General features: G+C 35.1%; 2 protein-coding genes across 4 annotated transcripts; both read right to left on the bottom strand.

Annotated features, from left to right (window-relative positions):
- Positions 1-49,144: 49,144 nt before the first annotated feature.
- Positions 49,145-138,532, bottom strand: PTEN (phosphatase and tensin homolog). 3 transcript variants are annotated; one of them, XM_077125338.1, is made up of 11 exons: positions 138,397-138,532; positions 136,399-136,493; positions 113,137-113,221; positions 86,213-86,257; positions 81,068-81,121; positions 80,160-80,203; positions 77,553-77,791; positions 62,455-62,596; positions 56,663-56,829; positions 54,439-54,663; positions 49,145-52,655 (listed from the first exon to the last, which is right to left on the bottom strand). In XM_077125338.1, the coding sequence occupies exons 2-11, from the start codon at positions 136,475-136,477 to the stop codon at positions 52,470-52,472; spliced, it is 1,266 nt and encodes a 421-aa protein (XP_076981453.1). In that variant the 5' UTR covers positions 136,478-136,493; positions 138,397-138,532; the 3' UTR covers positions 49,145-52,469. The 3 variants fall into 3 exon arrangements, with proteins under 3 accessions (XP_076981453.1, XP_076981452.1, XP_076981454.1); XM_077125337.1 differs by lacking the exon at positions 138,397-138,532 and having other exon boundaries at positions 136,399-136,981; XM_077125339.1 differs by lacking the exons at positions 86,213-86,257; positions 113,137-113,221; positions 136,399-136,493; positions 138,397-138,532 and adding an exon at positions 83,987-84,005.
- On the bottom strand, positions 137,146-137,518 carry MLDHR (mitochondrial lactate dehydrogenase regulator). The gene is given in 2 exon segments (XM_077125340.1): positions 137,146-137,342; positions 137,344-137,518. Coding segments are annotated over 2 exon segments (96 nt in total). The 5' UTR covers positions 137,386-137,518; the 3' UTR covers positions 137,146-137,288.
- Positions 138,533-144,179: the final 5,647 nt, after the last annotated feature.

Genomic DNA, 144,179 nt, shown 5'->3' with positions numbered 1-144,179 from the left:
GATGCTTGCAGGCTCCCTAAGGATCCTGGAGAACTTCGGAAAATTCCTCAAGTAGACCCCTATCATATTCAGGACTTCTCCTTCTCTACTCAGATGATACTAGAAATATTTTCCTAATGGTCATTCTCTAGAATTAAACTTCACCTTTGGCTTTTTTGTTTACCAAATAATGGAGCTGTAAAATGAGTGACATTGCCACCAAGAACAGTTCTGGAGGTGCAGTGGATATATATGAGCAAGTCAACCCATCATCGTTTGTAAACAGTTCACCACTCCTGACTTGAAATCATAAGATGAAACCCCCTTGAGGTGAAAGAAGATCAACATGTTTCTGCAATAGGAGTCTGAAAAGATCTCAGCACTGCCAGAACATCTTAAATCCTGAAGCTCTGGATATTCCCAACCTGCACCAAGAAATTCTTGTTCTTATCTTACAGTTTTCTATGAAGAGGAGGGCAAATTAGGAACAACTGGTTTGAGATAATGGAAGATTTTTTAAAAGTGATCATTTCTGCCGAAAGGTACATTTCCCCATATTGCCCATTTTTGGCCCAGCTATTTTGATTGCAAGAACATTCAAGCTTACGCGTATGAAGGGTAGGTATTGTGAAATTACATAGAGGTGTCCCAGAAGCCCAAGGACAGGAAACTACCACACAGCCTGATGCCTCCTGAGAACTCATTCTGGGAACCATGAGGAACCAAGGTCACAGTCTTTCTCAGATCATTTTCTCTCTCTCCTTTTCTCAGTACACCTATTTTGTCCTCTTTTTTTTTTTTTTGCCTTTGTCCTCTATTTCCTCATGACTTAGACTTGGCCCTTGTACTTGTACTTAGGATCTCTCTTGCCCCAATTTAACCTCTGATCTTTATGTCCATTCCTGCTCTAGCCCAGTTGCTCAGTGCCCCAAATTCACTTTGTTGAGAGAGCAATTGGATTCTTCCAAAACATTTTAAGCAAGGTCACTGACAAGCCTGTGGTTGGGTCGTCCCTAAGTGGGGTGCCCACTCAGCCCATTATGTATATATGGAATGGGGCAGTAGAAATAGGAACAAATGGAACAAACATAGCTGTGACCACTCAGTAGGACTGTGAGCTAGTAAATCCCCCTTAGGAGGGAGTTGTGGTTAGGGCAGGCAATGAGGACTCTCACTAGGACAAAGTGCTGGGGATCTTGAGCATGTCTGCTTGAGGATCCTATCAAAGTTTTTTAGATCTCCCTTCTGTGAGTATAATTTTTGGTTATCAAGAACTTCCTGAATAATTTTCCACAACTTAAGGACCTAGCTTGCTAGAAACTTCATAAGTAGGGTCTCGAATATTTTTAGGCTGTTTTCTTATCTTGTAGTTAAATGCTAAGAAAGACCTTTACAATCACACACTCATGGAAAGTTGGCTCATTCTCCATGACTCTGCTGAGTAGAACTTAAAAAAAAAAAAAAGAGCTTCCTTACATGTAATTTATTAGGCTTGTATTTACCTATAAAGGTCCAGGATGTACCTTGTAGAAAATAGTTGTGAGCATAGGAGATAATTGGGCACATGTGCCACTGTTCATGAGAAAAGCATTGGCCCATAGTCATTAGAAATCTTGAGACATAATTTTAAGAATTTAGAATGTATGAAAATTATCAAATATTAAGTATGTCAGAATCAAATCTCCTACTCAAAAAAAAAAAAGTAACTAACAAAAAGAAGGTATACAGAATCTACACTGGTGAAAGTACTACTTAACTTAGCCCCTACATCCATCTTTATATATCTGTGCCTGGTTTGGTTGATAAAGAGCCGGGGTCATGCTAACTAACCTGATCTCCTGTTGGCTTCATCTTGACCAATGGCTACAGGATGTACCTGTCACCTGGCCAGGAAGAAGACACTGCGGGTGCTTGGTCTCTTTGGAAACAGATTAGGCATTGGAGATGGATGAAAATGTATCTCCATTACTAAGTCAACTAGAAAGGTACATTTTGGTCCATCTGTCTTGTTATCTTTTCTAGGAGGAGACATCTTATCATTTGTCAGGGTCTTGATGCTCAGCCTGCTCTGCAATGGCAATTGTAAGATGACTAAAGGAAACCAAAAACAAAAGGATAACAGTGCCTGCCCCCAATTAGGAAATGTATTTATTTCATTAGGTCAAAGGGAAAATTATTTTGATCTTCTAAATAGAGGCAAAAGGGAATTTGATAAACATCCTAAATTAATACTCTAATTTAAAAAACTACTTAGTAATTTAGAAATAAAAGGAATAAAGGAATATAACCCAAATAAGGTAAAGAATATTTATATAAAAGCAACAGTAAACATTATGATAAATGGTGAAAGATTGGGTACTATGAGCATCAGAAATAAGATAAGGATGCCCTCGCTCAGCATGAGTATTGACCATCATCTGGAATTCTAGCCAATAAAATAAAACAATAAAAAAGAAAAGAGAGTTGCACCTTTGGAAAAGAGATGAAATCATAGTTTGTATATAAAATCATGGTCCATCTAGAATATTCAGGACAATTAATTTTAAACCTTTTAGTCAAAAAAAAGAAGTTAGTAGAACAGAAAGTTAGTAAATAGGGTTCTTTTTCTAAATATAGTAGCAGCTTTTGGATCAAGATATTAGAACAGCTATTGGAAGAATCTCACCCAAATTCTCTTAATATAACAGGAAGTATATTGTTAAAAGGAATAGGCCCAATGAGTACTAGAAAATAGGAGAAAGGTTCATCGGTGGACTAGAAATTATAATTCTTCGAAAATAGAAACATACACAAGTAAAAAACACTGTAAAGAGTAGAACAGAACATGAGAGTCTCAACTCAGATTGATCAAACACAAACAGCAGTAGGAGATCTTGCACTAATTAATACGTGATTAGGAGTTTATAAGCAAATTTCACTTATGAACTGATAGAAACGCAGAATTTGAAAATTGAATCTAGCAGAAAATTAGAAGGCTAATATGTTATAACAAGGTAGAATTTATATTAAGAATATATTCATATAATTTGCTACAGTCACAAAATACAGAAAAACAAATATGAGTTTAAATAGAGCTAAGAAAAAAACAAAATAAATAGAGCTGAGAAAACCTTGGTTAATTTCAATGCACATTACTATTTTAAAAAGAAAAAGAAACTCAGAAAAGAGATAAAAGGAATTTTTTTCAAATTTCTTATAACAAAGGTTATAAAGGTATATAGCAGAAACTTACAGCAAGCATCACATTAATAAAGAAACAATAAAAGCATTCCCATTAAAAGAAAAAAAAAGGTCAAAAAACCTACTGTCACTCTAATTATTAGCTATTTAACTACGGGTACTAACAAGTCAAATAAGATAAGAAAATAAAAATAAATATGCTTATGAGAAAAGAAAAGACATAATAATCATTATTTGCAGGTAACATAATAGTATACATAAAACCTATGGGGGGTGCGCCGATAGCTCAGCAATAGAATGCTCGCCTTCCATGTGGGACACCCAGACCATGCATCCAAAAAAATAATAACTGTACTAGTTAGGGTTTTCTAGAGAAACAGAATCGACAGGAAACACTTGCAAATATAAAATTTATAAAAGTATCTCATGTAAACGTGGGAATCCAGAGTCCAAAATCTGCAGGGCAGGCTGTGAAGCCGACGATTCTGATGGAGGGTCTGGACGAACTCCACAGGAAAGGCTTGCTGGCTGAAGCAGGGAGAGAGCCTGTCTCTTCTGAATCCTCCTTAAAAGGCTTCCAGTGATTAGATTAAGCATTACTCATTGCAGAAGACACTCCCCTTTGGCTGATTACAAATGGAATCAGCCGTGGATGTAGCTGACATGATCATGATTTAATTCTATGAAATGTCCTCATCGCAACAGACAGGCCAGCACTTGCCCAACCAGACAAACAGGTACCACCACTTGAGCAAGTTGACACATGAAACTGACCATGACAATCCACCCCTTGTCAACTTGGCAACTATACATACCACCTTAAATCATACCTAATTTCTAAATAAAAAACAATAAAACACACATTTTTTCTTTCACCTAACAATACTCTACTGTCCTGCATATAACTGGAAACACATTAAAACTCTCCAGAATAGGGTGCAAATCCTTGGGTAATATTCATTCTCAAACTTGATATCTTATAACTTAAATAGTATAACATGAACAAAACGGCATTACAGTCCTCGCTTCTGTAACTGATCATGTGGTCGAAGTTCATATTTATCACTACCTTCTTCCACTACCCATTCCATGTTCCCTTTACCCTCAGCAAGCACTTCAGCTGGCGGTGGTTCTTTGACTGGTGGGGTGACTCAAACCTTCATTCCCGAAGTTTCAAGCCATTGGTAGTCCTGCCTGGATTGGGTTGTTGCAGTTTTCCATTGATTTTAATCACAGAGCATGGTGGTACTAAAAGACGCCCTAGGGGATCTCCTATATTCCAAGAAAACTCTTCTTTACTCCCATTATGTAGTTGCAGTCCTATTTCCCCCTGATAGTCAGGGTCAATCACCCCAGACAATAATGTAATCCCCTTCTTGGTTTGTTGATCCAGGGGCATAAGTAGCCCAAAGTGACCAGGTGGCAGTCTTAACTTCCAGTTCAGTGGAATCATTGTTGTTTCTCCTGGAGAAAGCACTCCCCATTTTGGAACTAAAACCTGTAGACCAGCAGAGCTCAGGGTCGCAGGGACAGGAAACAGAAATTTTCCTAGTGGATCACTAGGGGTAATAGTGAGTGGTGCCACTCCCATTTCCACCCCTTGGTTCCTGGATCCATGGATCCTGGCTATGGGAGAAACAGCACCATACAAGCGGATGCTGATTCAGAGCATATACAGCTTCCTGGAGAACATTACCCCAGCCTTTCAATGTATTACTACGGGAATAATCTAAGAGATTTCAATTTATGTGAAAGTATAGTGGCTACTACAAGATCAACACACAAAATCTAACAATATCTCGATTAGAAAAGCTAAAAGAGTAAACATACTACTCATTCAGCCATGAACTCTGAATAATCCAATAAGAAATATTCAAGAGCAATTTGAGTATCATAAATGAAAACAAAAGTAAATGGAGATATACACCGTTGTTTGTTTTATTTTCTATTGAAATGTAGTCTACATAAGAAAATTGCACATATAGTAAGTGTAAAGTTCAAGGAATTTTCAAAAACTGAGTATCCCATATAACCAGCATGTAGATTAAGAAACAGAAAATGTTCAGCACCAAAGAAGCCTTATCCTTCTTCTTTCCAATCATTACCCTCACTCAGGCGTAAACACTATCCTGACTTCTAACAGCACACATTATGCAGTTTTTATAATCTATATAAATGGAATCATATAACAATGTATTCTTTTGTGATTGGATTTTTCGCTCAACATTATGCTTGTGAGATTCATCAAATTACTTTATAATTGCATATCATTCATGGTTCCCACTGTATTTCATTATCAGAATATTTATTAATTCCACTGTAGATGAATATTTCGGTGGTTCTCATTTTTGGCTAGAATGAATAGTGTTGCTATGAACATTCTTGTGTCTTTTGGTTAGCATATGTACACATTTCTTTTGGGTCTAGACTCAAGAATGGAATTATTGGTTACAGGGTGTGCATATGTTCAGGATCAGTAGATGCTGCCAGTTTCCTTAAGTGCTATACCAAAGTATAACCCTACAATCAGTGTATGAAAATTCCTGATGCTACACGTTCTCTCCAAAACTGATATGTTCTGTCTTTTTCTTTTTTCTTTTGTGTATATACATAATTGTGAAATATAACACATTCAAAAAAGCAATAAATTTCCAAGAACATTTTTTTTTGTATGCTGTATGGCAAGGCCACATTTCATTCTTTTTCCATGTGACTATTCTGTTATTGCAGCACCATTTGTTGAATTTTTGTTTGTTTGTTTTTGGGAAGTGTATGGGCCGGGAATCAAACCTGGGTCTCCCTCATGGCAGGTGAGAATTCTACCACTAAGCTTCTCTTGCACCCCCTCCAAGTACATTTTAACAAGTAGTTATAGAACAGATTTTAAAGTTTCATATGGTTTACAGTTCCACAATTTTTTAATTTTTTTCTTCTAGTTGCTCCAAGACACTGGAGGCCAACAGAAATATCAATATGATAATCCAGCAGTCTACACCACTGTTCTAAATGGGAATACACAATATTTTTTAAAAGTTCTTCAAAATTCCAACTGAAACTTGACATGCTGATTCTAAATTTCATATGAAGAAAAATGTATAAGATAAGTCAAGACATTTTTTAAAAGAGTAATAAGGAGGAACTTGATGAATATTAAAAAAACTAAGAAAAAATAAGTGTCATATTAGCTAAAGAATAGAGATAGCTCACTGAAACAAAATATTCACATATGCTATATGTATATAGGAATTTAAAATATTATAAAGGTGGCATTTCAAATGAGTAAGAAAATGATAGTCATGAAATTGTAAACAATAGGTATTCAGTAGATTATTATCTCATGCCATATCAAAAATAAATTCCAGATCATTCAAGAGTAATATATATATATGTGTGTATATATATATATGTGTGTGTGTGTGTGTATATATGAAGAAAAATGTATAAGAGAATATATATATAAACAGAAAATATCTCTTTATAATCTTCTAAACATTTAGTTTGGGACATAAAACCTGGAAGCCAAGAAGGGAAATAATGGCATTTGACTACATAAAAATTCTGAACAGGTATACTAATAGACACCAAAAAAATGCTAAAACACAAACAACAGACAGAGAGGGCATGCAACCAACAGTGGATTAGTATTCATAATTAAGAAAAAGTGATTACAAATAAATAGGGAAAAGATAGACAACTTCGTTGAAAATAAGCAAAAAAATAAGAACAAACAAATCACAGAAGAAATACAAATGGACAACAAACATGAAATTTGCTCAACCTGACTAGGAGTCAGGAAAATGCAACTTAAAATAATAAAAATATAAACTTTTTCCCTAAGATGAAAAGAAGTTAAAAGGTTGATAATATCCGATATCAGCAAAGTTGTAAGGAAACCCTACTTCTGGAAGTAAAATTAAAAAAATTTAATTTTGCCATGGCAAAGATTTGGCAGAGCAATTTGGAAGTATGTGACTAGTATTCCCATAATTTATGAAAACACAAAGGAACTCATATAATGATAATGAATGAAGTATTTCTTTTCATTGTAATACATTCTTGCAATGGATTCAAGTTCACCAACTTCATAGGCATTGCTCTTTACCATTCCTCATTGTAAATGGCAGTCCATCCTAGGCCAGGGGTTGGTTTTTCAGCCTCCCTTGCTGACAACTCAGAAGCCCAATGGTTACAGAAACTAACATTAGCAACTCTCACCACCCACCCCCATTGCCCAGTCTCAAAAGTGGTTAGAATATGTCAAGGGTCAGTTCAGCATCCCTATGGAAACCAGAAGGGCTTCAACATGTCTGCTGCTAGAACAAGACGATCCTGTCAATTGTACCCCAGTGGATGGCAAGAAATTGGAAAGTGAAGTGAAGATCTGCACTATTTACTGAATAGCTGACAATCAATGCAACTCAATTCAACAAATATTTGTCTCTCATGGAGTTGGATGCTGGGGATAAATGGATGAGTAAGACACCGTTAGTGACCACTAGGAATTGATGTTTTTATTTCCACTCCAGACAGTGGTAATTGTGATTGTCTGAGCAAGAGCTAGTTACTTTAAAATAGTGATTCTCAAAGTGAGATCCTGGGTCCTGCAGCAGCAGCAGCATCTACTATAACTTGTCAGAAATGCAAATTCTCAGGCCCTGCCCGAAACCTACTGAATCAGAATCTCTAGAGAAGAGTCCTCCAGGTGATTCCACTGTACGTGCTGGTTTGAGAACCATTACTCACTCCTCTAAATTAAGCACTAGTCAATGCCTACATTACTTTCTTTATAAAAATATTGCTTAAGATTATTTGTTAAAGGGAAATGCTGTATAATTTGCATATGCAATTTGATTATAAAACAGTGGGATACATTCTGCACAAATGACTTCTGCAAATTTCTCATTTCCCTATTTATATATATATAGTATATATACTATATAGAATGTTCATTTAATGCTAAATCAATGTATGATTACTTCTTGAGCTCCTTTTGTTTAGGAGCAATGTTGCAATGAACATCTTCATACACATAGCTTTTTTTTTCCTGAATTATTCTCATGGGATAAATTCCCAGACATGGGATAATTGTGCAGAAAAAAAAGAATAAACATTTATCTAGTTCTTGATGCATGTTGCCATGCTGCTTTCCAAATGAGCTTTTTCCTCAAATGATGCCAGCAGTCCTTGTAAATGTAATGGCTTTATCATCAACTTCCCCACATAGGGCATAATCATTCATTTCAATATGTATAAAATGGTATCTCAAGGCTGCTCTATTTTTCTTCATGTCCTAATGAAATTAGAATTCACTGAATTCTCCCCTCGTGTGACTCATCTGTGGATGATTCCTTGTTTATTAGAGATAGTCATTTTTAAAAATATGTACTTAGAAAGTACCTACTGATGCTAGAAACAGAACTGTGTTCCAGATGTGTTCCAGGTATATAAGAGTGTGAAATTAAGCATCGTTTCGAGAAAGATAAGAAATCGTTCCCTCATCTGAGCCAGTGGGTTAGGGTTAGGGCTTCCATACTAGTATCTTTCTGAGTTTGTCCAGGGCTGCTGCTGTTCAGATGGGTGTGGGCAGTGCCATGCTCTCTCTGAAGGCTACAGGGGAGGATCCTTTCTTTCTTTTTCTTGGATTCTGGTGATTGCTAGGAATCCTTCACATTCCTTGGCTTGCGGCTGCATCACTCTGATGTCTTTCTCCATTATCACGTGGACTTTCCATCTGCAAAGGCCATATGTCCAAATTAGGTTACATTCACAGGTTCCAGGCAGACATGAATTTTGGGGTCACTATTCAACTCAGTGCACAGGGGAATAGTTGGATTGGAGGCCATATTGCCATATGTTGAGCAGTGAATGGGAGGTGAAGAAGAGACAAATGTATATGATTCATTTAGAAGTTTAGCTGTGAGAAGAAGGAGAAAGAGTAGTAGCTAGAGGAGGGGCTGAATGGAAGGAAGGATTTTCATTTTAAGCTAGATAAGGCTTTGATGATGGTTCAAATGAGTGTAAACATCTGGAATAATAAAAGACTGTGGGTAAGAGGCCAGTGATAAGGCATGAGGTGAGGTAAAGGTAGAATTCTTTGAACATGCCAAAGCTGAGAGGAAGGAGAGTTGCAGAGTCTCTTAGACTCTACCAAAATGATGTTAACAATATGTTCTCCACTCTCACGGGACACAGTGACACACATACCACCTGCTTTCAAGAGCCATGGCAAGAGACAACCTTCATCTCCTGGGTTCTTATTAGAATTCAACCTGCTTAAGCACAGATCTTCTCTTCAGGTCACAGAAAAGACAGCCAGAAGTGGTGTTGGCCACCTTCAAACCTAAAGCCATCATTCAGGGAGCTTAGACCTTAAAAAATGGGGAAGTGACAGCATTCCTCCTGCTTTATCTGGTTTTCAGAAAGTCAGGAGGTCTGCAAGGGAGCAACAACAGACTCAGGGCCAAGCAGATTGTTCATTGTTGAAGGGAACCTGGGCTCAGAAGCACAGTGGGACTGAAAACCCACTATTTATCAATCTACATGCCCTGACATGGCACTGCAACCCCAGAAAGAGGCATCTTGTCTTCTAATTCATTCAGACTCCACCTGAACAGCAGAAAAATGTATAAGAGAATATATATATAAACAGAAATATCTCTTTATAATCTTCTAAATAGTCCAAATTTGTTAATTAAATCCAGAATTTGAGCTTGCTTGAGCTCTCCTTGCCTTGTTCCTAGTAGAGACTGCTGCTTTTTCTCATGGGGAAGTGACTCCAAATCAGCCTGCTATGCCACTGGGGAATGGGCACTAGCCTCCACAGTCTGGGAGACTTAACTTACAGTTCTGTGCTGGTCTGTGATCTTGACCTTTCCACTATCCAGACTGGTGTATGATGTGAGTCCGGTCACAGAAGTCCCCAAACAGTTGTTCCAGACAGTTCCTGGCTACTTACTAGCTGTCCTAGAGGATAAACTAAATTCCACACTGCCATATGCTGCCATCTTGCCCTGCCTCCTGAGTGCTGTGTATGTAGAAACTCAGTCATTTAGTTGAAGAATATTACTACAACAGTGGAATGCTGCAATAAGTGATAGTAATGGTGAAGTCTGTCTATTTCATATACAAAAACAATTATTAAAGTCAGTTAAACAGTAAATTAGCTAGATAGCTCTAACAAAAATATTAAATCATTTGAGTCAGTAATGTTTTGAAATATTTAAACAAAATATAAATAATAGTACAAGTCAAAATAATAGAGATAAGATATAATTTTAGTTCTCGTGGGACTTTTAGGTATATTTATTTTATTTATTTTTATTTATTTTATTTATATTTATTTTTAGGTATATTTATATATTTATTCATAAAAATAAATCTCCTATAAAAAAATGCACTAAACTTTCAGTTGTTTTACTGCATTAAGCCATTAGTCTTTCAAGAAAAAGTCCTATTTGGGAATCCCTTCATGTTTTGTGAGGATAAATTAAAAGCAGAATGATATCAACTTTACCACCTCAAAATTTCATAAGTAGGAAGAACTCCAGAATCACAGATACAACATCCATAAGCTATCTTTGGTGCAAGAACAATAAAGAATATAAATGATATATAAAACAGAACATATTGGAGAAAATGAGATGTCTCAATATATCTTGCTCCTCCACCAATATCAATTGAAAGTGAAGAACAGTTCAATACTACAAATGTGTGGATCAGTGACCACAGCTCCGGTGCAAGAAACAGCACTGAGGAATGATTGCTTCTACTCTATAATATCAGAGTTTTAAAATTTGACTATTCAACATTTAGATGATAAAATAGTAATAACATTTTAAAAGAAGATTTCAGGGTGCATGGGTGGCTCGGCAGTAGAATGTTTGCCTTTCATGCAGGAGACCGAGGTTCAATTCCCAGACCATGCACCACCCCCAAAAAAAGATTTCAAATGTATTCTTATATGTTGGAACTTCATTCAGTGCTAATAGTTTTGATTTGACCAAATACTATCTTAGCACTTGGATCATTTGGTAAAATTATGCATTTATAAACTCCTCTTTCCCTGATGACTCCTTAAATATTGATGTCTCTGTAAGAAATACACAGAGGAAAAAATATGTTAAATGATGCTGCAATCATCGAAATCTAAACCGTGAGACAGGACGATCTATTTTCCTCAACAAATAAATATAATAATTAAAGAAAAAAGATGAAGCATATACCCATAGATTGAGAGAACTGATATACCAACTAATTATAATATATAGGCGTTTATATTATAATAAATAAAATTACAATTTTCAAATAAATTGTAAAATAAATATGTACATATGTATTCACAACAGTCAAGGAAATGTGAATGCTAACTGGATGTTGGATTCCATTAATAAAGTATTATTAATTTTTTAGGTGCAAAATGATATGGTGATAGTACAAGGAAGCTTGAGTAGGGCAAGAGATTTTGTAAGTTTGTCCAGAGTGATGACCAGATAAATCCCAGAGTGATTTGAACAGTGAATAAAAATGTATTTGCAAAGCCCCTTGGGGGAATGGTGAGGGGGTGGAAATTCAACTTCCTTAAGTGGAGAATTCTTGATATTCTCACAAGCAGTGGAGACAACCAAAGCAGTTGGCTGAACCCCCAATCCTGGGGTTTGTTCATATGAAACTTAACTCTGGAAAGAATAGGCTAAGCCTACTTAAAATTAGGTCTAAGAGTCACCCACAAGAGAACCTCTTTTGTTACTCAGCTGTGGCCTCTCTCTCTCAGCCAACATGACAAGCAAACTCACTGCCTTCCCCCTCTCTATGAGGGACATGACGCCCAGGGGTGTGGACCTTCCTGGCAACGTCGGACAGAAATCCTAGAATGAGCTGAGACTCAGCATCAAGGGTTTGAGAAAACCTTCTCAACCAAAAGGAGAAAGAGCAAAATGAGACAAAATAAAGTTTCAATGGCTGAAAGATTCCAAACAGAGTCAAGAGTATATCCTGGAGATTATTCTTACGCATTAAGTAGATATCACCTTTTTAGTTAAGGTGTAATGGGGAGACTGGAGGTAAGTGACTGAAAATGTTGAGCTGTGTTCCAGTAGCCATGTTTCTTGAAGATGATTGTATAATGATATAGCTTTTGCAATGTGACTGTGTGATTGTGAAAACCTTGTGTCTGATGCTCCTTTTATCTACCTTATCAACAGATGAGTAAAACATATGGAATAAAAATAAATGAATAATAGGGGGAACAAATGTTAAAATAAATTTAGTAGATTGAAATGCTAGTGATCAATGAAAGGGAGGGGTAAGGGGTATGGTGTGTATGAACTTTTTCTGTTTTCTTTTTATTTCTTTTTCTGAATTGATGCAAATGTTCTAAGAAAGGATCATGATGATGAATATACAACTATGTGATGATATTGTGAGTTATTGATTATATATCAAGAATGGAATGATCACATGGTAAGAATATTTGTGTTTGTATGTTGTTACATTTAATAAATAAATTTTAAAAATGATATGGTGGCTATGGTTTTCTAATTGGTCCTTACTGTTTAGAGATGTCTATTGAAATATTTATGAATAAAATGATATGATTGTGGAGATTACCTTTAAAACAACTCAGGCAGGAGAGACCAGGGAAGGAGTATAGATGAAACATGGTCAGCTATGAGTGATATGGTAGCCAGCCTACCAAATGGCACCGACAATCCCCAACTCTTGGTATTCACATCCTTATGTAGCATCCTCCCACACTAAACAAGGTTGAACTGTATTATGACAAGATATTGTGGAAATGAAGGTGTCTGACTTTCAAGGCCAGGTTATAAAAGACTGTGGCTTCTGTCTTGCTAGCTCTAAGATCACTCACTTTGGGAGAAGCCAGCTAACCTGTCAGGAGGACACTCAAGCAATTCTATGGAAAGGTTAACATCGAAAGAAACCAAGGCCCCCTGTCAATAACCTGCACCAATTTGCTAGACGTGTGAACCACCTTAGAAACAGATCCTGAAGCCGTAGTCAACATCTTGACTACAGAGTCATGAGAAACACTGTGCCAGATCCATGCAGCTAAGCCACTTCGGGATATCTGACCCACTGAAACTGTCTGCAACAATTTGCTATGTGGCAAGAGATAACTAACAAAAGTGAAATTGTGGAAGCTTCATGATCGGTACATAAGGAGTTCAGTACCATTCTCTCAATTCTATGCATGTTTGGAATTCCATTGTAGAACAAATTTAAGCCAATACTATAATCAAATATTGGTATTTCTTGGAAGTCCATTCTCTACTTATCCTCTTCTTTACACTCTACTCTTATACTTACATGTATGATTTCACACCTTCAGAACCTTATTATCTCCCGATATTTATCTCAAACCCAGATCTCTGCACTGAGCTCCAGATTCAATGCCTAACACTTAAAACAAACTCAGCATTTTTAAACTAAACATCTCTTCTCCAAAACCTGTTTCTCTTATGGTATGTCCTATTGCCAGGAATATCATCACCATCCAACTAGTTCCCCAAGGCAGAAACCTGAGAGTATTTCTGGGCTTGGCCTTCATTCTCTTGCTCACTGTAGACAGTCACCTCCTAGGACCTGGTGATACCATGGCCTAAATATCTGTTTATTATCTCCCCACTCTTAATTAGCCCCACTTCCCTGGTTCCTAGCTGAGATAATCATTTTCTCACACTAATCTCTTATCTCACTCTGCATTATTAGGGTAGGTTAAGCTATGGCAGCAAATACAACAACTAAGTTTGAATGCTAAATAGATATTAGATCTTATTAAGAAATTATTTGCTTTAGTTTGCTAAGGCTGCCAGAATGCAATATACTGGCTTTTGTAAAGGGGATTTATCTACTTGCAAATTTACTAATTTGGGAATTCACACAGCGGGTGTCTTCTGGGCTTTTCTCCCGACTTCTGGGTTCAAATGGCTTCCCCTGGGGCAGTTCCTTTCAGTATCTCCAAGCATCTGGGCCTGACTCTCTTCTGACTCCTTCTTTTAGGCATTACACATTGTGGAAGTCACTCCCCTTAACTGACCACAGGTGTAATCCACCATCGATGAATTGCACATGCTGATGATTTAAGTCCACAGCAACAGAATATCAGGACATGATCACCTGGCCAACTTGACACCTGAACCTAACTACTACAGTATTGTTAATTTTTAGGTGTAAAAATAGTATCATGGTTACGTTTTTAATGAATCCTTATTTTTTAGAGATATTTACTGAAATATTTATGAATAAAATGATTCAACACACAATGACTCAAGTGACTCAACATAATGAATCCTTAGTTCTGGTTCATACAAAAGTTGAGGGTGTGTTCCAAATAGTAGGGAGACACATACTGATGAGAGCTTTGACATCTTCCCCAAGATCTCTGTCTCAGCAAATAGGGCGGAAAGCATAAAACACTGCATATGTGAGATTTTAATAGGCCTGGCCAAGATGAAGCACACTTCACTTCTGCAAACATCCCCCAGTCTAGAATAAGGTCATCCAGCCACATCTAACTGCAAGAGACTCTGAGAATTGTGGTCTAGTTCTGCATCTAGGCAGAAGAAGAAGCACATTTTGGAAAGCAGCTGGTGTTCTTTGCCAAACACTTCTATGTTGCTGATAGAGTAATCCAAAGTGGAACTTGGATCATATTTGTTGAGTGAGTGTATGGCAATTATAAAGATTCTCTATCTTTATAATTGCCCCATCAAATATGGGGTGAAATTGTAACTTCTTATCATGTTCTCTTCTCTATTGTGTCTTTGCCCACATGTTTTTCTAGCACTTTTGTCTGGAAAACTTGCACTCATCCTCAAGACCCAGTCAGTTCAAGACTCTCTTCCTCTAGGAAACCTTTCCTAACACCCCAGGATTAGAGGCTAGCACACCTTCCAGCTTTTTAGCAAGTCTCACCTGTCTCTATTCAATAATTATCACTTTACTTTGTTTTTCTGTGCCTGCATAACCTGTCTCTCCTCTAGGGAATGACCTGGTTGATGGGAACAGCAGTGGATGCATTATCTATTCTCTCCTACCATTAATGGGGCAGCAAACATTTAGGCAATTTCAAATCTCATCAATTTAGAGAACTATAGTCCAACATTCAAAAATAAAAATCAACACATAGAGAAATTCACATAGACTACAAAGTTTCTTCTTCCTCTTAATGGCACGACCACCTCCACCACTGCTCCCAGTGACCCAAGCAGGAAGAGTGGGAATAAACTCATCTCTGATATCCCAGCATCATTTACATCTAGGTGACCGGATCCTACATATTCTATATCTGAGTATTCCTAAACTCTCCTCCTCTCGTGTGCCCTGCCGAGGTAACTTTGGCCCTTCTCTTCTCATAACTCCATCAAACTTCCTAATTAATCTTCCAATTCCCTTCAATCTCTTCCCTGCTCTATACCGTATTTTCTTACCATGTTTTCTCACCGGCACAGGTCTGGGCACACTCGCCAGTTCTAAATGATGCCAACTCCTTGTCTGAAGCACAAGGCTACACCTGAACACATCTTTCTAGGCTCATCCCCTGCACTCTTCCCATCCACTGTGGCTGGAGCCTCACAATGCTCTTTATTATTCCTTGATTACAACATAAGCTTTTACCCCTGCAAGCCTTCGAGTTACTATTTCTTCTCTTTAAAAGTGCTCTTCCACCCCCACCCACACCCTGACTTTCCCTACCATAATCCTTTCACCAAAAATTGGCCCATCCCTAGCAAACAGCAGTTCCCATAGAACCTGCTCCCGTGACATTTACTATAAAGGTATATTTCAGCACTGGTCACATTATAATCATTCTTTATGCATCTCTCACCCAGTGCCCATCAAGGGCCTCTTTGCTCTCAGATCCATATCTCGCTCTTCCCCTGCTCTAAATTGAAGAGAATTACCTTTCTCGGGTTCCCCTTCTTCTGATTCTGGATAGGTTTGGCCCGCAGAAGACACTGGTGAAATACTGAAATGCGGGAAAATGGAAGAAGCCAGCGTATTTCTCCCTTGCCGCTCTCTCAGTGGGAGGGAGAAAGTTAGTGTTAAATAGCAACCTTCAAAGATGTTTCTGGCCACACCTGTGCCCCCTCCTTGTTTCTTCCTGCCTCTTGGGCCCGACTCCTAACAGGCAGGCCCTACCCTGCTTCTCGCTACGACAAGATAACCCCGAGTCCCAAACCTAGGTAACACTACCTCTGTCTTCTGGCCCTCTGCCCCGGGTGGGTAACAGTTGCCTGCTCTCACTAATCCCTGCATTGCCTCAGCAACCCCTTTGGCCTATCAGTTCTAATGAACATTCCCTGTTTTAAATTCCCTCTGGTTTAAAATATGGTAGAGCAGATGCTGACTGATAAATATCACCACTAAACCAAGATCCTCAAAGGCAGGAGCCATGGATACAATCAGTGTTTCATAAATGTTCACTTAAAAGAATGCGTAGTGCTCTATTAAGCTCCATCTTGACTTGAGCAAAGTTCACATACCTATACTCTAGATATTGGAGGAAAAAGAAACAAATCAATTTGATAGGCCGAAACAAAGAGCTCAGCCCAAGTCAGGGCCCCGAGTAGGGGCCTCCACAGGGAAAGGCAGAAAATTCTTCCAAACTGACCCTGTCCCCTGTCCTTGTCCACTAAGATCAACCGGTATTATATTAAAAAGTTTAAGCCACAAAATGAGGCATTCTTTGCTTGTGGTTCACATTACCCCAAAGCCTCTGCCTTCCCAGAATTTGTGTTAAACAGTAACTTTCAAAGATGATGATATTTGCTAACAATCCCCAGGACATGACTTTACATTTTCTTGAAACACAAAGAGAATTATTTTGTCTGTATTTCTAATTTCTATAGGCCTTTGCATTTATTAGTTCCTCCTTTTCTGGCATGAAATAGCAATACATTCCCATTCAATTATGAGAATTACGCTACGTCTTTTAAACATCAGTAGTCAATTAAGGTTGACAAGCCTAACATGCTCATGGACATCTTACTCGTATGTGGGTACTGATCGCCCATCTTTTTGAGAAATCTTGGTCACAGGTAGACAGGCAGAAATAAGTATTTGAGAATTTGATTTTCACCAATTTTTCATATTCACCTGCTCAATTTCATATGCCTGCATCATCATCCCAAGCGATAATCTTTGAAATTCGGCAGGAAAAAAAAAAAGAATGCATTGATCATTATTGGCCTAATTAAATAAAATCACTTGCTATTAACAACTTATTTTTCTTCTCTGATAATTTTCTATAGCCTAGGATTGTGCTTTACCATACTTCCTCTTGCCCACAGATGAATTTGTACAACTTCTAAGCTTTCCTGCAAAAGTCCAGTTTAAATGTCAGCACTTCCTCTATGAAATTTTCCATAATACCACTTTGCCCAACATAATCTCTCTATCCTTAATGTAGTACCTTCTCCAGTATCGTATACTGCATTAAGGAATATGTCAACTCTCCTACTGTGCTGTAAGTTCCTTGAAGAGAAAAACTCACGTACTTATTGTTATCCCTAAAGGATTCTGCAGAGCATTGGGTTTATAGAAGATTCCCATTAAGTGTTTGTTGAATGAATACAATTTTCCTGGTTAGAAACTGTCATCCTAAAAATGTATATATCAATAATTAAACAGTAATCATCTTTATCCTGTTTATTGAATTTATAATTGTGAAAATATTCCTATGTTAAAATATGGTCTTCTGCTTTATTTTTGTTTGCATTCACATAGCATTCTTTTGTCAATTCTTAAATTTTTAATGCAGTATCTGTCACATGATAGCCACCCAATAAATATTCACTGAAGCAATGAATGCTAACTAAACTTTCTTTGTCACCTCATTTTAGATGTCTGTATAGAAAGGACTTTATTGGATTTTGTTTTTTTACCCACCCTGAGACTTTTTTACTTTATTAGGTGATTTTTCCCATTTCCAATTTTTAAGTAATATGCATTTAATCCTATGTATATCATCTTATATTTATAATGCTTTCATTTTCTATCTTACATTTGCTTCTCTAATTCTTTTCCTCCAATAATAATTTGGAATGTTTTAATTCTACCAGTAATAATGTTTTAAAAAAATACTTAAATCCATGCTTCTCTTAAATCTTTATCACAAATGAACAGTATCTATTAACATCTCCTATGAAAGATTTGGAAATTTGCACATGTATTTCCTCCTATCACCTCCTTTCTACATGCCAACTAGTTGGGAGGTAGTAGGACTTGAGAATTTTGTCACAGTATTTTATCATTAGTGTTAATATGAAATATATGTCTACAGTATGAATCCTTTTGCACAATGAATCTTCTTTTTCAATAATGTGACTTTTCAGCTTATTTTATTACCATATATCAGTTTTATGTTCCTTGTTCTAGAGTTAAGTGGTATCAAGTCTCATCACCATGGCCAGCCCTTCCATACTATAATTTCCCCCTTTGTGAGGTTTTGTTTATGGGTATTTAAACTTTTGGTTGATGGGAATTACTTTTCTTCAGAAGAGGTACATGTTGTAGTATACATCTTGAATTATTGGGCATCTCTAAATATCTCTCTGTTGTTTTGTGAATGACAAATTAACTAGACATATAATTATTAAGTGTGTAAGAGTGTTCTAGGTAGAAAGAACAGAACATGCAAAAGCCGTGAGGCCAGGAAGATTCCTGCTGCTCCCCACACTGATCTCTGCAGGACATGAAGTTAGAGCGGTTGGCAAAAAGTTAGGTCATTCCCAGTCCTATGGGAGCTTGGGTGTTCTTGGAAATGCTATGGGGAGTTACTGGGATCTGTAGGGCAAAGAAGTGACATGGTGTGATTGATACTTTCAGTTCACTATAGCCACTGTCTGAAGAATGAAGTGGAATGACACAAGTAGAAATAGTAGGCCAAGGCTATATTGGCAATCCCAAGGAGAAATTATAGCAGTTTGGATTATGGCCAGAAGGATCCAAGTTATATTTTGGAATTAGAACCTTGGATTAAATGGACAAAATTAAGTGTGATGGAGGAAGGGTGGTTAAATAAGAGGAAGCAATTACTAGACTGTTGGCTTAAGCAACTAGGTAGATAGTGCTACCTTTACTGAGATGTGAAAGCGCAGGGGGAAAGCAGGTATAAGGATGAAAATCAGGAGCTCAGTTTTGGACATATTGAGTTTGAGATGCATGTGAAAAATACTCAAGATTGAGAATCTGGGATGGAGATACAAATTTGGGAGTCTGCAGAATATAGAGATTACTTCACATCACATGAATTGATTGGAGCAACTTGGATAAAAGTATAGAAGGAGACGAATAGGTGGCCAAACACCAAGCCTGAGGGCCTCCAACATTTAGACATGTTACAGATAAGAACGGGGTGAATAGAGAACCTGAAGATCGTGGAGTCACAGAAATCAAGAGAGGAAGGTGTTTCCAGAAGAAGTTGTTGCCTCCCATTTAAAATTGCAAAGTAAAGATACTTCTGCATGCTTCTCCTCTTAGAAACCTCCTCCAAGCAACAAGGAGAATGAGAAACAGAAACACTAGTTCCTGAATGAATCCTGGAGATGTCTGTACTCTCACATTTGTAAGCCACAAAAATCTGAAGCTCTAAGAGGATGGAAGAATGGTAAATAGCTCTCAGAACAGTGGAATGTGAAATTTAAGTGCTCACAGGGAAAGATATCGATAAGAAAGTCCATTTGCTCTGCCAGAGAATTAGGCAGGAAGATAAGTTGCAGGAGGCAGAGTTGTCTAGTGTTATAAAAGGGAAGGGGGGGTAAAACTGAAAACAAACTGGAATTTGGGATCTCTCACTCTTCAGTATGCATGGGCAAGCAAGCATCTCCAGACATTTCTGCTAACATGAAAAAAGAGACCCAAGCAAACAAACTGTAAAAAGGAACTTGAATGGGGGGGGGGGGGATGAAAAGAGCAAAAGAAACTGAAATTTTAAAAACTAGAATTAGTCTCCTCAGAATGATGAGAATATACTGTCTATAAATCAACAACAGGAAACATCAAATAGGAAACCTTCAGTGGCAAGAAAGAGATGAAAATGAAATGAAATATAACTAAAAGTCCCTTTTTAAAAAAAAATCAATAGAAGGATTGGAAGATAGTGTGAAGAAAATCTCCCAGAAAGTAGGATAAAAAGACAAAGAGAGAGATAGCAGGAAAGCATTAATCCAGAAGTTCACATGTACCAAGAAGAGTTCCAGAAAGGGAGAGCAGAGAAAGTGGTGGGAGGAAATCATCAAAGATACACAGAGACATATATATGTGTGCATGTGTGTGTATTTATTTTAGTTCCAAGGATTAAAGGACATAAAACTATAGTTATAAGGCTATTATAATATTACACAAAATGAACAAAGAAAAGCTATATCCCCAGAGAACATAATCACAAAATTTTAGAACACCAAAAGTAAAACCTTTAAAACTTTCCAGGGAAGAATACAGGTTCCATAAAAAGTCCAAATGCTATCAGACTTCTCAACAATCGCATCAGACGCATCAGCATAGTATAATGGTTGAGACCATGGCTGCCTGGGTTGGAAGCCTGACACCTGCAATGGGACCAGGCACAGCTAATTCATTCCTGAGTCTCAGTTTTCTCATCTGAAAAATGGTATTAATAATGGTATCTGCTTCATAGAATTATTATGACAATTAGATGAGCCGATATTTGTAAAGTGTTCAGAATTGTGGCATCTAATATTTGCTAATTTAAGTGTTTGTTTTTTTTTTAATGCAAGACTAATGGAACAAGGCTTCAGAATTCTAGGGGTAAATAAGCTGCCACTTAGAAGTCAATATCTAACCAAAACTCTTAAACAAGTATGTGAATAGAAAAAAAAAAACATTTTCAGACATGCAGAATTCCAAGAAAAATTTTCTTCCTCTACATCTTTTCTCAAGAAGCTCCTGGACAAGAAAAAACACTAAAATAAGGATTAAACCAAGAAAAAGGAAAATACAGTAGCCAGGAAATAGGGGATCTGACAAGAGAGAAAAACAAAGGAAAGTCTCAGGGTGATAGTAGTGCAAAAAGCCTAGAGGATAGTCAGAGAAGATCAAATGAATGATTGCAAGAAATAAATGGAACATATAGGTTACTGTCAGATATGACCATGTGGAAAATTATATTGAAAGGAGAGAGAAACTTAGAAAAAGCAATATGTTTTGTATAGGAAATGAACAAATGAAAATAAATGAGACAATAAGCAACTACAGGAAAAACGAAAGGTGGTATTAAAAAGGAAAGAATTATGGTACATTACTTGGTGTAAATGCAGCTAAGAATCATATTCACTAGTGATGCAAAATTTATAATAGTTTAAAAACCATGATATGACTATACCAGCATGATTGGAAAAGGACAATTTGGGGTTCAGGGAGATGAGCACTAAATTTCATCTACCAAAATAGGAAGTCAATATAATCTCTAAAATAAAAAATAAAGAGATAGCATATTGACATATTATTCAGAAATATGGAAGTAAATATCAGACTGGATACCTATATAAATAGGTATATGAATTCTCCTAGGGTCTCCTTCTGGCCTTTGTTCTATTGTTTCTCATACATTTTAATTCTACATACATACATTTTAATCCCATAATATAATAATAATTATTACTATTATTATTATTATTACTTTGAATAATTAGTTGTGTTTTAAAGAGACAAAAAGTGAGAGAACATGTCTTTCATATTCACCCATAAACATGCTACTATTTCTCGTGATCTTCATTCCTTTGAGTAGATACAAAACTGGTATCATTTTCCTTCTACAGGTCTGATGACAATGAGTTCTTTCAATTTTCACTGGTCTGAGACAATCTTTAGTTTCGCCTTCATTTTTAAAAGATGTTTTCACTGGATTTAGATTGCTAGGTTGACTTTTTTCTTTCAACTCTTTAAAAATATCATACTATTTTCTTCCAGCTTACAGGTTTATGACAAGAAGTCTGCTGCCATTCTTATCTTGTTTTTCTGTAATAAGTTAACGTGTCTCTCCCTCTCTCTCTCTCTCTCTTTTTTTTTAAATTCTGGCTTTGTTTTAAGATTTTTCTATTTATCATAGTTTTTCAGGAATTTAATCGTGAAGTACCTTGATGTGGTTTTCTTTTATTTTGATTTTGCTGGAGATTCATTGAGCTTCTTGGATCTGTGCATTTATAACTTTCATCAAATTTGGAATTTTTTCAGCTTTTGTTTCTTTGAATATATTTGCAGCCTTCCTTATTTCTTCTCTTCTGTTATTCAAATCTTGTAGGTTAAATTACTTGATATTGTCTCACAGCTCATGGAGACTCTAAATATTTTTGTTCTGTCTTTTTTTACTGAGCTTTATTTTGGATATTTCTATTGTATGCCCTCAACAATCTTTTAATCTAATTTGCTGTTAATCTCATCCAGTGTACTTTTATTTCATATATTCAGTTTTTCAACTCTGAACGTTTACTCAGTACACTTGTTTTTTTTTCAACACTGTAAGTTCCATTTGTGTCTTTTTTATATCTTTCATTTCTCACCTCATTATGTTCAAGTTTTCTTTTAACATCATTATCATTTTACATCCATACATAGTTAAGCATAAGATTTGGAATAACTATTTTATTATTCTTTTCTTTTAATTTCATCATCTCTTTTCTTTCTGGGTCTGTTTCTATTGCTTGGTTTTTCAGCTGGTTATGGGTCATATTTTCTTGCTTTTAGCATGCTTTGTAAGTGTTATTGGGTGCTAGATATTGGAGCTTTACATTGTAGGGTGCTGATTCCACTGTTTATCTTTAGTGTTTCCTTTTGTCCTGGTACACACAGTTAAGTAATATGTGGGTCATTATGACCCTGTCAAGTTTGGCTTTTAAGATTTATTATGATGGGCCCAGGTCCACCTTTACTCTAGGACTAATTTAGCACAACTAAGGCATGACCCGTCAGAAGACTTTACCCAATATGCCCATGTATCACAAAGTCTCTTCCTCCCAGTAAATGGGACTATGAACAATTCCCAGCCCCATGAGGCCTCTGTATTTGTGTGTTATACTGCATTCTGGTGGTTCCTTCTCAAGCCTCTAGCAAATCAATAATACTTAGCCAAAGTCTTGGAAGGGTCCCCTCCACAGATCTCTTGTGCTCTCAATCTCGTTGTACTCCTTCACTGGCACTCTGTCCTACAAATTCTAACTCAAAGTCTGATTTATATCTCCTCACCTCAGCAACACTGCCAGGCTCTGTTTTGATTCTCTCTTCCTGCACTATGTCCTGGAAGCTGCCTCCAGGAAATGAACTGGGACAATCATAGGATCACCTCATGCGTTTCTCTTCCCACAGAGATCACAGACTTAGGCTGACCATTGCCCAATGTTCAAAAACCATTGTTTCATATATTTTATGTGTTCTTCTAGTTGTTTGTGATAGGAAGGCAATTCCTGTAATAGCTAATCATTCAGGGACAAAAGTGGAAATCACAACAGCTTTATAATTGAATCTTAAAATACATACATAAATTCCCAAAGTAAAGGTTCATTTCTTAAGATAAAAAAATATATATGGTCAAAGATATGGGAATATTGCAATCATTCATTTATTCAATAAATGTTCATTGAGCACCTGAATTGTTCCAAAGACAGTATTGTGAATATAAATAAAAATAAGACAGTTCTGTACTGTCCTTTATGAACTACAGAGTAGTGGACATCTGGGGGTAAGAGAGAGACATAAGTATATAAGAATAGTACTTAAATGTGTCAAAATACATGTTTTGACAAATAACATGGACAATGTACAATGAAAGAAAATGAAATAAATTCTGCCTAGAAGAAAAGGTATGGTCAGGAAGAGCTTCAAAAAGAGCATAGTAAAATTGAGCCTAGGAAAAGTAGCTAAATGTCCATCAAAAGGGGAAAAGGCAAAAAGACAGACCATGACTATCTAGTTTTACCCTGTGTCCCTAGGATCAAGTGCACTGAATGTAATCAAAGGTTTAGACACATAAAACAGAGGCGCCATTGGTCAAATAGCAAGTTCATCACAGTGACTGCAATGCTGGGTGCTGGAAGATGAAAATAGAAAGAGAAACAGCCACCTAAGCATGGGAGCCTTTGTATGCCATGCTGAGGATTTGGGAGTTTGTTTGTATGGTGATGTGAATATGATCAAGTACAAAGGGAGGAATCACTGATGGAGGAGAGGAAATGATTTCAGAAAAAAGGTTGAAACCACTAGAAGAGATAGAATTCAGGTGAACATGAAGAAGTTGTTCTTTGTCATGAGTAGTGTCTTTCCTTTTATTGTAAGAAGAAGAAGGTCACAGAGCTTGCGTGCAGATTCTGATAGGTTAGTAGGTTCTGTAATAAAAGATGTATTTCCACGTGAGTATTTCAATTATATCCTTGAAGTATAAAATTGAATCACTGATAAAGGTTTCGGAAATTTGAAGCATGAGAGGATGTGCAACAGCCATCTTGAAGAATGGGAAAATGGTGCTAAGGAAGAGTAGAAGGATGGCCAGGTGGTGGTAATGTAAAGTGAGACAAGCCAGCACCATTGTGTGTTTTACCCTTCAGTGTGCTTTAGCTGATGAGGTTCAGGAATGCAGTTCACAGGTAATTTGGGATTTGCCAGGCAAGGGGCTGAGGAGGAGAGTGTCAAATAAATTAAGAGTGTGTTACAAGGGAGTGGCTATAAATATGAACCATTCAAAGGGTATGGAGATTTGTAAGGATAGAAAGGGGAAAGAACATGATAAGTGGTAGGATCATTGGACTGGAAATTCAATAAGATTGAAGAAATGCTAGTGTGGGAGTGGTATAAGAATAAGTGAGTGAAAATGTTGGAAGTAGTAGTCAGAGAATAGGGTGCTCAAAGAAGATTTGGGAGACATCTGATCACTAGAAATGACAGGATCAAGCTTATAGCCAGAGGAACTGGTATTGAGATGGAGAGACAGGAAATGGTCAATGGGTAGGATCAGATCAGGAAATTGTGTTTCTAAGGGTGATGGATGGATAACCTACTAGAAATCATAGCAGGATTAAGGTTGGATAGGAAAATAGTAAGTCAGGTACTAAAGTCATCTGTGAACAAGTAAAGGGAGCAAGAGATTACAACATGGAAGGATACTGAATTATAAAGTTTAATGGCATAAACCTCAGAGGAGATACTTTCTTTTGTTTTGTTTTTATTAAAGGGCAAGAGAGAGTGAATATTTGGAAGTGACAATGGGGACAAGGTCTACACCTATCCCATCATGCCATCACAATGAAATCTTGCATCATCTGAAAGGAAAAGATAAAATCCACTTCTACTTGAGAATGTTATAGGAAAGGCAGTGTCCTTTGGCGGCAGTCAGATTTCAGTGGTACAGTATTAACAACAGTTAATATCATGAAGTGGAAGAATTCAACCAGAAGACTGCTGATGGAAAAGGAGAAGAGAAGAAAGAGAAAGTCAGAAACCTGTAAAACATTGACAACAAAATATTATGCCTTATTTTTAATTATTTTATTAAAATAACATGCAGACATAATTTTTAAATACAAACAATACTAAAGGATTAATAATGAAAAACAGCATATCCCTACTTCTGTTCTTCTCTATGCCCAGTACTCCTTAGAGAAAACATCTCAAATCAAATCTCAGCTATCTTGTTTCCCCTGGTATGTGCCTCCATATTTTATAACTAAATATCATGCATCTATCTCTTGATTCATCAATTTTAGGCTTTAAGTTTCAGCTATTGACTTCCCACATGGCAGATGAGAACTTAGCTCTTCCATAGCATTACCCTTTTCCTCTACCACCAACAAATGACAGAAGCTTTTGGTAAAATGTTAACTGGTTTTTGCATTATTATAATGCAGAGTGATATGTAGCATTTGTTTCTGAGGAACCAAATAGTCATCTGAAACGGCACATCCTATATTGTTCAATCCTCTATTTTTCCTAGAGTTGATAATTGCCCCATCTTTTCAAATTGTTGGATTTTCAAAGTACATCTCACATTTTTTCACAAAGAACTCCAACATTTCTGTCACCTACCTATCAATAATCTTTTGCATATACTCAAACACAGTGATTCCATTTCCACAACTACCCACCCCCTACTCCCGCCCCCGAAAATCTTTTTTCCTGAGTACACCATGTTCCCGTTGCAATCTGGCCTGGTTTTTCTCTAGGCCTTCTACATTGCTTTCATTTTTAGGACTTCCCTTTACTGATCTTCCTCCCCTTTCCCAGATCCCATGTCTTCTGCTTTCTTGGTTTACTTCTGCATATTGGTGGAACATGTTTTCCCATACCTTCTGTGATGGTTAGGTGCTGATGTCAACTTGGCTAAGTGATGAGCCCACTTGTCTGGTCAGGCAAGCACTGGGCTGACTGTTTCTTCAAGATGTGTGACTCAAGTCCCAACAGGCCCTGAAGAGTGAGGTTCAAAGTGTGAGCTACAAGAAGGTATGCTATACTCCAAAAGAACTGCATGTGGGATAATGGTAGAAGGAATATTGAGTTGAATCAGGCTGAATTTATTGATATCAGCCCACTAAGCAGAGATTCCTCAATTAATGTTATAGCTCTATGGGTTAGAAAGGATGTTAACAGTTTGAATAGTTGGCTGAAACATGGATCAAAAGGTGACTGACCTTACCTGATGTCAAAATGCCGTAAGTGTCCTGTGTAGATAGTCACCAATGTATATATTTGTGGCAATACATATAGATCATATACTATACTAATGAGAGATGTGAGGACATAGAGATAAAGGTAAACTTTTTAATTCGAACTTGATTTTGAAAAAAGAGAGAAGAATAATACCTAAACAGAGTGCAAGATAGAAATGCCTTTCTTTTTTTTTTTGTTCCTCTCTTTATAAAAAAGAAGAGATGGAGGAACTTAAAAATATTTGTAGACTCCAAGAAATAATTCAAAAGAGTGAAATGTTGAAAATAAAACACACAGGGGTAATTCAACAATGGTCTTTGTCCGGGAAAAAACAGGAACAAAAGCATAGTAGAAAAGTTAACAAGAATAAAAACACTTTTCCCTCTAAAATTAGAGAGACAGGCAGGGTTGGTTGATGATAGAAATAAGGACAAGAAGTTGGGCGAGTCATGCAGTATGATTGCCTTAAATTTCTCTATTCAGTATAAGGCAGGGTAGGTTCTGAGAGAGAGAATAGAATTGGTGGGAGGGAAGGACTGAGCGGGTCCGTGAAGGTTTGGGAATGGAAGAGGGCTGGCCAAAAGAATAGGAATTCCGAGTAATGCCAGGGTTACAGAAGTAGTGGCCATTCATCATCCAGCCCTGATTTTTGAACTGCTGAGAATCAGATAATTGGTGTGTGATGGTTAGTTTCACGTGTCAATTTGGTCAGGTAATGGCCAGTTCTCTGGTCAAGGAAGTACTGGTCTAAGCATTACTGCAATGACATTTTGTGGACTTAAATCATCAGTCAGTTGATTGCATCTATGGCTGATTACATCTGCGATCAACTAAGGGGAGTGTCTTCCACAATGAGATTTAATCCAATCAGTTGAAGGCTTTTTTTTTTTTCCTCTCTACTGCAGCCAGCTAGCCTCTCCTGGGGAATTTATCAAAGATCTTCATTGTTGTTGTCAGTTCCTGGCATGCCCTACCGAATTTGGGCTCATGCATCCCACAGTTGTATGAAGGACTTTTGTAAAATCTCATATTTACAGATATTTCCTGTTGGTTCTGTTTCCCTAGAGTACCCTGACTGGTACAGCTTTGGTATCATGATTCTTGAGAAACAGAATCTTAAAAATGGGTTTTGCAATTGGTTCTATACTCTGATTTGATTAAAAGGCACTAATGACACTATTTCCAATAATCGCAATGGCACTGACAGTCCAAGGCATGAGTAGAAATAGAGATATGCAAAATATTGCCACTTGATTTTGCGAATCATACTCTTATATAAGTCATGGCTCTTGGTAACAGTGTTTTTGGTAACTTAACAGAGTTTTGTGGAGGTATAATGATGTTGCCTGGCTGTTCCTAGTTATGCTGGATATAGTTATAAAGGAAAGGGATGAACTGAAGGTTTCAAATTTGCAACATAAACACTGTATAGAAGATGTAAAAGTTTCTATGTGTGCCCTGAAAGAAAATCTTATTTCCTGTGGTCACAGATTTGAGATCTCTAAAAACCAGACCCAGAATTTCATTGTGCAAATACCAGATTTACAAAGTAAACTAAATTCTCAACTTTACAGGGCGTCTGCTGTTAAAATAAGGGCATTGATTGGAAAGGAATGGGATCTTGAAAATTGGAATGGGGACATATGGGTTGATAATGATGGCACTGGAGACATTGAAACCCTGGATTCTACTGAATCTTTGCTAGATAAACCTGTAATGGTCTGCCATGAGGAAATAGCTGCGGCCTCCAGCCTCCTCTGAGGATACAGCCACCCAATCTCCAGTCTGCCCTCTAGCTGTCTAAAGACAGCTTTCTGACCTCTAGTCCACCCCAAGGAGTCTTCCATCCAACCTCCATCTGAAGAGATTAACCCTTCAGTGCCTGCAAAACCTCCACCTCCCCTGGGGAAACAGCCCTCACTCGTCTATTTGGGGACAGTAATCCTATTTCAACAGATGAAACTTCAAGGAATGGCCTGAGGTAACTGGCTTGAAATACACTTCTAATTCTTTTCGTGTCCCACCCCTGTCACCCTTCTTTTCTTCAAGATCTGTGACTAAAGTCCCAACAGGCCCTGAAAAGTGAGGTACAAAGTGTGACTTATGAGAAGGTATGCTATACTCCAAAAGAACTGCATGAGTTTTCCAATTCATATAGACAGAGTCAGGAGAATATGTGTGGGAATGGATAGTAAAGGTGTGGGATAATGGTAGAAGGAATATAAAGTTGGATCAAGCTGAATTTATTGATATCAGCCCACTAAGCAGAGATTCCTCAATTAATGTTATAGCTCAATGGGTTAGAAAGGATGCTAACCATTTGTGTAGTTGGCTGAAACATGGATCAAAATGTGACTGACCTTACCTGATGTCAAAATGCCATAAGTGTCCTGGTATAATGTAGAGGAGAAGATCAAAAGGCTTAGAAAGGTTGGAATGTTAGAATGAATTTATCATGGAAAACCTATTCATGCACCCCAGGAAGGTCCAAAGGACACACCTTTTATCAGGACTGTGAGGAATACATTTGTGAAACCAGTTCTATTTTTCCTGAAGAGCTCTGCAGTTGCCCTTCTCTGTAGGTCAGATATTACCATGGGAACTGCTGTCACTGAGCTGGAATCCTTAAATAGAATGGGGATGATCAGATCTCGAGTTGGCAGAAACCAAGTGGCAGCATTTAATCACCAAAGACAAGATGGGCATGGCCACCACAATGGGCAGCAGACTCAAAGCAGCAGTCAAAATAATCTGACTCACAGAGACTTATGGCATGGCTAGTATATCATGGGGTACCTAGAAGTAAAATAAATTGGCAGTCTACTAAATTCTTGTTTCTTCTGTATAAGCAGAAAAGTTCTAGGTCTAGTGAACAAAAGTTTAATATGAATTACAGAAAGAGAGCATCACAGCCCCCTAATCAATTCCAGACTTCAGATAGATTACAGATTCAGAGCCCCTTGAATAAGGGGAGGGCTAGGTACCCTTGGGGGAAGAACCTTATTACACTGACAAAAGTTCACTGTTATGGTCTCACTGATATGAACTGACATTAGTGAATAAACTTGGAGAATTTCATTGGTAACAGAGACCATCAGGAGATAGAAATAGGGTATGATATTGGGTAATTAGAGCTGAAGCGATACAGATTGTGCAATAGGACTGAATGTAAAAACTCAGAAATGGACAGCACAATACTACCTAACTGTAATACAATTATGTTAAAACACTGAATGGAGCTGAATGTGAGAATGATAGAGGGAGGAGGGCGGGGGCACAAATGAAATCAGAAAGAAAGATAGACGATAAAGAGTGAGAAGGTATAATCTAGGAATGTCTGGAGTGTATAATGATAGTGACTAAATGTACAAATTTTAAAAATGTTTTTGCATGAGGAAGAACATAGGAATGTCATTACTGCAGGGTGTTGAAAATTGATAGTAATTAATATTTTAAAATTTTAACTTATGTGTGAGACTAAAGCAAAAAATGTTTATTTGGTACAAAATTTATATTTTGACTAGTGCATTTCCTAATACACTTTATGTAGACAGCTTAATTGAACACCATAAGGACATGGAACCTTGAGTAGAGCATGGAATTTTGTTGATTTGTCCAGAGTGATTCCCCGATAAATCCCAGAGTGATTTGAACAGTGAATAAAAATGTATTTGCAAAGTCCCCTTCGGGGAATGGTGAGAAAGGGGGAAAATTCAATTTCCCCAAGCTGAATTCTTGATATTCTCACAAACAGTGCAGACAACCAAAGCAATAGGCTGAGCTCCCAATCTTGGGGGTTGTTCATTTGAAACTTAACCCCGCAAAGGATAGGTTAAGCCTACTTAAAATTAGACCTAAGAGTCACCCCCAAGAGAACCTCTTTTCTTACTCAGATTTGGCCTTTCTCTCAAGCCAACACAACAAGCAAACTCACTGCCCTCCCCCTGTCTACATGGGACATGACTCCCAGGGGTGTGGACCTTCCTGGCAACATGGGACAGAAATCCTAGAAAGAGCTGAGACTCAACACCAAGGGATTGAGAAAACCCATAGAATAAGCTGAGACTCAGCACCAAAGAATTGAGAAAACATTCTTGACCAGAAGGGAGAAGAGCAAAATGAGACAAAATAAAGTGTCAATGGCCAAGAGATTCCAAACAGAGTCAAGAGGTTATCCTGGAGGTTATTCCTACACATTAAATAGATATCACCTTTTTAGTCAAGATATAGTGGAGAGGCTGGAGGGAACTGCCTGAAAATGTAGAGCTGTGTTCCAGTAGCCATGTTTCTTGATGATGATTGTATAATGATACAGCTATCACAATGTGACTGTGTGATTGTGAAAACCTTGTGTCTGATGCTCCTTTCATCTACCTTATCAACAGACAAGTAAAACATATGGAATAAAAATAAATAATAGGGGAGGAAATTTTACACAGTTAATTTTCCTCCCAGCCTTCCTCAAGGATACCTATCACCTTTTATCAGGGTAACTATGCACTGGGGAAAAGGAAATGATCCGGTATTTCAAGGATTATTAGACACTGGCTTAGAAGTGACATTAATTCTAGGAGACCCAAAACAACACTGTGGTCTGCCAGTCAGAGTTAGGACTTTTGGAAGCCAGGTGGCCAATGGAATTTTAACTCAAATCCATCTCACAGTGAGTTCAGTGGGTACTTGGACCCATTCTGTTATTATTCCCCGAGTTCTGGAATGCATGATTGCAATAGATACTCAGCAACTGGCAGAATCCCCACACTGATTCCCTAATTCATGGAGTGAGGGCTATTATGGAAGGAAAGACCAATTGGAAGCCATTAGAACTGCCCCTACCCAACAAAATAGTAAATCAGAAGTAAAACCGGATTCCTGGAGGGATTGCTGAGATTAGTACCACTCTTAAAGACTTGAAGGATGCAGGGGTGGTGATTCCTACCACAATCCCATTTAACTATCCTATTTGGCCTGTGCAGAAAACAGAGGGGTCTTGGAGGATGACAGTGGATTATTGTAAACTTAACCAGGTGTAACTCCAATTGTAGTTGCTGTTCCAGATGTGATCATTGCTTGAGCAAATCAATATATTGCCTGGTACCTGGTATGCATCTATTGATCTGGCAAATGCTTTATTCTCAATAGCTGTTATTAAGGAACACCAGTAACAGTTTGCTTTCAGCTAGTAAGGCCAGCAGTATACCTTCACTGTCCTACCTCAGGGCTATATCAACTCTCCAGCCCTATGTCATAATCTTGTCCGCAGGGAACTGGATCATTTCTCCCTCCCACAAGACATCACACTTGTCCATTATATTGATGATATCTTGTTGATTGAACCTAGTGAACAATAAGTAGCAACTACTCTAGATTCATTGGTAAGGCATTTGTGTGTCAGAAGATGGGAAATAAATCCAACAAAATTATAGGGGCCTTCCACCTCAGTGAAATTTCTAGGTGTCCAGTGGTGTGGGGCATGTCAAGATAAACCATCTAAGGTGAAGGATAAGCTGTTGCATCTGACCCCTTCTGTGACCAAAAAAGAGGCACAGCACCTAGTTGGCCTCTTCAGATTTTGGAGAGAACATATTCCCCATTTGGGTGTGCTACTCTGGCCCATCTACCTAGTGACCAGAAAAGTTGCTAGTTTTGAGTAGGGACCTGAACAAGAGGAGGCTCTGCAACATGTCCAGGCTGCTGTGCAAGCTGCTCTGCCACTTGGGCCGTATGATCCAGTAGATGCAATGGTGTTGGAAGTATCAGTGACAAATAGAGATGCTGTCTGGAGCTTTTGGCAGACTCATATGGGAGAACTGCAATGCAGGTTCTTAGGATTTTGGAGTAAAGATTTACCATCCTCTGCAGATAACTATTCTCCTTTTGAGAAACCTCTTTTGGCCAGCTACTGGGCCTTAGTAGAGACTGAATGCTTAACCATGGGCCAACAAATCACCATGAGCAATGAGTGGCCTATCATGAGCTGGGTGTTGTCTGACCCACCAAGCCATAAAGTTGGGTGTGCAAAACAGCACTCCATCATGAAATGGAAATACTATATATGAGATAGAGCTCGAGGGGATCCTGAAGGCACAAGTAAGTTACATGAGGAAGTAGCCCAAATCCCTATGGCCCCACTCCTGCCACGTTACCTTCTCTTTCTGAGCCCAGAGCTGTGACTTCTTGGTAAGTTCCTTTCAATCAGTTGACTGAGGAAGAGAAAATGCAGGCCTAGTTTAAAGATGATTCTGCGCAATATGCAGGTATCCAAAAGTAGACAGCTACAGCACCTCGGACCCTTTTTGGGATGTTCCTAAAGGACAATGGTGAGGTGAAATCCTCTCAGTGGGCAGGACAATCAGCAGTGTACCTGATTGTTCATTTTGCTTGGAAGAAGAACTGGACAGACATGCATTTGTATACTGACTCATGTGCTGTTGCTTCTGATATGGCTGGATGGTCAGGGACTTGGAAGAAGCATGATTGGAAAACTGATGACAAAGAAGTCTGTGGAAGAGGTATATAGATAGACCTTTCTGAGTGGGCAAAAGCATGAAGATATTTGTGTTCCATCTGAATGCTTACCATCGGGTGACTTCAGCTGAGGAAGGTTTTAATAATCATGTGGATCAGTTGACCTGTTCTGTGGATACCAGTCAGCCTCTTTCTCCAGTCGCTCCTGCCATGTCCAATGGGTTCATTAACAAACTGGACATGGTGGTAGGGATGGAGGTTATTCATAGGCTCAGCAATATGGACTTCCACTCACAAAAGCCAGTCCGACCATGGCCACTGCTGAGTTTTCAATCTACCAACAGCAGAGACCCAAACTCAGTCCCTGATATAGCACCATTCCCCAAGGTGATCAGCCTGCTACCTAGTAGCAGGCTGTATATATTGGACCACTTCCATCATGGAAGGGGCAATGATTTGTTCTAATTAGAATAGACACATACTCTGGATATGGGTTTACATTCCCTACTTGCAAAGCTTATGCAAAAGCTACTATCCATAGACTTACAGAATGCCTTATCCACTGTCATGGTATTTCACACAGCACTGCTTCTGATCAAGGAACACAATTCACAGCAAATGAAGTGAGGGAATGGGCACATGCTCATGGAATTCCCTGGTCTTAGTATGTTCCCCATATTAAGGCAGCTAGGTTGATAGAATGGTGGGATGGCCTTCTGAAGACTCAGTTAAGGTGCCAACTAGGTGGTAATACCTTTCAGTGCTGGGGCAGTGTTCTCCAGGACTGTGCAAGCTGCTCTGCCACTTGGGTCATACTATCCAGCAGATCCAATGGTGCTGGAAGTATCAGTGGCAAATAGAGATGCTGTCCATCTCTGAATCGGCGTCCACACTGTTTCTCCCATAGCCAGTATACACGGGTCCAGGAATCAAGGGGGTGGAAATGGGAGTGGCACCACTCACTGTCACCCCTAGTGATCCATTAGAAAAATTTTTTCTTCCTGTCCCTGAAAACTTAAGCTCTGCTGGTCTACAGGTCTTAGTTCCAAAAGGAGGAGTGCTCTTGCCTGGAGGCACAACAATGATTACTTTGACCTGGAAGTTAGGACTGCCATCTGGCCGTTTTGGTCTTCTCATGCATCTGAATCAGGCAAGGAAGGGGATTACTGTACAGGCTGGGGTGATTGATCCTGACTATCAAGGAGAAACAGGATTGCAACTACACAATAGAGATAAAGAAATGTTTTCCTGGAATACAGGAGATTCCCTAGGGCATTTCTTTGTAATACCATGCCCTGTGATTAAAGCCAATGGAAAACTACAACAACCCAATCCAGGTAGGACTACCAATGCTCAGAACCTTCAGTAATGAAGTTTTGGGTCACCCCACCAGGCAAAGAATCACAGTCAGCTGAAGTGCTTGCTGAGGGTAAAACATGGATGGGTAGTGGAAAACGTAGTGATCAATATTAACTATAACCACATGATCAGTTACAGACATGAGGATTGTAAAGATATGAATATTTCTTCCTTGTTTTGCTATGAGTATGTTTGCATTTGTACATAAAGCAAATGTCTTTCTTTTCTTCTCTCTCTTAACCTTTTATCATACGACATATGTTGTATTGTTCATGTTGTAGTATTTAAGTTATAGGATATCACGTTAAGAGTGAATATTATCCAAAGGCTTACACCCTATTCTAGGGAGATTTAGTGTATTTCTGGTTATATGTAGGACAGTTGAATATTGTTAGGGGAAAGATATGTCTGTTATTGCTTTCTATTTAGAGAATAATTATGGTTTAAGGTGATGTATACAGCTGCCAAATTGACAAAGGTGTACTGTGATGACTAGGTTCATGTGTCAACTTGGCCAGGGAATGGTACCCAGTTGTCTGGTCAAGCAAGCACAGTTTTAAGCATTAAAGTGAGGACAGTTTGTAGACTTGAATCATTAGTCAGTTGATTGCATCTGTGGCTAATTCATCTATGATCAACTAAGAGGAGTGTATTCTGCAATGAGACATTTAATCCAATCAGTTGAAAGTTGTTAAGGGAAAGGTGATGCCTTTAGCAGTCAGAAGAGAGAACTCTCTACTGCAGCCAGCCAGCCTCTACTGGGAATTTGAAGACCATCATTGTTGTTGCCGGCTTGTGGCCTACCCTACGGAATTCAGATTTGTGTGAGACTCTTTTATAAAATCTTATAGTATTTACAAATATCTCCTGTTGGTCTTGTTTCCCTAGAGAACCATGACTAATACTAGGTGTGTGGGATAAAAACAATACTTCCTCTTTCTATGCTGCCAGGATGGTCAGTATCAGGTTTGGGCGGGAAAGGAAGAGAGAAAGGAAGAACACCTGGATTACTTTGCACGTAACACGAAGTTTCCATTTCCCCACAAATGGCTCTCCTATCACAGATGTAAGGTGCTAAGGGTGTTAGGAAAGCATATAAATCTTCTTTAATCGTGAAAAGTGTGGAATTGCTTTAAAATAGTGCTGCACAGGTGGTGACAGAAGGTAAGGAAATGAGAACACGTTTAACAGCTTGTTTACAGGCAAGATACTATAAAGGTCTTTTTTGTTGTTATTGTGTGTAGTTTTGTCTTGCAAGACTTGATAGCATTGCCATATATGTTTAATAGCATGCCATGTTTCCAGGGAAGTTAACTACACTGCATTCAAATTGTACATGCAAACATAATAGCAACTAAATAATCACAATCCGAAAATTTCCATTTGACACACACTCTAGGAAATTAATAAATATCATTTTTGAAACTGTTATCAGGCACCATACCAAGTGCTTTACACACATTATCAAATTTTTATCCTTACAATAATGATGGCCACCATTATTACACATTTATAGATGAAGAAACTGAGGCACAGAGCTAGTAAGCAGCGATGTTGAGAACCAAACTGGTGGCCTGAACTGATCCAAAGCCTGAACCCTAAGCCATCACCCGCATTTTCTGAAATATACTCATATTTTGTACACTCATTCATTCACCCAATCATTCAATTAGTATGTGTTGTGCCATTCTCTGCTTGAATAGAGGGAGGGAGGAAAGAAAACCACACATGTCCCACTCCAGGCATCGCTGTTTGTTCACTCTCTTACCCACCACGTGAAAATCCTGGGAGCAGTGCTATGGAGCCCCAGCATTCATCTGAGCTGATTAGGAACACAAATATGGACCAAATGCTTACCAAATGGAATCCTCTGTGAGGCACTCTTTTGAGAACTGTGACCCAGCCTTTGCCTGAGTATCTCAAAAAATAAAATTAGGCTCTTCTTCAAGTAACTAGTCTCTTCTTGGGAACTCTATAAGCTAGAACAGCACTGTCCAATAGAAATAGAATGCAAAGAACATTTGTAGTTTTAAATTTTCTTGTAACTGCATTTAAATAGAGAAACAAGTAAAATTAAGTTTAATGATATATTAATGTAACCTAATATATCCAAAATATTATCATTTCAACATGTAATCAATATTTACAAATTAATGAAAATAAATTTTTCATTCTATTTTTCATGTTAAGTGTTTGAAATCTGGTGTGTGTAATTTTTACTTATAGCAAATCTCAATTTGGACCATTCACATTTCAAGTGCTCAGTAGCACTTGCGGCTGGTGGTTACAGTATCGTGTAGTGCAGAGCTGGAAAGTTGCTTATTGTGAGGCAAACTTGACTTCTCCATAATTCCATTTGTAAGTTCTGACTATGTGCCCTGGAGCAAGAGAGCACAACTCCACTATTTCCAGGGTCCTTAGAGATTATTTTATCGCCTCTTTAATACTGGAGAAACAGAACACGCATCGAGGGGTGAAGTAAGATCATCCATTAAATTGATAGTAAGACAAGGATTAGCACTCAGATGTTTTAACTTTTAGTGCTGTGTTCTTCCCATAATGCCATGCTATGTTCTCTCATAAGGCAGACTTCAAATATTTTAAGGTACTTGAAAATTCCCTTGAGCTTCTGTTTTCAAGGAAAATTCTTTCAATATTTTCATATGCTCCTCTCAAACCTGCTCTTTGCCTAACAGCATTCTGCATATGGCAAATATTCTGGAAACGATTTTCAAATAAGATTTGTGCCATTTGAACAATGCAGTGTGCTAGATAAATTATTATTCAATTCTTCCATAGTTACCCAAACATTTAATAGGTACATTGTGCAAAGAGCTATGATCATAAAGGAAAAAAAAATTTTAGATAGCTTTGGAATAAACTTTCTAACCCTCATTGACACTTGGTAATCACTGAATTATTTTCTAATGTTCTTAAATCACCTACTACTGAATATGTCACAGTCATTTTCTGGGAATCATTATTAAACATGCTGGTAAATTACCCAAAATTCATCCCTCTAGAGAGCTAAGACAATCTTTTATGATTTCGGTACGTCTGAACTCTCCCATCTTTCCTAATATATCAGAGTTTGCTGCTAGCGATTCTGAGATCTCACCTTCAAGCTCCTTCAGTAGCCTGAAAAATACTTTGTTTGGGTCTTTTAAGTAAGTGCTTGCTTACTTGCTTCTCCCCAATCTTAGGCTGATTCTCAAAGTATGATCTACAGACTTGTGGGATCACAAGACAAGTGTATGTCATCAGTGATAAAATCCAAGATTTTACATAAAATTTTAAAAGTTTAAAAATTATTGTCTGAAAAAAATTATTATCTGCCTAATTTTTTATAGTGAGCTTCCCAATATATAAGAATTTTTTGGTGAGATAGTGGTAATATTAATAAACATGGTTTTTAAATAATGTATAATCCAATGTGTCAATATTTGGAAGCTCTGCATATTTCAATGAACCAAGTAACCAATGCATGAGGCTACAAAATCATACATGGTAAAAGATCCATTCAAAGAACAAGATAGAACAATCATTGATAGACGAAAGGTTTGAATGGGTACAAAAAGTTCATTGCAGATTTAATAAATAACACTTGATGAACTTGGTAGTAACACATAAGAATTTCCACAATTTTCTGAAAAGGCTATTAAAATACTCCCCCATTTTCTAACAAAATTTTTCCGTGAAGTTACATTTTCTTCATTTATTACAATCAAATCAACATATCACCTGCAGAACAAATATGAGAACCCAGCTGCTTTCCATTAAGTCAAGCACTATAAAAATTTGAAAATAAAACTATAATATGATTTTTAAGATATCATCCTTATCATTAGAATTTGGGTTTTGGAAAATATGATTATTTCTTTGAAATGTATCATTTATATTAATGTGTACTGCATTTATAATTGTTTAGTTTAAAATTTTAAAATATTTCTCAGATAATATAAAAACTTCTCAGTTTTAATTTCTAACATGGTATATCAATAGATATATCCCACACAAACAAAAACTCTTTGAGGTACTCAAATTTTAAGAGTGCATAGGAAACCTGAGACAAAAACATTGAGAACTACTATTTACATCACTGTTCTACCCATTCAGTTTGAAGCCTGTGCTCATTAATGAAAATGAAAAGTAAAGGCTTTTTTGTTTTGTTTTTGCATGAGAAGGCACTGGGAATCGGACCCAGGTCTCCGGCATGGCAGGTGAGAATTTTGCCACTGCGTCACCTTAGCACCACCCAAAAAGTAAGTTTTATAAGAAGTAAAATATATGACACAATAGTTAATGGCCCAGGCTTGGCAATCAGATTGACCTGGATTTAAGTCCTGGCTCTGTCACTTGCTAGTTTTGCTACCTTCAACAAGTTATCGAATTTTTCTGTATCTCAGTTCCTTGTGCATAAGATGGACTTAATTGTACTTCCTACATTTTAAGAGATGGCAAGAAGTAAATGGCAATCTTTTATTAAAAGCTCTTTTCTTTCTTTTGGCTCAGCAATGGGAATTTATTAGCTTACAGTTTTCAGGCTGAGAAAAATGTCCAAATCAAGACATTATCAAGATGATGCTTTTTCCCCAAAGACTGGCTGCCTGTGATCCTGGACTCCTCTGTCACATGGCAGCATCTATTTGTCTCTCTCTTCTCTTCTGGGTTTCATTGATTTCACCCTCTCTCTCTCTCTCTCTCTCTCTCTCTCTCTATACATATATATATATATATATACACACATATATGAACTTTTTATATATATATATATATACACATATATGAACTTTATATATATATATATATATATATATAAATGAAATATATATTTCTGTGGTAAGAGAATTGAGCCCCATTCTGAATGAGGTGGGTCACATTTAACTGAAGTAGGTCCTACTTACAATGGCTCCACACCCACAGGAGAGGATTAAATTTAAGGACGTGCCTTTCTGCAGTATATACAGTTTCAAACCACCACTTTAGACATTTGTGAGAGATTTGAGAGTCAGAAGAAAGGAGGAGCCAGGGTTTCCCCCCACCTTCCTTTGCATCATTGGCAGCAGCTGCATTTCCTCTGCATTCCACTCCCTCTGAACAGGCCTGCTGCAGTTTCACCTTCTTACACGACCTTGACTCCTAGGCTTCCAGGACACCACCTCTTCTCTTTATCCTTATTGTATAGGAGTAATAGTGGCTTTCTGTGGCTGCTAATCTCTAGATAGTGTCATTATCTATTTGTGAAGCCTATCTAACACTGTAATAGAAAATTCTCATAATCATCATGGTTGGACCTGTGATAGTGCTGTCCTTCTTAAATATAATTGAGCAAAACAGGCACTTCTTCATATGTACAAGAGGAAGTCACATAAACATAGTTTGGTTAGTACCTTATTAAGCCTGCAATTACAGAGAAGTGAAAAAGAGCATACAATACTCAAAGGTATAATGAGACTATTATTTCTATCAGGCATTTTTATCATGTACAAATTATATTCTTAAGAAATACAACTTCTCTTATCTACCTAAAGCCAGAAACAGTTGATTCACATACCTGCTCAAAAGGATTTTGGCAAGCAAAAAAACCAAACCAAATCTCTAATTGATATTAACATACACATAGATGTCATATGAAGGATTTGTTTAAAATAGGGCCAAAGTCCCCCTCTAGCTTATTTACAATCAGTTACATTTTGCTTTTCAAAGCCTCATCTGCCTTTAAGACTCTAAAGCCATCAACAAAATTGGATATTTGATGATTTATCTTCAAGTTTACTCACTCTTTCCTGTGTCTATTCCATTCTTCTATTGCTCAACCAGTGGTTTTTTTTTTTTTAACTTCAGAAAGTATATATTTTAGTTCTAAAATTTCCATGATGTTCTTTTTATAATCTCTGTTTCTCTGCTGAGAACTTTTATCTTTCCATTCATTTCAAGTGTGTTTACTTTTATCTTACGGAGCATAGTTATAATACTTTTATGTCTGATAATTCCATCATCTGGGTTATCTGGAGGTTGGTATCTCTTGATTGTCTTTTTCCTTGGAAATCTGTCACATTTTTCCTGGTTCGTCTAATTTAGCAATTTTGGATATTGTGTTGTATAGACTCTGGGTGCTGTTATAATATGCTGGAAAATACTCTTGTTCTTTTCTAGCAGGCAATATATTCAGTTAGATTCAGTCTACAAGTCCTGTCCTGCCTTCTGTGGGCAGTGCTACTAATCTCAGTTCATTTTGAAAGGTTTTGCTATGCTTCATCGGGTCTATCCCATGTATGTACCACTCAGGGGCTAGTTTGAGACATGAGTGGCAGTGTAAAATATTAGTTCAGTTATTGAAGCTACATTTCTTTGGGTCAGTCCTATGCATCCCCGCTAGGCATAAGCCAGAACTTGTGGAAGTTCATTCACAGAATTAGAAGATTGTCTTTTCTAACTTTCTCCTCTTGGGGTTTCCTTCCTTTCCCTTCCAACTCCCACCCTCCCATACTCTTTGGCTCATGAGAGACCTTTTTCCTGTTACCTCCAGCGAGATGGCTGGATTTCTATAAGAGTCTTAGCTACTCATGTCACCATCATTGTGTGGATCCACAGCTGGGACCCACTCCTAAAGCAAAACCATAAGAGAAAATAGAAAAAAATGAGGAACATCCCTAGATTGGTCATTTTGCCAAGTTTTTACTCTCCTTCACAATCTACCTGTTTTTGGTCACTTTTCAGAGTCCTCAGTTATTGGCTTCTTGCAATCCAGTCCTGAGATTTTTAATTGTCATCAGCAAGAAAGATAGGTTTTAGTAGTTTCGCTTCATCTTGGCCAGAACCAGAAGTTCCCCTACCTGCTTCTCCAAACTTTACCTTCCAGCACTCTCCCCTGTCACTTACTCTTCTCTAGTCTTTCTCTTCTTACACTTTCCTAAATGGCCAAGCTTGTCCCTATATCAAGCCATTGCACTAACTTTTTTATCAATGTAAAAATCTATTTCCCCACTCTAAAATGTCAACTCTATGATGTTTTCTGACTTCTAAACTTTTGTAATTCCAATGTTAACACACCAGGCATGAAATACATACTCATTGGAGGGCTGGTTGGCTTGCTTACTTGAAAACTAATGACTTAAAAGAGTGGACATTCTAGCTCAAGGGAAAAATAGAGTATACACTTATTCAATGGCTTTAACACCATACTAGCAAATAAAAGAGCTCTCATTCTGAGTCTTGTCATAAAAATATGTGGGCCAACATCTTATAATGTGGTCCAGAACTTTGCAAGATACAGTTATTTATTTTCTCCTCTATGGTTTGAACAATTATTACATATTCCTCTTCTTTGCTGTTAATTTTGCAAGACTTACAACTTTTACTTAAGTTTGCTTTTCTTCTGTTGTTTGTAATAATGAATTGATTCATTACCTGTGAGTTGTTTAGGCTTTTGCTTTTTGTTTGCTTTGTAAATTTGATTCTGTTTAAGAGGTAGCATAGTCTGGTAGAGATAGCAGACTGGCCTGAATTTTAATCCAGTTCCCTAGTTACTAGTTGTGAGACTTGGATAATTTATGTTCCTCAACTTTCAGTTTCTGTGCATAAAATTAGATAAGACCAACTACCTTGGAGGGTGGGTAAAATACATGAAATGCCTACCAGTGTCTGGCGTGCATTATATCTGAAAATAATCTCTATCGGCCCTCCAACAGTAAGTGTGAGTTCTCCTATGCCTTTTTCTGCTGCTTCCCCTTCTCTTCTTACCTCCACTTCCTTTCTCTTATACTCCTTTATTTTGGTCTCTAGAAAGGTGAGCTATCACAAAATTCCTTTGAATTTTAAATTTGTGTATTTAGGTTTTCTGAAATAGAACTGTGTTTTTCTTGAGAGAAATTCAAGTTACTTGAGTGCCTCCTGGCCAAGATTTTACCTTAGTAAATCATGTCTTAGTGATATTTTTGATTTAACCTTATTGGATTTTTTTTGATATTCATTATTTTCCAAGGACCGCTAAACACATTAAATGTGGTCTGCCGAGTCCAGCAAAAGAGAAATTTTACCTTATGCCTACTCTTTCTAAAACTAAAACTTATTTTCTCTTTCAAACATCTATTTTATATATAGTACTAATAATTCTCAGAGGCCTATGCATTATTCATATGAATTGTGATGGTTGTACACAGGAAATGAAATGCTAGCTAATTAATAACTTAAATTACTAATAGTCCCCTTGTTCAAAAAACAAACAATAATAATGTATAATATAATGCTGAGCTTTCCTGACAAGGATCTCTTCATGGAAATATTGATTAAAACTAGTAAGTTTGCTAATTTTCATATGCACTTGTGGAATATAAGTACATTTTCTTATCCTTATATGTAATAAAGACTAGTAAATTAGATGTCATTTCAAAAACATGGTAATTGAAAAGCATGAATATGACTGTAATTTGCTAATAGCTCTTCCTAATTTACATGTCATATGTTCTGTCGTCAGTTATTTGGATTACTTTAGCTCTCTATTTCTTATTGAGCCTTGTCATAGTTAGGGAGTATTTTTACAGATATTTGCTAATTATCACAATATCTACAGGTCTCATATAGCTGCAAATATTATTATAGAAAAAATATGACTAACTAAATTATTTCCAAGTCTCAGGTATTTCAAGAAGAGTAAACACTATAGTAAAAACATATATTCCCTTGAAAATGAGATTTGAGCTTTGTTTACCAGTGTCTCAGAAGCAATGTACAATAGTTTTGGAATATACTTTCAAATTTCAGTGAGATAGGTTCAGGAGACATTCCTAGTAGGTAAAGTTTAACCTTTAAAAGGAAATACAGGAAAAAAGCTAAAAAAAAAAAAAACCCACCCACACACCACACACACACACCCCCCCACATACACACAAAAGGATATACAGGAATACCTCATTCTATTGCGCTTTACAGTTACTTTTTGTATAAACTGAAGGTGACAACTCTGCATTGAGCAAGTCTATTGGCATTATTTTTCCAACAGCATGTGCTCACTTTGTGTTGCTTTAACCACATTTTAACTAAGGTATGTACATTGTTTTGTTTTTTTGTATTTTGTTTCTTTTTTTTACATGGGCAGGCTCTGGAAATCGAACCCGGGTCTCTGGCACAGCAGGCGAGAATTCTGCCACTGAGTCACCGGTGCACCGCCCTGTACATTGTTTTTTTCAGACACAATGTTATTGCATGTTTAATAGACTATAATGCAGTGTAAACATAACTTTTATATGCACTGGGAAACCAAAAAATTTGTGTGATGTGCTCCATTCTGATATTAGCTTTACTGCAGAGGACTGGGACTGAAGCCAGGCTATCTCTGAGGTAGGCCTGTATACAATATTTTTTTCTAAATTTACATGATAACTTTTTTTCATATTGGAGAAACCCAGTCAGCTACCTAAAATCTCTTTTAAAGCAAAATGTTTAAAAAATTCACTACTCAGAATTTTAAAAAATGCAAAATTGCCCAGGAAAATGTCTTTAAACCTACTTAAAATCCTATCTTAAAAGTTAAAATTGATATAGCTAATAGCTAATATTTTTTTTCAAATGTTCATGCCAAATTGTACAGGTATGCCCTGATGGAAGAAATAAACCTTAGCAAATACCAGTCAATTATGCCCTGACAAATAAATAGTTGCAAATATCTACTGTATCAAATTAATTCAATTATACTATTTTCCCTTGATCATAAAGTTAAACTTCTTGAACCCTGAAGTAGGATGGAAGAAGAAGAGGTCCTTCCTTTGTGGAAAAAAAATATTTATTTTGCTATTTAGATACTGGTAGTTTTCAGCGGGGGGCGGGGGAGGGAGGGACAGGTGTTATGGGTTAAGAATTCAAACATATAGCAGTAGGCCATGCATTCTAACCTTTCTCTGTTACTCGCGTACACTCAAAATTTATAACTTGTTTCCCATCAATAAATTATGACATTTCCTTTCAGCTTTACAGAAATGTTTAAGGCCATAACAAAACTTTATCTTCCCCACAAGTGATACCAAGTATTTTTTTAAACAACTTTAGTAAGAGTGTGAGAAATTTTTTTTAAATGAACTCGAGTCTCAGAATGAAAAGAAGCAAATTGTGTAGATTTTGTCTAGCCAATTTAGCAAACACTATGATCTTTTTGGGCGGTACTCTTAAAATTTTGCCCTACAAATACCAACAATAATCCTAAAAGATTTTTAGGAATTAATGTTCAGAGTTGTATAACGTGATAAAATTTTATAGAGGATTCTCAGCACATCTTGTGATTAAAGAAAATTCTGATGCCACTGTTTCAGGGATCTATTCAAATCTCACCTTCCCAGTGAAGCCTATCCCAAACTATCTATTTGACAGGGCAACCTCTCCACCCCTGCAGTCCTAATCTCCTTTATCCTGGTCTACATTTTTGCCATAGTCTTTATCACCTTCAAAGCGGTATATTTATATATTATCTGTTATCCCTTTCTAGACCATACGCTCCAGGGCAAGATTCTGTTGTTCACCCACTTGTATCCCAAGTATCCAAAAGTGTCTGATACTTACCAGGTACTCAATGACTTGCAATTTAAGTTTCCCTACAGCATCATGTTGTTTGCTTGAAGATGTCATTTTTAGTTTTGCTTCATCCTTAAAGGCCTCTTTGTAGCTCAAGAAACCCTTTCCTGATCCTTCCAAAGCTCTGTATTAGTCAAGATCTATTATGCTATGGTAAAAAATTATCCCAAAATCTCAGTGAAAATCTATAGTCAAAATTTGTTTCTTGCTCATGTGCTTGACTAACAAATTCAGTATAAGGAAAGGGACAATTTGAGGGAGTTCTGCTCTAAATGTGCACTCAGGATCCAGGCTGACAGAGCTGCACCATCTGAAACATGTTTACTGCTTTGTCACTGCAGTAGGGGAAGAGACAAGCTGAAGGATTATACAGTGGACTTTTTGCATTGCCTTTACACAGAAGTGTCACATCACTTTCACTGGTATTTCATTAAAATAAACTAGTCACATGCCTCCATCTAGCCTCAAGGAGGTGGAATATAGAATGTTTGGTGATCATTATTGTATCACATGCATATCTTATTTTAGAGTATGTATCACTACTTACTTTAGTAAAGCCTATTTGCTCAACTAGAATGGAAACTCCACAAGGGGATAGGGGCTGTGTCTGTTTTGATCATTAGTATATTCCAAACACCTGTTATGTATAGCAGACACTTGATAAATATTTGTTGGATTGAATAAAAAGTTTAAAACCAAATATTCAAAATAATTAACCTTTTTAATATTTTAAAGAAAAAATACTCTCCATAGGAAGGCATTTCTATTTTATGTCCATCAGTGGCCAAATGGAACTTGATATAAACATTTCCAATGTTAACTTTGGTTTAACGCACAACTTTGAAAATAACTCAGTAATGCACACATCAATATGCTACTAACAAATTCATTAAAACCCGAGTCATTACTGTATGTCAAAAGTCATACAGAGTCAACATTATTTTCATTACAATGAACCATGAAATTCCAGTGAAAAATAAGTTTTCCTGAATCAAACTATTTAATCGCTGAAGTTGAAGGCTAGTACTCTCCACAATCTAATTCACATCCCCACCACACACACACACACACACACACACACACACACACACACACACACTCACTCATGCACACAGTGTCATAAACTGCCTATTAGGGCATTAGGGCAGTTTAAAGGTAAGAGAAAATAGAACCTTAAAGAGTAGGGTGGAGGGAGGAAAAGGAGACATTTGTAAACATGGGATGTTATTTGAACAACTATATAGAGTAGGAAGAAAATCCCAATGGCGCATATAAATAATAGCCTATAAGTGATAGGCTACAGAAAGCCACACCTAAACATTCTAAGAATTTCACTAAAGTAAACAGATTTGTCAAACAGAAACACTAGAGTCACGACCACAAGCCATGTTCCATTCTACAAAATCATAATCGCTAGGCATTTTAAGGACAGATGAAAATCCATGTGCAACAATGGAGATATAAATTATTTTTAATTTAAAAAAATGAAAAATATAAATCCGTGTTAAATACTTCATTTAAAAATATGCAGCTTTATTTTTAAATGTGGTAATGCTCAAAAATGGCAGTTAACTTCACTTTCATGTATGCAAGTTTTTAAAATACCAATACATTGGTTTATAGGTTACGTACTAGTTTCCAGCTAAATTTTTCATCAAAATTCCCAAAAAAATTGTCCAAGAGTTACAGTCTATTACAAGTCCACCATAATACCAAGCATGGTAAGTTTCAGAATGAAAGGTGAACCATTCACGAAATATTAATTTTTTTTTATTTAAGTCACATGAGCACCCAAATTTAAAGACAACTAAATGATAAACCAGCAGTAATTTCTTTGGGTGGAGGATGGGGAGAGTGCAGGACAGGTGTTAAGCATTTTTTTCCTATGAATAAATTCACTCTAAATTTAGCAAATGTTTGGGAACTATAAAAAATTGAAAAGCTCTCCTTTTCCAACTTACTCATAAGGGAAATAAAAAAGATGATGATGAAGTTAACTGCTAGTGTTTAACACAAAATTCCAAAATACAAATGTCTAAAATGGTCTTTGAGAAGAAATATCTACAACATTAAGCTTGTCTTTATTAAATAAATGCAACTGTTTTCTCACTTAGATATGTCATCTTGATGCCAACATTAACTATCCATGATTCACCCCATGAATTGGAAAGGACTTTCAATAAGTGCACATAACCTGCATCTGTAGCATTAGAAAGCAATCAAATCACTGTTCATTTGCTGATGTAATTGAAGAGTCTACAAATCCACGTTGGAAAGAAATATTAATCTAAAAGGCTCTGAGGATATGTACAGTATAAATTTCATTTTTTTAAAAAGAAAATATATACACAAATATACACAGGAAAAAATGATTGTATAGTCACTAAAATAACAATGGCTATGTATTCAGAAGGGGGTACTATGAGTGATTATTTTGCCATTATGGGAAAAGAATTCTTAAAACAGCTAATTTAAGAACCAAAGTGTACCAACACCAATGAAACTATGTTGTTCTTTGCTGTCCTCACATTACAAGCTTTTAAAGCTACCAACCAACATGAATTTGTCCAAATGTCTACTGACATTTAGACATAAACAGGAAGATCTCTTGAAATAAAGAGCAAGATTATGGTCATAAACGAAATGAATAGATTTGCTCTAAAATTGAAAACTGGATAAGCAACTTCATGAGACTTCCTATATCTATGTAATTCTATGGGAAATTCTCTCTTAACATCATGCCTTTAAAAGATTTTAAGCATTTTCCACCATTATCTAGTTCGCTAGTTTTTAGTTATTATTCTTACACCAGTTTATTTTTCTTTCCATTCACAAACATTTCTCTCTGCAATAGCAACAGCACTTGAATCAAAAGTTACACTTAAGCCATTTAAGAATAAGCTTTGTGTGGCTTTTTATCTGCCAAAAATAAACAAAGAGTTTCCTGTTAGCAGCAAATTAACTAGATTTAAGGGTCTTGATTTTTCATAAGCCTTTGGAAGCCTGCATGTTACATATTGGTGATTTTTTAATTCTCAATGGAAATGGTGATGGCATTCAATGAACCAAGTTGGCTCTAATTACAGTGTAGTGAGAACACAAGAGAAAAACAAGATGCACAGTAAATTCCTTTTTCAGACATTATCAAAATATCTTAGAGTAATTCTAGACTCCAGTAGTTTTCAACCATACTTAATACCTAAAAGCAAAAAAGAAAATGTGTGTACACACAAACATGTATTTCATACTTACTACACATTATTCACATTTACTTTTAGAAAGTCACATGGAGAAAATGTAAACTTGAAATACTAAATTCCACTGTTACATAAATTGCTTTTTCAAAACATTTGTACAAACTATACTTTCATTTATTTACCTTACTATGCTTTGTTGAAAGGATGGATATTACTTAGTTTTTAAGAATATTAGAAATAACAAGGTTAAATTCAAGTACCCAAAGTCCTTTAGGCTATTCTGGAATATTAATTTTTATATGGCACAAGTCACAATGAGTAGATGAAGCTTCTCATATGTTGATGGCAGAGTATAGAATTCTAAAGAAAGGAAAAGCCACAAATTGAAATCTGAACTATCAAATCCATTCTGGGAAATTATCTTTAGGAAACAAAAATACGGACAATTTTTTGAGAATCTTGAACTTTTTCAGGCACTAGAATGTTTGAAACAAGTGGTGACTAAGGCGCTAAAATGTGGTGCTTCTCTTAAACACTGAATAGACTGATAATCTACTTCCAAGCTAACAAAGACCCATGCTTTTGTAACTGTAGACTTTGAAGGACAGCAGGAAAAAACTTACAGAAAACTTTTAAATCACATTTGGCTGCCCATTATTTAAACTTTCAATGAATTTAAGCAATTAAAATTATAAATACTCTCATTTAATAAAACACCCACACAATGACAAGAATGAGACTTTAATCAGGTTTAAGTGGAGTTTATAACACTAAGAGATAAAGGGTTGTTAACAAACACAATAACAAATGGACATCTGATTGGTATGAGGCATTATCCTGTACACATATTGTTTGTTTTTTGTTTGTTTTTGTGTATCCTCAGTGCATAGCATTTACACACAGAGCCACTGCTGCACAGCACAAGAGTATTTGAAGAGGCTGAAACAGAGTAAGGCTGTTTAACAGACTGAAATTTTTTAGTATATATATTCTATATGAAAACAAATTGAACTTTTGAACTGGCAGGGTAGAAGGCAACTCTGCCAAACGCTGCAGCTAAAGCTCAACTTTAGTGCACAGTTCCACCCCTTCCATCTGCATGCATGACACATTAACAGTATTTTAAAGGTAAACGAGGCACTTCGTGGCAACCACAGCCATCGTTATGAACATATTGCACACATATTCTAGAACTAAATATGTATCTGTACCCTACTTTAATTTTTTAAAGCTGAAATATTTGATGCTGCCGGTAAACTCCACTTAAGTTTATAACCTGTGCCACAGCAAAGAATGGTGATGCTATTTATTAAACTACCTTTTAATAATTATGGCAAAAATGTTGAAGAGGAGCTACAGAGGACTTGGGATGGTACAGGGCCCAATAGTAAGCTTTCTTAAAAGTGATGTCTTCAAGTAACTTCAGACATGTAAGCTGCTGCATATACAAAAAGTTTAAGAAATCATTCTAGAAACTCAAAGAGATTACCTACAGAATATATTTCAGGCTAATTATGAATACTGTCATAAATAAAGCTTTAATTAGGACTCAAAAACCTTTCAGTCATAGCAATTCTTGTCAAATTCTATGGGGATGGTAACTGAAATAAAGTATAGGAGAGTATGTATAATATATATTTTTATATATATATATAATATATATATAATGCCATTTTTCCATTTCCAATGACTACACCATAAAATGTAAGCAAGGCTTCTTAAAAACATTGACACATTCAAAATCAAAACCCTCATTCAGACCTTCACATTCCAAAGGAAAAATAATAACAGTGCAAAAGCCCATTATAATATAGTCATATTTATGACCTGGCCCTCCGTGTTACACATCAGAACAATACAAGTTATGTTTTAATATGCTGTGCCCAAAACTAGAACAATGAACAATATTAGTAATTATCGTCAAAACATAAACAGTTGATTTTCATTTAGGCAACAATTTTCAGCTTTAACAAAGACAACATGGCATATGAATTTCAATGGTTAGATCTTAGGAGCAGTTGTGTCTTACTTTACCAATTTAACTTATGAATAATATTCTAAATTATCAGTGTTTAAATATGAATGTATGTGTAAACCCTAAGAGCTGTTAAAGTTTTTTTAATTTGTTGAATGAAACAAACGAGGTATGGAAAACATGTCAACATTATTTACTAAGAATATTTTAGATGAAGTTCTGTCTAATCTATTTACCAGCAAACTCTATAAATGCTGCTCTGTAGGTCCTATGCAATCTGTATTTATAAATGAACTTGGTCAGACCACAGTTAGTGAACAATTTCAGCACCAATAAGTTATTGAAGATAGGGCTTTACACCATTAAGAAAAAAATAATGGTTGGATATTCAAATGTTTCAAGGTCAAGGTTTAATTTGACAGACACCAAATTTCTGGGAAAATAATCCTTTTAATAGTATCTTCACATTAGCTTTACAATAGTAGTTATACTTTGCTTAAAATCTTATGCAGTCTGGGCATATCAAATATATGATAATATTTAAGAAGTGAAATTGAAGTCCTAGTTCCAACTCTAACACTATGAAGAAATGATTCAACACTGCACATTAAAGAAATTTATTCTTTTAATAGCAAAACAATATAAAGCATTTGTGGGACAATTTCTACTGAAAAAGAAAATGCCTTATTATTTGTGCAGTGTTGAAAGTTTACTGCTATCCTAATTTCCTTTTTAACACAAATAATGTCCTTATTTAATATAAACATTATATGTATTAAGTATTCAGTATTCAAGTAAAATTCCCTAACAGTTAATGACATTTAAAAAAATGTGCAAAACTGCAAAACTCATTGTAATAGAATGTGTAAGGTCAAAAGGGTGGAACAATTGACAGCTACTGGATTGAATAAGTGCATCATAAACCTTTAAAGGAAAAAAAAAAAACGCTTACTATAGAATCTCAAATTGAAATTTCCTGTGCAGCATTATAAAATATTTTATATTTAATGAGAAAAAAAAGAAGCTTGCAGGCAGCACATGAAGCATCCACAGCAGGTATATGATTGAAAACTAATAAAATAAGTCTAAGTTGTTGACTGATGTAGGTACTAATAGCATCTGACTTTTAGCACTGGCCTTGATTATACACAGGAGATGGAGCAGTCATTACAATTGAGAAAACATTTAATAAATCATTGTCAATCTTACGTTTCAAGCCCATTCGTTGTTGATAGCCTCCACATTTATACGGTTTAGTCATTGTTACTGTTTCTTATCTATGACCACATTATTTTTATATCCCTTCATTTGTGGATTCATAAGATGTTTGCAGAAGGTTCATCCTGTACCCCAATACAGATTCACTCCCTCTAGCTGCCTTTTCTAGCACCAATATGCTTTAAAAAAATAAAATGCACAAACAACAAGCAGTGACAGCGGCCAATTCCTCAAATGTCCAGATTAGTAACTGTAGCATGCTAAAGAAAGGTATGTGTATGTAAATAGCTGGAGATGGTATATGGCCCAGAGTCCAGCATAAAATATATTCCTTTCTGAGCATTCCCTCCATTCCCCTAACCCGAATACATGCATTAGACTGTAGCAAAACCCTTTAGAAACTTCTCTTAGCCAACTGCAAACTTATCTGTTGCCACAAGTGCAAAGGGGTAGGATGTGAACCTGTACATCACAAAGAGCTCTTTAGCCACTTCAGTTGGTGACAGAACACAAAAGGAAAATTCCTACGTATACACATCAGTCTGTCTCCACTTTTTATAAAACTGGAATAAAATGGGAAAGTGCCATCTTTATTTAACCTAATTGAATTTTAAATGTCCTTTTGACACAAAAAGGTATATACATGACACAGCTACACAGCCTTTTTTTCAACTGGACAACAAGTGTCAAAACCCTGTGGATGTATAGGGTAAAACAAGATTGGTCAGGAAAAGAGAATTGTTCCTATAATTGATAATCTGACACAATGTCCTATTGCCATTAAAAAAAAAAGGTCCTTTTTTTTTCAGTTTATTCAAGTTTGTTTTATGGTGTTTTATCCCTCTTGATAAAAAAATTCAGACTTTTGTAATTTGTGTATGCTGATCTTCATCAAAAGGTTCATTCTCTGGATCAGAGTCAGTGGTGTCAGAATATCTATAGTGATCAGGTTCATTGTCACTAACATCAGGCGTTACAGAAGTTGAACTGCTAGCCTCTGGATTTGATGGTTCCTCTACTGTTTTTGTGAAGTATAGCTTTACCTAAAGAAAAAAGAAAATTCAAGATGAAAACACATAAACCTGACTAATCTCAAACTACTTAATATATATTTTTAACAGATGCAAGTTTTAAATACTATCGCAAACATGACCTTTAAAAGGCAAATGCATTTTACATGACCCTCTTTTGTTACTAAAGTTCTCTACATTCTCTTTCTTTCTATGCACTAAAAAGATAAGCTGGGGTTCTAATATATGATGTTTTTTTAATAAACAGAAGCTGCAGACATTAACTAAATAAGTCCACAAAAGAAATGCACCGACTGAAAGTTATCGTAGTTCACATAATATAGTTTCTCAATCACAAAATTCAATATACAGTTGGTTGCGTTCCAAAAGACTGTATTTTGATACACACTATGCAAATACAAATACTATACTAAACAAAATACAAACAATGATGTTTGTGATCCTCATTAGCCCTAAAAACCCCTAAAGGAGAGGGAAGTTAGTATCATACAGTGGTCTAAACAGTGCGACAAGAGTCTTCATATCATAGTTGAAATGTGACAAAAAATATTTGCTAAAAGCAACATGTCTAGATGAGGGATTTAAATCAGATCTGACTTCAAATCTCTCAATCATCCTACTACATCTGCAGCCCCACCCCTACTATGCAAGTCTACTCCATCAGTAAATCATTTCAGCTTTCCCTTCATAATACCATATATATATATATATATATATATATAATTATATATGGCATTGTCACATTATATATATATATATATATATATATATATATATATATATATATATTATAATACCATGGTAATATCATATATATTATATAAAATGTGACAGCTCCTCATTTCTTCACACTGCCACTACTCTAGCCAACCTACCACCTCTCAGCTAAATTGAACCACTGGAAAAGCATAACTGATCTCCCAGCTTCTGTTCCTGCCCCCTCTTCCTACTTTCCTCACCAATCTATATTCGAAAGAAGAGAGACCTTTTAAAAACAAAATTCAGTTCACACCTTCCCTTTACTGAAAATTCTCTAACGTCTTTCACAATTGGACTGGTACTTTCATTGAAACTCTGCTTTAGTCATAATTACTTCTTATTCCTCAAATATATCAAACGCTCATTCCTGTTTCAGGGTTTTGCTTATTTTCTGTCTTTTCCCAGAAATTTCTATAGCTCATTCACTTCATTTAGGGCTCTGTTTAAATGACACCTGCTTCGAAATGCCTTCTGTAACCATTTGAGAGAAACCCACTAAGATCATTCTTGGAGGCAGAATGGTATGACTGAAGCTCAGGGAGCCAGAAGACAATGAAGCTCAAGTTGATATAGGAGGTAGATTGTACTAAATCATGTAGGTCCTAGTAAAAAAACACAAGGTAAAATGGAGTAATAAATTTCTTTTAAAGATCACTCTCAGGGATTGAGAATGAACTCGAAGGGAGAAGAGTGGAAGTAGTGAAAACATTCAACGTGAATCATTCCCAAAACACTGAGTTTTCCTTCCTCTCTCCCCACTCCTCCCACTTCTATTCATATCCCATTCACTTGTACCATTAGCATCCCTGCCCCAGATTTCAACACAAAGAATACAGTAAGGAAAAATCCAGCTTCTTTAACTGTGTGTCCATCTTGGTATTTCTTTAGAAATTTTTAGGTGATTGCTACATAAACACTGCTTCTAAATAATGTACAGTTTAATATAAATATTAGTAGAACAAGTCTGACACCCAGAATAAAAAATGTTTACATGCCCAAACAGCCACTACCAACTCCCCAAATGATTTTAACTGACCTTAAAATTTGGAGAAAAGTATCGGTTGGCCTTGTCTTTATTTGCTTTGTCAAGATCATTTTTTGTTAAAGTAAGTACTAGATACTCCTTGTCATTATCTGCACGCTCTATACTGCAAATACTATCAATTTCTTGATCACATAGACTTCCATTTTCTACTTTTTCTGAGGTTTCCTCTGGTCCTGGTATGAAGAATGTATTTACCCAAAAGTGAAACATTTTGTCCTAGAGGGAAAAAGAGAAATGATAAATTTTTCTTTTTTAAAAAAGGTGTCAGGTGGGGCAACGGCGGCTCAGTGGCAGAATTCTCACCTGCCATGCCAGAGACCTGGGTTTGATTCCTGGAGCCTGCTCATGCCAAAAAAAAAAGTAGGGAAAGAAGGTGTCACCTATATTCAACCTTTGCCCAAGGAAGTCAACAAAATAAACCATATATCATTGATCTTTCCAATAAAGGTAAACAAGAAGAGTAATATTTGGCAACTTGCGTGTTATGTGCTTACCCTCATTCACACTGACCTTTTGTTTATTCAAATTTTAGATAAAAAATGTTCTATTACTTTTGTCTTAAAAAATCTTAAGTAAATTATCTCTTTTTCTACTCTAGAACTTGTTTTTTTGTATGCAGGCAGAAAATTTATTGAGGACACATGTGAGAGGACATATAGGCACTCTCACAAAGACAGAGGGTGAGAAAAGCAAGAGGCTAGAATTAGTTGATAAATGTTTTGATTTTTTAGGTGCTAATAAGCCAGTAATTGCTTAATGCCCCAAAATGTGTATCCCTCCTGTCTGTATACAGTTGTACACTAAAACTGTTTTTGCTTGTTTAAATCACTGCAAACTTTTTTTTTAACAGGCAAGAGGAAATCTCATAGAATGCCCAATTTATTTAAAGTATTCTAATATGCACAAATCTATCATGAATAATCAATTTAATCTGTACTAATGTAATGAATAGTTAAGAACTGATAAGAATATTATAGGGAAATAGTGACACTGGTACCTACCTATTTTATGAGCAAAATAATACATTTTCTGTGTGCCAAAGCCTTATAAATAAGGGAGAAAAAAACCTTGCTATTTATCCTAATTAAAAAATACTTATTAACACTTCCTGGATTCTCAAAAAATTACCTTTCATGGTTACTGAAATATATTTAACTTTTTTTTACACCTAAGATGTAAGAAATGGGTTTCTGGTGGGAAAAATCAATTTAACATTTTTGATTTACTAGCTATTAGGTTCTAGATAAAGGAAATTACATTTCTTTTCATTAATCAAAGTATACATCAAAATTTTAGCAGTAAATGAAACTTATTCTTTCAAAAGAAAAAAGCTACAAGCTAAGAAAACTAAATCGATCCTATTCCTGAAAATGTCTAAATTCAAGATGGCAATATTTTAATCTTCTAGATGTTTAACAAGACAGTAACAATATACAATGCTAGTACCTTTCTTCATTGCTACTTAAAAATTTCAGACCTCAAGTTCACTTTAAATGTTCGCACTTATCATTTTCAACCAAGATAGTTTTTTAAAAGGTGCTTTTGCAATCTCTAAATAAAGCTCAGTAAGATGCCAACCTCACTAAGCCTGCCTAGTTAAATAATTTCACATTTTTTCATTATTACTTCTTCTTCATACTTCTTTCCTAGCTAAAAAACTAAAAACTCTATACATTTAGACAAGCTGAATATAAAAATACAAAAGTCTCAAAAAACAACAGCCTAAATAGGTAAAAGTGGTTTGTGTCATTATAAAAACTTATAGATCTTGGACAGGCCACGGTGGCTCAGCAGGCAAGGATGCTTGCCTGCCATGCCAGAGGACCCGGGTTCGATTCCTGGTGCCTGACCACGTAAAAAAACAAAAAACAAAAACTTACAGATCTTATTTCTGCCAATAATTATTTTTTTTAAACACTTCATGGACCCCTGGTAGCAACAATTCAATTAATTTACCATTCTTTTTAAAAGGATTATAACCTATTGGTTGGAGTATGTATGCAATCTTTAATATTTTTACATAATTCCTGTACATAAGTTAAAATCAGTCCAATTAGAATTCATTAGATGTTAGTCATAAAATAAAAATCTATCTTTCAATCTCTCCTTACAGAATGGTTTCTAATTAACCAAAGGCTTTAAGCAAAAGATCTGATGTTACTCTTCACGTCATGACTACTTTGAATATTCTTCCCAATAAAAGTAAAGTACAAACCTTTTTTAGCATCTTGTTCTGTTTGTGGAAGAACTCTACTTTGATGTCACCACACACAGGCAATGGCTGAGGGAATTCAAAGTACATGAATTTGTCTTCCCGTCGTGTGGGTCCTGAATTAGAGGAATATATCTTCACCTTTAGCTGGCAGACCACAAACTGAGGATCTGCATGGTTAAAAACATACTTGTATCATTTCACAGGGAACACCTTTAACTGTCAAACTGTGAAAATACTATTCTAATGATCAATACTGGCAATATGAAAAATGGCAATTCTGCATTGTAATCTGATCTAAAACAAATCAGTGGAAATAAATTAGTTCAAAAAACACAATTCAAAGTTTCCTCTAGTTTGAAACTTCAAAATAAAACACTGTTACAAAATGAAACATTGTTCAAAATAAATATTCCATAAAAGTCAATTCTTATTTCATTAATAAAAAAAGTCCTAAGAGCAGACTTCTAATAGTACAGTAACACCAATACTTTAACATTAAAATGATGCTAGAAATCCTATTAAAATTACTTCAAGCATTAAAATAGTAAAATAATTTCCTAGCACAACAGTAAGCTACATAAATGCAACATTTTAAAGAGATATTACTGCAGTATTATAAAGTCTCTACCATGTCATAAAAAACACAAAATACAAAGTTATAATAAACTGCATAAACACAAACATAAATATTTATAAAATTTAACAATCATTTATTTTACCTATGGCCCACACTTTATTTTTAAATATATATAATGCCATCATCATTAGAAACAAGAAAGAAGAAATGTCTGCAAAGAAATGGAACAGATCTCAAGTTAAAACTGCAACACCACTCCCTTTCTTTAACACATCTTATTTTCATTAACAACTATTTTTGGCTTTGGCCCCTGTCTGTTTTAAAATGACTGGTAAAACATGACCTCTCAAAATCCATCCTGCGATTTAACTAAAAGGGGATATAGGTAAAATATGAAAAGGACTGCGTTTTATTTTCTAAATCTACTCATAAATACATGTATACTTTACTATATTAACGATAGACATTAAAGACATGTTAAGATTCTAGAACTTTAAATCTTCAAGTTACTTACATAATAAGACAAAGTATAATTAATTTGTAGTACAATGAAGCGTTAAAAAATAGGAACCCATTAAAAAGAAAACAATCTTAGTAGGTGATATGTGGGTGTTGAAGGAAACATACTAAGACAATCAAGAAACAGAAATGCTAGAATTCTGATATATATCCTTTGATATGACTGTGTTCAGAGAAATGAAAAGATCTCAATCTAGAAAACAGAAATCAGAAATAAATTTTCTTAGATATAGGCATACTGATAGCCTTTAGAGCCTCATATATATATATATATTCAAGCTAGCATTTCTGTTTCTTGATTGTCTTAGTATATAGGAGAAATATATGAGAAATATATATATGTACGTATGTATATATAAAGATAAAAAAATTATCAGCAGTAAAAAGGGTCATAATCTTTGAAGAAGAAATATCACATTCTTCATCAGCGTAACTAACAACTGAGAACAAGGCAAAAGGCTAAACCAAGCTAAATGAAATTTCCAATTTAATAAATACGTAATGGCTCATCTATATAATATCTAAGGTAATATCAGCAATAACATAATAAAACAGAACTTCTGGTTTAAAAAAACGTGAGATTATTCTAATAAGGATTCGTGAGCATTTATGAGAATAAGCCACCCCCAAGAGAGGAAACATTACACCAACAATCTGTCAATCAATTTCACTTCTGTAGTGCAATGAACATTTTATAAGACTAAGTGACACCGAAAATTTTACAGGGAAATATAGTTTGAAGATGCAAACAAGCAAGGTATGATTTCAAAGTTCTGATAAAATTAACCAGGATGAATATGCCTTGTGATCTTATTAAATTCCATTAATTCAGAATCTGATAATCCTGATTTTAGAAATTTAACAAGCAAGTTAACAGTATAAGTCAGATTTCAATTAAACTATATCTAAGAAGTACATCTTCAATAATTGAGAACTTTATAAACAATTCCTAAATTATTGCAAATCAGTGTTGCTTGATAAAAGTAGAAAAGATTTACTCAAATTACTAAAGAAAAGAATTTTCTTTAAAGAATAAATTTAAAATCTTACATAGATAAGACCTAATTTATCAGAGGCCAACATTAGCCTGGCTCTGCTGATTTATAAAACAGAATTCTGATATATATCCTTTGATATGACTGTGTTCAGAGAAATGAAAAGATCTCAATCTAGAAAACAGAAATCAGAAATAAATTTTCTTAGATATAGGCATACTGATAGCCTTTAGAGAAAATCATATTGACTATCATTTATTAACATATTTACCCTAAGATGTACAGAATATAGTAACCTCCTTCATTTAAAAATATTAAAACAATGATCAAATAAGAACCAAGTTGTAGGCCCCTGACAACTCTAGAAAATATCTTACTTTTCACCAACAGTTTTTTCTTTCCTGATTATTCTTCTACCTGAACCCAAACTGTTGCCATTCTGCTTGTCTCAGTCTTTACTCTTGTCTTCCCTCAAAGGCTTCCTATCCTCTGACCCCACACCATATTTACATGAGAACCTTAACTACTGCTTCTCTTTAATGATGCTCCCCCAAATATCAAACATATCTCTCACCTAAGGTTCAAATACATACTTCTAGATAATCACTGAATATCTCAATGAAATCAGCTCACCTTCACCTGATTTGACATGTTTACAACTAAAATATCAATATTTATTTCTCCAAGTCTCAGATTTGCTTTCCTTTCTTTCCCTCTGTGTGAATGGTTCACCTGACTTGGATCAAAACTTGCAAAATCTTTGGCTATAAATGGCAAAAGAAAAACTAGTGAAATCCCATTTGTCTGCCCTAGCACATTTGGTTTAAGACAAGTTACATAACTGACTTCCTGTTGACTGTTTTTCCCCTCTTGCAGTTTTGATCACTAGCATTTCAATCTAAATTTATTTTAACATTTGTTTCCCCTATTATTTAGTTTTACTCCATATGTTCTACTCATCTGTTGATAAGGCAGATAAAACGAGCATCAAACACAAGGTTTTCACAATCACACAGTCATATTGTGAAAGCTATATTATTATACAATCATCTTCAAGAAACATGGCTACCGGAACACAGCTTTACATTTTCCGGCAGTTCCCTCCAGTCTCTCTACTACATCTTGACTAACAAGGCGATATCTATTTAATGTGTAAGAATAACCTCCAGGATAATCTCTCGACTCTGGAATCTCTCAGCCACTGACACTTTATTTTGTCTCATTTCGCTCTTCCCCCGTTTGGTCGAGACGGTTTTCTCAATCCCTTGATGCTGAGTCTCAGCTCATTCTAGGATTTCTGTCCCACCTTGCCAGGAAGGTCCACACCCCTGGGAGTCATGTTCCACATAAAGAGGGGGAGGGCAGTGAGTTTGCATTGTTGCGTTGGCTGAGAGAGAGAGGCCACATTTGAGTAACAAAAGAACGTTCTCTTGGGGATGACTCTTAGGCCTAATCTTAAGTAGGCTTAGCCTATCCTTTGCAGGGATAAGATTCCTATGAACAAACCCCAAAATTAAGGGCTTGGCCTGCTGATTTGGTTGATCCCACTGCTTGTGAGAATATCATGAATTCTCCAGATGGAGATCCAGGTTCAATTCCCAGTGCCTGCCCATGCAAAAAAATAAAAATAAAAATAAAAATTGCATGCTCTCTCCAATCTTCAATAAAGAGCTGAACTTCCTGCATGAAACTTTGACAACCCTCAAAACATTTTTTCCTGAAAATAACATTTATAGTCTACACACACAACCTCCAATTTAACTATATGTTACTTACAGTATACTGAAGCTTCATTATATGGTGTCAAATTACAATGCAGAAAGAGACAACTAGAAAATTTTTAAATATTTTAAAATATCACTATTTAATAAGTTTAAGATTAGAATTTTAAATGTAACAGAGACAAAAGAAGTTCTAAAACAGGTAGGCAGAGCAGAACTGACAAATTTTTGATAGAGGCCAATGTAGAAAAATTATACTATATAAGATTATTGAATTGAATGTTCTCTCCCTTATTATTTTTGTTAATATTTAATACCTTCCTTTTGGCTCTTACACTGGTATCTCCACTACAGACAGAGTATTACTGATATCTATAGTACAGACAGAATATGAGATTCTTCCTTCCTTTTTACTTTTCCTTTAACAATCTATTAAGTTCCCATGTCAATCACTCCATCAAACCAGTACCTTGTACTCAAACAAGTTTTTAAATTGTAATGAAATGATAAAAGTACCAATGTCTTCTCAGAAATCTTTATTTTATAGCTATATTAATAAATCTGTAGCCTTTGATAAAGTTGTTTTGCTCTAAGATCTGATGAAGCTGTTCACCTATCTAACAAAGATAAACAACATTAAGAGATTAATTTTCTAAGTAAAAGATTAGTTAGAAATTTTTTAATTAAATAAATATCTTCAAGAGGCAGAAGTTAAAGCTAAAAGTACTAACAAACTGCAAAATATCACTGAAATATTATTAGAGATAAAAGAAATAATGGAGTGCTATCTTATTTAGAAACTAAAAAATTTTAATCTAATAAAACAAATGTCTTAAATATGAAAATGTGACTAACCACTCCCAAGGCAGAAACCAGTATCATAAAACTCTATTACAGAAAAAAGAAGCAAGAGTCTCTTCTTTTATATGGCTAGATAATAATATTTCCTTCTGTACATCCTCCTACCAGTTTAACTAGGTGCTCTGGAAGCAGAATAGGATCAGGATGACTGAGATTAGGAGCTTACTGAGGTAAGAGGAAGTAAGAGAAATAAATGGGAGGAAGAAATCAATGACATGATTTACATTTTCCAGCAGTTCTCTCCAGTCTCTCTACTACATCTTGACTAACAAGGTGATATCTATTTAATGTGTAAGAATAACCTCCAGGATAACCTCTCGACTCTGGAATCTCTCAGCCATTGACACTTTATTTTGTCTCATTTCGCTCTTCCCCCTTTTGGTCGAGATGGTTTTCTAAATCCCTTGATGCTGAGTCTCAGCTCATTCTAGGATTTCTGTCCCACCTTGCCAGGAAGGTCCACACCCCTGGGAGTCATGTCCCACATAAAGAAATCAATGACATGATTTCTACTTAGTACTTACCTAAAAAGTTTCAGATTTTAAAATCTCTTCATATTATTGATAAGAAAGCACAGAGAGAGGTAGATGATGAGCCCAGTGTTATCTAGTATATTAATGACAGATCCAGGACTGAAACTCAAAAACTCAGGTCCTCCCTAACATTCCACACATTTTGACTAAACCCTCTTCTTTATTCATTATATTTCAGCTTGTCACCATGTCTTACCATTTCTTCTTTTCCTTTTTATTACCACTATCACTATTTTTGTCAATATCTACTCTTTCTAAGATAGTTAAGAAATTGGTCCCTGCTCCAATACCAATGAGTACCACTGCTACTTGCAGGCTGGACCTCCAACAGGACAGGCTGTTTAGTCATCTGGTCAGAAATTATGCTGCATTTAAATGGCTGCAGCAAAGAATATTGCTTTCATAAATATAATTTGGCTTCAAAGACATTAAAACCCATTGCTTTTGGCTTCCTTAGCCAATAGACTCAACAACTGAGCAAATGAATTAGTTTAGATAACTCAGAAATATCCTGTCTTGCATAAATTCAAAATGTGATAAGAAAAGTGTTCCAGCACCTGGAAGGATGAGAATTTAGAGCACTTACTGCAAGTTCCGCCACTGAACATTGGAATAGTTTCAAACATCATCTTGTGAAACAACAGTGCCACTGGTCTATAATCCAGATGATTCTTTAACAGGTAGCTATAATAATACACATAGCGCCTCTGACTGGGAATAGTTACTCCCTGGTGGACAGAAAAAAAGAGAAGCCAAATTCAAAAGAAAAGTTCTGTTATAGTTATTTCACTAAATTGCTATGGTAACTGGATTATAACCACTAAATATACATACATTAGAAATTTGACCTTAACTGATTAATATTTAAATCTGACTCAATAAAAGAGTAAATCTGAGCAATATCAATGCAAAGGAAAATATAAGAATAACTTTTCTATCGTAAAATACAATTATCAAGCACCTCATTTATTCAACGGTCACAAGAACGCTCTTATCCATGGAACCCAATTAGCAAAGGCCACTACATATCCAAAATAACTTCCAAGGCCTCTGCACTAAAGCAGTTTTCTTTACTCCTAGAGCTCCCCACAAAACGTATGGACTCTTATTAAAAACACACAATTCCTCACAAACTTTGTTATCTATTTTCTAGGAAAAAGCTTATCAGATCAGCAAATTAGAGAGAGAGACATATTGCCTTTAAGAGGCAAAAACAGCAGCAATTGATGCTGACCTTAGAGCCCAACAAAATAGGAGTAAGCAGCTGACATAAATAACAAAGGTACATAAAGTGCTACACCTCTTTGTTGAAGAAACCAAGGAAGTATAAAATATTTCAGAAAACTAAAGTATTTACAATGCTAAAAATAATGTATAAATTAATATGGTATTTAAAGGGGGAACCTTAGTTAGCAAAAGAAAAATCTAATATGTCCAACACCGCATTAATGACACCGAATAAACAAGGTTTTAGGGAACTTAACTAAGGTTTTCTTTCTCTTATTACACTGTACAACTTCAGAAAAATTCAAGTATTTAACTCAGAAATATAAGGCAATAATATACAGCATTAAGAAGTCTAACAAAAGTAAACTGGAGAAAACTGTACTTTAAACAGCATTTGTACAGAAGAGGGAAAACATGCAATATTTTTCTGTAAGTCACTATTGGCATCCATGTCATCCAATGTGCTAAGAAAAAAACTCAAAATAAATACTCTTTTCCCTTTAATAAAAGATATAAAACACATTTATGTGAGTTTAAAAATGGGTTATGTTGAATGTCAGGCATATAAGTATTCACTATAGTATTCTTTGTATTTTTTAAAGTTTTAATTACAAACAATCTGATTTAAGGTTTTGGATATAATACAAAGACAATACAATTTGTTGTCAGAATACTTGGATTTTGAATGCTGACCATCAAAACACATTTGTTTCCTCAGGAAAATGAGGATGATAACACATACGTTCCCCTACCTTCTTTTCACAGGGTTCTCATGAGGATCAAACACCATATGCAGTTGCACAAAAGCACGCTAAAACTACAAATGCAACACAAATACTAATTAACAGTTCTAGAAATTCTGCCTATGTTTAAGGTAGAATTCTCGAAGAGTTGGAATTTTGTTTCTACATAATTTTCTTAATGCAATATATACTACTTTGAAGAGCTATTATAAAAGTTAACATTAAAAATCATCATTAAAGTTTAAAAAATTTTTAAACTTAGCTTAAAATGATTTATTATACCACACTATTTAATGCCACCTCAGTAAACTATTTGTTATTCATGTTTCTCAAAATAAAATACAGAGGGGGGTCACGGTGGCTCAGCAGGCAGGAATGCTTGCCTGCCATGCCAGAGGACCCGGGTTCGATTCCCGGTGCCTGCCCATGTTAAAAATAAAATAAAATAAAATACAGAATTGAAAAGCAGGCTAAGGAAAACAGAAGATAGAAGATCAGTAGGAAGGATACAGTTTGAATTATGTGAATACTTGAACCAAACGAATTTTGTCAAAATATTAATATAATATTTTATTAATAAATATTAATTAATTTATTTTTTTTACTTCTTATTGACAATTCATTGATTTTTTAAAGTCAATGCAAGTCTGTAAGAAATCCAGGTTGTCATTTCCTGGAATCTAGTAGAATGAGATATTTTTCTCCTTATCTCCATTCTTGATAAAAGTTTGTGTGCAACAATTAAAAGGTTTTCAAAGTGTTAACTTTTCTCAAATAGCAAGGGACTGGTAGCGCACCCACAATGTGGGTGTCTTATATACTCAGTTAAGCCTCAGCAAAAAAGGTTGGATAAATGTACAGAATATATTAATCTACTAGTTGTCAACATTTGATGAATAATTAATGTATGAATATCAGCTGAACCAAAATTGTAGATATAATTCAAAGAAAAAAACTGGAAAAGGACAGTTGTAAATTTAATTACATGTATTATTTTACTATCAATTTATGCATATTTAAGCTTCTATATCTTATCTATCCATTAGCTTGCCATACCTCAAATACAACATGTAAAGATTAACAGAAATAAAAAAAAAGTTGGAAGGCTCAAATGTGTATGTACTACTGACCTTGAATATGTCCTCCTCACTCTAGTCTCATCTGTCATGGCCACAATACACATTTACTAAAATTTAATTTAACAATGCAATGAATCACTCTACTATTTAGAATGTGAAATAAAATAAGCAAATATTCCGCATTAAATTTGACAATGCAATTTAAAATACTTCAAATATCACGTTTCCTGAATGTATATTCAGAGAACACATAATCTGCATATTTTACTTACAGAACTTTAAACATGAAGATTTAATTCAAAGTATGTCTTTTTAAAAATCTAGGAGATAAATGTTTTACTGGTCTTCCAAAAGTTATCTTACACATATGAAAGAAGGGCTGAACTTTAAATCTCTGGGAAAGTAAAAAAAACATGTTTTCAAAATTTTTATTTTTCACTTAGATTAAGACTAATAAAACTCACAGATTTATTCTCTAACCAATAACTTTTAAGTTAAACTGGTCTATAACTATATCCCAGAAGATTCAGCTCTACTCTTTGAGTATTAACTCACCTTTTCTAATCTAATTGTAAAGAAAATAATTTATATTCTTAATTCTCTCAAATATAACGTCCAACATATTCTAATTTTTATCTAAATAGCATTCTTCAGGTCAACTCAGCACCAAGTTCCTGGCCATTACTTCAAAAGGTGGCCACTGCTTTATCAATTCCCTGTGTTCACAGACCTTAGTGGGACTTGGGGGGTATATTCCATGTTCCTCCCAGTACCCCTCCCAGATGACTTTCCCACTGCCTTCACTTCAAGCAGTTTCACCTATCTGAAACCCTTAACATTCAATAATTCTTCCCAGGTATACATTTACTGAACTCTTTACCATAATGATGATAACGTTTGGTTTACTCCATCTCCCTTTCTATCCTGCACCAGATATCATCCCTCAATGAATTCATCTTCTATTTTACTGAGAATATCCAATATAAACACCCTCAAAATTCCCTGCACTCCTGATATTTTAGAAGAATATCAAAAAAAGTTCTATTTTGACAAGTGCTCTATTAATTATTTCCTCTCTAGCAGTCATCTTTATTCTTTACCACCTGTCTGCTCCTAATTACACAGTTCAGGTAACCGTTATTCAATACAATTCAAAGACCAAAAACCCATACTCTCCCCAGATGCTGTGTATTGCTCAAACTATCATCCTCTCTACAGCACAGCAAAACCTCCAGGCAGCTTCTACTCCTTAACCCATAGAAATCTGGCTTCAGCTGTTATTATGAGGCTGATTTCCTACTGCTCATCAATGTTTTCTTTATTTTCCTGTTCCAACCCTGGCTGATCTCTTTGCAGTTTTCTGAAACTTCTATAATATGAACACATTCTCTAAACTTTTCTCCTACCCTTACTGGCTGTTTCTTTTCTTGTCCCTAAAAATGGGCATGTTTCAAAAATGTTATCTTAACTATCTCCTCTCTCCATCAATCCATCTGTTCCAGTACTTCAATTCTCAGTCATTATATGATAACTCCAAAACCTGACTCTCTAATTTGACTTAACTCCCATATAAATTAGATAAATTTCTAACACTTGGTTGGACATTTCTACGTGGAAATTCCAGAACTTCTTAAAATAAAACACTCAAAAATTGAAGCTGTAATATTCTTGCAAGAACAAACTTCTCTTATTTCTGCAAATGACACCTTTCACTATTTTCTCCAGTTCTAGAGCCTCAGATCTCTTTTAATAACTACTGCCACCACCACTTATGGGACCTTTACCATGTTCTTTGCATTATTCCAAATGCCTTCAGAAACCTATCACTGAATACTCATAAAACTATATAAGGTGGGTGTTACTGGTAACTAAGGTCTCTTATCCAATAAGTAATGGAACTGGATTTCACCCAAGCATTCAAACTCTAGAGCTTCCACTCAACCACTATACATTATCTTACCATCTCTGCTAGAGTGAAATAAACACGTCTGAGAGACAGCAGTGATACAAGGAGGGTTATAGAAAAGAGAAGTGGAAGGATTCTAGCACAACGGCAAAGGCCCAGGCAGAGTGGAGATCACAGATTGGTATAACTTGAAGCATATTAACTACCTGGCATACACATACATACATAAATACATAACACACATACACACACAAAAACGGAAGACAATCCAGAAATTAAGCTCATTTAAAATAGTCATCATTACTACACATCTATTTAGTTGCCAAGAGCCAGGTCTTTGCCTCTGAAATATTTCTCAAAACCATCACTTCTGGTTTTCTGTGGCCATTCTCGTTCTGTTACCTCCTGCAATTTTGTAATAGCCAACTGACTCTCAGTCTTTGATTTATCTATTCTTCAATCTATATTTATACCACAGTCAGATTAATCTTGCAAAATTTTAAGATTAATCACATTAACATTAATTTAAAATGCTAAATGGACTAGTATTTACCCTAATAGAAATTTATCACACACTGTAATTCGATCACCACATAAATATATAGCCCAACCTCCTTTTCCAGTTAACCCCTCCCAACTCCCTTGCATGTACTCAGATTTTTGGCCAAACTAAAGTATTTACTTTCCCCTAAATCATACTCTCTGGTTTTCTCATTTTTTTTTTTTTTTTTTTTCTTTTTTAAAGGAAAGACAGAGAGAAGGAAGGAAGGATAGAAGGAAGGAAGGAAGGAAGAAAGGGAAACATTTTTAAACATTTTCTTGTATTCTGTTTCTCCGTTTTTGTTACATGGGCTGGGGCCGGGAATCGAACCGAGGTCCTCCGGCATAGCAGGCAAGCACTTTGCCCGCTGAGCCACCGCGGCCCGCCCGGTTTTCTCATTTTTAATATGCTATTTTTGTCAGGGTTATGCAATCAATCACCTGGGAAGTTTTACATATTTTCTAATAACTGGACCATTTTAGATAACATATATATTTGGATGCTTCAAAATTTGATACAATTATACCTGAAAAGCAATTCAGCCAGGTACTTCTTAAGGGTTCCTAGACATTTTCATTTTTGGACGGTCTATTCAGATTTTTTATTTCACCTTGAAGCATCTACTATAACATTTTTATTGAAAACTGCCCATTTCCCATTTAAATTTTTAAATTAATTAGCGTAAATTTGAATATAATTTTAATGTTTCCTCCACTCTGTAATTTTATCTCCTTTCTCACACTTAACATGTGTTTTTAGTTCTTTTTACTTTTTTCTTGATTTGACTTTAAGCGATGTTTTGATTTTATTGCCATTTCCAGTATCCAGATTTACAGTTCAAGTAGTTTATTGTTGTCTAATTCATTAACTTATATTTTTGTCCTTATTTATCCCTTCTTCCTGTGCTATTCATTTCCTATAATCTCTAACATGAATTTGTTTTTCCTCTTTGACCTAAAATTTATTTAAGAAAGGGGTTTTAAATTTCCAAATCGCTGACATGGTTTGATTAAGCTTTTCTTAAATATCTAATTCTATTGAATTATAATCAAGAATATGACATTATTCTACTTGGAAATGATACTTTTTGTAGCCTAATGAGTGACTAATCTTGGTAAACTGTTTTGTGCATGAAAGACAAGAAGGAATAAATTTTATGGAGTACTTTAATTATATTATTCAAATAATCCACACATCCTCCAAATCTTGTGCCTTCTGATATGGCAAGATAGGAAGTGTATTAAAAATTCCAACTACCACCACTTTTCTATAAATTTGTTCATTTCTTTATTCAACATTTTGATATTATATTTAATGCATATGAGTTTATAACTGTTAAGTCTTCAATGTGGAGTACATACTGTGTTAATCTAATTTACATTTGCTTGACATATCTTTAATCAACCATTTATTTTTTTAACCTGAGTTGTTTAACTCTCTTGCATATGATTAATCTTTTAAAATACAAAGACTTAAAAATATAGGTAATACACATCTTTAAGACTAGAATACTGTCAGAATACTACTAGACCAGAATACCAGCCAGGTACCACAGAACAGATAATCCCAAACATTAAGCAATCACAAGATATGCAATGTTTTGTTCATATTCTGTGTATAAATATTTTCAGATCTTCTCTAAGATGAATTCACAATCTAGACTTCTCAGATAAGAAAGCAATTTTCTACCTCAGTAAACTTTCCACTAGCATTTGTAAATAAATGTTTTAATATAATACTGTTGGCAATTATACATTAGGCTCTGTTTTCAGGTACTTTCCTATATCCCTAATGATACCTCAACTTTACAAGATAGACACTACCACCTCTACATTAAGGCTAAGAAAACAGACTTAGAGCACATAATTAAGATGCTCTATATGAGGATCTGAATCTAACTGTGAATCTGAATCTAAAACTTTTACTCAGGTGTCCTGGGTTTCACTAATAAATAGCATGCATACTAACTAGCTATATGATTTGAAGGAAGTCACAACCTTTTTAAGCTTTTATTTGTTCCATCTCCACAACAATCTCTAAAATTTGGGGTATCACAGTGCCTGAGTTCTAGTCAATGATTATAAGTAATAAATCAAATATTGGTGCATGATCCACAGAATTCTTGAGAATAAATTCAAGCAAAACAACTGATATTTTTCTCTCTGTCCTGTATGCTTCCTTCTCCTTGATTTGTCTCTGAAAAGTCATCATTTTCCCTGGGGTTCAGGTTGAATGGGTCCTATTGCTCATGATGATGAAGCCTAACTAATCAGAGCATCCCAATCCTTGGCCAGATGTTTGGTTCAGGGATGGGCACATGCCCCAATCCAGGCAAATCAGAACCCAATCTAGGAATTTTTGCTGAAAGAGCAGCTCTTCTTCTTCCACTGCAGATGCCAAAGCAGGTAGACTATAAACCTGAGCCTACTATTAGCCATATTTTGCCACTACTCGCAGAAAGCCTGCCTGGAAATAAAGTATATACAGAGTATAGGAGAGCTAGATCTAGCATGATTAGAATGAGAGATTTCTGATATCTGTTAAGCATCTAGAACTGGGCCAGAGCTTTTGTATTAAAATAAACCAATAACTGTCCCCTTTAACTCGGGCTATTTTGAGTTGGGTTTCTGTGACTTGAAACTGAAAGAAGTCTAATGCATTACAAAGTAGCTGCTTTTTTTTTTTTCCCTTCCTTTTTAAAGTTTCTGTTTTCTATCTTGGGGATCTAGGGGGAAAAAAAAAGGAAAATCTGGACAAGAAAACATATTATGGTAGAAAGGACCCTGGGCTTGAGGTTAAGAAATACGGTTTTGACTTCTCAACCAAAAGGAGGAAGAGCGAAATGAGACAAAATAAAGTGTCAATGGCTGAGAGATTCCAAACCAAGTCTAGAGGTTATCCTGGAGGTTATTCTTATGCATTAAGTAGATATCACCTTGTTATTCAAGATGTAGTGGAGAGGCTGGAGGGAACTGCCTGAAAGTGTAGAGGTGTGTTCTGGTAGCCATGTTTCTTGAAGATGATTGTATAATGATATAGCTTTTACAATGCGACTGTGTGACTATGAAAATCTTGTGTCTTATGCTCCTTTTATCTACCTTATCAACAGACAAGTAAAACATATGGATTAAAAATAAATAAGAGGGGGAACAAATATTAAAATAAATTTACTAGATTGAAATGCTGGTGATCAGTGAAGGGGAGGGAGAAGGGGTATGGTATGTACAAATTTTTTTCTTTTTATGTTTTTTTCTGTATTGATACAAATGTTCTGAGAGGTCATTGTGGTGATGAATATACAACCATGTGATGATATTTTGAGTTACTTCAGGGTAACTCCTTGTATTGGTTCCTATTTAGTCCCATACTCCACATACTGTTTATATACCAAGTTTATATACTGTTTGTATACCAAGAATGGAATGATCATATGGTAAGAATGCTTGTGTTTGTTTGTTATGTTTAAAAAAAAATGATCCCGGTGATGAATACACAACTATGTGATGATATTATGAGTCACAGATTGTACACCATGTATGAAATGTTTGTATGTAAGAATGTTTGTGTTTGTATGTTGTTGTTGTTTAACTTTATTGTACAATATATACTATATGTTGTTTTAGCAATAAATACATTTAAAAAAAAAGAAAAGAAATATGGTTTGAGTTCTTACACAGAGAAACTAAATGACCTAGGGACAGGCTGATCTTTGCAGATCTCAGTTTTATCATTTACATTACAATGGGTCTCAGATAATTGATATGATTCTTCAAGTACAAAAATTCTACAATTTTATGAATCTATGGGTTGGATAGCTGGCTAAATTACTGTATATTAGAGGAATAAAGTTAAGCCCAAGAGAATGAATGTGTTAGAAAAATAAGAACATTATTGAGGAGGCTTAAAAATTTTTAAAGATGGTAATCATAGGTATTTTGCTTTAAATGAAGAGAAAACATGAAAATTTCATTAGGTTACATTAGGGAAATTTAGCAAACAGACTCAAGGAAAAATATTTTATTATAATCTTAGGATATAAAAATTCTTTGCTCAGAAAAACTAGAAATTTTCCCCTTATGGAATCATCTAGAATAGAGTTAATATTTATTACTTTTAGAAGATTTAAGTCATCATTAAAGATAAACTAGATGAACTCCTGTGCAAAGTTCATAATATACAGGGACTCTTTAATAACCAATTTGGAAAAATAAAAACAAAAGCTGCTCAAATTATTTTTCCTAAAAGTTTAATCAAAGAAAATAAATATTAACACTTACTCTACCTGCCAGCAAACTGCAAAGGATTGGGAGACAAGAGAAAGAAAAGTAGCAGAGATCTTGGGTAAGTTCATCATATAATACTTCGTTATACCCAGAAAGTTGGGGAATCTTTCTAAAATACATACTTAGCATTCTGGGGATTTTTTTTAACTCTTTGTTCATAGTTTAGAATAAATATTTGTGAGTTACTGATTATGATACTGAAGCATATGTGCTGACGCAGACAGTATGTGGAGTGTGGGACTAAATAGGAACCAACACTAGGAGTTGCCCTGAAGCATGCTTTCTTGGAGAAAAAAAAAATTCAATTGACAGCTTGCTTTTGAATAATTTGCCACATGTTCATAAAGCAAAATATAAAATGTGCAAACGAAGGACTCTCAAGGGAGTGTAGCATAGCTGCCTTCCAGTAAATTACTGAATACAAGATAGACATCTTCCCTCAAGCAGTTATCTCACACTCAGAAAATATTTTTCTTTAATGGGAAGTATCAGTTGTTCTTTGAGTTCTCTGCAACACTGAAATTCTAAAGTTAATATTTGAGCAATACTAACACAATGACACATTGTATGGTCAGCTTGTATCCAACACTCTGACACTAAATTTGCACCAAGACTGCTAAAGAAATATTGCAACTCTGCACCAGATTATTTTGAGGAGACCCTCTGCAAAGTTCACAGATTCATCAAAACATCATGACTTTTTCTGTTCTTTTTTAAAAGAAGAAGAAAAGAATCTATTCCTAGATAAACATCACCAAAACACAAATTTCTTCAACTTCCTAATGTTTCTCCATAATTAAAATGAGAAATACAAATAAAATAACATTAATGATGGTTCTAATAAAATTAATCCTATATAAACCTTTCCAAATGGGTAAAATGTCCTTCCTGTAATAGTAGTTAGTTCACATGTAAATCTAGACTCAACCTAAGATGAAACATTGGCAAGCAGAGGATAAACTTATTATCAGATGTTTCAAGAACAAAACTAATCAGTTATATTTATAATATACTTCTCAGGATGAATTTCACAGTTCTATAACAATAGAACTTACCATACTTAGCTAAGTTTTCTTACAAAATTGATTATTCATTAAAAGTTTAAAATACATGATTTTGCTAGCATGTTAACCTTTGAATGTTTTAAGACAATTAAAATCTCAGATTTTAAGAGAGTCTGCAGCACTATATTTATAAAACCACAAACCTCAAAGTGTCCTTATATTACTTAAATCAAGGGTCATTAAATGTGATAGCATCTGTAAAGAGGGGAATAAACTGAAGTGCCTTGTCAAAATGGACCAATTTCATCAGCATTACATAACCTTCCAGAGATTATCCAGAACAGTCTCAGAATCTTTTCACCTCCAAAATCTGTGGACTTGATAGTGTAGAAAGAAATTATACCATGGGTCAGGGGATTCAAATTTTACTCTGAGTACTGTCATTAACTGGTTGGATAATCTTGATCAAGGAACTTCATCTTTCTGGGCCTCAGCGTCCTTATCTATAAAATAAATATCCCTGAAAAAAAGTTCAGGATCGTATGACTTTTAAATTCACTACATTCAGTTTTCTAATATTGTTTCAACCTAAAATGCAAACTCCACTGTGTGGTAAAATACATAGTTTAGTCAACAGTATCTGCTCATAAATTTATTTGTCTTTTTAAATAAACATGGAGATAAAAGATAGCAGCACATTAAGATACTCCTTTAGACTCTGTAAATAATTCAGCCAAAACATGGTGCAAGTATATTAATTAAGCATGAGATAGAAATGGCTGACTTCATGGTTTATTTTGACTCCAAGAAGCTAAAAGAAGGGACTGAATTTGGCTAAATCACACTTAACTCTGTCTTAATATCAGGTAATAGCCAGCAAAAAAGTTTTATTTTATTTTTATAAATACTATCCCTACTATCTTCTCACTCTGGCCCTACTTCACAACAACATCTCATGGGGATTGCCATTTCATCAAATATCCAATTTGGAAAAATACTGGATTTTTTTTTGGATTTTATTGGATTTCTCACCTCTAGAGAGAGAAAGAATTATTTTATAGCTAATGGATGAGATCTTGGGGGGCTAGCAGGAGGTGAAGCCAAGAACTAAAGCACACACCCTCCTCTAAAATATCTACTTTTTCCAATGTTATTATTCCTTGTTACTCTAAAAATTCTTTTAATTAAAAAATAAATAAATAAAAAATAAAAAGAAACTTTGTATGGCAAATTATATGGGTGAAATAACATTTTACTTTAAATAAGCATGCAAAGATATATAATGCATCTATATATGGGCAGAGAAATATATAATTGACAATATTACCAGATGTGATGACTAGATTATCTTCTCAACCTCACTCTTTGATTATAGAGTCGCCTCTTGGATCTAACTAAAACTGGTAACAGAGAAAATAAAGTATAATAAAGATTAAATATTTTTATCCCTGAATATGATGGTAAAATTCCAAGTGCTCCTTATGCAGTAAGTTCTCACCATTAGAGGCATATAGCCAACTATTCTGAAAAGCACCTACATCAAACGGTGTTTGTTTGTATGTGGAAGTATTTGTGCATGCAAAAATGTATGCGTAAGGAGGGGGGGGGAAGAGCACATATGAGAACATAGCTTACTTAGAAAAGGCTAAATCATTACAATATATTTGTAACTTGGAGTAGAAAAATGACTGCTGCAGTATCTCTACCAGATAATTTCATCCATTACAAAAAAGAAAAACAAAAAAAAAATTTGACCTTTTTTCTAAGACTGTGAAACAGGTCATAAAAGGATTTTAAGTGTGATTTCCCTTCAGCGTATTACTTCTCAGAAGAGCCAGCTGCTAGTTTTCATTAATTACATGCATGGTGACACCAAAAGTAACTCCTATTTTGGAATTCTTTTTGGAAACTTCAAGGACAATCAATATTTTCAAAATGAACGATTTTTTTTTTGGCCAAAAATCTTCTTCTAAATGTATCTGAGTAACTTGTAGGCATATACTACACCTTAATGCCTAGCAACACTTCTAGTTTTGCTGTCTTGGTAAAGACAGAATGTCATTGTGACTCACTGCTTTGTTCATCAGTATTATAGTGGGGTGCACAACTCTACCAACAATCCTGAAAGAAATCTTATCTAGTGTGAAAATATTCTACTACCTTATGAACACCAAGCCTCGAATCATAGCCTGTGTACAAGGATTTGTCATGAAATTCTACCACCGTGAAAGCTGCCAAATTTATGAAAGCCAAGACTTTTAACCAAGGCCTCCTTGAGAAGTTGTTGTCAAGAAATGAAAACAACTATGAAGTTCTTTTCTGCACACAAAATCATGACTTTCAGAAGATTAATTCAACAGCCAGATACTGCAGGTAACGATAACACACAAATTCTTTTGAAGAGTTTAACTCTTCGAACTTAACTGAAATGTGGATTCATAGTCCTTTCCTTCCTAAAATAGGATTAATGAATGATACAGATCTTGCCGAAAAAAAAAGAGCTCATCAACTTGAAGGCAAAGAAAATGATGCATCATAAATTTATGTAAAGAATCTTAGAGAGTTCAAGTGGCTCGAGGGAAATACCTGAAACTGTAGAGCTGTGTTCCAGTAGCCATGTTTCTTGAAGATGATTGTATAATAACATAGCTTTCGCAATGGGATTGTGTGATTGTGAAAACCTTGTGTCTGATGCTCCTTTTATCTACGGTATGGACAGATGAGCAAAAAATATGGATAAGAAATAAACAAATAATAGGGGGAACAAAGTTAAAATAAATTGAGTAGATTGAAATACTAATGTTCAATGAGAGGGAAGAGTAAAGGTTCTTTTGCTGGAGAGATGCAAATGTTCAAAAAAATGATCATGGTGATGAATACACAACTATGTGATGATACTGTGAGCCATTGATTGTAACCATGTCAAGAATGTTTGCATGTTTGTTTGTTGCTTACAATAAAAATATTAAAAAAAAAAAAAGAATCTTAGGGAGTTATTTTCTTGACGCATGCCTACTTTCATCTGACAAAAGAATCTACAGATCCATTTGCTCTTTCATTCTTTCATGAGCTAGGGGTTTTCAGCACTTGTTTTCTCCAAAAATAAAGTCCACACTAATTGGATATCAAAGATAACACAAAAGTTGCCAAGTCACAGACAAAAAGAAAGTTAAATAATAGCAGTCTTTTCATTAAAATTTGTTACTGAATAGAATTAAAACACTTAGTTTTGGTTAATTTGTACCACTTAAATTTATTCATTGTTCTCAAGTAGTGGTCACTGATTTTTGCATGAAAAAAAAAAGACATCTTTCTTATGAAGATCCCTTTTACAATCTATGTAAAAAAATAATACTTTTCAATACAATTAAAAATTATAAGCAAACCTATGTTTACATACACCATGCACATTTTTAAAGGGAAAACATTTAGAGCCTTCATCTGATCTTCAGAAGATAAATAACAGAGAGGTTAACAGCCCTGGCTTAAATCCAGTGTTTACCTCCACATTAACAATTTTTCTATTTTGTGTTATATATCTATCACCAGATTTGTCTACTACCAGAATGTCTGCTGTTCATTAATCCTATTTTAAATTTCTCCCTCTGATTCTACTATTGTATTTTCATTTGCTCATTTCTTTATGCTTTTCTTCCCATCAGTCTCTCTTCCCTGTAATGCGCCTGCATTTATTCACTTCATGTTGAACAATTTGCCTTTTATACTTTACTTAATAAAAGCAACTGCTTCCTTCTTGATGATAAAGGGAAGAACCAAAGTAAACATCTTCAGGTTCTCAGCTCTAGAATTCATTCCAGTGCAATCAACCCAGGGTACACACAGTATACAGAGAAGGCAAGGTCATAATCTCCAACATTCACCAAAATCACGCACTAATATAAAATTCAATTGTGTGAGCTACCACCAAAAACAGCACTTTGGCAGCAGTACAAATAATTATTTAAAGTCACAAAGACAAATGAAGAATTAAATAAACATGAGATGAGGAAGGAGTAAAGAAACCAGGAATCAATGCAATTATGCAAGTACACAACTCAAAAATGGGCATGATTATCTCTAGTTCTGTTTTGAAGTTGAATTAAGAAGTAATGAGCTTAAACTGGAGAAGAAACTTCCTGATTATAAAAATCATTAAAACTAAAATCAAGTATTCAAATAAAGTTGTGGTATCTCCCTCCCTAGAGATCTCAAAATTAGTTTTCCATCTGTTTGGAATGCCTTGGGTTTTGTCCTAAAAAGGAGATATGTAAAATACCTCTTTGTATTAACCGTTAATATGTTTCGTCATATTTACCATCTAAAGAAATGAATACCTTGAAAATCACTGCAAAAGTTTTCCCAAGAGTTTACCTTTTGCTTTCAAATGCAATACGCAAATTAAATTTGTCACTAATTTTCAATAGTCTTTGGTTTTCTAAATAAGCAAAGTTGAACCTTTGATTAATCTTAATTGTAACTACATTTATGAATACTCATATGAAATAAGCTTTATGTATTATAAAAGTAAAGATCATACTTTCCTAGGTAATGTATTCAAAGTTATTATCCAAAGGCACTTAATTTTCAAGCAAGCTTCAGAAATAACAGGCTTACTTTCGATTAATATCCTTTTCTTTTTTTATGTTTTGTAAGGATTTTATTTACGACCAAATCCACAATATTCTTAATGGGTAAGCTATGCTAGCATGCTGGGAAAATCCTGGCTGGAACAGAAAAATTGAATGAATCAGTCATTTACTTGTTTGGAAATTGAGGTAGAAAATGATTTTAAAACTTAAAAGAAAGAACGAAGGGTTAGCAACAATTTTTTAAAAATCTACTGTCCAATAAACTCCCAGATCTAGGAAGAAGAAAGAAAAACACACAAAAATACAACTCACCTTTTTGTCTCTGGTCCTTACTTCTCCATAGAAATCTAGAGCTTCTTGTGCCTTCAAAAATTTGCCCCGATGTAACAAATATGCACAAATCATTACACCAGTCCGTCCCTTTCCAGCTTTACAGTGAATTGCTGCAACATGATTGTCATCTTCACTTAGCCATTGGTCAAGATCTTCACAAAAGGGTTTGATAAGTTCTAGCTGTGGTGGGTTATGGTCTTCAAAAGGATACTGTGCAACTGTGGTAAAAAGATAAACCTCAGAATAAGAAAAAATCTCTCCTGAATTTTTAATTAAAAGTAGGTTAACTTTAGAAATGCATATGAACTTGAAGCACTTAAATAAAAGAATAACTTGAAGGATTTAAATAACAAAAACTAAATTACAGAGAAAAATCATTTATTGTCTGATAACTTTCTAATTTTTTAATAGAAAATAGTCTCTCACTAACTTTTAAATATACTCATTAGACAGAAAAGCCAAGTATTATTTTCCTCTACTTTTATACAGAAAGAAATTGTGCTATGGAGAGGTAGCACAAGTAACAACAAACCAGAGGTAGAGCTGAACCCAAAATGAAATGCCACATGGGCCTCTTTTCAAGGTTCTCAATGCATTTTCTAATGCAGTTACAAAACATATTCCAAAGAAAGTGCAGCTTACTAAGAATCAACAATGGAAAGGAATGCATTTTACATGTAATAAAAATGCTCAGTCTAGGGTGGTACAAGGACAGCTCCGTGGTAGAATTCTTGCCTGCCATGCAGGAGACCCGGGTTCAATTCCCAGGGCCTGTCCATGCCAAAAAACAAAAAACTGCTCAGTCTATTATTTAAAGGTGATCTTGCAAATGTTGTCACTGTTAGCATGATATAGAAAGTATGTACAAAAAAAACAACAAAAAATAAAATACAAATGAAGTTCAGGTATTTTTACATGAATTATTAAAAACCTAAGACTTCTCTGTCTGCCAAACTGAGTTTGAGTTGAGCTGTTTTTTTTTTCTTTTTTTAAAATTTCTTAGGAAATATGACTTTAGATATATCACTATTAAAGTCCATCTTATTGGTCTTTCCACCCTATTAGGATCCTCTGATAGTCAATGTAATAATTATCCTTATGTCATCAAAATATGTGAAAAGCCAATCTTCAACCAAGCACATCCATACTGTGATACAGGATACAGTCAATTAAGTCCTTTGGTGTGACAGGAAAGCTCTTCTGGTAGACAATGACTACAATTATAGGTAGTCACTGAGAAGACTTTTACTTGGTCACCTGCCTAACTATGCTATAATTCCATCTTCATTTCTCCAGTGGCACCCAAAATATTCAGGAAACCTGTTAAATGCCTATTTAAAGCTAGATAAACCTCAACTAAAGCACACGTTTGCCTAGTAAACTGTTACCTAAATCCACCAAAAAAATAAACATTCTTGATGAACCCAAGCTGGGTCTCAGTCCTTAGTGCTTCTGAATTCTCAAACCATCTGATTAAAAGTCCCTTCTAGAATAAAAAATAATTACATAGAGTCAGAAACTAGAATAGAGGTTGCCAGGGGTTGGGGTGGGGATAGGGAATGGAGAGTTAATGTTTAAATTGTACAGAGCTTCTATTGGGGAAATAGAAGGAAAAGTTTGGTAATGGATGGTGGTGATGGTAGCTGAACAACATGAACGCAGTTAACAGCATGAATTATATATTTGAATGGAGTTAAAGGAGGAAATTTTAGGCTGTATATAAGTTACTAAAATAAAAATTAACAAATAACATAGGACTGTATAACACTGTGAACTCTTAATGTAAACCATGGACTATAGTTAAAAGTATAAACATAAAATGTTCTTTTAGTAATTCTAACAAACGTACCACACAAGCACAAGGTGTTAATAATAGAATGGTATATTAGAACTCTATTCTCCATGTATTTTCTGTAAACCTACAACTTTTCTAGATTTGCAGGCGGGATCAATAGCAAACATGTAAATCTGCAGCTCATAGCACCCATTTCCTCTCTTTTTTGACTAACAGGTTACCATGTGTTGAGTTTCTCAATTCTCCAGCTCTCTCTTGGCTCAAATGGTTCCACAAACACAATGGCAAGTTTTATGGGCCCTAATGTTTAATTTACTTTTGCACAGAGAAGAACTCATTTAAAGCAGCAACTTGTTCTCATCTATCAAGCCCTTCTCATCCATTATTTTTATATTCCTTACCACTTTTAGGTCATTCTCTTTGATACAGAAGAAAAGAGCAGGACTGTTTTCTTCCTGTAATTTTTAATTTACCAATTGCCTCAAACAGTAACCATATATTCCCATACAGAATGTATATATAATATACATTACACTGCATGCTATTCTATTGTTATTCTGGGAAGTTCTCATCCTTAGCCTATTCTGTGCTTTAGTTTTTCTGACGATACTGAAGTCTATGTGACACTTGTTTCCTAAAGTGCAATAGCAAAATTAAATTTATTTTTCCAAGACCATCCTTAAGAAAAATATTTATCTCACTCAATCCAGATTTTTCACTACTGCTATGTCAGTAAGATTTAGACTTTTGATTTTAACTTATATAAGACAGTATAATACATGTATACCTACCTCTGCAGTTAAATTTGGCGGTGTCATAATGTCTTTCAGCACATCTAAAAGAAAAGTTTAAATATTGATATGAAGTTACTTTGCACATGAAAAAATTGTAATAATTAACACTTCTTGAACCTTTATAATATGCCAGGCACTGTTCTAAGTGCTCTATATTTATTATTTCACTTAATCTTAATAATCCCATGAGTAGGTACTGTTACTACCCCCATTATACAACTAAGGAAACACAAGTCTTAAAAGATTAAGTGTATGCAATTAGAACTTACACATTTCCTTGCAAAACCTGTGATGTCCCTAATATATAATACTGAGAATTCAGCTGTATCCATACCTTCAAAATTCCTTTATGGAAAATTTGCAGGCTATTGTAATTTCTTTTTTTAATTTCAAAAGTGAACTACTGGGCAGTACAACGGTGGCTCAGTGGCAGAATTCTTGCCAGAGAACTGGGTTCAATTCCCAGAGCCTGCCCATGCCAAAAAAAAAAAAGTGAACTACTATTTTCAGCATTATCTTCACTTTAGAGCGAAGCATACATAGTTTTCAACTACTCTTTAACAAGAGTTATATGTTAAAAATAATAAAATAGCATGGGCAAAAGAAAAGTAAGGAAAAAACCTAAATAATGCTAATATACTAGGACACAACACTAAATTTCTTTAATCCAGACTTTCTCCCTTTTGATAAACCAAAGGTTATATTTTTCAATAATCTTTTAGTATATAAGTTTTAAAGTGTGATGGTAATGAGGTAGTAAAATCAATAAGGAACTGGTAAATTGCTGATTTAGCATTACTAAAACATGACAAAATTTTTCTTATTAAAAGTGGTATTATGTTTGCAATTATGCACTGGCTTACTCATGATTAATAGACCATTTTTAGAAACATTAATAGACTTACAAAAGAATCCTATTCATCAGTTTTGAGTCAGCAGCATCCTGGTAACTCCAACTACTAAACAAGCCAATTTAAAAAAAATTATTTAAAATAAAAACCTAGTATCTAAAAATATATGTACACTTCAGATGGTTTGTGTGATGTGTGACTATATCTCAATAAAACTGCATTTTAAAAAAATGAATAAATACAGATATACAAGCCCCTAAATCCACAATTCCAAAATCCAAAAAGTTCCAAACATCTAACATTTTCCCTTAAGTTTACAGCAAATTCAACTGCAGCAGACTCTGATTTGAGTTTGTAAGACTGTATATAATCCTTAATATACTTGGAGTGAAGGCATACATTTCATTCTAGGTACTGTCCCAAGCCCTGCTGGAGTATTATGTAATACACACCATATACTTTCATATTAACTTTCTTAAAACTGAAAATTTCCATATCTGAAACACTACTGGTCCCAAGAGTTTCCAGTAAGACCTATATAATACATTTAGAATTCCTAGAAAAAAACAACAACAAACACCTACACAGTTCCTCTATTACAAAGAATTTCAAAATCAAATTCACATAAAGGTTGAATTAATTACAAACAAGTTGCAATCCAATGTATCTCTGATTGTTTAGACTTGAAATGAATCAACCTTTATTTTACAGCTCAACACAAAACAAAGCTTTTCCTTTTAAGTATAATTTACTACATTGAGTTTTGTTAGAAAGAAAAATGTGCACATAGATGTATCCTTGCTAAATAATTTCTTTTCATACTCACTGATGAGACAAACAACATGTAGAAGAGGACTGAAGGGCAAAATTAGTCAAATTTTACACTTTGATGTGGATTAGAAAGGAGACATGGTCAATAATCAAGAATTCATAATGGGGAATTTTATAACGAACCACATATAATTAGGGTACAAGGGATAAGAGGGGTGTAGAGTTTGGAAATGATTCTAAGAAGCTGGTCTCATGACAGCACAAGAAAAAATAACATTTTAAATTCCATGCAACTTCAGTTCCCTAAAGTTTCTGTGCTTTATCAAGAGGTCAAAAGATATGATCTGCTGAAGGCCACCTTCATGAACTGATTCTCAAATATTAAATACTGTTAAGGAGAGAGAAAGAGAAAACAATGAGCTACTAAGTGTCCACTATCTATGCACACCTTCTGAAGGAGCTTCCATGGGTTATGTTTCATCTTTCTAACCAAATGATAAGTTAATATTACCCCTGGTTTATAAATGAGAAAAATTAGATTTAGAGGGTATTAAATCTTGCCACAAACCACAATTTGTAAATGGAAAAGCCAGGACTCAAGCCCAAATCTCTGACAAGTTAAAATTTTTCCCACCATAGCTGCACAGTTCCACTTATAATAAAAATTACAAAGTTTTAAAAGCAATAACAGATTTTAGTCAAAACCAGCCTTCCTACAACAGCAATATGTTTCACAAAAGATAGAACCAACTAACAGTGACAATGAAAAACAGTTCTGGGAATCTGCATTTGAGGGTATATACTGGGACGATAGTAATGAAAAGTACCCCAAGGAAGAGGACGGTAGAGAAAGGATGAAGTCTTTCTTCTTAATTAAAGCCTTCTCTGACAATTGCCCTCACACCCCACAAGAAAAGTTACTTTTCGCTGTGTTAATTATAAGACAAGCCTGTCAACAAACCAAAACCAAAGTTACACAAATGGCAGATGTGATCTAAGACAAGTGTTAGGTCAATTTAATCATTTATATTTCCTTATAGTTTAAACCCAAAAGATATCACAATTTTTTACCACTACCTCATATCAGCTTATATTAGAAAAGGTGAAGTACTGAAAGTGAGACAGTTTTTATGAAGTAGCTGACAGAAAGTAAAGAAAGGGTTAGGACTAACAGGAAAAGCTTCTAGTGAAGGGAGGCCTGGCATAGAATAAGTTAGGCAGGTAGTAGGTCTCTTCTTATCTCTTTTCAATGAAACTATTCCTATCTTATAAAAGATAACTTAGGGCAGGCCATGGTGGCTCAGCAGGTAGAGTTCTCGCCTGCCATGCTGGAGACCCGGGTTCAATTCCCAGTGCCTGCCCATGCAAAAAAAAAAAAAAGATAACTTAATAAATAAAATTAGTTATCAGCTAAATGAATACCACAGAATGATGGAGACCTGCATGATAAACAGATTAGGCAATAAAATACAATACATCTTTTAAAAATTAGTATACAGTGAACATTTAAGCTCCTCAAAGGCAAGAGCTACATCCCTACTCCTGTTTAACCTCTTCTCCCCAACCCCAAACTCCCCACACTACCACCCCATCATACCCTACCCTGCTGCGAGAGTGCAGAGTATACAGAAGAACGTACAAAAAGGAAACACACAGTCATACAAAACAGATTAATTTAATTAAGTACCACTACACTTTAGTTAATGTTATGAGGCTAATTTTGCCCTTTTTTCAAATGATTTCTTAAATGTGTGAAAAAGAACATTAGAAAAGTAAACAGATACAATTAAGTATTAGAAGCTCCACATTAAGAACTCTTATTATAATTGCCATAAAAAGTTAAAATACTATTTAATATAGATATGGCTAGTGAAATTATTTTAAGATTTTTCAATTTATATATGTTTACAGAGACATATACACTACATATAATCAATATCCTAACAATAAAAGAAATAACATAGAAACATATCTGCTACTTGCCAAACTCACCCAGAGCCAGAAATATAAACAGCGGTAGAAAGAACGTGAAGATTGAAAAATGACATCAGAAGTCAAAATATGCTACAACTTGGTAATTCTAGAAACTTCTGAAGTGAGTGAAACTGGGGAAGTTAAAATTATAATAGCAACAACAACAACAACAACAAAACAGAAAGGGAATATTAACATAAATAATGGACGGGCTGCTACCATATGTACCTGTGTGACCTTGTTCAACTCACTTAACTTCTCTAGGCCTCAGATTCCCCATCTGCAAAATGAGAAGGTTGGACTAAATGATCTCTTTCAAGTACTTGCTAGTTCTGAAATTCTATGCTGGTTCTGAAATTCTATGATTCCATTAAATGGAAGGGGGAGGGGAAATAAAATACATGCACTAAAAACTACTCTCTCAACTAAAAAAAAGATAGTTCACTAACCTGGAAGTCCAATGCTTAAAACTACAAAAATAAACAGTAGTCAAGTTGTCATGCTAGCACCCAATGCCAACTTCAACCATAATGTGCCTTACAATACTGACAGGCTGAGCCTAGGTCCTAAGTCTGAAAGCAGGAAACTACTGCATACAGGAATGAAAAGAATTTCCTTCCCTTTCTTTAGATATGTTAAATTCAAACACAATTTTGAAAAAGGCAAAATTTGTCTTTATGTATTTGTCTTTCTACCTTCCTTCAGGGGCACTCTAAATCTCCAAATCTAAGAATATAAACCTGAAGTGATTCCTTTAATGGACTCCAGCTTTTGACAGTTCTTTCTTTCTTTCTTTCTTTCTTTTTTTTGTAACTTCTGAATCCAGTTGTTCAAAAGTATAAAGTTTTGTTGTTTTTATTTTCCTCTGCATAATAAAGACTATGACATCTACAACAAAGCTTGACGTAGAAGTTAATCAAGAAAAGGGAAGCTAACCTATACCCACAGATCATTTGTAACTGGGACCCACATAAACTTAAGTTTTATAGCATCTTTGACTTTCTTCTATGTTGTTATCAATTATAACCCTACATGCACACACCCCATAATCAGACCATTACCTGCTACATTCTAAGCACTACTATGCCAGCAAGCTTCTTACATACCATTCCCTCAGTCTGGAATCCCATTTCCCCTCTTCCAAGTCCTGTGGGTTAATCCACACTGATTCTTTCAGTCCTGTTCAAACATGCCTTCTTTTGAATCATCTGAATTCCCTTGGGATACAATTTCCATTTACACTGTTTTGTCCATTGTTCTCTTCCATACAAGAATTACCTCTTCTATAGTATTTCATCTGTCTACCTTTCCTATTAGATACTACTTGAAGAAAGGAACTACCATGCCTCTGAAAGCCCAAAGTGTTTCAAAAATTCATTATGTGGCAAGTACTCAACAAATGTTGGCTCCTTTGTGAATCTGAGGAAATTAGTGAAAACTCACTAGGAGTAGCAAATCAGTGTCTACTCTTTATTTCTGAGGTTTATCAGAATAGGAGGGTCACTAAATTAAAGATAAAGTAATTCCCACCAGCCAAGATGGTACAGATTTTTCATCTTTTGTGCCTGTGTGTGTTTGTGTGTGCGTGAAGATTTAAATGCCCTCTGAAGGCAGAAAAGATTCATATTCTTACATTTAGTAAATGCATTCTACATTTGCCAAATTAATATACATATATAATGTTACATTTATAGGGAATTAATATATATATATATAACTTTACATTAAAAATTTTTCAAATTGCATAATTTATAGATAACATGTGGGGAAAATAAAGGCCAAAAAGTAAAACTAAGACATTATATATATCAGACTTTTTAAAATTTAGAAAATGGTCAATATTTTGAGAAGGAAAAATAAAATAAAGGATTTTTTTCTGTTTTTCGTTCTTTTTTTTTCCCCATCTCTACTCTCAAAGTCCAAAGGAAAAACAAAAAGTTGAAGATAAAAGTCAACTAGCTGTATCAAGTGGAAAAATCCTTGCAACCCTGCCCCAGACAAGAAAAAACTACTCAACTGAACAATTTTAGGTAATTTATTTATGTTACACACTATTACAGAATACCCTAAAAACCGTTTCAATCAGCAAAAGTATATCCACTCTGCAGCCAACCTCCAAGGAAGATGTCATCAATGCTTTAACAGATGCACTGCTGTGAATTACACTTTAAATTACTGCATCGTTATAGACTCAAAGATGGGCTAGATGCCAAGGCATTTGAAGCAGATAGAGTAACATGAATCTGTGCCAATATTGTTTTACCTCATCACTATACTTTCTAAATTATCTAACAATGCTCTCAATCAGACTTGTTGAACTAATTGTTTTAGGAATACAATTCTGTTAAAATATATCTTCAACTCTAAAACCCCACTCTAAGATGGAAATAACTTTCACTTAATACTTATTTTAAAAAATTATTTGCAAGCATACAAATAAGAAAACATACTTACAGATTGTATATCTTGTAATGGTTTTTATGCTTTGAATCCAAAAACCTTAAAACAAAACAAACAAACAAAAGCCACCATTAACAAAAATAAGCTAATGTAAATTACATTAATACTCGAGAAAAACTAAGACGGTTCTATTTCTGTTAATCTCAAATATCAATTATGTATGAGTAAATAAGTAAATCCAAATTAATAATCCTTCCATGGGTTTAAACTAGTAATTGAGTCATTCTTAAACAATAATTATTACATTAAACAGATTTATACAATCTGAAGTAAAGTCAGAACGCTTTTCATAGGATGTATAGTTTCACAATCTTGTCTTAAGCCTAATACATGATACTGAGTATTCAGATACAACTTCGTTAAAACACAGCATCACAATTTAGCTCAAGTCCATCTAGCACATATAAATTTCTAAGAACTTGTCGCATGTGATCAAGTACTCTTAAAAATAACCCTGAATCCAGATGGGTCCCTGAAACAGATAAGCCTTGAAACTTACAGGGCCCAGCCTCTCCAGAACATGAGCTAGTACCATCTCCCTAGTCCCTTTCAACATGAAAAACTTAGAATGGCCATAGCCCAAATACCCCTAAAGAGTGGGACAGAAATATCAAAGGTGATGGTGGAGTAATACAGAAAAGGTAGGGTTTAACAAATGAGTATGATTGTGAATCATTATTGATATTTCTTTTAGTCTCCAGTGTCTTAGAGCAGCTAGTAGTAAAAACCTAAAATTGTGGAACTGTAACCCCTACCAGACTCTGAAATTTGTTCTACAACTAATTGTTATGCTGTGCTTTGAAATTTATTGCTTTTTTGTATATATGTTATTTTTCATAAAAAAGAAAGAAAAGTAGATTGTGATGACAAAAAAATATTTATTCCTTCTAGCCTCCTACATTCTGGAGCAGCTAGAAGGAAAAATCTGAGAGGATAGTGTGGTTGATAGCCCATGACAAACTCTGGGATCTGTCCTGTAACTATCTGTTGAAGAGCACTTTGAAAACTATTGCTTTTTTCTTTCTTTGCTTTGTATATATGTTATTCTGTACAATAAAAAAAAGTTAAAAAATAATAACCCTGAAAATCCTGCCACCATTTTCTTTTGCACTAAAAACTTTGATATTTGAAAGATACAAGTAATAACTGTTAACTGTACAAAGCTGCTAAAGACATTTTCATATATATTTTTTCATTTGACCCAACAACATCTGAGAGTAGAGCTTATTCACATTTTACAGATGAGAAAAGAGGGTTCCAAAGAGTAAGGAGCATGCCTAAGGTTATATGGTTAATAAATCAGAGAATCAAGACCAAATATCTCTCTCTTAAGACAAACTAAACAACAACCACAGCAATTTCAGATAATACTTATAAGCACTTACAACATGTCAAACACTATTCTAATTACTTTATGCACATATAGTTATTTATTCTTCAACTCTACGTTGTGGTAATAGAAGGGTTGAGAGAGTACGAGACTGAAGAAATTTCAGAATAAAAAGAATAAGTAGGATAAAAAGACAAATGGAAAACAAAAGATTTTTAAAAATTATAGTCCAGGAAGTTCAACATATGAAAAGGATTCCAGAGATGGAACAGAGAACACTAAAGAGAAGAAATCAAAAACATAAGAAAAATACTCCAAAATGAAAGGCATGAGTTTCCAAACAGAAAGGCCACAATGAGTACACAGTAAAACTGATGAAAGTAGACCCACATAAAAGCATACATATCTTCATGAAATTTCTAAATACTGAAGAAACAAAGAGAAGACCCTAAAAGTGGTGAGAGGAAATAGGTTTCATAAAAAGAATCTAGTATAAGAGTGACATCACCCTTCTTAACGGCAACACAAGCAACTAAAAAACAATGGAGCAAAACTTTCCAATCTTGAATGAAATTAACCAAAGCATAGGAATTCTATATCAACACAGACTACAAATCAAGTCATATTATATAAAAGACATTTTAAATAAACCAAAGTTTCCAATAATTTTGCTTCTAATCATTCTCAGAAAACTACTGGAACATGTACCACCAAAAGAAACAAGGTTGGAAAATCATTAAAGAGAGCGATGGGGTTCCATCAACTGAAGAAACTAACTCAAGAGAGAGGAAAAGAGAATCCCCAAAATGATGATGAAGCAGACAGCCATACAGCAGGCCTAGAGAGCAAATGATTCCGATTACAGCAGTTAAGAAGGCTCTTGGAGAAGATAAAATTCATAAAATACCTAATGCCATCAAAGATGATAAGAGGAGATTTATACAACCAGGGGAAAGAATGGGGAATGAATTAGAGCTAAGAACTTAGAAAACTAAGCAAGTGGGGGGAACAAAAGACAATTGCAACTTCAGGAAAAATAAAGTATGCAGGAAAAGAAAATCGCAGTATACCACATTGCTCAACTCTGAATAGCATTTAGGCATAACATATAAACACTTAACACAGCCAAAATTATAACTACTGAGAAGAGGAAGGATGGGAAGGAAGTATGCAAATGTGTATGTGGTGGGAGAATGGGAGGAGAAATGAACTTGAATATGAAAAATTATGTTACACAGTAATATAAGCAGCAGCTGTGGACCTCATCACTGATAGATGTCACATATTTATATATCTTACTATGGTTGTTGCAGATATTGAAATATCATTTATACTCACTATCACTTTGAAATTAAGGTTGTCATTAGACCTGTCATTAGATTTTGTTATTTAATGTCCTGATAACTATATTAATAGAAATAGCAGATACTGGGTTTTAAAATATTTTCCTACTATAATTAAAGTTAGTATAACTGGTTTATTTGTACTCCTGTGAATTTTATTTTACGCATTTAAAAACACTTTAAGGGCAGTGTTTAACGGTGGCTCAGTGGCAGAATTCTGGCCTGCCATGTCAGAGACCTGGGTTCGATTTCCAGAATCTGCCCATGCCAAAAAATAAAAAAAACACTTTCAGAAGGGGTCCATCAACTGTACCACAGCAGTACCAGGGGTAAATAAGGCAGGGGAAGGACAAGAGTTAAGAGGAAATTTGGATTTTCTATTTGGCGAGGGTGTGTTTATTGGTTCTTCTTTTCTACACCACAAAGTGAGGATAATGTGAGAAACAGAGCATTGACTTTGGACATTATACATGATGCCCAAAGGATGGAGGTGGCTGAGGATAGACTGACTGAGAAGTAGAAAGGTGAAATGTGGTTATACATATGATTAAATATTGTGCTGCTACAAAAGGAACAAGTCATGAGGCATGCAACGAGGTGAATGAGCCTATGGGACATTATGTGATACAAAATAAGCCAGAAATAAAAGATCAAATACTGTATAGTCTCATTTAGAAAATACTTACAAGAAAATTGGGACCTAGTTTATAAGCTCTTATAGCAGTCACATTTAGTCCGGAGCTGTAATTGTTAATTCTAGATTTTGAGAGGCTGTGCTACACGTGTATAACCTGGTATTTTCCTGGAACTTTGGATATCTGTGTGCACCTAAGGTTTGGAGTAGGAGTTCTGCAGTTCTGAAGGTCAGCATTGTCACATACAACTGTTAAAGAAAGTTGAAAAATAGATCAGGCTTCAATTAAAGATAAGAACGAAGCCAATTGGGTCAGAACCAAGGTAAATCAGAATATAGGGGTAAAGAAGACAATGTTTGTATTTTAAAACTTTACTTACTCTACAAGACCAAAGGAAAAGAGGTTTATTTTGTCCCAGACCTAAATTTTCTGTAGCACATAATGTAACTCAACCAGTCTGGATCAATCATTTAAACAACCCAAACACAGGGAGACCAGAATGGGCATGAGGGTATGTAATTCTGTATAGCTTAATATAATGCCCAGATACATCCCAGAGTATAATGAGCAGGTAATTTAAAAGTACTGGCAAAGTTTAAGGGATAGGAGAAAAAATATGGATGATTAAACTTTACTGCCAGGGAAACTCCTGATACTATCTCAAATATTAGAGACTCCCAAGTGAATAAACCAAGCTCTTACTTTTGAGGCTTCCTCTTGTGAAACTTATTTATGAAGTGGAGAAGCTAAGCCTACCTATAAGTTATATCTAAGAGTTACTTCTAGAGGACCTCTTTTGTTGCTCAGATGTGGCCTCTCTCTCTAAGCCCAACTCTGCAAGTAAAATTACTACCCTCCCCTCTACATGGGACATGTCATCCAGGGGTGAAAGTCTCCCTGGCATCCAGGGGTGAAAGTCTCCCTGACCAGAGATGGGCCTGGTCTTGGCACCATGGGATCCACAATGCCTTCCTGACCAAAAGGGTGAAAAAACTGCAACAAAGTATCAATGGCTGAGAGAGTTCAAATAAAGTTGAGAGACTACTCTGGAGACTACTCCCAAGCAAGCTTCAGCTAGAAATTGCTATTTATCATGGTTTGCCAAACCCTAACCAAAACCAAAAGAATACCTAGGGCTTTATCTGTGATTCTACAAAGTTTCCATGCACTATGACTACTTTCCAGAAACCTACAACCTCCAAATGGGTTCCTAGGCCAGATAAATCCTGAAACCCAGAGATGTCAGCTTTTCTAGAACATCAACTAGTTCTATACCCTATTCCCTATTATCAACAGCCCTTTCTAACATGAAAAAGTTCGAATGGACACAGTCCAAATTTTTAATTTAAAAAAAAGAAGGAGGGGTGGGGAGAAGGGGTCCATATACTTCACCAGATTGCATGACACACAAAAAATTAAGAATTCTTGCAAAGGAGGATAGGGAAAAAGAGGAAAGTAACTACAATTTTTGTTATTACTATTAATAAACCCTGCACAACTATTTCATTCTAATACCTGTATGTGTACACTGTTACTTTTAAAAGTAAATGGTCAAGATATGTACCAATTTTTATGATTCTCTGTTTTAACCTACTAGTTCAACAAACCAAGGAAGCACTGAACCTGCCATGAAAAAGTATACTGAACTATGAATATACTACAGGAAAAAGCATTATGTTAAATACCCTTTCATTACTTCCTCTTCCTATTGTTATCTTCTACATTCCTGTACCTTTCTCAATTTGCAGGGTTTTTTCATTTTTTACTTTTTTTATTGTATAATATATAACATATATACAGAGCAAAGAAAGAAAAAAGCAAGTTTTCAAAGCATTCTTCATCAAGTAGTTACAGGACAGATCCCAGAGTTTGTCATGGGATACCATACCATCATTTCAGATTTTTCCTTCTAACTGCTCCAGAACTCTGGAGACTAGAAGGAATAAATATTTTTTATCATCACAATCAACTTTTTTTTTTATGAAAAATAACATATATACAAAAAAGCAATAAATTTCAAAGCACAGCACAACAATTAGTTGTAGAACAAATTTCAGACTGGTATGGGTTACAATTCCACAATTTTAGGTTTTTACTTCTAGTTACTCTAAGATCCTGGAGACTAAAAGCAATATCAATATAATGATTCAGCAATCATATTCATTTGTTAAACCCTACCTTCTCTGTATAACTCCACCATCACCTTTGCTGTTTCTATCCCACTCTTCAGGGGTATTCCAGCTATGGCCATTCTAAGTTTTTCATGTTGGAAGGGGCTGTCAATAATATGGGCTAGGGAGATGAAACTAGCTGATGTTCTGGAGAAGGTGGGCCCTCTAGGATTCAGAAGTTATCTGGTCCAGGGGGCCATCTAGAGTTTGCAGGTTTCTAGAAAGTTACCCTACTGCATGGAACTTTTGTAGAATCTTATATATTGTCCTAGGTGTTCTTTAGGGTTGGTTAATTTTTTTTTAGGTAAAATTTATATACAGTGAAAAATACAGATCTTAGATGTACAATTTCATAAGTTCAACAACAATCCCAATCAAAATACAGACCATTTCACCACCAAAAAATTTCCTCGTGCCCATTTACAATCAAACTCCATCTAGTCCCCAGGCAGCCACCACTATTACCACAGATTAGTTTTGCCTGCTCTTGACTTTATATAAATGTAGTCATATTATATATATATTCTTTTGTCACTGACTTTTTTCACTCAATATAGTGTTTTTGAAATTTATCCATGATATTGCACCTATCAATAGTTCATTCTTTTTATTCTATTATTCCATTGTATGAGCAAAGCACCATTTCTTTATCTATTTTACTTTGGTGGATGTTTGGATCATTTACAGTCTGGGGCTATTAGGAATAAAATTGCATAAACATTTTTGCGCAGGTCTTTTTATGGAAATGCGCTTTTTGTGGTTTTTACATAAATAGCTAGCACTGTTTGGTCATTGGGAAGGAATGTGTTTAAATTTACAAGAAAGTACTCAATAGTTTTTAAAGTGATTACCATTTTACAGTTGTTTCAGTATTTCAGGAGTTCTAGTTATTCCATAGCCTCTTCAACACTCAGTGTTGTTAGGTTTTTAAATTTTAGTCCTTCTAATGGGAATGAAATGCTACTATATTGTTTCAATTTTCATTTCCCAAGTGCTAATGATGTTAAGAATATTTTCATGTGCTTACTAAACACTCATAACTTTTGTGGACAGTGCTTATGTCAGCCCATTTTTTTCAGTTGGATTTTTATCTTTTTATTATTCATTTGTGGGAGTCTTTTATATATTCTAGGTAAAAGTCCTTGGTCAGAATATGTTTTGCAAATATTTGCTCATTGTCTATGGCTTGCCTTTTCATTTTCTTTTGATGATCAACAATTTTTAATTTTGATAAATTCCAATGTATCAAATTCTTCCTTTGCTTAAAATTTTGTATGCTCTCTGCCAAGTTCATGAAGATATTCTCTGTTTTTTCCTAGAGCCTTTGTAGTTTTAGCTTCTCAGTGTGCATTTTAATTTTGGTTAGAAACTTAGGAATTTACATAAATACTAAGGGTAGCTGGAATAATCAAAACAAGGACAAACCATTTAAAGGACAGCAATTATAAAATTTAGGAAACAACAATTCATTTCTATCAATCATATATTTCCCTCCATGGGTTTCCTTTCTTAGAAAATGAATAAGGAAGAAATTAGCTGCAAAATGCACACAATGCACACATAAGACACAACGTAAACGCTAACAGAAAAAGTATTTCAGAGGATTAACAGTTTCATTTTTAGTTGATTCTAAGTCTAGTAATTTAGTTTTGAATACAAATATATAAACAAACACTTTATTAATAAGGGCATACGTGTCCCATTGCTCAACTCCAGGGAACACCATTCACATAGGGTAGACCTACATACACATAAAACTGGAGTGTAAAGGACCAATAGGATGCATACCAAAAAAAGTTACAGTGGCTACTGTGGGTTTTTAGGGAGAGATGGAGGTTTTCACTGTTTACTTTCAACACTTTGGTAAATGCATTTTAAAACTTTTCATAACCGTATACTACAATTAAAAGAAAAAAGTTTTCTATCCTACCATATTTCCCAAAAAGTACAGAACTGATGTGAAGGTGTATTTTACCTCCAAAAAAATGTATCTGATGAGCTCAAAATAGAAGCCTAGCTTCTTTTGAACAAGTATTTTTGGGGGTTTACATAAAACCCAGATTTTTACAAACAATTTTTAACAGTATATGAAGAAAAGAATACAGAAAAAAATAATAGTATAGAAAAAAAAAGAGAGATTTCAGTTTTATGAGACAATAGTTCTCCTTGAGAAATTATTAGTTTTAATAAAACTCATGCAATTCTGGCTTATATAGACTCATGAAATGTCTTAGGGACATTTTTGTTCAACAAAAGTCATATATCTGACCTCAGTGTGAAACGATTCCCCCAAAAATCCAAGAACAATCTGTGAAAATTCTGGGACTATGTATCTTTAAATCTGTCCTAAAGACTTCAATCACAGAAAGTCCATTCTTCAACTTCAAACAAGAACTTATGTTACATTGTCTGACTCTAAAATGTACATTCAAAGACCTCAACTTTTTATTCTCTTTTAAATATCAAGTATTGTTTATTATGGGCACAACTGTCAAGATTTCTGTTGCCCAGCTATTTTTATTTTTTGAATGTACTATTCAAGAAGTACTAAAAGCTTATTAAATAGCCTTTTCTAACCATCTATATATGTAACATGATTCTAAGTGTGCTTTTTAAAAAAATCAGTTCTGGAAAAGAAAATGATCCATTAGGGTACCCTTTCATAAAATTAAATGTCCCACAAAAATAATACTAAATGAACTAGTAAAAGGAAAATAAACTGGCAAATTTACAGCAAATAGCTGTCAAATTGGTGGTAGCTTACTGGGGTGTACTAAGGTTACTGAAACAACATCCAGTTGAAGCTGAAAAGATTTTCATGATTGATAAGCAATATCTGCTATTAGTAAGGAAAGAGCACTAATATTTAAAATGCCACTCTACTTGCCATTTCCAGAGAAAACCAAAATTAATTTATTGATAAAGTTCATTAGAAAGTAAAATTCTGAACATTATCAATTTATCAAAAAGCATAGTTATTGTAATCATATCAAAGTCCTGTTTAAAATATGCTTTAAAACATTTTATTCTAAACATCTTTTTTTATCTGGTATTCCTTTTAATGGGCAATCTCCCAAAGATTTTATGAGACTTAGCATTCATCTACTTTTACCATAACAGAATAACTAGTACTGGACTGGCTCTTTTGCCACTAACAATTACAAAACCGGACAAAGTGTTTTTAGGTACTGAACAAAAAGTCAGCACAAGCTTTTATAATCCTTAAGAAAAGAAATACATGAGGGAGTCCCCATGACTGCCCTGCTTTCAGGCTGGAGACTCTTTTCTGACACAGCTGAGGGAAATGGAACTTAAGTGGAACAAGGGTTTCACTGAGGTAAACAGGAAGAGACTGGAGTTCCAGGCTGCCAAGGCAGCTGGCATTTGTGGAGTCTAGTATCAAAGAGGAGGGAATGCATAGAAGGAGGCCCACAGAAGTTTATGAGGAGATTTACTTCAGGTCCTTCCTTGGTTAAGGGCTGAGCTGCATGCACAGGATCTGAAAGTACAATGGAGATGACACCAGAGGGTTGCGTGGTATGGGGAGAAGATGGGACTCTGGCCCAGCCAGACAGGAGAGACCTCACTGAATATCCCAGACATTCAGATGAGACCTCTGAAAGGCCAACTTTAAGAATAGGACCATGTCTTAGAACAAAATACAAACTGAAACAGGCCTGCCTTAACAAAGAAAAGCAAGCTTGACACAAAACCCAAAGATTAATTAATTTAATGCATGCCAAATGAAACAACATCCTTAAAGGAAGATAACCCAGATTCCCTATAATATGTCATCTGCAACAGTCAACATACAATTGAAATTCACTAGACATGCAAAGCAGAAAACTATGATCCATAACCAACAAAAAAAATCAAAAGAAACAGTCTATAAGATAATCCAGATACTGAAATTAGTACACAAGGACTTTAAAGAGGCTATTATAAATATGTTCAAGTATGTAAAGGAATGATTAATACAAGCAAAAAATGGGTAATTTCAGTAAAGATACAGAAACTATTAAAAATGGAAATTCTGACCTAAAAGACCCAGTATTTGAAAAGAAGAATCTACTGGAATATCTTAAGAGCATACTGGAAACTGCAAAAGAAAGGGATGACATATTTTATTTTCCAAAAATGGCTGTATCTCCCATTCCACATTCTCTTCTTCCAACATGACCTTGATACTTTTGCTACTGATTGGTAGAATCTATGGTCCCTCTTCCCTGAACTTGGGTAGACCTCTGTGACTGTCTCAACCAAAGAGTATGGTGGAATGACATTAAGTGATTTCTAACGCTAAATCATAAAAATCCCATGCATGGGCGGGCCGCGGTGGCTCAGCGGGCAAGAGTGCTTGCCTGCCGTGCCGGAGGACCCCGGTTCGATTCCCGGCCCCAGCCCATGTAACAAACAAACAAACAAACAAAATATAATAAAACAAGAAAATGTTTAAAAATGTTTCCCTTTCTTCCTCCCTTCCTTCCTTCTCTGTCTTTCCTTCCTTTCCTCCCTCTCTCTTTAAAAAAAAAAAAAAAAAAAAAAAAAAAAAAAAAAAAATCCCATGCATGTTCACCTTAGACTCTTGGGATACTCATTCTGAGAACCCTGGTGCCATGCCATGAGAAAGCCCAAATTAGGTGATAGAACACTTGGAAAGGTCGAATACAAGGGTTCTGACCAATAGCCCAACTGAAGTCCCAAACAATAGCCAACATTTACCAGACATGTGAATGGGAACATCTTCAAATGATTTGGTTCCCAACTGTCACCTCATCCCCAGGCACTGAGTTTTTCCAACTGAGGCCCCAGACTTCACAGAGCAGAGACAAGCCACTCTGGTAAGCCCTGTCTGAATTACAGACCCCTGAGATTGTCCTATGCCATATTTATATTTAGGGATAGTTTGTACACAGAAGTAGTAACTGAAACACAAAGGCTATGATCTGAACAACAGATTAATAGAAATTATATAATCTTAAGAACAGGAAGCAAATTTTTGAAAAAAAAATTTCAACTACTTGCGGAACAATACAAAGCAGTTTATCATATATGTAATTTAAGTCCCAGGAAGATAGGCAAAAAAGAATGGGGCAATGGTGCATGGATGTTCAGCGGTAGAATGTAGAAAACTTGGTTTCAATTCCTGGTCCATGCAACCCCACCCCCCACCCCCAAAAAAAAGAGAATGGGGGAAAAAATTTTAAGCAATCATGGCTGGAAGTTTCCCAAATATGGTATAAAACATCAACATCATAGATACTAGACACTAAGTAAACCTCAAGCAAGACAAAGATAAAAGAACCATACTAAGCTTATCAAAGGCAAACCACTGAAGACAAAGGACAAAGGAATAAAGAAAAATAATCATAAAAAAACAAACAGCAAAAGCTAATGTAAACTATAGACTACAGTTAGTAGTTCAATTATAATAGTATTTTCTCATCAACTGTAACAAAGGTAACACACTAAGGAAAATATTAATAGAGGGGACAGGTATATATGAGACCTCTGTATTTCCCGTAATCCTACAACTTCTCCTTAAAAAAAAAAAAGCACATTCAAAAAAGAAGACCAACAAAAGCTGAGAGAATCTGTTATCAGCAGACCTGCCCTCAGACAGAAGGGAACTAATAACAGATCAAAACTTGGGTCTACAGAAAGAAACAAAGGATAGCAAAAATGGAAAATATGGGGGTAAAAAGTAAAAAAAATCCTTTTTTCCTTTTCAATATCTCTGAGAAACAAGTGACTAAAGCAAAAAACATTTACATTATATTCTCAGGTTTATTACATATGTAGATATAAAATATACAATAAAAGCCACAAAAAAGAAATGGGGGAAAGTGGATTTTTTATGCTGTAAGGTTCTCACATTTTTAACTCTCATTACCTTTAATAAGGCTGTGATAAGCTAAGAATACATTTTCTAATCTAAAGCAGCCTATATAAAACTAATACAAAGAAGTACATCTAAAATGCCAAGAGAGGAATTAAAAAGGAATATTAAATAATAGTTGATCAATCCCAAAGAGAACAGGAAATGGGAAATGAGAGAATTAATGAATGAATGAATATCAGACAACTAAATACAAACCATATCAATAATTATATTAAATATAAACTAAACACAACTAAGAGTCAGTGGCATAAAAAGCAGCTTCAAAACAGACCTTCTTCCTAATATTTCTTTATGAAATATAGTACATATAAATATAGGTTTACCTACATTTACTAAAATTTAGCACCATTCTACAGAAAATTAATATGGTATGCAATGTTTTCAACTCCAGCAAGATTACATAAGCCAAATATAAAGCTTATTCTAGCTACTCTATACATAAATACCATGCTATTGAACTCATTCTTACTCTTTCTGAACAAGTATGCTTACTTTAAGGCAATGCCTTTGAAGAACAGAGGAGGAGAAGTAATAAAAGAGAAGGAAACTGGCTTGCAAGGTCAATTTATAGTGACTTAAAACTTCTGACGCAGAAATTCAGTTAATTACTGTGGTGTCATTATTATGATAGTCCAGGGTCTGTTCCTTCAGCGGTTTCAGGGTCGGATCAGCATAGAGAGTGGTACACTATTTCTCAGGGCAAACTTAAACTAATATCATATGAATGATGTATTAATATCACATTGACCATAATGGCAATGGATATAAATATATACACTGTCACAGAAAGAAAAATTTTCATATCTATATGACCATTTCAATCTCACCATAGGGAGACTTTCTAAGAAGTGAAATCAGAAAGCTGCTAGGTAAATATGACTGTGAAACCTTGTGTCTGATGCTCCTTTTATCTATGGTATGGACAGATGAGTAAAAAATATGGATAAGAAATAAACAAATAATGGGGGAACAAGGTTAAAATAAATTGAGTAGACTGAAATATTAGTGGTCAATGAGAGGGACGGTTAAGGAGCATGGCATGTATGAGCTTTTATTTTTTCTTTCTTCCACTGAAGAGATGAAAATGTTCAAAAAATGTTTGATCATGGTGATGAATGCACAACAATGTGATGATAGTGTGAGCCAATGATTATAACCATATCAAGAATATTTTTATGTTTATTGTTCATAATAAAAAAATAAAATAGAATGCTACTGGATAAACGTAGAAGCAAACAAGAGAAATTAGTTAAACAGAACAATTTTCTAACAGATGAAGATATATTTCCTTCTCCATAACAGGAATGGACTTGCCAAAAATATCTACTCACGTTCACTGACTAAGGCTTCTTCTCCCTTAGATGGTGATTTTTCCATGCTTCAATACCTAAACAATTCTCCTTTCTACTTGAAAGGTTTTATGCAGATAAAATGTATATTCCACAAGGATAAATTTAAGTCTTATTGTAAGCCCTGGAAGTTATACATCCCCACTTGGTGCCAATAAGTACCAATCCTAAAGTTTATGTTATTAAGAGGGTTAGGTACTTGAGAAACTGATAAAAATTCATTTAACAAATATTTATTGAACATACGCTATGTAATAAACATTGTTGTAACTATGGTGGACAAAATTCCAAGTACTAGGAACCTGAGAGAAACCCAATGACAAACCTTTTTTAAGGTATCCCATTCAGAAAAAAGCCCTAAGGACAATGGACAGCTCCTACTAAAACTAAAGTTAAGTATGTGTGTTGGGGGCAGTGGGGAGAATAGCATTTGAAAAAAAGAAAAGAATTATTTGTTACATTTTTCTGTAGCTAATTCACTGACAACAAGATTTATTTTCTCTCTGTGGTCATGCGAACTCAACATTTTCTCTCAGAATCCTAACAGAGCTACTGGTGCTACTGGTACTACTAATAATACAACAAAACTGGATCTTTGTTTCTGTTTTTCTTTTTAAACACATAAATCACCCCTGCTTAGTCCCATTAACACAGGTAAGCTCCAAACAAACTTCCTTAACTATTGTCTCCTAGTCATCTTCAGGCTGTAAAAATTCAAATTAGTAACATATCAAATACAAGGAAAGCAATTATGTTGTTGAAAATGTATCCTTAACTTTTCCTTACACAATACTGTGTTCTCCTGCGTTACCTCCAGTGAACCAGAAAAGCAAAAATAACAGCTTTATATAAATCCTGCTCAAAGACAGTGATTCCCGGTACTCAAGAACTATTCTCTCTCAAAAGTTACAAAACTGAAGAAAAGTAAACAGTAGAGAAAATGACCCACAATTCACTGAAAATAATTCAGAAGGCTATCAAAAATGGTTATAAGAAACTGCCAAACATTTCTCCAAAGAGCTTATATCATTTACACTTTTACATATCATTTACACGAGTTTCAGTCGATCCACTCCCTACCATTGTCAGTCTTTAAAGTTTTAGCCATATAGTAGATAACAAACAGCATTTCATTGTGTTTTAATCTATACTTCTCTAATGACTGATTTTGAACATCTTTACATGTGTGTGCCTACTGACCATTTATATATCCTCATTTGTAAAGTTTCAGTTCAACTCCTTTGCTCTTTTCTTTATTGGATTGTCCTCTTATTATAGAGCTGTAAGAGCTCTCTATTCATAGTGGATTGAGTTCCTTTGAATATGTATTATGACCATTTTCTCCCAGACTCTGGTTGTCTTTTCATTTTCTTTGTGGTGTCTTTCAAAGAGTAGAAGTTTTAATGCTGATGAAATCCAATTTATCAATTTTTTATTTGGTTCATCTTTTGATGTTCTGTCTAAAAAATCTTTCCCTATATCAAAGATCACAGAGATTTTCTCCTATAATTTCATCCATAAGTTTTACATTTTACTTTCATATTTAGGTCTATAATCCATTTTAAGTTAATTTTGTGTGTATGGTGTGAGGTACAGGTAGAGATTCATTTCCTCCATAATGATATCCAGTTGCACCACCATCATTTATTTAAAAGACTACACTTTTCCCAGTGAGTTACCTCAGCATCTTTGTCAAAAACTATATGTGTTAGTCTTTCTGGAATTTCTATTCTGTTCTACAGCTCTACATTATATATTTACATATGTGACTGTGCTGTTTTGAAATGATGTATGCATCCAAGAAAAGCCATGTTTTAATCCTAATCCCATTTTGTAAAGGCAGCCATTTCTTCTAATCCCTATTCAGCATTGTATGCTTGAAACTGTAATTAGATCATCTCCCTGGAGATGTGATTTAATCAAGAGTGGCTGTTAAACTGGATTAGGTGGAAGCATGTCTACACCCATTTGGGTAGGTCTTGATTAGTTTCTGGAGTCCTATAAAAGAGGAAACATTTTGGAGAAGAGGAGATTCAGAGCAGAACGACATAGTACAAGACACAGAGTCCACCAGCTAGCGACCTTTGGAGATGAAGAAGGAAAATGCCTCCTGGAGAGCTTCATGAAACAGGAAGCCAGGAGAAGAAGCTAGCAGATGATGCCATGTTCGTCATGTGCCCTTCCAGATGAGAGAGAAACCCTGACAGTGTTCGCCATGTGCCCTTCCACTTGAGAGTAAAACCCTGAACTTCATTGGCCTTCTTGAACCAAGGTATCTTTCCCTGGATGCCTTAGATTGGACATATCTATAGACTTACCTTAATTGGGACAATTTCTCGGCCACAGAACTGTAAACTAGCAACTTATTAAATTTCCCTTTTAAAAGCCATTCTGTTTCTGGTATATTGCATTCTGGCAGCTAGCAAACTAGAATAGTAACCAAGAAAAATGAAAACATACGTCCACAAAAATCTTATACATGACTGTTTGTAACAACTTTTATCATTTAAATTCCAAACTGAAAACCCAAATGTCCATCAACAGGTAAATAGATAGACAAATTATGTCACATCCATATAATGGAAATTCAGCAATAAAGAGAAATGAGTTACTGATAAAAACAACAAGGATGAATTTCAAAAATATTATGCTAAAAGAAAGTCAGACATGAAAGAGTACATACTGTATGACTCCATTTATATGAAATTAGTACAGGCAAACTTATGTACAATGACAGAAATCAGGTCAGTGATTATCTGGAGCCAGAGTTAGGGACTGAGTGCAAAGAAGTATAAGGAACCTTATGTAATGGAAATGTACTAAATCTTGATTGTGGGGTGTTTATGGGGTGTTTATGGGGATGTATATATTGTCAAAACTCACAGGACTGTATACTTTAAATGGACAGATTTTACTGTATATAAATTGTACCTCAAAAAAGTTGACTTTTAAAATATGAATAACTTCTAATTTAAAAATATCAATTTGTACATTGACTGTTTAGAATAATAGTGCTGTCCAGTAGAACTTTTTGCAACAATGAAAACATTATTTGTGTGGTCCAATACAGTAGCCACAAACCACATGTGGCTGCTGATCACTTGAAATGTGGCTAGTACAACTTGAATAAGGCGAAATATAGCTGATACAGTGAAGTTTTCAATTTCATATTAATTAACTTAAATATAAATATAAATAGCTACATGAGGCTAGTGATTACAATACTGGATAGCAAGGTCCAAAGGACACATATTAATGAAAAAATCTAAGGAACACAATACACCTGGCTCCAAGTCAGGTAAAAGAAGTGCACATATTCTTGGAATAGAGCATAAAGAGAATACAGGAAAGATAAAATAATAACTGGGGACTTCACAACTCTTAAAATATTTACTAAGAAATACTTTCAACTATATGCTGTTTTCTTTTTTTTATATGCCGTTTTCTAACAGGTTTCTGATTAATTTTACTCGATTTTCTTTTATCAGTAGATTAATAAAATAAGGAAGGAAGTTCAATTCTGAATATATTTGGAAGCAAGAACGAGGAACAAGTTTGAGTAGAAATGCCAGGAAACAGGGAGAAAGTGTGCATAATAATTTTAGAGTTCACATCAGACAAGGAAGGAAATACTGGAATAGTTAGATATGATACAGATCAGTAAAGTGAATTTCAAAAGCTTTATTTAAATAATAGGCTATGGATTCATAACTTGGAATCTAAAAGGCAAGACTATGGAGTGGCTTTTAAAAACTGAAATGCTGTATAAACAATTACAAATAATCCTACTTTTAAAAAGACAGAGGAAAAACAAAATTTCTCTAAGTAGACCAAACAACATAGCTGCACAGAGAATTTACTTGCAAAGCTGACTTAAAAGGTATATATATATATATCACAGTCAGAAAAAAAAGGGAAACAAATACAGATGAATATAAAACAACAGCACATAAAAAAAAGAAGATAACAGCGGTAAAAACAAAAGAAAAGGCTTGGGGAAGGGGAGGATGTTCTGACCAGAAAGAACAATAAAGAAGTTAGGATTCCACAGGTTAGACCCCTGTATATGCTAGAGGCAGAAAAAAGGCAGGAATTTCTTAATTCCCTTTTCATTTCCCTCTTCTATATCTAAGAGACCATTCCTCTGATCCTTGAAGTCAAGAGTGGTGAACACATGACATGATATTTCTCTGCATTAAAAGCACTTTCTATTTGCTAATTTAAGAAGGTTATTTTCTCATTCAGTAGAAGAAGTCTCACCTATCTGCCATGCCAAAGACCCAGGTTTAATTTCCTGCCCATACACACATGCTCACATCTCCACCCACACCCCAAAAAGGTTATTTCTTAATAAATTGCCATCAATAGAAAAATATTTGATATTTTGTGATTATACATATAAATAAAGCAAATAGTTAGCAATCAATAAATTCAAAACATACAATAACCCACCAAGCTCTTTACTCTGTCACTGCTTTATCTGAATCAAATAGCAAGGGAGGCAGGGTATTAAAAAAACTATTTGAAGAAAAGGGTCTAACCAGTTTGCATTATTTTTCAAGTTCATAAAAATCACTAAGGAAAAAAACAACCTAAAAGAAAAATAAGCTGAAGATAAGGTCAGAGTACACACACACACACACACAAGCAAAATGATATAAGGCCCTAAGTATTGCCTAATAAAAAAAAATATGTTAAGCCAAGTCCTCGATCTTAAAGCTTGTATCTATGAACCTTATAATGAATGCCTAAGAATCAACCCCTCTGAAAACCTCCTTGTTGCTCAAGTGCACCTTCTTTACATGGGACATACCTCCCAGGGATGAGCATCTCTGGCAGCAAGGGACTATTAGCACACTGTTAATCAGTGATGTATTCAGAGAAAGACCTTTATCAAATGGGGAAATATTAAATAATATAGCATTTTTAAGGCTAAGAGATTTCAAGTCACTCTGAAGATTACTCTTAGGTAGAACTCAGCCAGATTTCACAAAGTGCTACAATATGCAAAGCCTCAAACAAAATGTTCTGAGGGCCCTAGGGACATCCAGACATCACAGACTGGTTACATGAAATCAATACCCCTTTCGCAGGCTCTATTTGGGAGTCTATGAAAAGCTATTTACCCAATATAATATAGTATTTTCACTTATAAATTCCCTAATCATGAGTCTTATTTGAACCTATAATTTTCAATTTACTTGTTAAGTTCATTTCTCAGAAACTTAAAGCCTCTGGATTGTTCCTAACCAGTTGAACCCTGAAACCCAGCAGGTATGCAGTCAACTTCCACTCTCCAGTTCTGTGGATCTGCCATGGACAAACAAAATGATGATGATGGATCAGCTCCATCCTGAAAAAAAAGTATCTTTCAACTGCAAGCAAAACAATTCCATTCCTCTGTCCCATAAAATCTACCTGCCCTCCTCAGTCTGAAACAGCCAGAGTGGTGATCAATCTAAGTCCTGGGATGAGGAACAAATAAAAATAAAGGGGATTGTAATCACTGACTACAGCAGATTTATTTTTATTGTAGCTATTATCTTGTGTGAAATGAGTAATTTTTAACAATGCTATTTTAAAAAGATAGAGGAGCATTATGTATGCAAACTAATCTTAAAAGGTGTACATGCTAAACATTAGTGAGTCTGGGTAATGGGTATAAAAGAGTTCTTTGTAATATCCTTGTAACTTCTCAGTAAATTTGAAGTTATTTTAAAAATAAAACATTTAGGATAAAAAATTTTTAAAAGATACAAGGCCAATAAACATCAGAACCTCGCTTAATCTCACAACTGAAGAAATGTAATTAAATCACACCACCACTCTTTGCCAACAAATTGCAAAATGGTGAAATCTGATCATATACAGTGCCAAGGTTATAAGGGAAAAAAAAAAAGAACTCTCATACATATTGGTGGAAATATTAAATGGTAATTTTTTAAGGGTAAAAGTTTAAACCATGTGCTCTTTGACCCAGCAACTTTCTGCTAGGAGTTACCTTAAGGATATACTTGCAAAAAAAAAAAACACATAAAAATGCATGCAGAATGGCTTATTTGAGCACAGTTTTCATTAGCAAAAATTTGAAACAAACCTATACAATGGGATAAAATATTTGGAAACCAAATAACCAATAAAGGATTAATTTCCCAGTATATAAAAAAATCCTTCAACTTAACAACAAAAAGACAATCCACTTAAAAATTGGGCCAAAGACTTGAAAAGACATCTCTCTAAGTAGATATACAACTAGAAAACAAAAAGATGCTCAATATCATTAGCCATCAGTGAAATGTAAATCAAAACACAATGAGACACCATTTCAAACCCATTAGGATGGCTGCTATTAAAAAAATGGAAAACAAGGGTTGGAAAGAATACATAGGAATAGGAACATTCATTCATTGCTGGCAGCAACATAAAAAAGTGCAGCCACTGTGGAAGACAGTTTGGTGGTTCTTCAAAAAGTGAAGTATATAACTACCATAGGACCTGGGAATTTGACTACTAGGTATATAACAAAAGAATTTGAAAGCAGGGACTCGAACAGATACATGTACACCAATGTTCACAGCAACATTACACAACTGCCAAAAGATGGAAGCAACCCAAGTGTCCATATGATGAATGGATAAATAAAATGTGGTATATACATACAACAGAATATTATTCTGCCATAAAAATGAATGCAGTCCTGACAACATGGATGAGACTTGAAGACAGCACGTTGAATGAAGTAAACCAGACACAAAAGTACAAATATTGTCTGATCGCATTGATCTGAAATAATTAGAATAAGCAAACACATAGAGTCAGAATCTAGAATATAGGTTATCAGGGACAGGGTAGGGATAGGGAATGGGAAGTTAAGGCTTAAAATGTACAGGGTTCCTATTTGGAATGATGGAAATGTTTTGGTAATGGGCAGTAGTGATGGTAGTACAACACTGTTAACATAAACAACAGCACTGAACATGTATCTGAATTCAAATTAAAAGAGGAAATGTTAGAATGTAGATAAGGTAACAGAATAACATTATTTTTATTTTTATTCTGAACTACACTACACAGTGAATTCTAAGTTAAACCAGGGACTACAGTTAATAGTACAATTATAAAAACGTGTTATCATCTACTGTTAACAAATGTTTCACACATCCATATAAAGTGTTAGTAATATGGAGTATATGGGAATCCTGTATTTTATACTCAATTGCTTTGTAAACCCATAACTTCTCTAATAAAGGCAAGGAAAAAACTGGAAACAACCAGGGGGCTGTTTATGGTATGTCCATATAATGGAACAAAAGATAACCAATAAGAAAATTATGTAGATCTCCATATGCCAATATGGATAATCTCTAAGATATATATATTACTTTTTTTTTGCATGGGCAGGCACCGGGAATATATATTAAATTTAAACAAAAATGAGCAAGTCACAGAAGAATATATAGTATGTTCCATTTGCCCTCTTAAAAAAACGTTTTTGAAAATAATGTAGAAAACTTTCAATCGTAGATAACTTTGGGAAGAGGGTCAGAGGGTCTGAGGATAGGGGGTGTACAGTAGGAGAAATTTTTAGGAGTTATCTGTCATCTTTAGGCTACCCAGCATGCAAACACAACTCCAATTTGTAGAGAATTTCAAGAGGTAAGATGCAGATACTTCCTTCCCCTTCTTTCTCTTCTCATGCATGCAGACCTTACAGCAAATGGGTTCTACCGCTCTGTTCACTAACTCCTAGGGAGTGAGGACAAGGTACAGGGGAGGAGTCAGAGATTATTCAGAGATCAGGAGAGGAGCTGAAAGTTCACTAGCATAGTCACCAGTATGTAGACATGGGCAGTAACTGGGACAGCAATCACTCTTGTTGCAACTTTTTGGCCATGTCTTGCTTCCCTTAGCTTCTGCCCATTTTCCAAACCTGGTCCTCTACTAATGAACTAACACCTGTTCAATAAATTTCTTTCTTATTAAGTCATCTGGATTCATTTTCTGTCATTTGTAATCAAATACTCATTTCCATAAACTCTGAAAAAGTTTAATTCCTTTCTTTTACAGTATTTTCCTATATTGTTCACCCCCCCACCAAGGGGATTGTTGGTAAAATTACACTTTTTTTGCTTTCTTTAATACTTGCGCTCAATAACTTCTTATCCAGCACTGTGGGCAACAGACTGGTAGGAGAATAAACAGAAAATACTGTCTCATAAAAAGGGGGTGGGGGAGTAGGTTTCTCAAAGAACTTAAACATTACTCAGGGAAACATTCACCAAGGCTGCCCCTCCCACTTCCTCCTCTCACCTCCCAAGGATTTCATACCAACAGTTGGCTCAGTGCCTTATAAGTCTGATACAACAGACAGGTGTTAAAAAAAAAAAACCAGAAAACAGAACTTGCCAAGGAGAAATGAGAAAAGTTGCCTACAGACACTTGGAAAGCAAAGACTAAAAAATTAAATAGATAAAACCAGAGAAATAAACCTCTCAAAACATGGACAATCTAGAATACAGATCCTTCAAATACAATTATACCTCACTTCAGCTAATTTCAATATATAGAAATGTGAATTCATTAAAGACACAGATTTGAAAATAAACATTATTTTTTAAAGTTCTTTACTTTCTTCAAGGAATTCCTATGAAATAGTACTAAATAACTTGTCATACTGCATTTTAAAACTAATTATTTTTGTCAAAATAATAAGTACACATATACATTTCAAATGGTATAAAAGATTACTCATCTCTATCCCTGTCATCCTCAAACCCTTATTTCTGTTTCCCTCCAGAGGTAATCACCCTCACCTACTCTGATTCTTTTCCTTGGTATTCACTTCAGTATTTCCAAATAATATACTTAATACTGTTTCTTGTAGATGTATTGCTTGCCTACAAAACTTCTTCCATAGTAGATGAAGCTTAAAAAGCCAGTACTACTCCCACAGTTTGACACCTCCCTATTCCTCTAATGTAGCAACATCACAATCTTGGGCTAAATCAATTAAATGACTGTTATAATCACAACTTAAATTTCCTGGCATTATTGTCTTGATGATTTCCTCTCCTTTTTTTCCCTTCTTCTTTATGGTTTCCACTAGCTGGAAATCAGACATCTAAAATGATCCTATAGTACATGTGAAATGATACACAATCAAATACAATATTCTATGATACTCTAGTATCCAAATTAAGCTGTACATCTACTAATAAATCAGTAACATGTACACAGAGATTTAATGATTGATTCTATGAATTAGACAGAATAGAAATTATAAATTCAAATGCCTGGTGGTTGCTCAGATAATTTAAGGAAAGCAGACAAGAGAAAAAATGAGAATACTCTGATCAACGTCACCAAACCAGAAAACGTCATATAGAGAAGTCAAACATTATACAACTCCAACTGATTGTCATCACACAGGAATGTAAGTTCAGTATCCATATCCTCCAGACTTCTTTAAAAAAAGCTGAAAACACAGCTTTGTATGTGAAATATTTTGATTTTTAAATATAAGCAATAAATTCCAATTTTAAACACTGTGTACAAACCAACACTATGTGAAGCAAAACAAAGGACATCAATAGTTCCAAGAGTTTCCAGTTTTTGTCCTTTGATAGAAATGATTATATAACAATTAAAAAAACAGGCTTTGTAATCTGACAGATCTGGACTCAACCCTCAGCCTCACTACTTCTTAGCTCTGGCACTTGAGGAAGTTAACTTCCTTTAAACCATCTATGAAATGGGGATTTACTATAGAGATTTAACAAGATGACACATGTATATTGCTTACACAACTACTGCATACATATAAAAATGCCTGATACATGTAACCTATTGTTAAAATACAAAAAATTGGATTGGTACAAATATAAATATTGTCTAATCCATTAAGGCTCTCCTACATGTGAAGGAAATAAGAGTAACAAAAGAAGTAGGCAGGAGTGGCTGTTTAATGGGCACAGGGCTTTCTTTCAGGATAATGAAATGTTTTGGAACTTGACAGAGATGGTCATTGCACAACAGTATGAATGTACCAAATGCCCCTAAACTGTACACTTAAAAATGGTTAAATTTTTTCAAAAAGTGGTAAACAGAGAAGCAATACGAGGGAAGGAATAAGAAGTTGCTGGAAAGGAAGAAGATCTGAATTAATATTCTTTCTTCTAAATTATTTTGAAACGTCTCTGTAAATAATCTCTTTTCAATTGCTTTCCCTGACTCAATAGCCAATAATGATAATGCTGAGTACATGAACCCTTTCTTTTCTGACTGAAAATCAACATACAATTAAGGTTACTTAAAAAATCAACATGAAATTAAGATAAATATTCGAAAAGTTTTCTAGGGAGAAAATGTTCCTAACAGCACAAAAGGAAGGAGATGGGCTCCTGAATTTGACTAGAGTTGCCTCTACATAAAGCTGACAGTAGACAATGGCTAAGTGCCTAAAAAATCCTATATATTCAAAGACTAAGCTCTAAACATTCCCATAATAAATTTGGGGATCTCTCCATTTAAAATCTTTCCAATAAAAGAGGAAGTTGAATTATTTCCTACACATTCAGATGAGGAGAAAATATTTTTATATGCACCATTTTTCAAAATCTCTCAACATTTCCTAGCAGGATGACATTAGATGTGTAAAGGAACCAAGAGAGAAAGAGAAAACGGAGAAAGAAAAGAAAGTAAGAAAGAAAAAAAGGGGAAGGGAAGGAAGGAAAAGAGGAGAGAGAAGGGATAGGAAGAAAGAGGAGGAAGAGAAAAGGGCGATAAGGAGATAAAGGAGGGGAGGGAAAAGCAGAAAAGAGGAAAGGGAGGGAAGAAAAAGAAGTTAAGAAAAGGAAAGACAAAGAAAGCATGGCTGAAAGAAAGGGAGGGAAGGAGGAAAAGTAAAAGTAAACAAGGGAAAGAAACAGCATACCAGATCTCCCTCAAGATTAAGGATGCACAGTGACACATTAAAGACTGCAATAAGAAAGCCAGTTCACCTACATTAAATCTACATTTTCCTGATTTATGAGGGCAGAACAGTTCTTAAACTCCATCTGTTAAATACATGAAGCACCAATTTGGTAAAGACTGCTTAGATTTATACCAGATAATATATAAATTGGATAATTTCAATATTAGTTTGAGGGGTAAGAGTAACATTCATATGAAATACTAATCAAATATCTTAATAAATCATTGCTTCATATTACCAGCAAGGCAGAAAAGAACTTAGAGGCAAAAAGGGGAGAAAAGGAAGAAAGAAAGTGGTTGTAAGAGCAATATGAAAAATACATATTTGGGAACAGTCCCTATTCCTTCTATGTGATGTACCTGTCCTGCCCTTTCAATTCTTATTGCTTATTAAACAAAACACATAGATTAAAGACAGTAAAAATAAATCTGCTTGGTTCACTTTTTCCCTCTCTCCTTTTTTCTTTATTTCTGGCACTAATTCTTGATCCTAGTAGGTCACCACAAAAGGATAAGTTAAATATTTTGTCACAAAAGTATAAATGTTCACAATATCGTAACAAAGCATATTCTAAAAACACTTAACTAATCCTGGACGATTTAATCATCACAGGATTTGCAAAGCGAGCTTACTTAACTCAAAGCAATGACAACAACAAAATCTTAACACTACACGATACTTTCTGTCTGGGGGCAGAAAGCATAAAAATACAGGATTAGAGAAGGTAGAAAATGATTTAAATTATCCTTTGGACATCCCAATAGAGAGGGCAAGGAAAAATCCATTTGAAAGCAGCTTTGTTAACAGAAATGTTAAAATATAAGAAAAGATAAAGTTTTCACTAAGACATTATCATCTTTGAACCCCAAAGCAATCACCATTGGATATTACCACTGTGCCCAGTATAGCGTGACTCAATCAAGGAAATCATTTAGCTACTAAAAATAACCATCCCCTTGGAGAGATTAATCTTAACAAGCAAATTACTTGGGAATTAATTTTTTTTTATACAAAAAATTATACCCCCTTCGGGGATACTGTTTGTCTATCTCCTCTCATAAAAGGAGGAGGAAGGGGACAATAGAAGCCACCAAGGCCTTATCAGCCACTTATCTCCCAATCAAAAATAAACAAGACAAAACAGGGACAGATCATATATCCAGCTGATGATTTTTCATTTTGAAAAACTATTAACCTTACCATAGGGGATGTAAATATCAGTTGGCAAAAATAACTGTTAGCTAAATTGCAATCCTGGCACACAAAAATTTTTTAGGAACAGCAGATTTTTACAAAGCAATAAATCACAAATGTGATAAAGACAAACTTCAACCTTAGTTATTGACTGCAAACTGAATGTGTGATCTTTTCACTGAGAAGCAGAAAGCCAAGCATTTTAAAATCAGAAGATGAGCCCAAAATGTTTCTCAGTATAGTACTTTCTTGATGAAGTTATTACAATCTAAAGTCCTATAAACAGTTGAACAGACCCAGAAACTGGATTTTATCAGTAACCTAAAAGATGATTTATCAGCCTCAGTAACTAATTCACAATCATAAGAGATGAATTTAGATTCACATGAGACCAATGTAAAAACTAGCACAGCAATTAATTTACCACAAGGATATCCTTAGTGATCAGAACACTTGTTCTCTATTCAGAACCCTCATATTCTTTTTCAGTATGAATATTAATCTGGCTGGTTGAATTAATATTTGGCTGAATACAGAATTAGAGTAATGTGAAGTATATCATCGTATGAGATATTTCATCCAGGCCATAGAGGCTTCTGTACATAACAGAGAATATTTGTTTGTACATAACAGGATGTTATATGTATTGCTCATTTCCCAGATTCTCCATTTCTCTAGATTCAAAATTCACCACTTGATTCTTTCTTCTATGTCCCATAGCATTTTCTTTAGATGTGTTACTGTCACTGACTAAGCTATATCAAGCTGCTGCTCCCAGGGGCCTGCAATGTTTAGCATCCTTCCACAAATATGCTCTGCCTAACTGTGAGATGAAAAGTATATGCTCGTATTTCCAATTTCTTCAATAATACTTCCAATACTCCCAAGTACTACCTACAATTGTAAAAGAAATTACAAATAACTCCTTTGTAAACACTGAAAATTAATTCTTAGCACAATATAAGCACCTCAAAAATCTAACTGAACACAAAACTGCAAATAAATACTGTGGCTCAAAGCTAAGTTGCTAAAAATTAACCACCTAGGAAAACAACTTATGACTAGCTCAGACAAGGGCACAGGTTGCCTTATATACTTACACAATGATTATAAAAGTATTTTCTATCTACAGAGTGCTTTATAAGTTACAAAATGCTTTCCTACTCATTACAACATTTAATTCTCATAACCAGTACAATATTTAAATTGAAAGTCTCCATGAAAAATACTTACAAGAAAGAGGGTAAAAGGAATTTTAGCTTTTAAAAGCATTAAAGTTCCTACTGACAACTTACAAATAATTTATTCATATATATTTTTGCTCTAAAATCAATTAATACTATTTACAAAGCAGACATATATTCTTCATCTCATAAAATATATCGTGTATTCCTGGTCATAACTGTATTAAAGAAAATTTTAAATGAGCCTTGAGAAATACATTATTCTGAACTGAATGATAATTACCTAGAAAATTATAAAAAAATATAAAATCTGGCAACATTAGGCTTTGTTATGTCCAGCAATTCCTTTCTGTATCCCTTGTGCCAGATATTTCTTCAGGTGCTTGGTACACTTGTGTTCCATTAAAAACTCTCAGTAAAATTATATAGTATCAGGCATTTATACCTTAGTGTAAACAAATCGAAGAATAAATTCACTCAAGGATTTTAAGCCTACTCCCAATTGTGAGATAAAAGACAAAGAAAATCACATTGTAATGGAATCCAGATATTAGTTAATCTGGTAGGAGGAATTTTATGGAGTCCATGAAATCATATCATATAAGCATAAATTTTTAATAACATGTATAAGGGCAATTTTTATCAAATGGGCTGTATCCCCTTTAGGTCCATTAGGTCCAGCAAGCAAAAAAGAGAGTCATAAAGTATCGCCATAATAAAATTCACATCACAAAGAACATCTTTTTCTGTGGTTTAGAAACATTTTCTAAATGAAAATACAGCATGCATGTAATACATATTAGTATTTTAAATAGTAAATTCAAAGAGTTCTTACCTTACTACATCATCAATGTTGTTCCTGTATACACCTTCAAGTCTTTCTGCAGGAAACCCCATAGCAATAATGTTTGGATAAATATCTGAGTACTTAAGTTAAGGAAATATCTGAAACATGCAACAATGCAAAATAAATGTACACATTTTAAAACATTAGTTGATTATAAAAAGCTTTACCCACTACCACTCTACTAATATAAAGTTATAATCCATCATATGTTATTTAAAAATACAGGTAATACATGAATTCCAAAAAGGATCCTCATAACAATTACATAGTAAAATAGCTTTCAAACCCCTCTACTTAGTACACTAAAAATACACCTAGTGGGTACAAGGGTAGTCCAGTGGTAGAATTGTTGCCTGCCATGCAGAAGACCCAGGTTCAATTTCTGGTCCATGTTTTCCCAAAAATAAACAAACAAGCAAAACAAACCAAAAAGTTTCAACAAACGGTGCTGCAATATGGGATACTCACATGGAAAAAGAATGAAACGTGACCCCACCATACAACATACCCCGCCCCCACCCCCACCCCCGCCAAAAAAAATACACCTAATGGGCTTGTAGTTTTGTATTGCTTAATATAATGCCCGGATACATCCCAGAATATGTTGAGCAGATAATTTCAAAATACTGACAAAGTCCCTTGAGGGATGGGAGAAAAAAACCCTGATACTGTCTCAAATATTAGGGACTCCCAAGTCAGTAAGTCAAGCCCTTGATCTTGATCTTGCTCTCACGAAGCTTATTTATGTAGCGGAGCTTAGTCTACCTATAGTTATACCTAAGAGTTACTTCCAGAGGACGTCTTCTGTTGCTCAGATGTGGTCTCTCTCTTTCTCTAAGCCGACTCTCCAGGTGAAATGATTTCCCTCCACCCTACGTGGGACATGACATCCAGGGGTGAAAGTCTCCTCAGCAACATGGGATGTGGCTCCCAAGGATGAGCCTGGCCCTGGCACTATAGAATTGACATTATCTTCCTGACCAAAAGGGGGAGAAATTCTAAAAAGGTATCACTGGCTGAGAGTTTTCAAATAAAGTTGAAAGGATAATTGGGAGGCTACTCTTATGCAAGCTTCAGCCAGATATTGCTACTTATCATGGTTTGCCAAACCCCAACCAAAACTCTTTCCACCAACCCTAAAGAACACCCATGGCTCTACCTGTGAGTCTACAAAGGTTACATGCACTGATTACTCTCCAGAAACCTATGACCTCCAGATGGGTTCCTAGGCCAGATAATTCCTGAAACCCAGAGGGGTCAGCCTCTCCTGAATATCGACTAGTTCCACCCCCCAGCCCATATTGTCAACACCCCTTTCCAACACGAAAAACTCAGAATGGGCACAGCCCAAATACCCCAAATAAAGATTAGGAGAAAGAACAAATGGGAAGGTGGAGAAAAGACAGGATTTAACAAATGAAGATGACTGCTGAATCATTATATTGATTTTAGTCTCTAGTGTCTTGGAATAGCTAGAAGAAAAGACAAAAAATTGTGGAACTGAAACCCATATCAAACTTTAAAATCTGTTTTATAACTACTTGTTAAAATGTACTTGGAAATTAATTGCTTTTTTGAATATATGTTATATTTCACAATAAAAAGTTAAAAATAAAAAATAAATGCACCTAATGTAAAAAAAAAGGTAACTTTTTTATAATTCAGTATATAAGAAAAATTAAAACTTCAGACTTTGTGAATCATAGGACTAAAATATCTTGGGCCAAAACCAAAAACAAAACAAAAACAAAAAATGTGTATCTGCCTGAAAAGACTTAACCACACAATTTCTAATTTTTCACACTTAAAATGGCACTATGATATAGAGAAAAGTAGATACAATGGAAGTCAGAGGTCACATTTAGGAGCTAGCTCTGCCTCCAACTAGCATGGTTTGAACGTCACTTAACCTTTCAAAGACCTCAATTTCCTCACCTATACGGTGAGGAGACTTTCGAGAAAAACATTAAGGTCTCTTCCAGCCTTTGCTGTCTATGACTTGAAGACACTGAACTGAGGGTGAAACTTATTATTTTCCCTTCCAATCAACGCAATCAATATTTAGCATTCACATCATATTCACTTACGTTGTATACTATAGTGGCCATAGAAAGAGCCTCTAGACTCAAGAACTTATATCCAGTTAACTAGGAAAAAAACACTATCAATTAACATCTGTACAAATTTTTTCTTCACACCAAAATTTCCTTTTTCCTTTAGCTCCATCAATACTCTCTAATTTCATGATTTTGTAACCCAGACCTTTTACTGCCTAAAATCTCCCTTAAAGACCATCCCTAAAGAACTCTTCTCACATACTTCTGGGCATATTCAGTTTCCAAATACAATTCAAAATTCACCTAATCCAGTGCTCTTTCCTAGATCTTAAAAAAAAAAAAAAATTGTTGCCTTTACACATTAGTGACTCAATTTCAATATTTTTAATCTAAAAGAATTATCAAATTACAGATTATATTTTGCTATCATAATTTAAGAAAAAGTTATATGTGAACATACAGATATGTTTGATCTATAAGATTACTATGTACTGATCGGAGAGATCTACAGAATATTTAAGAAAAAGGGATGAGAAAGGAGAGAACTATAAAGGGAATAGGAAAGAAAGCAAGACTGCTAGGTATACTTTGCTATAGTTTTCACCTTTGAATCAAATAAAAAAGAAATGAAAATGGCCAGAAACAGATAAACCTGATTCAATATCAAACTGGTAACCTGGAAAAAGGATTTATTTCAAGGGTTATTAGCAAAATATGTTTGACTTAGGAAGTATTCTAAGAAAAAAAAAACTGCAAAGAAATCTTAAACTTCTTTAGATAGCTTTACCATTTTCAGTAATATCAGTATTAGTATCCTCAAACTATTTCCTTTATATCACAAGAAAAAGCAATTTATAGTGATGACTTTAAGATGTAGAAAAAGGGATATCATTATAAAACCAAGAAATCAAGTGAAAACATTAATTCAATAAAATTATTAAAATATTATCAACTCATTTATAAAAATATTTATTTACCAGATCTTTTCACTAAAATGGCCTATCAGCAATGTCACCTTATGCACAACAAGAACTCCTAGAATTCAGATTTTCATTTTGCATATCACAATACACTAAGAGGTACCAAATTCCTTGGAGAAATAGATGATACCAGGTCTTAGGCAGGGAAGATACAAGGTGAGCTTGGGATATCTTTCTAGGCCAGAGAGCAAAGAAGGTTTGTAGAGATTAATAACTTATGTTCAAAGGACACAGGAGCTTCTGATAACTAAAGTTGTGAAATCTGAAAGCATCAGAGAAAAAATAAAATGGTAGTAAATTTTAAAACCATGAAAAAAAATTGCAAGAGAAAATGTTAAAAACAGAAATCAAAAAAATTTAATTTATCATCTTTTGAAGGAGCCATTGGAATAATTCTTTGAAAACTGATAAAGGGGGAGATTATTTCTCCTGATTTTCCTGTAGGAACTATACTTAAGGATAATCAAGCAGCCTCACTTTATAAGATCAAGTTCTATGACTTTGAATAAGCTCTATATGTAATTTTTTTTAAATGCTGAATTTCTACCAAAAAATGTAATAATAATAAAAAACATCAAAGACTTAAATAGTATTTACACTGTGTCAGGAACAATTTCTTCCACTTTAAGCACTCATAAATTCACTGACAATCTCAAGAGACTACAGTCTCCAAAAGAAAACCAACAGGAGTCTTGTTTTTAAAATAACAAGTATTAGCTTTCACATATTATTCTCACATAAAAAAGCAGTTTCATCTAAAAATGTAGCTTTCATTCAATAACCGAAATGTTTTGGTGTATTATGACCATTCAAGGGAAAAAAAGCAAGAATCTACTGGCTCAAAACAAAACCTAAAGCAATGTCAATTCCTGAAAATGAATAATCTTTAATTCTTAACTCTGCCTAGGAGCACAAACAGAAGAAAATGGGGAATAACAGTCAGAAAAAAATGAGGTACCAGAAGCAGCGCTACTAGGGAACCCAAAGCAGAGGCAGCTATCTCTGCCTCTACCTAAAATTTCTACCTCAAAAGATTTAAGTACATTTTAGTCAAAAACATAAACTGAAAATCATGTTTTTCTGAGCAATGCAACACAAAAGACTTCCATTTTATTCAAAGTACTTATGTTACTTCTAACAAACTTATAGAATCTAAACCGTTATTCAGTGAGAATGCCAGTAAGATTTTCTCCTTATAGAAACGCAGTCATTTCAACCAGCACTAGAAACAAATCTATCCACGCACTATGAATACTAATTAACAAAATAAATAAGATTATAAAGAACTTGGTTAGCTTGCTGAAGAAAAAAATATTTGCCTATAATTGTACAAAAAAGGCTATTACATATTCATTAAAGCAAAAGCATTTGCCTCTCCTTCATTCACTTAATTATTCAAATAAATATTGAGCATTCTGTGTAAGGAAAACTGAGGATACAAGGCTAAATAAGTAAAGACCACTGCCCTCAAGGAAGCCTATCAACAGGAAAGGCAGACATATAGTCCAATAACTGTGTAAATGTTCTATTATATAAAAAATCAAGATATTTTAGGAGCTTAAGGAGGGATCAATTCTTTGAGGGCACAGATAAAGCTTCACTATGTAGGTAAAATGCTAGATGAGCCTTAAAAAGTTAAAAAAAAAAAAAAAAAGCCAAATATCAATGGACAGAGGAAGAAACAAGAGTAGTCATAAATATTCTAAGAGGATATAACAAAAATTTGGAAATACATTAAATATTCAGAAATAAGCAAGCAGTCCAGTGCAGCTCACATATAGACTATACTGACAAGGCAAGGACTGACAGGATTAGGTCCATTTTTTAAGAAGCCATGGCAAGGAATTCAATTTCATCAGATACATAAAGAGTCAAACATCAGTATCAACATGGCAGTCCCTGGCAGAGCTAACAATCTTTGACCCATTTCTTCCTTTTAAACCAGAGCCTAGAATTCAGTCTTACGAAAGATTAATTTTTCTCAGATTCTTATCTTCCTTTCTTATTCATCCAGTTTAAGATTTTACCATACACATCCAGTTTAAGATTTTACCATACATCTTGCATCTATCATAAGTTAGAAAGAAGCAGAGAACATGATCTGTAAAGAATCATAAACCAGACAGCATGCCAAATACTTTCTCATTTAATCCTAACAATCCTACGAGGTAACTATTACCATTTCACAGATAAAGAAACTGAGCATCCAAAAAGACTGAGTAATCTGCCCAAAATTCCAAAGCCAATAAGTAGTGAGATATTCAAACCCAAATTATGTACAATGATCCAAAGTTTAAGCTTTTTAAAGCATGCTGCCTTGCAAGAGGAAATTAAGATATTTTTGTATTTCCAAACAGCAATAATATAAAATTTTCAAAGGAAGCAAATTCAAATAAAATTATTTACTTATCAAATTTTATAACTGAAAAACTTCTAAAAGACAACACAAAAACCTACTGCAATTTCCAAAACTGTTATCTAATGAGTGCTGAATTTTAAGGTAACTATTTCTTCTATGTCAAAAAACATATTAATAAACAAAAGCTTTCTACTATACAACTTTTTTGCTTCTTCATATATTTTTTCATGAAATACTTTTCAGACAAACTATTTAAATCAGAGAAGAATAACTAAGAAAATAAAAAATATTCAAGGATTTCTAATACAGAAAAATCTTAATTTGCATTTACTGGATAGTCTTCTGAATAAGTAGTGTTTAACATGAAATTTTCATACAAAGACTTATAGACTTATAATTATCAAGCATATAAAATTATACTAAGTCACTAAAGGAAGCCAAATGCTTTTCGCCTCTAGTAGTCTCCTTGCAGGCTGTGTGGCATTATGATTGAGAATGTATTTTCTAGAGCCTAGCTGGCCTGGACTTGAACCCTAGATTTACTTACTGTATAGCCTTAGGCAAGCTACATACTTTCTATGTGCCTCTGTTTCCACTATGTAAAATGGGCTAATGAAAGTGCCTATCACGTAGCTATTATGAGGATTGAATGAATGAATGTATGGACAATGCCTAGAATACAGTGATTTTTCATGAGTCCACCATAAGTATTTGGTTTTCTTTTCAATGGCACTGACTTGCCGAATAACCTAAACCCTCTAAAGAACATGAAAGCCTAACTGTAACTTTAACTCTCAAATCTTTATTATATTAATTTGCCTTTTAAGTATTTATAACTTAACTATGTAAAATATTCCCTCCAAAAGAACAAAAAGCTCTTTCCTTACAATAAGTTATCAGTGGCTATTATTGCACATGCAATATGGAGAGGTAGAAAAAATGGTACTTTTTATTTTGCTAAGGTTGGATAAGCCACCACAGCCACAAGAGATCTGAGATACACTGGATAGACTTCTTCCCCCCACATCTGAGCAAATATATTTATTGTGGTTTTGTTTTTTTATTTTTTTAATGAGGTATAATTAACATACAATAAAACACAAAGATCTCAAGTAATTAGTTTGATGAGTTTTGATAATTGTCCACATCCATGTATGGACAAATAGTCTTGACAGGAAATAACAGCAATCCCTTCTCAACACACAATATACTGTTCCCCCCACCAAAAAAAAAAACTTAAGAAATGCTAATTAAGTTCTAAAGTCTGTCCATAGCAATCATTTTAATCCATAGTATATCTGACATCTATTATAAAACAATGTAGCTACTTTATGAGCCAAATAAAAGTTTATTGTCTTGCCTAAGCACCTAATCATGACTTAAAACATTGATTGTGAGGAAAATATGTTCAAAGTTTCAGCTAATTAACAAAACTACTAGGAAAAAATTTCTAAATTTAGATTTAAAAATTAATCTAGGCGGGCCGCGGTGGCTCAGCGGGCAAGAGTGCTTGCCTGCCGTGCCGGAGGACCCCGGTTCGATTCCCGGCCCCAGCCCATGTAAAAAATAAACAAACAAACGAAATATAATAAAAACAAGAAAATGTTTAAAAATGTTTCCCTTTCTTCCTCCCTTCCTTCCTTCTCTGTCTTTCCTTCCTTTCCTCCCTCTCTTAAAAAAAAAAAAAAAAAAAAAAAAAAAAAAAAAAAATTAATCTAAATGTGTCTTTCATCTCAAATTTTTATTTGAACCTAAGTTAATGGAGATTTAATATAAATTCAAGTACAATTTTCAAATAGGGTATAATAACCAAAACTAGCTCCCTAAACCTTGTTTTATAAGAACATGTTCTTGATGTCTATGCTAAATCTTATTTTAAGTATGATGGCTACTGAAAGTAGAGCAGCTGTGAAAAGCGTCTTTGTAGTGTTCAATATAATATGTAGGCATGCTTATCCCTAAACTACTCAGAAACTAAAATGCAAGGCTAGAATACAAACCAATAACTACTTTTTTCCCTGTCAAAATCATTTTAGGGACACAATTCACATATAAGTCATTTTTAGAATTTAAGTCAATTAAAAGTTACAATAACAATGTGATGCTATAGCATACAAGGAACATGACTACCCAAACACAAAGTGATAAATGGATTTACAGACAGTGATCAAAGTTGCCTGGCTCCGAAGAGGAAAACAGAGTTAAATCAGCAGCTACCAAGGGCAGACTAACAAGAGAAGAAAACGGAAATCAAAAGCAAGTGAGAAAATACCAGGACTTCACCATTTAATTTTATTTACCAGGAATTTCTGGAGTTTTTTTTCTGCTTTCTCTTAAGTGTTCAACCAACAGATGTTTTAAGGTTACTGTGAGCGATAAAAGAAATTCAGCCCTTAATGAATAAGCTGCACTAGGTTTACATTTCTTTCATCAAATTTTAATGTTTAAATTTTAAAAAGTTTCCAAATATGTCAAAAATACATCTATATTATCAACCTTTCTAATCAAATGTTTTAAATACCAGTCATTTGTGGACTTCTATTAATTTCTCTCATTTCATGAAAGATTTTATATTTCTTATTATTTATCAGTGTTGAATGGTGACAATAGACTTTGTTTTCTAAGTTGAAGATTTAAACTGAGAGGAAAGTGGAAATAGTTTCTTAAATTTTCCAGGTGATAAAGTGTTAATTGTTCATTATTTAGAAACAATTTGTCCTAATATAAAATACAGATCAGATTAATGTACTCTATAACTTTTAAAGGGGAAAATGGTGCATAGAAAACCTGAACTACAAAAATACTAAGAAGAGTGGTCTTAAAAATAGGCATTGTTAAGAATAAAGAAGAAACAGTCACGAACAGAGAACTCAGGAATTAAAAAGAAAATTTAAATATTTACTAGGTACCAGACCCACTTAATGAATACCGTTGTTTAATATGAAAAATCAGCTTTGCAACTTAAAAGCCTATGATTTCAAGTAAGTCACCCATTTCTGGGCATCAAATATTTTTGCATTGTTCTTCTATAAAATATTGATAATATCACTTGCTTTAATTTTTTCACTCATTGTTTCAAGGAACAAATGAGGTATCTGAAAATATCTTTTAACCTATAAAGTTGCACTGGGCTCTACACTTGTAATAAGGTGTCATTATTATTAGAGGGTGCCTGAGTTTAAAAGATTCTGTTAAATTTAGTTAAAATGTCTCATTAGAAAGCAACCTGATATGGTGTCTTACAAACAAATTGTAAAAGAATTAATTTCAGTATAACTTAAATTCACTTTAGCATAAATTTTAAGTTTCTTTTAATGCATTTTAGTTAACTGCTAGCAGTGCAAAATTAGAAAGGAAAACAATCTATGAATGTTACTGAAATTTTTAACTTCTTCAAATAATCTTAAACTCAGATTTTTCCTTTAGCTCTTTTATATTATATGAACCTATCATGACTAAAAGTATGCACATATTTTTTGCTTTGTAAGGAGTTTAAATCTCACTTTTTAAATGAAAGCATTGCAGTCTTCTAAGGTAACATCAAGAACTGCTAGTAATCATTGTAGTAGTAATACTAAAAATTGGTTCATCGGCAAGACATCTGCAACCTACAAAGAGCTATGAAAGTACTGTACTTTATAATCCAGCACTCCCACTCTAGTAAAATACTGAAAAAACAAACAAGAAAGGGTAAAACTATACAAAGATATTTCACAACAGTGCTAAGCCTGATGTGGTACAGTAAACAAACCATAGTATTTAGACTGATGGCATATTACCTATACAGCTTTAAAAATGACAAGCTGATATATAAAAATGACATTTGTGAAAAGTCAGACCACAGAATAATATGAAAATACTAATTACAACTATGTCATACTGTACTTATATATATGAACAAACAGGGAAAGATAATTTCCAGTGACAAATAGATGAAAAAAGAGTTAACTTTTTCCCCTAGAGTACTATTTAAATTTCAGAATCATTTTAAAAAGCATTGCCAACCAGATATATTGATTTTTCTTAACATATCTGTCCTAAGGAGATGAAAAGTACAATTAAACTAAGTTTAAAATTTTTAATTTTTAAAGGGACAAATGGACTCTGAACTTCAACTGTGTATATTTAAGCAAATTAGAATCACAAAAAGAAAAATCTTAAGTGACTAATAATGCCAGCTACAATTATATTTACTTAGTATATTTTTAATCAAATTTTCTTTGGCATAGTTAATTATGAAATAATGTATCCACAACTGTTCAAGCCTGCATCTGTGAACCTCTGAAAATTTAAGTTGCCCAACTAACTGGTTTTAACGAGAATATCAAACAATTACTTTCCTCCTAGGTCTCTGGATGAATACGATAAGACTGGTTTCCTGTTTCAGAACTATGCTGCTGTTAAAATACACATACATACACACACACACACACAAACCACCCTACGGCTTTGCTCCCACTAAAAAACATCTAGGATCGACTGCCAGTGACTAATCAAACAAAATATGGATATATAACATGCCAATAGCTTCCAAGAGACTGAGTTCAATGACATGCATTTGATATACCTGTTGACAGCATTATATACTTGAACAAAGCTAAATAATGGCTCAATAATTAATTTTCTACAGAAAAATCATACAACGTATGAAAGATTATAAAAGAAAATGTTGAGATTTAATCAATCCAAATTCTAAGTAACAGTATCTTTAATGGTCTAATTTTTGTATTTGATGTTATATTTGTAAGATGCTTCTAAAGTATCATTCTACTATAAAAGCTATGCTTTTATCATTTAATTAATCAGAAGTGGTTACCCAAAACACTAGGTTTGGGCTACTCTATAATTACATAAGGCCACTAAAATGATACTCAAACAGGTTAAGTTTCCGAAGATGTCATGGGATGTATCAGCAGTTTGAGAACGAAGGCCTAGTAATATTTAGTGCTATTTCACACAATGTTAGCAAACTGAATTCTGAAGAAATAATAGATGCCAAAATTTCCACCTATACTGATCTTTAAGATGCAACCATGAACTAATTAACAATACTCAATACCTACTAAGAAAATCATAACATGCTAAGAAACCAAAACTCTAATATTTTATAAATGTCTCTAGCAAGTGGTTTTTTTCCTAGTTATCAAGCCAAAACTGCAACAATTTTAAGTGCATTCCTAACAATAAAAATTTATCATTAAAAAAACCCTGTTAATTTCAAACCACTTTAAAAGAAAAAAGCTTTTTTGTTTTAAAATAAGAGTATGCTAGAGTGCTTCATTTTCTGTTTCGCTTTAATATAATAAAATCAAGTCTCTTTATTCTACATTTTAAATCTAGGAAATCAGTTTTTTCTTTTCTCAACTGGCAAAAATATTTTTGCTTAAATGCAGCATTTTAGTTTGGAAAAAATAATATGAACAAGCTATCACGTGAATTCTAAAATATAAGGCACACGTATTCATTACTATATTGGTAAGAATTTTATTGGTAAAAACCATATTACTGATTTTCTTATAATTAACTTTTTCTAATATTATATAAAATAAGATTCAAATTCCTACTGAAGATAGTTTTAATCATTATATCATTTTCATAATCACTTTAGTGAATAATTAGCAAAAAAAATCTCTGAAATTATAACTACAAAAATACTAGTCAAAAATCTGTATTTGAAAATGTACAATATACAACTTTAAAACATACTAACAGATACAAGAATAAGCCTACATTCCTTGGTTTATTTTAGTCAGCTACCAATAAATGCTGGTTACTGAAGGGATACCATTTTAGTTTAAATCCAACAGTATGAATTTAATTACAATCAATCAATTAGAAGGAGAAATGCAATTACTGATAATGATTAGCTGTAGAATCTTCATTTTCAAAGAACATATTGAAAACCTTGGAAAATAGTTAAGTTGAAATGTAAAGAAAACAAAACTGTTAAATCAACTTTTTAAACCTGTATATAAAATATTAAAAAACTAAGCTCAATACAAAAATATTAATAGTTAAAGGGGAGGGATATGAATGAAAGCAACAGGAAACTTTTCAAATCTCACACCCTTTAAATACTGTTAAGTAAAGAAATGGATAATGCCTTTTAAACTTTAAGTATTTTGATAAAAATCTCACATATCTGCCTTTCTTCGAAGGAAATATGTTATGTATCACATTATCTGTCTATCCAAAAGAATATCACTCTTTTCCTGGCCCACAATTCAGTCCTGAACAAATTCTAGAAATACATGTGGATTCTAAAACAATCTAAATTCCTCACAGACACTGATTTAAAATTTGGCAAGGTACTTCTTTGACAAAAAAATATTAGGCTCTAGACATAAAGTTGCATTTGAAAATGTAAATTCAAAATCATATCTAAATTTAAATATTATTTCTGATCATAGTAACCACTTGGCATGATATCAAAGCTCTCAAAAAAATTCAACTTAATAAATAAAACTCTATAGATTAAAATTAATCAGACCCTATTAATGCACTTTTAAAGACTTCAATGCAACCTGGTAAAACCAAGTCCTTGGAGTGAAAAGAAAAGAAGTTATAGAAACAACTTCTGTAGTGGTTCAAATGAGGAAGTATATTTACTACAATACAGAGAAGAAACTTTCAAGTTGTAAGAAAACAAAGCAGAGAACCTAAAAAATATTTAAATTTTTAAGGAATTTATATTAAATCAGTTCCCTGATTAAGTCCTGTAAGAACGAATTCCTATATATCTCAACTTCTTAGGAAAACTGGTTTGAAAATATCAAAATATTGCATAATTCAATATCTCTAAGTTAAAAGGATACTTACACTTAAATATCCAATCTACCAAAAAACTACTAAAAGCCAGGAGAGTTTCAACCACAGTATCTTTGTATTTTGGTAGAGAAAACACAGAACTCCGGCATAACTATAAAGTTTCATTTTTGCAAAACTTAAAATGTGATATTAGTCTTAAAAGTCATAATTAAGAGATTCCAAAACCAGAGGTATCAAAAAATTTTTATCACTAGATAATCTTAACTTTTTCCTACATTTGAATAACAGATGGCAGGCTTTAGTTCTTGGATACCGCACAATAATCACAATCTGTGTGACCTTTCCAGTACTGAAAAAGAATCCAACTATCTTTAATAATTAGCACCTTAGTATATTGACAGTATTACATATAATCTTGACCACATGAGACAGAACCTAGATATGTAAAACTGTACCATACTTTAAATGAGCTGTTACTTATTTTATATTGATTTCCTACAACCAATCCATGAAAACTACTTAGGTATTAGATTGCTTCTTGCATTTTCACAAAACACACATACAGACACTTACAAAGAAAGTATTTTTGCCTTCAATAAGTTTTCATTAACAGTCAAGAAAGTATATACTGCACCTAATCACAATTTCCTTAAGTTTGAGAACTGAAACAATTTTATTTCATATGGAAAATGTTATTCTAACAAATAATGTTCAAAAAAGAGGAAAGTATGTTTCTACCTCAATATTTTTTTCGAATTACATAAATTAATAAATGACTAAACTCCATTGACAAAGAATTGTCATATACTTCATTCTTTATCACTGGAATATAAAAGATAATTTCCCTCTTTTAGTATCTAATATTTCATAATAAAATCTGAAATTAACAAATGAATTTTTGACATCAAAAACCAGTGTTGATTATAAATGCAAATGCACAGCAAATCTTTATCAATTACTATCAATAATTAGCTAGGGCAGCTATGCAAATATTAAAACATATCACTCAAAACACTTCCAGGGAACAGTAACATCATGACAACCAATACTGCTTCTGAATAAAGAAAGGAAAGTAACAGAGTTACGAACATGTTACTATAAAAACTGTTATCATTTATTCAAATTATTTCTATATGCACTTAACTTTCAATTTAATACAGCATTACTATAGTAAAAAAGAAATTGATGGATCAAAAATGTTTACATAAATGTTATTTTATCTAATTTAAATACGTTAAAATACGCTTAAATTTTTAAACATGCAATAGCTATCCTATAAATAAATTGGGGGGGGAAGCTTCAAAACTCCAACCTTTAGCTATTTTGTGTAACAGATTATGATACTGTGAATAAAATCATGAAAAATTTTCTAAAATTTTGATTATTTTCAATCTATCAGAAAAGACAGAAAAATAGCCGCAAAAATATTAGCCAAAAACTATAAACAAGTTTAATGTATAACTGCAGGGAAATGGTTAAATGTTGCTGATAATTTCACCATTAGAAAAACTAAGACAATTATGAAGTGCTATGGAAAATGTTTGCGTAAAAAAAATTCACTATGATCAACTAGATTTTAAAATATATGCAAATGAACAAAACTGGAAGCTAATATGGAAACTTGAAGTTGTTAGAGAAGTAGGAAAGTGGGTGATTTTTTTTCAAATTCTCTTTAATTAGTCATGTTTTTATAAAATAACATTTCCTAAAAACAGTAAGCAAATGAAGTTTATTCATACACTGAAATCACCATAAGCATTATTCAATTAAAGCACAGCAATGAATGACTTTTCTGTTTTTCTTATATAAATTTGAAGCTATCACTTGATTAGGAGTCCTGGTTTTAAAGTATTTTTCAGTATCTGTGTATCTCTTGTAATTTCAAAAAGAAACAAATAGGGAAATTTTAAATTTCATAAGAATTTTAAAAATAAGGCCTTGACATTTAATTCTGCGTATGCAAAGCGAGAAGCAAAGCAAATTGTAAAACCAAGCAAACAGAAAAAAAAAATCATAGCAAACAATCTATTCCTAGAACACTTTCGCAATTATATTTGTCTGCCCTAAAAAAAAAGAAAAGCAGAACCCACCTAAGCACCCTCCTATCCCTGGACTAATCTAAAACACCATTCCAATTTTTTTCCCTAAAACCTTCACATTAATGCAAGTTTTTGATTTAGATAAAGTGTTTTAATTCAACAAGCTGACCTGGCAAATTCAGAGCTTTAAAAAGGATGTAACACGTTAGAGATCGCTTAGGAGCCAAACTTAGTTTCTTTATGTGAAAAGATTTGGGAAGTTTTTATAACTTGTCAGAAATTTGCCACTTTATATAAGTACTTTTAACTTAACTATATCTGGCTATAACAAAAGGAGCCTTAGAATAAATAAGTATAATATTAAAGAGTGTCTTGAACAACAACAACAAAAACATATTGGGAGCAAAGTAACTCAAAAGCTCAACGGCTACAAACAGTAATTAAGGGAAATAAGCTGAAGATTACTTTTAAAACCACTGGCAATATAAAAAACATGTTTAATTGCTTTAATATACATCAACCCCATTAGAGTAATCCTATATAATGTCCTTCTGAATGCCACATGTAGTGTATTACACTTACAAATGTTTATTGAAAACATCTTCAGCCTTTTCTAATAGAAGTTCAAAGCAACACTTTCACAATCACTCAAATAACACATGAGCCCTCTACAAATAAACCATCTTGCTACTAGGGATGGATTTTGTGGACACAAGCTATGGGGAAAAATACTGACTTTTATCAAATACTATACTTATTATGTACAGGACACCTTATACCTCTAAACCAGGGTTTCTCAACCTCAGCAGTTTAGGCATTTTGAGCCAGACAATTCTTTACTGTGGGGGACTATCCTGTGCATTACAGTGTATGTAGCAGCACTCCTGGCATATACCCACGAGATGCCAATAACAGCCACACCCTCTACCCCCAACTTACCCAGTATAACATCAAAAACATCTCCAGACATTGCCAAATTATCGGGAGAAAGGGAGCATCACTCCTGGTTAAAATTCAATACTCTAAAAAAAAGATCCTAAACCTTTAACAAACCTAAAAATCCACCCTATCAGTTAAAGATTTTTATCCCTACGTTTGAGATGTGGAACCTAAGGTCTAATGAGGTTAAGTAGTGGTTGAGCAGGTGTTTAAGCTAGTTCTAGCTGATTCCATTCCGCCCATGCTGTCTAAGTTAAATGCCTCCTCTATAAATTCAGGATAATATTTATCATGCTAAGCATTTAGGGTGAAAAGATCAAATGAGATAAAGTACGTATTAATGCTATTAACAGAAAGGAGAACAATAAGGATTTCCTTGGCAGAAGATAATGTAATACAGTGGGGTTCTCAAAGTGTGGTCCCTGACCAGAAGCATTAGCATCATCTGGGAACTTGTTAAAAAAATACAAATTCTCAAGCCCCAACCTAGATCTACTAAATTAGAAACTCTGGAGGTGAGGCAAGCAATCTGTGCTTTATCAAGCCCTCCAGCTTATTCTGAGGCTCTCTAAAGTTTGAGAACCACTAACAGGAAAAATTCTGCATCAGTTGCCAAGACAAAACAAAACAAAAACCCCTGCTTCATACTTTGGGCTCAACCTTCCACTATCCTTTAACAAACTGTGGATTCCATTGGAATTTCAATTCTTAAACTGCAAAAAATTAGGAAAGTAAATACTTGCTCTGTCTACCTCATGAAGTTACCTCTATTTCATTTGCAAAATCAAATGAGCTAATGATTAAAAATGCATTTTGTTAATCAAAAAATACTAAACAAATATAAGCCACTATCAGAATTTTTGTGCTAGCTAAATCTATTATATAAAGGAAAAAGAAAAATACATTTTGACTCAAGTCCTCATATCACTCATAAATTATGTCAAGAAGTTGAATGAATTTTATAACACAGCCAAATTAAGCAAGCAAAGCAGTTTTCCTGTTATGAAGGGAAAAACAAAAACAGAAAAACTCAGGCATTCCACTTCATCTCTGACAGACTGAGTATAGTAACTCACAGGTACACATTAAAAACTAAATACCTAAAATCAGAATTAATAATATCCCCAAACTTCATTTTCGGTGAAACAGAAACAAGTTTAAATTCTATCTAGTCTCTAATCAGTTCAGAGTCACCAGAGCACTCAAGAGTCAGATTAATTCAAGAAAGAGAATTTTAAAAGGAAAATAAAAACCTAAATATATTTCAAAACAAATAGTGTAGTTTGCAATTTTGAACATATATGCTATATTTAAAAATCCCTCTGAGGATATATCTGATTTAAAGAACACCTGATTTCAAATCAGACTGCATTTCATAATACCTTAAATAATCACATCTTCTTCAAAAAGATCAAAAATATTAAAACATTAGATTAGGAGAATGCAAATTACTACTAAAAGAGAACTTTCTTGTGCTTTAATCTGAAAATCTACAAAAATCAAAGTAAAAGCTATTCTGAAGGGCTGTAATAATACTGAATCAATCATAAGTTCTGGGTAGTGATAAAAACCAAAACACTATGGGTGTGTAGAGTTTTAAAAAAGAGAAAGTGAGCTTCAGACAACTTGGTCAAAAATACGTCAAATCACACATTTCAATTCTGCAAACTAGACTTGGAACAAACATACAGCTAGTCTACACAAAATCTAACAAAATACATAAAAATCACATCATCAGATAATCATACAGAGAATTTGATGGGGTACCATTCATTCTGCCATGTAAAACAAATAAACAAGTAAAAAGCTCACTGAAAATTAAGCGCTTCACCATTAAGGGTACTGTGATAGTTTGACCAGTACAGCCAAAGGAAAAAAAAATGTGAAAATCCTTATGCATATTTAATGGCTTTTACTGGCAGGTCTCAAGTATATACCAACTCTTTCCAAACTCGTAAAAATATATGAAGAAAAAAAATTCTTTAGGGCAGTGCAACGGTGGCTCAGTGGCAGAATTCTCTCCTGCCTGCCAGAGACCTGGGTTCGTTTCCCCGCGTCCGCCCATGTAAAAAAAATATATACATATATATCCTTTAGCTCCTTCTTCCCATTTCTAGGGCCTAAAATTATATTGAGGATTTTAATCAAACATGAAAAGGAGACCCAAAAATACAGAGGCTTAACACCAAATTTAAGTTCCTATATTATATTAGTGCATTGTCAGGTAATTTTATTGTAATAAATGTAATTTGACATTCAAAGTTTCATGACTCCCCTAAAAGACTGAACTTTTTCAATCCTAGAAATATACCTGTATCAGTAAAAAGTTTACATAACTCTCACATCCTACATTAAAATTTTATTTCATTTGAACCAGAGATTACTTTTTGTGAATAAAAATAAATGATATTTAAGTTGCTCCATTTCCAAAGTAAAATTTAATATTAAAACAAATTTTTTTTTTACATGGGCAGGCACCGGGAATCGAACCCAGGTCCTCGGGCATGGCAGGCAAGCACTCTTACCTGCTGAGCCACTGTGGCCCGCCCTTAAAACAAATTTTTATGTTAAAATTTCTACTTTATTATGCCATAATAAATTTTCATCTTATCTTAATGTGAACTAGTTGAAATGAAGAGGCTCTGATTTTTCTTTGGTCAACAGTATAAATGAGCAAAGGTTTACATTCTATTTGTGATGAAACATCAAAAACCACAAACATGCTACACTGAGGTCCTACAATATCCCACTTTTTTAAAACACTCAAAATTAATTAAAATTCTAACATATCCAAAAATGAGGAAATTCAGTTATAACCACTGTTCCTCCCATAAAGGAAAATACAAATAATTTCTCACACATGGGTAATTTGAAATTATAATTTTTTAACAGTAGCAGCTAACATTTAAGTATTTACACTGCGCCACGTACTATACTAAGTACTTCACTATATTATCTCATTGAATCTTCAAGATAATATATAGGTGGTAAGTACCATTATTATCCCCATATTACAGATAAAATAGACTAAGAAAAGTTAAGTAACCCACTCAAAGTCATCCAGTTACTAAGTGGCAGAGCCAGAATTCCAATCCAGGCAGTCTGGCTCCAGAGCCCACAGTGCTTCTCTAAAATCTAAAATGAAACAATGTATACCTTTAAGATGTAGTTTAAAACCAATACTCAATATTCAATCTAATTTAAAATATATTTAACCATATTTGAAAATTATAAAACAACTATTGAAAGTATTCTCTTATTTAAAGAGATAAAAGTTCATTTTTAAAAAGTCTTAAGACAGTTTGCTAACTTTATATTAACATATATAGACACTGGAGTAGAACATCTATAAATTAGAGTCACTGTCCATGTTTGAAGTGATAACTACTGATAATTATGTATGTAACCACTCAAAATTTAATACATAAATAGCTTTCTTTCCCACACTATGTACAGTTCAAGAATATTCTTTTACTCGTGCAGCCACCGATATCCAACTGTCAGTATTCTCAACACTGTCAACAAGTGTATACCCAATACCCTGAAGATGTCCACTTACCGCTTAATGTGAACTAGTTGAAATGAAGAGGCTCTGCTTGAACTATGCTGAATTAAATTAAAACTTCCCATTCAAAATTAATTCACTCCCTAAGTTATATTTATTCCTTTTATATTAATATCTGCCAATAGCCCTTTATTTTAGTGCAAATTATTTTAAAAGAATCAAATTACTAATATAGCTCCTGTGATCAAGAAAGAAATTCGAAAAATTAGGGGAAAAGTGAATAGTCAATTCCAACATAATAATTTCACCCTTCCCGACAAACTAAAAGTATTTCACATTAGTGAATACATATATTCAATACTTACAAAGAGGCATTATTCACAGATGAAAACATTTTTTGCCACTTTTGCAAAGAATGCACATAGCAGTAACATGACCTATATAAAACAATTAAGGATATCAGTTTTCTGAACAAATCCTTATCAATTTAGGTTATTTAGTCTAACCTCAACATTATTGACATCTCTGACAGCAATTATTTTAATTTCAAAGCTACCAGATAAAAAGCAATTGTAAAACAGAATTAAATATTTACTGAAATTGTTACTGATCCCAACCTCACAAGTTAACTCAAATGTCATAAGTCACCACCCTTAGAAGAAATCCTATCACCTTTTTTTAATGAATTAGGGCCACAAAATGAATTCTCCAATGCCGAAATTAGTGCAAATCAAGTTTATCTAACGAGAGAGAGAAAGAAAGAAAAGTGAGGAATAATGAGTTCTATGCACGAACACTTCAGAACTAGTTTTTAATCTCTAAAGAAAAAAAATGTACCAAATTAGTTTCTTATACTGTCATGAGTAACATATCTTCTGAAAGCTGAATGTTAGGCAGAGGCATGAAGTAGGTGTAAAATTATCACATGCATATACTCGTCTAAATTTCTCTTCACAAACTCTGATTTCACATAGACTATCAATAAAAAATTATTTCCTACACTTCTGACTTACTAGAAAGACTGAAATAAAAATTTTAAAATAGAATATGCTTACTGAAAATGAATTACTGTTGAAACGGTGAATTCTCCAAAACAAATATTCCCCATTAAAAGCCACCTGTGGCTTAAAATTATTAAAAAGCATTAAGCTACCACCAAATGAACAAAAAGCAAATGGGACAAATTTCAAAATGAGAATATCTGAAAATAAGAAAACTACAAAAAAGAATTTGATACCAATAAGATGTTACTATGGGAAAGATAAATTGGTGCATACATAAATTAAAACGTCACCATGTACCTTTCCCAAATTGTTAAAATAAAATTCTAATAGCTAATATGCATGAATGCATCTCTCTCTTAATATATTTCTAAAACTAAGCTTAAAATCAGGTGGTTACTTCTCATCATATTTTATGATCTTTAATCACTTAGCATTTATTAAGTATTTTATAAGTACTTTACACCTACATTGGTTATTGTACTACTGTACAAATATATATAATGGACAGCAATAAAATTCCCTTTTCCTTATAGTAAGACTCTTATAATCTACAAATTACTCCTTTCATGAAGTTTGTAAAGTATCATATAGCAAACAGGTGGCCTAGTCAAATGGTTAAGAAAGAAATACAACTTTAAAAAATGCAAAACAATATAAAATGTTAACTATTCAGAATTTTTTAAAAACATCTCATAATATGGTAATATTCAATAATCCCTTATCTTTAAAAATCTCAAAACATAGATAACTTCAAACCGTAGCTGAAAAGTTCACTGTATTCTCTACAAGTTGCAAATACTCCCTATATAAATATTTTACTAGACACAAACCTAATAAACAAAAATACAAGAGCCTAAAATTCTCATGTCATCTAAAGACACTAAATACATTATAGTCCTGTATTCAACACTGTTTCCAGAATAACATTAAGAGTAAAACACTATCAACAAATTGCTTTTTAGAAAAATTCAACTTTGCAAATATTTAAAGACTGAATTACGGTCCTCAATTTTCCTTTGATTATGAGAAAACACTTATTATATGTATCAGATAAAAATACTCCAATCACTACTTTCATAAAGGAATCAAACTTTTTACAGGCTTACTGCTGAAACTGACACTACAACCTGACAGCAACTGTCTTTAATAGACATTTTAATTCCCACCCCACCCATCCCACCCCACCCCCCAACCAAAGTTCTCAGGTATAACAAAATTATTGGGAGCTGAACTTAAAAAAAAAAAAAGGAAGCCCTTCACTGACTTTTTCCTCAGTGACTCTTTTTCATATCAATATTTGGCTCAATAAAACCACAACTCTAGAAATTAAGTGTTATTAGTCATTTTACACAATATTTGATAGTTTTCTACGCATACCATAACTAAAAGTACATTTTAGAGAAAGTCTTAAGTCACATAAATTTCACGTGTAGAAAGGTCTACAGACTCTGAAATCAAAGGAGAAATTGCCAATTGCCTCACTGCTCACTTGTAAGGACCTGGGAGAGTAACTTTAAAATGCTTTAAAGTAAAAACAACACAAGCCTACCCTGAATCCTGAAAGAAATCTAATGCCAGCAGGCATTTTGTTTTTTTTTAATTTTGTTGAATGAGAAAGTGTTTTTAAAAGTTAAATAAATATTTATTAAATTTCTCCCTATATATGTAGATAATTGTTAATAATTCACACAAATAGATTGTTTCTGAAGTCACAAATCAGAAGAGCTTTTCCATAATTATCCTTTGGTCAGGAGAATCAAATTCAGCCTTAGTAAAGTTTTCCAATTAATGCACACTCCAAAATTTTCCAAATATTCTTTTTACAATTATTTTTAACTTCACCAAAAACTCTACTTGACTGTATGTTATAAAGCTACTTTCTCACTAAGATCTATCTTCATTTCAAAATAAAAACTTGGGCAAAATTAGTTGTGCACATTCATGTGAAGCCTATACATAATTCAAAGGAATAAAGCCTCTTCACATCATAAACACTTTCTTGAATAACAAAAAATTTTTCCTCACAAATTTTAGACCATATTGACACCTTAATGTGACTCTACCTTTAAACGAAATGTTTACTTAGAAATAATTTTTATTAAGAATATTTTTAATAAATTAACACTTATGCAATTACATAATTTTAACTATATAGTGTCCACTGCTACAATGTACATTGCCTAATTTCTGGTGTTTACAATGGAGGTCTTGATAGAGCTAAAATGCTTCAGTCACCTCAGGCTTAATTCTGCTTTCACATGCTTTATACATAGGCCTACTCTCAATTTCTGTGAAAACAGTAATACTTTCCTTTCTGAAAAAAAAAAGTAGGACTCTATCCCCATCCGTGATTAAAACTAGTTTGTTTTACATGAAACTGCAAAGGTTACTGCCTCTTGATAACCACTATCTTTTGAAGTACAAAGGCCTAACCTTTAGACAACTAAAACTACACACCGTTAAAATTCTTGGTTTCTGTCTTATTCAATAAGCTGATTCAGTAAATTTAGTGCAGTGTATGAAAAAAATTAACATTTACCTACATTCTGACACTGGAGTAATCCACTCTCCCCAGCATTTCTGGATATTAGCTGCTTATGTTGAACTCGACAATGTTCAGAAGTCAGAAAAAATTAACGGATACCCATAGAAGTCAGAGAATCTGTAAAGTGAGTAGCAATACTTGCATCCAATAATACTTAAATTTCAAGTGAGAACTGAAGTTTAATCTCTACAATCACCAACTGCTATGTACACGATAGCCTTGGACCTACATGGAATTTGGGATCTAAAACCACTCAATCTTCATTCTATTACATATGATGTGGGACTGAACATAAAATGCTATCGCACTGTAAATTTCAAGCCCTATCCTACATCACCCTTTCCGGAGAGAAAACGGCAAATTTAACAAAGATCTAATAAGAGTGCCTTATAAGGCATAGTATGGCACTATTGATTTCAAACTACTAAACTTCTAACTGCAGTTCAAAGCTGTAATGAACTCAGTTTAAACATACAAACCTACCTTTGCCTTCAAAACGCACCGTATATGCAAAAAATGATTCTGCTTCTAAAGTTATGCAAATCAGTCCACAACACACATTTTATAAGAATCTATCAATGCAACCCAGGAAACTAAACACAATCACTGCAGATTCTGATGCAATATGCGTACGTGCAACACTAATTTTCATTTTAATCTGATCTATACCCTTGATGAAGCGCCTAAGCCAAGATTTAATCGAAATATGCTCAACCTCAAAGCCTCTACATTTTTGTTCATTTAATAAACCGGATTACCGAGCTCTCTAATCCACTGAGAGTACTGTATCCTGCATTAACGGACAATAGCCCCTAGGAAAAGACCACAGAGAACGACTAAGAAACCAATCTGCACCTTGACACTTGCAACCAGGCAAGAGTTTCGTCTAGCCGAACACACCCTACGTTGAGTACACTCAAGAGACACAAAATACATGATCTAGAAACCAGGGTTAAATGTGATAGCCCCCAATCTATGGAAATTATTCACATCCGTCTACTCCCACCATACGAGTGGCAGAAACGCAAAGAGTAGCAGCCGCAGAAATGGATACAGGTCAAGTCTAAGTCGAATCCATCCTCTTGATATCTCCTTTTGTTTCTGCTAACGATCTCTTTGATGATGGCTGTCATGTCTGGGAGCCTGTGGCTGAAGAAAAAGGAAGAGAGAGATGGCAGAAGCTGCTGGTGGCGGGGCTTCTTCTGCAGGATGGAAATGGCTCTGGACTTGGCGGTAGCTGATGCCCCTCGCTCTGCTGCCGCTTGACTCTGGACCGCAGCCGGGTAATGGCTGCTGCGGCGGCTGCTGGATGGTTGCAGCGACAGGGCCTGCTTCTCCTCAGCAGACAGAGGCCTGGCAGCGGCGGCAGCGGAATGGGGAGAAGACGAATAATCCTCGGAACGGCTGCCTCCTCCGGCGGCCTCCGGAGTCCGGGCCAGGGGGGGTGCGGCGGCGGCGGAGGGGAGATTTAAAACCGGCCCGGGTCCCTGGATGTGCCGCCGCCGCCGCCGCCGTGTTGGAGGCAGTAGAAGGGGAGAGACCAACTCTCCGACGTTCCCAGCCCTGGAAATGGTGACAGGCGACTCCGACCCCCTCCCCGGAGTTGCAGCCGCCGCGGCCGCCGCCGCCGCCGCCGCCGCTTCTCCCCCCCGCTCCAGGAGCGGGAGGTGCCGCCGCCGCGCCTCAGCCGGCTCCCTCCCGAGCCCACGGCTTCCACCTTCCCTTTCAGAAGAAACCAAGGAAGAGGCTGCACGGTTAGAAAAGAAGAGGAGGCGAGAAGCGTTGCCGCTGCCGCCGCCGCCGGCCGGCCGGCTCCCCGAGGGCGCTGCCCCCGCGGCTGCTCACGGGCGCTGAGAGGGGCTCTGGGCCGCGGCCGCCGCCGTCTATCATTTCCCTCGCCTGAGCCCGGCCTCGCCTCACAGCGGCTCAACTCTCAAACTTCCATCATGGCTGCAGCTTCCGAGAGGAGAGAACTGAGCGCAGCCGCGTCCCGACGCCCCAACGCATATCCTGCCGCAGTGCACAAAGAGTCCCGCCACATCACCGCCTGCCGGCCTACCCGCCCCCTCCGCCGCCGCGCAGAGCCCGAGCGCCTGGGGAGCCCGGGGGGTGGCGGGAGGAAGACGAGGTCGCGCCGGGGGAGGGGAAGGGAAAGGAGGGGAGGGCAGGGCTGGGCAGGGCAGGGCAGAAGCAGTAATGGGGGCCGAGCAGCGGCTCCTAGTGCAAACGCAGAGCCAGGAGCCTGCAGGCGCTACTGAGCATGCCCAGTGTGACTGCTGGGGACCCGCTCGGGCTTGTTCGGAGGCTCCCGCCTGTAACTGCTCGTGCCGCCGCTCCTTCTGCAGCAACGCTGGGCGGGGGAAACGGGCAAAGGCTCGGCCTCTACGGAGAAACCAAGCAGGAGGCAGGGTAGGCCGTTGCGGGGGAAGATAGGAGATGAATACTGAGGCCGGTGCGCTGAGCAGTGCCAGCCTCGAGTCTGAGGTTACCTGTGCACAGGTGGAGGGGCCAGGTGACCGCGCTGGTCAGTGTGTACGGAAACGCAGGCACTGTCCTTGCAGTGAAGACACCCCTCCCCCTGCCTCCGCCCCCATATTTCCCCGGTACTGCCTTCCTCCACACTCTCCTTTTGCCCCACTATCAGGCCACAGTCGTTTACCGGGATTTGACTGCAGCAGTTTTTGCCTAGAAATCCCACCCCTACATCTCTCCCTCTCTCCCCCACCCCCGTGTCTCTCAAGGTGTCAGTCTTAGCACAAATAACAAACAGCTATTGTGTCTTCAGTGTGTTTCTCCCTATCCGTCTCGCTTTGACTTCCCCCACCGCGGCTTCTGCAACTCGGCTTATTTGCCCTAAAAACGCAAGCTCCTAGGTGAGCGCCATAAGTATAAACAGATCAGCCCCTGAATTTCCAGGTAGCAAAGAACAACGGTCCAGATGGGCTGAAAGCGAATACCCGTGGGTAGGATGCACCCCGCGGGCCCTTCACTGGCCCCAGCAGAGCCAAGCCAGCCTCCCCTCGGGGTTACAGGTTGGTTCAACGCGACGTACCCGAGCTCTGGCCTTTGAGTCTATCTCGCCCCGCCCCTTTATGATCATAGCAAAAACCCGGCGGGGTGGATGATCCTGGATCTGCGAACCCGCAGCGAAGCTGCACCCGCTCGAGGCCGGGGCTGTGTGGCCGGGGTAGGAAGTACCGGACGGTAGGAAGCAGCAACCCGTGAGTGGGCGGGGCCGAAAAGACTTAGGAGAGTTCAAAGGAGGGGGTGGATGGATACAAGGGCCACAGACGGAACTACTTTCAGGAGGAGGTCACGTGTGCTCCTAGTTGGGGAACTTTCCAAATTCTCATTCCCCTACGATAGCTCTTGAGGCAAGTGGTCTGCTGCCTTCCGCTGGGGTGCGAGACCCCAGACCCTCCGAGGCGACGCCGGGAAGACATTCTCGGGGGAACCTCGTGCTGGAGCGCTATCGGCGCTGGCGCTGAGGAGCTGGTTACACAAGTACGCAGATGCAAGCACGTGCCCCCGCCTCTCCAGGCTAGTTATAGCCACCGAATTCTGTAGATCCTCGGGCGAGAGTTTCCCAGTTGGTCCCACCCCTCCCCTGCCACCGGCCCAACCGAGACCTGAGGTTCCTTGCTGTGGACTGCTCACGCTGTGCGTTCACATCCGTGAAGAGAAAGGGCTGAGCCCTGGGGGTCTGGAGCATCCGCCCTACCGGTGCTCTCTTCCTGAGGGCGAACCGGCCAGGCTGTGTGCACGCCTGCCAAAGGGGTATCTCTTGCAGCATCTCGCTGCAGGGTCCGCGATGTTGCAACAAATTTCTAGTCACTACCTTGGAGCTGGTGAGCGCGCCCCACCTACTGTAGACTCAGCCAAGTGACAGAGCTCGTCTGAAAACCTAGAGGATGGCCGTCTGCCCTGAACAAACCTGTCAAGTCTGTTTACAGTCCCGATCTATCCCTGTGAGAGAGAGCTCAGAACTGCAGAGCATTTCCAACCCCCGGACCCACCCCTTCTTATCAGCTACAAAGCAAATGGTCCACCTTCTGCATGGGCATTAATCAATACCAATGTAGGGATGCCTACCTTTTTGTTCTTTCCACTGGGAAGTGGAACTCAAGGCAACAATCTGAGTCCGGAAGGATCTGACTTGAGAATTCCAAATGTAGTGGAACCAGGCTGGGGCACTGGGTCGTTTTTCAAAATTCAGGAGAATGGGAATCAGTATGCCTGTGCATTGCAATAATTTTAAATAGGTGCCTAGGAAGGTCTAGAGAGGATTTATGCACTGTGTGAGAAAGGATTGTGTATGTGCTCATCATGGTTACAGGCAGCCTCTGAAGACTAGAAGCCCCAAGAGATCCAGCTTAGAAGCCACAGGCCATTACCTAACTCCAGGACTACTCATTAAACGGGGAATATTTACAGTATTCTCAGCGACCTCTGAAGCTCCATAAAACTTAGCATTTGTATACAACATCTTTTTTTAAAACAGCACCCTAGGAATTAGCAACCTGCCAAAGCTCTAATGTCAATATATTGGACTCTGGTTTTGTGCGTGTTTCTGGCCAGCTTGGAGGGGGTGGAGATCATGAATATAAAAGGAATTGGAGAGCAGTGTGGGGACGAATAGGAGAAAGCCCTGCTTTTGGTTTCCAAAGATGAAAATCCTGTCCATACAGCCTCGTGTGAGCTAGAAATTTCTTTATTTTACAAATAACCAAAGAGAAGGAGTCCCAGGTTTCAAGGTGTTCCCCTAGATTGCCTAAGAAGAAGCTGAGCTATCCCCAATTGAGTATCAACTACTTCTTGGGGGAAAGCGAAGATGAAGATGAAGCTAAATGAAGGGAAGTAGAATGGGGAGGGGTAAGATGTGCTATGTTTGTTTTCAGGTCGCTCATCTTGTCCCCAGAATATTTGTTATTTGCATTACACTGCTCCACCCCTCCCCTGGAGCCTGCCCTGTATGAACATTGGTGTCCCAACAGCTGAGAAACTCTCAAATCTGCTTCCTTGGGAGAAAATGGGCTCATTCCTGTCCCTCTTGGTGTCAGGCATGAAGAGAGGATACATTTCAATTCTCATAGCACAGAACTATTCTGGAGCAAGAGGGGATGCATCTGTAGCATTAAAATGCTAGAACCTGAGACTAGCCTGCAAGGATTTCTCTCAGACCAAAGGCAGAAAATAGGATATTTGCTCCTTCTCTGAACATCAAGTCCCTCTACTCCTCTCTAGTGGTGAAGGAAAGAATCACCCAATGTGGCAGATGTTTGGCCAGCCTAACAGTGCATCAAGTGGTTACTAGGAGTGGCTGAATAAAACCTCCTCCCTGTCCCAGTGTTAAGTATTTTTCTGAAGGAAATACTGATATATCCATTTTCACTTTTTCCTTCTACTCAAAGGATCTCCTTACCCAGATGGTAGATCTGAAACCTCTAAATAACTGGCCCTAATCTAAGGTGAGGAGAGTTAAAAAATAAATTGTGGGTTTTTTTCTTATTTAAATTACAATTATCTGCTTAGCTGTACAGATAATACAATACACTGGTTTCTAAGCACTTCAATTCCTTACCTGTCTGGATTCAGAACACCCTAGGGAGAAACAGAAGCTTGTAACAAAGGGAGAGTTATATAAAGCTTCAGGGAGACTAACTATACAGAATAATTAGTGAACATGATAAACCAGCTTTAATTATAGTTCCTCAGAGCTGATTCCAAAACTGTGCTGTTAATACACCCTAAGAAAGTCCAAGGAAAATTCCTTTCTTTTCTTTGATAAATGGAAATGACAAGCTGCTTGATGTGTGATATAAATAGTTGATGTGCTCTTTGTAGGTCCTGCTGCTAAAATGTCTTTTGTCTGTACTCTGATAGCTACGGTGCCTTTCGCATCTCCCACACACTGACCTTTCAAATAGAGATCTAAATCAATGGCTTTAATTTTTAAGTAATCTTCTCTATTTTTATCCGTTTAGCCAGTTTTCTAAATAATACAGAATAGAAAAATGTAGTAATTGTAGGTTTGAATTTAAATAGCCCATTTTTCCAAGGGTCTGAAGTCTTTTCCCTTATTTCATTTATCCTAATAACAAATATTGCTATTCCTTTACATATTCAAGACATTTCCTCAGAAGATACTGCCATGGGTTATATGTAAGTAACTATATCCTAAAAGAAAATTTTCCTGAACATAAGAAATGCTATATTCCAGGGGTCACACTGTGATTACACAGAAAATAAACCCAGTCAGCTCTTCATTCTGTGGGACACACTCTGTTCGTGTTATTTTTTTGTTTTCTAATATTTTTATTGAGACATCTTCACACATATACAGTCCATACATGGTATGCAATCAGTGGCTCATAATATCATCACATAGTTGTGTATTCATCACAATGATCATTTTTAGAACATTTGCATCACTCCAGAAGAAGAAATAAAAAGGAAAAAATAAAAAAGACAAAACTCATAAATCCCATGCCCGTTGCCCCTCTCTCTCATTGACCGCTAGTATTTCAATCTACCCAAATTTTATCCTTTATTTCCCTTATTATTTATTTTTAATTCTTATTTTTTAACTCATCTGTCTATACACTGGATAAAAGGAGCAGCAATACAAGGTTTTCACAATCACACAGTCGCATTATAAAAGCTATATATAATATACAATCCACAACGTTCCTCTTGTTTGGATTTATCAATGACAAAATTATAAGCACCATATGATGTTAGAGAATAAAGACGTAAGGATATTTTGAAGGGCAGGAAGGAGGAGTCATTCATCCCTTTCTACCTTCATAAATGATTCTGACTCCATTATCATGGAAGGAATAATTCTAGGTCCTGGGAATAAAGAAGGGAGCTGTATTAATTAGGGTTCTCTAGAGAAACAGAATGAACAGGGAACACTCGCAAATATAAAATTTATAAAAGTTTTTCATGTGACCGCGGGGATGCAGAGTCCAAAATCCGCAGGGCAGGCTGTGAAGCCAACGATTCTGATGGAGGGACTGGACAAACTCCACAGGAGAGGCTCATCAGCCAAAGCAGGAAGAGCCTGTCTCTTCTGAATCCTCCTTAAAAGGCTTCCAGTGATCAGATTAAGCATTACTCATTGCAGAAGACACTCCCCTTGGCTGATTACAAATGGAATCATCTGTGGATGTAGCTGACATGATCACCATTTAATTCTATGAAATGTCCTCATCGCAACAGACAGGCCAGCACTTGCCCAACCAGACAAACAGGTACCACCACTTGGCCAAGTTGATATATGAACTTGACCATGAGAGTCCACCCCTTGTCAATTTGGCAGCTATACATACCATCTTAAACCATACCTAATTTCTAAATAAAAAACAATAAAACACATTTTTTCTTTCACCTAACAATACTCAACTGTCCTGCATCTAACTGGAAACACAGTAAATCTCTCCAGAATGGGGTACATATCCTTGGGTAACATTCATTCTTAAACTTGATATCACACAACTTAAATAGTATAACATGAACAAAACAGTATTACAATCCCCGTTTCTGTAACTGATCACGTGGTCGAAGTTCATATTTATTCCTACCTTCTTCCACTACTCATGCCATGTGCCCTTTACCCTCAGCAAGTACTTCAACTGGCCGTGGTTCTTTGCCTGGTGGGGTGACCCAAACCTTCATTCCTGAAGTTTCAGAGGCATTGGTAGTCCTGCCTGGATTGGGTTGTTGCAGTTTTCCATTGATTTTAATCACAGGGCTTGGTAGTACTGAAAGATACCCTAGGGGGTCTCCTATATTCCAAGAAAACTCTTCTTTACCTCCATTATATAGTCACAGTCCTACTTCCCCCTGATAGTCAGGGTCAATCACCCCAGACAATAGTGTAATCCCCTTCTTGGCCGGTTCCCTGTAAACAAAAGCTGGAATTTCCTCAGATAAATCTGTAAATATTAATAATTGGAAGATGAATAAATAAGAACATTTCAATATACAAAATGATATGAACGAAATAAAACAGGTTCCTGGAATGAAGAACACAGGATGGGGGTGATAGGTTAATTGGCCACATAGAACTCCCTATTAAATCACGAAGGTTATTATCTTTACAAAGGAAAATGGGAAGATTATTTTAGACTCGTTTTTGATAAGGAGAAATTAAGTAGCAAATCTAATACATAGCATAGTGTAGGATATCATTTTATTGCCATTTCATTTACAATTGAATTTCACATTTGAAAGGAATTCCAGGGTTTCCTTTTTAAGTTGCCATTTTTATTTATTTTTTCTCTAAATATGGTGGTGTTTTTTGCATGAAAAACAAATATTAACAACCAAAGTTCATTATCTTAAACTATTAATGATTTATATTCACATGGATACATTAAAATATGTTTTATGTTTCAGAAATAATTTTATTTCTTTGAATTAAAAAAAGAGAGAGAGAGAGGGAATTTTCAATCATTGCCTCTTAGCTTTTCATGTCCTAAATCTGTCCTGGAGCTATTTCACTTGCTACTGTGCCTCCTTTCACCTCTCAGCAGAGAGATGTGGTATATGAAATGATCACCCTTGTCATGGTCAGGTTCATGTGTCAACTGGGCCAGGTGGGGGTGCCTGATTGTCTGTTCAGGCAAGTGCTAGCCTGTCCGTAGCTATGAGGACATTTCATAGACTTAAATCATGATCATGTTGGCTGCATCCACAACTGATTGCATTTGCAGTCAGCTAAGGGGAGTGTCTTCTGCAACGAATCATACTTAATTCAATCACCAGAAGGCTTTTAAGGTGGTTTCAAAACAAATAATCACTCTTGCTGCTTCAGCCAGCCAGCTTCTC

This window comes from Tamandua tetradactyla, chromosome 13, assembly GCF_023851605.1.
Source record: "Tamandua tetradactyla isolate mTamTet1 chromosome 13, mTamTet1.pri, whole genome shotgun sequence".
NCBI classification, from domain to species: domain Eukaryota; kingdom Metazoa; phylum Chordata; class Mammalia; order Pilosa; family Myrmecophagidae; genus Tamandua; species Tamandua tetradactyla.
Note: the sequence above shows the minus strand (reverse complement) of the source record. Positions and strands in the feature narration are given on the sequence as shown.

Bases quoted from the DNA above. Each gene is read 5' to 3' on its own strand.
- PTEN (XM_077125338.1), bottom strand. From the start codon at position 136,477: ATGACAGCCATCATCAAAGAGATCGTTAGCAGAAACAAAAGGAGATAT. The intron at 113,222-136,398 runs GTATCCATTTCT...TTAAGTACTCAG, and splicing joins ATTCGACTTAGACTTGACCT to ATATTTATCCAAACATTATT. The intron at 81,122-86,212 runs GTAAGTATGTTT...TGGCTTGTTTAG, and splicing joins CATTACAAGATATACAATCT to TAGTTGGAGTTACCAGGATG.